Source organism: Lygodium microphyllum, chromosome 3 (assembly GCF_053477565.2).
Source record: "Lygodium microphyllum isolate KBCC chromosome 3, Lygodium_microphyllum_v1.1.10, whole genome shotgun sequence".
Classification (NCBI taxonomy): Eukaryota; Viridiplantae; Streptophyta; class Polypodiopsida; order Schizaeales; family Lygodiaceae; genus Lygodium; species Lygodium microphyllum.
Window position 1 is genome coordinate 73355706 of NC_141137.1, and position 144179 is coordinate 73499884.

General features: G+C 39.7%; 1 protein-coding gene across 1 annotated transcript; it reads left to right on the top strand.

Moving 5' to 3' along the window:
• The first annotated feature begins 113864 nt into the window (after nt 1–113864).
• LOC148038505 (eukaryotic peptide chain release factor GTP-binding subunit-like) lies at nt 113865–114473 on the top strand. The gene has a single exon (XM_087675259.1). The coding sequence runs from the start codon at nt 113865–113867 to the stop codon at nt 114471–114473; it is 609 nt and encodes a 202-aa protein (XP_087531385.1).
• Nucleotides 114474–144179: the final 29706 nt, after the last annotated feature.

Here is a 144179-nt window from a genome sequence, read left to right on the forward strand (position 1 = left end):
ATAGCATGTATGTCATGGAAGATTGGCATAATGATGAGGATGACCTACCCACTAACCATGTCGAGCATGTTGAGGATGTGGATCACGAGCAGTTATATGACCCAGAGGATGGGTTTCCTTTTGACCCAGGTGGCTATCCAACATCACAGATGCTTGATTTGGCATCCCACCCACATACCACTTCCCTTTGCTCCATTTCCTTGGATTCTTGGACAGGTTCTAGGAGCCCCATCATCCTGCACATTCAAGGTAGTGTCCATGGGAAGCATGACTTCATCCTGGTGGATAGTGGTAGCACTCATAGTTTTGTTAATAAATCAATCATTGACTGGTTGAAATGCACCCCTATGGAATTACACCACCCCTTGAACCCCTTGAAGGTCCAAGTAGCAAATGGAAAAGAAGAAGTAAGCATACATGTATGCCCCATAGTCCCCTTATACTTGGTTGAAAATTATGTGGCATTGGTTGATCTAATTGCCCTAGATATGGGCCCCATTGATGTTGTCTTGGGTTGTGATTGGCTTAAACAATTGGAGAAAATTGCTATGGACTTCTCTTAGCTCTACATGGAGTTTCTGATACATGGCTAGCTCATATGCTTAGAGAGTTTTCAAGATCATGCTGATTTTCAGCTCATTACTGCAAAGCAACTCAAATGGGAGTTTTAAAAATTCTTGCAGATCTTTGTCTTGCAATTGAATAAGGACAAATTAGGTCATCCCTCTGAAATATCTAAGGATTTAGCCTTGCAGGTCCTATATCTAAAGAGTACCATGCTCTATTTCAGATGCCTCAGCCCTTCCCCCTAAGAGGCAAGTGCACCACCCACTTGATTTAGAGCCCCATTCCAAGCCAATAAACAAGCCACCTTACAGACTCTCCAAGTGTGAATGTGAAGAGATTGCAAAGTAAGTCAAGGACCTACTAGAGATGGGTTTCATTGAGCTGAGTTATTCCCCTTATGCATCCCCTGTCCTATTAGTCAAGAAGAGAGATGGCTCTTTCTGCATGTGCATCGACTATACAAAGACTTGAACAACATCACAGTGAAGAACCACTACCCCATCCTAGGAATTGATGACTTGCTAGATGAGTTGAAATGGGCAAGATTTTTCACTAAGATTGATTTACACTTGGGCTACCATCATCAGCTTTGTATGAGATCAAAACGGCCTTTAGGACCAATCGTGGGCTTTATCATTTTCTAGTGATGCCTTTTGGGTTGACTAATGCCGCCACCACATTTCAGAGCCTCATGAACAGAAATTTGCAACCCTTTCTACTCAAATTTGTGCTCATTTTTTTATGACATCCTCATTTACAGCAAATCACCAAAGGAACACTTGCCACATGTCAAAAGGGTATTTGACATAATGAGAGAGCATTGACTCTTTGCTAAGGAGAGAAAATGTATCTTCGTGTAGACATCTGTGGAGTACTTGGGACACATTGTGAGCAAAAATGGCATACAAGTTGGCCCGAAGAAAGTGCAATTTGTTAGAGACTAGCCCATTCCATCCACCACCACTTCATTGCGTGACTTCCTTGGTCTCTCTTCATTCTATAGACGTTTCATTAAGCACTATGCCACCATTGCAGCACCTTTAACTAATTGACTGAAAATGGAATCATTCTTTTGAGATGCCACTACTGATCATAGCTAAAAACTCCCAATATCAACTCAAGCATGGCCTTATTTGGTCCCATGGAAAGATCCTCATCCCACACACTTCCCCCTTCACACAGAAGATCGTGGAAGAGATGCATTCTTGTCCCACTACTGGCCATTAATTTTGGTTGTTTTTGAAACATATGATAGGATTGCCAAGAGCTTTTATTGGAAAGGATTATGGAGGGATGTCAAGGACTTGTGACCAAATGCGTCCGATGCCAACAAAACAAGAACAGGTTACTCAGGCTCGCTAGCCTCTTGGAGCCCCTCCTTATTCCTAAAGGGAAATGGACTCATATCACAATGGACTTCATTGCTAGCCTCCCCGTGACCAATAAAGGTTGGAGCATTATCTATAGTGGTAGTTGATCACCTCATCAAAGCTGTCCATTTTATCCCCACTAAGACCCAATATACTACCTCTCAAGTGGCCACTCAGTTTATGGAATATGTCTTCAAGTTGCATGACTTACCACAAGTCATAGTACATGATCGGGATGCTAATTTTATGAGAAAATTTTGGTAGACAAATTTTACATGTATGGGTACTAAGCTAGCCCCATCCACTGCATACCACCCTTAGGCTGATGGCCAAGACTGAAAGAGTAAACAAATGGCTTGAGACACATTTGCGACACTTTTGCCATGATGTACAACATAGTTGGGATACGTGGCTCCACTTGGCAAAGTTTTCCTATAAAAACTCCACTCACTCTAGCATTGGAGTTTCTCCTTTTGAGGCCTTATATGGGTATAAGGTCCCCCTCCCCCTATTCTTATGCAATGGTAAGATCAGCCGTCAAAGTTCGGCCGAGTTGGATCTCATGTAGGCCCTACTTCAACAATGCAAAGTAAATCTTAAAAAGGCATAAACTCACATGAAACTCTATGCTGATGAGAAAAGAAGGCATTTGGAATTCTAGGAAGGGGAACTAGTCCTCTTGAAAGTGCCTAATTCCGCTACCCCACTCTCAAAGAGGGCAGCAGTAACAAGCTAGCCCACCACTTCTATGGCCCCTACTAGATCCTAAAGAGAGTTGGTGACTTGGCTTACCAATTAAAGCTTCCCACCACTACCAAAATCCACAATGTGTTTCACGCCAACCAGCTGAAACCCTTCATGGGCACCTCAATGGACTATGTGGAAGAACTTCCCCCCCATAGATGAAGAAGGTCTCATTCAGTATATCCCTGAGGCAATCATGGGGCAATGAGATAAGCACTTAAGGTCTCGATCCATCAAGGAAGGAATACCTCATCAAATGGCAAGGCCTATCTCAAGAAGAAGCCTCTTGGCACCCAATCACCATTATCAATGAACTTCCTCACCTCCAAGCGGCCCAATGGACCAAAGACTAGCCAATTATATCCCCCATTTGACCACCCCCTGCTTGCAAAAACTACACATTGTTTTAGAACAGGTTTGTACTTGCTCAAATCTCAAAAATGTGCATCCTACATGGGCTGAAAGTACTCGTCATAAGCTCTATTTTGACATGTGGCATCCCCCAATTGGAGTAGCCTATCAAAAGTTATGACAATTTTACCTTCCTCCTTCTTTCTTCCCTCTTTTTTGTCTTTCTTGTTGGGGGTAAAAGCGCCTCTGCCTAGCTGCCCGTGTATTACTACAGTGACATTACTCACCACTATACACTGCAGGTGGTGGGCTCCTATCATCGTCACTTTATTCTCTATTTTCTTTTAGTGGCAGTTTGAATAAAGGAAGACCCGGTCACACATTGTGACTATTGGAGTTCCCATTTGGTCTCTCTCTCTTTCTTGCTCTTGCTCTCCCACTATAGCTCTTCAAAGCAAGCTTCAATCCTTCTCTCCTTTCAATTGGTATCAAAGCATGGTTGCTCGAGCATTCCAACTTGGTTTCTAAATTCTTCAGCTTCCTATTGATTACCTACACTCATTGGGTCTCCTTCTTGGCAGTAGCCATAGCCAACTCTCCCAAGCTCCTATCACTCCCTGGCTTCCCAAGCACCTACCCGGCCCATTTGGGCATCCTTAGGGCATTCCTTCAGAGGTATTGGAGCTATCTTTTGTTATTTTACTTCAGTCCACAGGTTTTGTGAAGCAGGATAGCCATGTCCTCTTGCTTCTTGTGATGCCTACTCTCTACCAGTGACTTTTCCCTTTAAGAGGGAGCTCCTCTAGGTCCTTGACTACTCCCCCAACCTTGCCTTGACCTTGCCCAGCCCTTCCACAAGCCCTAGATCAGTTTGGGCTAGCTTAAAGACCTACAAAATTTTTGTTTTTAACTTCAGACCTCCCTTGGCACTCATTGGCAGCTTGAAAACACTTCAATTGGCACTTGGGAACACCCCCTTGATGCTTGACATTGGTGGTTATCATTGGCATTGATTTGTGGAATCATTTATCTCAGTCTAGGACTATTTTCCAGAGTCCATAGGCAGTCACAAACAGTTATATTAGCACTTTATGTTTATTCTTGGTTGTCATGATATTGGTTGCTTGATTGGTCTCGAATGCTCCTCGAATGCTAGGAGAATGTATGCTATGATATCAAATGCTTTTGGGGCTGAATTTACTCAGTTATTGACTATCTTACACAGCCCATGGGCAGACCAAAACAGGGAAATCTCCTATCATTACACTTTATGCTCATGCTACATAGTTATTTGATGCCCGATTATGTCCTGGCTGGTGCCTATACATATGATACCCGATTATGCTCATGCTACATAGTCATTTGATGCCCAATTATGCCCTGATTGGTGCCTATACATATGGAGAAGTATGCATATGGTTTGTCTATGGTTTTGAGCTTGGATTGAGCCACTGTTTGCTTAGTTTTGGATGTTGATTTACTGTTGGAATATTCATTACTGAAGCTCTTTGACTTATGTTTGGATATGCCTATTGCATTCGAGCTATGTCTTGGATATATACATTGATATAGTGACTCTCGGGGATCGACATAGAGCTTGGATTTGCTCTCAAATCATTGGTTGAGCTTGAGTTCACTTTTCATAGCATTGGGATCTTCATCTCTAATGTACTTATGGCATGTAGTTTGCTTATGTCTGACCGGTCTTGCCATGCTTGGCCTATGCCACTACTACATGCTTGTTACATTGTTTGGAGAAGGATGCTACTGAGCCTTGCTTTGGCTTGACATTTGATTGCATGGAGCTTACCTTAGCTATTTCTCGACCTGCTAGAGTTACAGTTGGGATGTATTTGATGTCTATGGATGCTATGTACCGATGCTACACGACCTATATGCTCATGAGGTCTTATTGATGCTTGTTCTTGGATCTTCTAGCATTGGTGCTATCATATGTTCTTGTTGAGCTTATTTTCTTGATATTTACGGCTTTTGTGCCAGTGGGAGTATCTTGATATGCTTGACAGACATTAAGCAGGCGGTTTATGCCACTTGAGAATTCAGATACTTGAGACTAGGATCTTTACTTGGATGTTGCATGGCTAATATGTTTCAGTCCTCACAGATGTACTTGGGCTGATTTGGGATTTGCACTCCCTGAGTATGCACCTCTTTGTGTCAAGTCTTTCTAGTGTTGTGTACACTTTGTCCTATTACATAGGAGGTGTGGTGGCTTACTGACAGATTCATTTCACATGCTTGGGTGTTTGCTCAATGTCTGTATGACTATCACATGTTGATTTATGCCTGCTTAATGCTAGTTATGCTTTGACAGTCAATGGTTGACTTGGTTCATTCATTTTGCCTACAAATTGCTCTCATTGTACCTGGCTATAATTTATTATAGCAAGCAATTATCCATGGACTGTGATATATTTTTCATATTGAATCATCCTAATTTTATGTACTTTTGATGGTACTTGGTGGGCAACATCAGCACCATTTTGGACTATAGTATGGCATCTTCTTCCCACTGGCAGTGCTATCTTCAACATAACTAAGCTTGATGGTACAAATTATATCTATTGGAAGAGCCAAGTCTATCAGGTATTGGTGCAAAAATCTCAAATCAAGCCACTAAGGATGCATGGCGAGCAGCCTGAAACTATGATTGAAGATGAACAGGATGAGCTTGATGAGTTATGTAAGTCCACCCTCATCTTGTCTCTCACTAAATAGATGCATTACAATGTGGTTGAGCAAGCACAAAGTGCTTGGTAGATTTGGAATAAAATTAAGAACCTCTATGACAAGAAAAGTCCAATAAGTCAGATGTATTGGCTAAAGCAACTTATGGACTTGTGCATGAAGGAGAATATGACAATGTCTTCTCATTTGAGCTAGTTCCATGCTATTCTCAAGAACTTGACTTTGCAGGGCATCACCTTTAATGATGAGGTCACTTTATTGTTTTTGCTTGGGACTTTGAGTGAGTCATGGGATATATTCCACACTACCTTATATGCTCCTGCTACTATTTTGAACTTGCCTAATGTAGAGAGTGCTCTTCTGCAAGAAGAGATCAACCATAAGAACTTGGATGCCCCTCATGTGTCACATGCTTTGACTGTTAGAGGCAGAGATGGTAATGGAAAGAATGACCGTGGGAATGGCCATGGTAGAGACTCGCAGAAGTCTAGGTCTAAGTCGTGTGGTAAGTCATGCAACAAGTCTCGTGGAAGAAATGCTAATGTGACATGTCATGATTGTGGCAAGAAGGGTCACATGTACCCACAGTGTCATGAGTTGCGCAATGAGAAGCGCAATGAGAAGGAGAAAGAAAAAGTACAGGAACAGTCATTTGATCGTAGCATTATGCCTGAAAATCTAGTGTGAAAATCGAGAAGATAAATGTCATGTAGAGTGATGACTCCAATGGGGAGTACATACTTGTAGCTAGTTCTTGTGATGCTACAGCATTGACCGAGGTTCACTTTATGTATGCGCAGTGCTTGTTGCTTTTGGATTTTGGTGCTTCATTTCATGTTACACCATGTCGTGAGTGGTTCCATTTCTACCGCATTGTCTCTGGTTCAATTTGCTTGGGTGATGATAGGTCACTTGCTATTGTTGGCATTGGGGATGTACAGTTGTAGTTCTCTACTGGCAGTACTTTTCCATTACAAGATGTACATCATGTACTTGCGCTTACACATAGTCTTATGTCTTCAGGGTAGCTTGATGATGCTGGATTTCATGTTTCATTTGGAAACTCTTCCTAGAAGATCACCCGTGGGCAGACTTGTGCTTGCTAGAGGTGCAAAGGCTAGCAGCCTCTATCCTCTTGTAGTTGATGGGTCCTTGGTTGACTATGTTTTTTCAGTCAGTTCCATTTCACATATCGAGTGGTTTGGATTTCTAGGTTGCAGAGGAGGTGAGGACTTGGAAACCTCCGTCTTCTATGCATCTACATGCCTTTGGATGTGAGGCATCTTGCCATGTGTCCAAGGAAAAGCGGACTAAGTAGAATCCTAAGAGTGTCAAATGCATTTTCCTTGGCTATGGAGATGGGTTACTGCCACTAGGATCCGCAAGTGCAAAAAGTCATCCCTAGCCATGATGTAGCCTTCCATAAAGACAAGATGCATAGGCAGCTTGAGAAGGTGGTAGCGGTACGTAGGGTTATATTCCAAGAGGATCCACATACTCTTACAAAGCCAGTTGGATAGCCTACAGTAGTAGTTGGTATACATGGCTAGGGTGTTGGATATGATACTAGACATGTAGCAGAGCCTACACTGAGATGGCCTACTAGAGCTAGACGTCCACCTGATTGATTTGAGCCCTCGATGCATTATGTCTTGGTTCCAGATGCAGGAGAGCCTCTCACCTATGATGAGGCTATGCGTAGGGGTGCCAGTCACTCCTGGGAGAGGGCTATGCAGTCTAAGGTGGACTCCCTACATAAGAATATGACTTGGGATTTGGTTGACTTGTCTAACAACAAGAAGGATTTTCCATGCAAATGGATGTATAAGCCAAAAAGTACCCCTGGACACCCCAAGCCAACTCATAAGGCAACACTTATTGCTAAAGGTTTTAAATAGGAGCATGGAATTGACTTTGATGAAGTCTTTTCTCTTGTGTTCAAGATGACCACCCTCCTCTTGGTTTTGGCCTTAGAATGCGCAGCTTGACTTGGACATGTATTAGATGGATGTCAAGACTGCATTCTTGCATGGGGATTTGCATGATGAGATCTACATGGAGCAGCCTAAAGGCTTTACAGAACTTGGTAGGGAGCACCTAGTGTGCAAGTGAAGAAAAGTCTTTATGGATTGAAGCAAGCACCTAGGGAGTGGTGTCATAAGTTTGATGCCTTTATGCAGTCACAGGGCTACATCAAGAGTGCTATGGATCTGTGTCTTTACACGAAGAAAGCCCGTGATGGCTCATTGTTTATTTTGGTACTTTATGTGGATGATATGCTGATAGTAAGGAAAGCTCATGATGAGTTAGATGCTCTTAAATCTCACCTGAAGAAGAGCTTTGAGGTGAAGGATTTGGGACAAGCATCTCACATTCTTGATATGCGCATTAAGCGAGATAGGCATCAGGGAATACTCTACCTCTCACAGAGGGAGTACATTCATAAAGTCCTTGAGTGTTTCCACATGCAAGACGTGAAGGCTATTGGTTGTCCATTACCTTGTTATGTGAAGGTTTCATAGGTCCATTGTCTGCAAATAGATGAGCAAAGGGTCGAGATGGCCAAGATTCCTTATGCATCAACTATTGGTAGTTTGATGTATACCATGATAGCCACTCGACCAGATATTGCCTTTGTAGTTGGTATTGTAGCACACTATATAGCTACACATGGCAAGAAACATTGGGATGCTGTGAAGGGTATCATGAGATACCTGAAAGGCACAACAGATATGTCTATTTGCTATGGTAGCCAGGATATAGGAGTTGTGAGATACAAAGACTCGGATTATGCAAGACATGCAGATAGTAGGAAGTCCACTTCTGGCTATGTGTTCACTTATGCTGGAGGTGCTGTCTCTTGGATGTCCAGGGTTCAAAAGTATATGGCTCTCTCTACCACTAAGGCTGAGTATGTTGCAACCATTGAGGCTTGCAAGGAGGCCATATGATTGGGCTGTTTGGTTCATGACATTGGGATTGATTCTATACCTATCCTACATTCGGATTCTATGAGTGTTGTTTAGCTAGCCAAGAATCCGGTCTTCCATGTGAAGATGAAATACATTGAGGTGAGGTATCATTTCATACGTGGGGTCATGGAGGGCAAGTCTATTGACATTTTCAAGATCTCCAATGATGAAAATCCTCTCGATCTGCTCACAAAAAGCCTCACTATTGAGCGCTTTGCCTTCCTCAGGAGATTGATGGGCATTGGATGAGATGACGTTTTTCCTCAACCTGTTGTACATGTGTACATTGTATTGTCTTTTCTTTTTCTTTTTCACTCATTGGGCAGATTCGCCTTTAAGTGGGAGGTTGTTGGGGGTAAAGGTGTCTTTGCCTAGCCGCCCGTATATTACTACACTAATAGTACCCACCACTACACACTATAGGTGGCAGGCGCCCATCACCATCACTTTATTCTTTATTCTTTAAGTGAAGTTTGAATAAAGGAAGGCCTGGTCAGACATTGTGATTGTTGGAGTTCCCATTTCGTCTCTCTCTCTTTTTTACTTTTGCTCTCCTGCTATAGCTCTTCCAAGAAGCAAGCTTCGATCCTTCTCTCCTTTCATTTCTCTCTCCTCTTCTAGTCTTCTTCTTCTTGCTCTCTTTCTCTCTCTTCACTTCTTTATTCTCTTTCCTCTCATCTTCATTCATTACAATTGTTATCTTATGTTAAATTATTCTTAAAAGTAGACACCAAAATATTTATGAGAGATTGAAAACAAGTAGGCTACTATATTATTTGCATTTTAGATGCAATGAATAAACACACACACACACACACACACACACACTCTCTCTCTCTCTCTCTCTCTCTCTCTCTCTCTCTCTCTCTTTATGGATGGATATATTCTAGTGCTTGAATAATCACTATGCTATATTGATGCTTTTCTTGGGTCTATACAATCAATTTTAATATGCTTTCATAAGCATATACCTTAAAAGGAAGGTTATACTTATGAATCCACAAGTATGCTAGCCATAAAATAAAAATCTCCATCCACTTAATCTTCCTCATGAATTGATAGGTCCATAAGCTATTAAAGGCACCATTATGAAAACAAGAAGGCATCATCATATCAATGTGCTACCATATTTGATTAGGCTATCATACTTCTTGTGTCATATAAGCATTATGCTTGTATAGTGTGCTACTAATCCAACGTCTAGTTTACTTTTGTTTCTCCTGGAGTTAGTATTCTATGTGGTAAAGGCCAAATGGAAAAATTTCTTGGGATGAGGGTTAAACCTTATTTAATGACTATTGGCCACAATTTGTTCCCATACTTGTTCATTGCATTTTATGGATTATCCTCCTAAACACTAAAAAATATATAACAATTATGTTTGTATATTATGCTACTAATTCAAGGTCTATTATACATTTGTTTCCCCTAGAGTTAGCATTTTATATGGCAAAGCCCAAATGGAAAAATTACCCGGGATGAGGGTTAAACCAAAGATAATGACTAATGTTATATTTTCACATCAACTCAAAGCTCAAAGACCTACTCATGAAAAATGTTGCATGACAAGTCAATGTGAAAATAAAACTTGTCGTGGAAGGGTGAAATTCACGAACAAAGAAATTGAAAAGAATGGAACTAGAGCTCCTGAGTTCTCTACCATTAGTTAACTTGATGCGTTCTTACAAATGTGAATCTAGATGTAAGTTATGTTCTATTGACGTGAATCTACAAGATTTGTTCTTGTAATTCGGAAGTACCCTCTATATTTTCATTCAGTTTCCTTATGATGACTTGCATTTTAAGTCAAATAGTGTTTTTCCATGTTCAAGAGCTCAAAAAATGCTTTTCTGTGTTCAACATGTATTTGATTGACTTTGATATTTTTGTTGTCAATGTGGTTTCATCCCCCTTATACATGTTGAATGGCATGTTAGTTCATTATTATATGCATAGGGTAGTGATTGACAAATGATGAATGCAGTCATCATAACCTTAGTCCTATCTCAATGTTGGATGCTCTTTGAGAAACCTTACTTTTTGAACGTTCGGGATTTGCTTTTTCAATACACAAGGGAGCTAATATATAGATATAATACATCTTCCACATATTGGGGAGGACACTTTCCACTATAATCATGAAACATGAAAGAGATACAAGTAGCATGGCTCTATATTTGTATTCACTCTTCTACTCTTGGTGCATACTTGTTATATGAAAATTATAGCATGACTACTGCCTTCTATGCTCTAACTAACTTTGTTGCTCAATTGTTTTCAAATTACGTTATGACATAAAAGCCATTGACTTTCTATGCTCTTACTAACTTTGTTGCTCAATTGTTTTCAAATTACGTTATGACATAAAAGCTATTGACTTTTAGGCTGTGAGTAACTTTGTTGCTTGGTTGTTTTCTCTTTGCGATCAGGTACCATCTAGAACAAGGAGAACAATGGCCTCCACTAAGAAAATATACTCGAACACCTACTCACATCGTTTGGTGGTAAGTGCTTTGCAACCATTACTACACAAGTATAAGATGATAGTGTAAACATGAACGTTCACAACCCCATCAGAGAATTAAAAATTCGATAAATAACCGACCGGATGTGTCGTCCTAGCTAGTTTTGATTGGTCCACAAGGGGTACTTGAACTTTAAGGGACGTAAAGCGTCAACGGATCCTACTGTTCTACGTGCGACTTTTGCCGTTTCAGCATTGAGGCTCCTTCCTTAAACTTGCCGTTTCAGCATTATAATAACGTAGGGAGCACGTTTATTAACGGCGGCCTGATATTCTGATGACATGACAGGAGAACGTGGTTCTCCTGTGGTCGTACCATTGAATGTCAAAACGACGACCGGGCAATGCCGCAGTGTGAAAGCCAAACCCCACGTCTCCATCCACGGAAACACGACTCCATTGTTGGTAACTTCAGTACCGGGAGGACGGAGAGAGTTGATAAGAATAGCCATGAGAGAGAGAGTAGACAATGATGAATAACAAAGACTGCTATCGATCGTCGCTTAGAGAGAGAGAGAGACAGAGAGAAAGAACCGATTCAATAATACCGCAAAGCTCACGATCGTCCAGAGCACTAATGCAGTAACAATGTCGCAAGCTTCTAATATTACACTTATCCGTTTTAATCTTGATTACCATATTTAGCTCCCAGCACGGGTGATCATAGCGCTTCAGTAAAAGCGCCCTCCGCGCCTCGGCTCCTCCTCCCGGCCCTCGTCCTGGCAGTCATAACTGATTCTGTTTACAACAACTAATTACTATTCCTGATTATCAGTTGAACGGCGGGCCGCTGTTTCTGCGTGCTGTGGAGCTTCCCTTGTACGTAACAATAGCGGTTGCTAGCCAGCAGAAGCATTGTACAGCCCAAGTATAAGTTGCTACCGCAGGCTCTTCCCACGCATAGCACGGTTATAGCCCCTCATGAAATCATTCCCCTTGATACGAAACTAGAAATGATGGATTCCAAAGGCTGGATGATATTGTTTCTTATAACATGCGAACGTTCTCTTCCCACAGATTGCATGACATCAACGAATGCCGTTACCAAGTCGGTCATCCCCGCACTTCTTCCTGCACAGTTTTCTACCTGTTGGAAGAGGTTTCGACTTTGCATTTCACCAAGGTGCAGCCAGGTGGCTCCTTTAATTGCCTCACTTACAAAAGTACCACTTTGAATCTCACGACATAGTATCATCTGTGTTTCAATATTCAAATCGTCGCAGCTGGGAATCCATAATAACAACTTCAGCTACAAAATTTTGTAATCTATAAAACTAATTTTCAGCTACAGAATTTTATAATCTATATTCCATGGCAATCAATGACAACAAAATGGAAGCATAGACGGGATAAGTAGCTACACCTATGTGATCACGTTTATCAGCATGTTTAAAAGCACGTTCTTGGGAGTCCGTGGAAATAAGCAACCCAATCTCTATAGGTGTCTTCTCACACAAGGAATCATCGAACCATAGAAACCATAGCTCATAAATCACCCAAGAATAGAAAATCCTTACAAGAGACCCTAAGTCTCGCCTTACAAGAACCTTATCCTTATAGCATACTTCCTTCATAACTCCAAAGCTTTCACTTTCTTGATGACAGTCCACTAATCCGAGAAGGGCCATGAAAGCACCTTCCTACATGGGTACCTATACATGCTTATAACCGAAACCACCTTTATACATGGGCATCTGTACACATGATTACAACCGAAACCGTAGGAGCAAGAATCAAAATTAAGTAAAGGTTCGTTCGTTCAAAGATGGATCACAAGGGTATTTGTACACATGATTACAGCCGAAACCGTAGGGGCGAGAGTCAAAATGAAGTAAAGGGTCATTCTTTCAAAGATGGCTCACAAGGGTAGCATAAAGGAGCTTCAACTTCTTCAAGATAAGACATTACACAAATTATGCCACAGGGGAGACTTGTCGGGGTTACAATTTGGACCAAAGGTTCTTACTATAAGAACAAGACTCAAAGATACTTTCAAAGTACAACATGATGCCTTGTACATTTATTCTTTGAACTCAAGATTCTAAGTTCACATTTTGTAGGAATCTTGTAGTGATACAATAAGCCTTTGAACTTTCATATTTGGAAAGAACACTTGCTTCATGCCATCTCTTTCTTTACTCACAAAAAAAAAGTCAGTGGACTCGTTAGAAATAATGAACAAAAAGATAGACTTCTTTCAGATGAGCCCAAAAAGCAATCTTATGAAGCATGAGCGAAACTATGCTTGCAAAACCTTCACAGGATCGAGATCTCCTCCCCTTTGAGTATGTATTTCTTTGAAATAAGGTCTCCAAAGGTTTTGCTTTCACTATGGTTTGAAAGAAAGGTAAGAAATACAGAGGAAGGCTTGTCTGCTATTGTCATACTTCAAATGAAGAAGGAAGAGATGACAATTCATTATGGTGATCTATACTTATGCCCCAAACCAAGTCATTGAAGCATATTATATAGATTTTTGAGCTTCCTTGCAACATTCGACTACTTAGAATGAAATCGTCACCTATTATATTTGCAGAGCATTGACTTATCATTCCACTTCGATAGGCTTCTGCATACCTTCTAATTTGGCATCACCAATCCATTGAGATCATAATATTGCTAGTTTTCACCATAGGAATGAAATCAAATCAATCAAATAAATCATTGAATCATTACGTAGCCATGGCAATAGTCATGCTTTCCAAGCTGCAAAATTATCTTCAATATAGCCTTAACCTAAGGCTTATTATACAAACTAACCTTTAATGAATTAGTCCCCCTATCACATGGTAAATCAATCATATGCTTTATGAGCTCCAAAATTATGTATCTTCATAACTAATATCCCACCTTGTAGTGAAAGTAACCCTTTTCTAAAATTTATACCCCATAAATCATGGAATGAGATATATGTACATTGCCAACCCAAGGGCTAAGTTCACTTTAGAGAAATTTTAGAACTCTTCTCTTTCCAATCATAAGGAACTTTTAATCATTCCCTACGTAGGAAACTTTGTGGAATGTAGGAAATTTTATGATATTTTCTATGTATGTATGTATGTATGTATTCCCCATACATACATAGGGTATTGCATTCCCCATAGTTGATGTTAGGTGTAATATATCAAATATATATATATATATATATATATAATTTCGCCTCCTCATGTGGCGGCGCGTCGTGCTGGAAGGGGGATAGGGGTAGGGAGCCAGCAAGTTTCTCGCTGGAGCTTGCTCAGCTCCATTGCCATGCAGGCAGACACGTCAAGGGGGGGAGGATTCCCTCCCCTCCCCTATAGAAAGAGGGAGGGCCACAGGTACTAGGGGGGATGAAGAAGGATGATAGGAGATAACGCTGCCGCCCTGCCTTCGAATGCTGCGGCCTGACGTCGTGTGGAGAGAAGGATAGACCCGAGCCGCCGCCGCCTCTGCAGACTACCCCCGTCGTCGCCATCTCCAAATTCCTACCCGCCGTCAATAGCTTTTCAAAAGCCTTGGTTCCAAGGATTGGGCCTCCTAAGCCCCCTTTCCTGTGGCTTAGGACTACCCCCCTCCCCCTCCCCCCCCCCCCCCCCCCCCCCCCCCCCCCCCCCACGAATTCCCTTCTAAGGGGGACCACCTCAAGCCCCCTTCCTATACTTAAAAATCCTTTCACCCCGGGTTTTTAAACCCTCAAGCCCCCCCTTCCTGTGCTTTTTCCCTTTCACCCACCATATCCCTTTTTACACTAAACCCCCCCTCCCCGGTTTTCTTAAAACCCTTTCACCCCCTCCCGATTTTACCCCATTTGGAATCCTTTCACCCCGCCCCGGTCTTAAGGCCTTAACCCCTTCCCGAGGGCTGTTAAACCCCCACAACCCTTGGCCTCATAACCCACAAATCCCTTCCCCATGCCTAAATTTGTAAAGTCCCTTCTTGTGTTTCCTTGAAACCGTGTTGCACCCCCCTCATATTCCTTTTAACACCCCCCCCCCCCCCCCTCAGCCCTTTCTAACCCTGTGTTCCCTTTTCCTTACACACCCTTTTCTCTCTCCCCCCTACTATAAGCCTTCACCCTTCACCTTTCCCTCTCACTCCGGGTTAAAATCCCAAAAACCTTTACTACTCTAAAAATTCCCTTTCTATACCTTTTACCCCAAGCCCAAAGTTCTCCAAAGGTTCATGTGGTTGCAAAGCCACACTCACCCATAACCTTTTTGTCGTGTATATAACCTATAGGGCCTTCTTAGGCTTTATAAACCTTTCCCTCTCCGAAGAAGCTAAGAACCTAAAGGTCTTATTATTCCTTCTCGTGGTCAATCATTTAAACAGCTCCTTGCCTCGAAAGAGAGACGGTGGAAATCCGAAAAGGAGAGTAAAAGCTGCCTTCACATCTGAAGGATTACAACTGCGATGCCGCCTAATTAGAAAGTCCAAGGAGTAGGTGCATGAGGGTCATCTCTCGGTATCCATGTGGATATCTCACCCTAAAACCAGGTTTTTCCTTCTTATTTTTATATCGATTTTAATTTAATCATGCAAGATGAATTGTTAGGGATAAGATATATTTAGTCCTAGTTATTTACGATGAAGGAGTTTAGTTTAATTGAACATGTAAAAAATGATAATATTTAAAACATAGTTTCCTTCAAATAGCATCATGCATTGAAACGAATTACGAGCAAGATTATCCACCTACTATAGTAGTATATTTCGGTTAAATCTTGAAGGAATAGAAACTGCATCTTGCACCATTAACCCCTATTCCTTTTACAATGAATCATCATAAAAGGTGAAATTTATGAAAGGTTTCTTACTTTGCTTAAACTCTAGGAAGTCATCATTGCTAACTGCATATCTTAGCAAGGGAAAGATTGTTTATTTGGCATGAGTTTTATTCGCAAGGAGAAAAGGAAGATTACTTGAATTTATCTAACCTCGATGCAATAAAGTTTAGGATTGAAAAATCAATCGTCACATAGATAACAAATCGTGCCTAGGTGATCTCGATATTACCTTCTAAAAGTTAACCAAATTAATGTAAACTTAGAAATACCTATGCTGCGAAATATGCATTGGGAATAATTTAGAATCCAAAGAAACGTTTATACTTTAAAATAATTTCCCACCTTCTCTGATTGTAGGATCAATAAATCATAAAAGAACTAGGGTTTGTCCTTGAGGTTCTTAAAGAAAAGGAGACCCTAGATCTGACAACATTAGCTTAAAGAAACTGAAACGGATTGCTTCATCGCATAGTACGATGTAGGACTTGCGCGGCAAGTACGAAGTCATATAGTCTTGTGATTGATTCACAAGAAGAAAGGTTAAATACCCTCAACAAGGATGGCGGATCCTTACGCAAGTTATCTTGCAAAAGGATGTATTCTTTGATATCCTTCTAAATAAGGAAAGTTAAAAACCGGAAACTAAAGTATCCAATGAACTTTAGGGTTGACCAAGTTGGGTTAATAAGGTACGCCCTAACCCAGAATATAAGGGATCTTGCCAAGTTGCAAGACACCTTGGAACGAGTGCTGATGCATTCGAAAGGAAAGAATCATTCCTTAGTAGTTTGCCAAACAACAAGGTCGATTAATGGAAATGTTTGTGCTTGCTAGAGATTTTAGAGCACTGTTTGATTTATGAATTACAAATTAAATGAATATCTATACTTCATGTTGAAGGCCTGAAGGGAGAGGCAGTTTCAGTCACCCCCGACTGCCTGTCTCACCCTAACCAAGGGGGTTGTTGACCGCGCCGGGAACGTGGACTGAACCCGCCGCGAGAGGTCTCTCCGTTGAGCTCTACTTGGAGTAGGAGGACGCTTGGGTGCCAGGGGGCTTTGGCCGTAAATCCCTCGCCTTCCGGGTCCTACACAAGAGGCTAACGTGACTCGGGATTGGATCTCGAGGCTCGCATACTAGTTTACAGACGGAAGCTTGTAATAGTGATCCCTGTGGATTACTGGATAGCCTTCGGGCGGATTATGGACAAGCCTACGAGCGGAACTCCTTGTATTTCAAAGATAAAAATGATGATATGTTAATAAAGAACTTGTTTGATATTGTTTTTCTATGTCACGTGATAAGATTACGTGAAGGAACCAGTGCTTAACAAATTAATTAAATAAGCTGATTGTTACATGTCAAATTAATGTGTTAGATAATTACATAACTAAAACAAATCGAGGAAAGTGCGGAGGATGTGCCATGGGTCTGTCCTACGGTTGGGTGGTCTCGGTTAGCCGGAAACTTTTCTCAAATCTCGAAGAATAGCGGGATGATCTTCAAAGGACAGAACAACGAAAGCGATGACCTAGAGTTATGTCTTACTCGATTTACGCTATTTTAGGGGAACGGAATGGGACTATGCCTTATGGCAGAGAGGCTGAGCTTTGCATCCCTCTCGTTTCCCATTCTCCTTGAACCAAGTGCAGCGTGAATCCGCTTCGGATCTGGCGTTTCTGCGTAAAGTAGTTCGCTTGGGTCCGACGCTAGTTGCTGTTAGGTAATGACCAATTAGGAAAACCCTAATTCCGGTTGATCCTAAGTGGGAATGGCCAGGATACTTTTGCTACGTGGCAGACGCGGGAAGACCTAGATCGCAAATCCCATAACATTTCATGGGAGTGCCGGGCGGAGCTTTCTAGACATCCTTTCCGATGAACTACTAAGACGTGTCCTGGATGATACTAAGTGGACAGGTTACATTAGGCAATTATAGGGAAACATAGAAAATTTCCTATGTTCTTTTAAAATTCTTCATGTAGGAGAATACGAGAGTGTGATTCTCTTCTTTTAATAGTAGGAAATTATAGGTCACTATAGAGATTTCCTAGATTTCAAAATTCACTACATAAAAGATTGTAAGATCATTGATTTTCTACCCATCTTCAATTCTCCATGGCTTGGACTTTAGTAGTAGATAGGTCCTAGTACTCATCACCTACCCTTTTTCCTTGCAACATGCACTCCTTTTGTATTTCATAGGCAAATACTCTACATATGGAGAGTTTAGTATACCTCAACATATTAGCTCATTGTTGTCTACACTATGATATGCTTGTTGGGAAGGGCTTCTACCACGTCCTACTTAATACTCAAATAGAATGGGACTATGTGCTTTCATGAACAATTGGTTGCAATGGAAATCTAGTTCACATCTTCCATTGTCAGTAACTATTTTCCCAAACAAAATCCTATTGTTTAAATGTCTTGTTTAGGCTAGCTTTCCAAACCTACATGCTATATAAGAGACAGAGATCAAGAGTCTTTGTTTGATTTTTGGGGAAGCTAGTTGTTCCTCCCTTACCAACAATCTTAAAAAGCAAGCACTGTTCATACAATACTACGATATCATCAAGGTGAACCCCTTGAAGTGGTTGAGATACAAGACACTTATGGTTCTTAAGTGGTATGTAAGGTCAAGTTTTCACAATTTTAGGATGTGTTATAATTGTCGCAAATTACGTCAATTTGTGAGATCTTATCAAAGAAATGTTGGGGGTAAAGGCACCTCCACCTAGCCGCATCACTTGGCATCAGATATGCAATATTGGGGAAGTACTATGCCTTAGATTATGTCTGAATACAACTTATTACCCCCCTAAGGTTTGAAGAAAAAGGTTTAACAAATCTTTTTCTTCAAACAAAAATTTTCTAAAGAAATTGCAAAGTGCATAGAAAGTAATGGCTTTAGTAAAACTTAATCCCTTTGACAAGTGGAGAGTGAGCGTAAAAGCTATAATATAGCTTTGCAAAATCCATAGGGATCTTAAAGATATGATGGGTAGAAAGTCACATTGTATATTTAACAATTTAGAGATACTGCTCTCAAGTCCTAAATATTCTTATCCTTCTTGCAAAGTTATATAAAGAATCAACAAAGTGCTAAATTTCAACTACAGAGATATAATTGAAAACTCGTGAGATGGGAGCATCCATGCACCAATCCATCTCAAAAATGAAGAAGGCATTTCAAGAATATTTCTTCATCAGTTGTCTTCCATTGTTGGAATATAGCTTGAACAAGTGGAGGGTTATGAAGCTAGACTTGTCACCTTTTTGGGCCTAAAAGTAATGGTAAAGAGTAATATTTCCCCCTCTATTGAAAGAACTTTGGGTGTGGAAGAAATATATTTTTTCTTGAGAAGGATGAAAAGAGGGAAAGTGTCTAGACTAGATGGTATTATCTTTGAGGCAATCTTAAATCTTTGAGATTATTATTGAACCAACTTGTATAGGTTACTTTCTTCAAGGCGAAATGCATTACACTAAATAATAAAAATCAAGGGTTAATTAAGCTTATAGAAAATGGAGAGAAAAAATTTCCAAGCTAGTATAGGCCCCTCACAATGATGAATGTGGCCTACAAGGCACACTCTAAAGCCATTGTTTTGAATCAAGTATGTGTTACCTAAGATACTCCATCCACTACAAGAGAAAGGCCCTATAGACATGCACTGTACATGCGAAAAAGCGGGCGTGTTTATAAGCGCATGTATCAAATCGTCTATTTACGCTAGTATACAGAACACGTCTATATATCCATGTTTATAAACGCTCCTATAGATGCGAAAATAAATGCACATATTTTTCATTTCTCATAAGGTCCCTAAATATGATCATACCTCTTAACAGCTAGTATTTGTTTGAATACATTACCAACTTTACTTCTTTTCGAGTATTACAAATATACATCCAATCATTCAAAGCTAATTATATATATGTGATTTCATGCCCTATATATATCCAATCAAACCCTATATACATCCAATCATGCCCTATACAAATGTGATTGGATAGGGCATGATTGGATGTATATATGACATAATTACACATGGATCATAAGGACATGATATACATGCATAGGATCATAAGGACATGATATACATGTATATACAACATGATATACATGCATGTATAGGGCATACATGTATAGGTCATGATATACATTACAAACTTTACTTCTTTTTGAATATTACAAATATACATCCAATCATTCAAAGCTAATTATATATATGTGATTTCATGCCCTATATACATCCAATCATGCCCTATACAAATGTGATTGGATAGGGCATGATTGGATGTATATACGACATAATTATCAGAGAAGTGATTGATACATGCACATGTTGCATCTATTGTGCACTTAACCTAGCCATGCCTAACTTATAGATCAAAGGTTGACTTATGCATGTGAAAGAGAGAGAGAGAGAGAGAGAGAGAGAGAGAGAGAGAGAGAGAGAGAGGGAGGGAGGGAAGGAGGGAGGGAGGGAGGGAGGGAGGGAGTTTCATTTCTAAATGAATTATTCGTATGGTGAATGAGCATTACACAACCTTTCGTAACTACTTACGTAATTGATTGAGATCTATGCGAAATTCCTAGAGTTTAATCTACTTCATGCAGCCCTAGAGTCATTTCCATGCCTAGCAATTTCCTACAGTTGTTAGCAACCTCCTTTAATGAATTATTGAGAAGAAGAGATGTCTAATAATGCAACATGCGATTTAATCTTTCCATGCATATTTGAAGTGTACTAGAATAATTTTGACTTTGAAATGATGGTCATTAGTTGATCTAAAATCGTTACTTTGCAATGCATAAAAACAATTTGTTAAGAATGCATAGACGTCTTATGTTCTTCTCTCGTTTGTTTCTTTGAGAAATACAAATGACCGATTCATCAATTGTGAGTTATTTTCCCTAAGATAGCCAATGTTTTTCAATCGTAAAAGTGTATCTTACTTTCGTGAATTAACCATGCATGATCACAATATTACGACGTAAATAAAAAATAGGTAGAAAAACCTGGACTTGTGGTGAAATGTCCACATGGATGTTAGGAGGTGATCCTCCTGTGATTGTGCCTTGTGCCTTTTTAGGGGCCATCACGAATTTGACCTTCTTGCCTTGGCCGTAGAATTATGATCTTGGCCTGTCTTCCTCGCACGCGAAACTCCCTCTGAGATTCGGCTTCCTTTGACTGATTGCACCGTCTTTCGGAATCGGGCTTTAGAAGGCCTTATAGGCTTCCTCCTCGAAGCTTGGAGGAACGAGAAGTTATCTCTAGGAGGGTTCAATGGGAAAGCCCTTAAACCTAGCAAGGAGATTTGGCCTTGTGACGAATGCAATGAGGAAGACCTTCAAATTCCGAGTTGCAAAGGACTTTTAATAGGGACACCACGGGTAGGACTTTACAACCAAAAAAAAGGCTTTTGGGGGATTCAAGGGAAAGGGAACTTGAAAATTTCGGATATAAAAATAGCCTTCATGGAAAGGGATAAAATGGATTTAAGAGACTTGTGTGGAAAGTAAAAAAAAAAAAGAAAACTGGGGGGGGGGGGGGGGGGGGTAAATGGCCCAAAAGGGACTTGTATGGGAAATTCCACGGGAAGGGTTGCTTAAATCCTGAGGGGGGGTTATAAAAACCGCTTGGAAAGGGCTTATGAAAGTCCACAAGAAGGGGGGGTTTAAATGGCTTTAAGAAATTTGTGGAGGGGGGGAATTTCCATGGGAAGGGGGGTTTGAATGGACCACAGGAAGGGGGCTTAAATGGAGCACGGGAAGGGGAGCTTTAAAAGGGCTTCTTAGAAGCTTCCAAAAAGCTTCTGGACGTGATGCAAAACAACGTGGGCAAAGGGAAAGACCAGCCGATTGGCAGAGCTGGTGGCGTCTGCTTCAGGTGGCGGCCTCACAAGCCAGGTGGCGGCGATTTTTATCGGCTGGCGGCTCCACGGATTGTGGCAGCATCAACCACTCCCAAGCTGGCGACGTCCTTCCTGCCTCTTCTCATGTTTTTGTCAGCCTATTCTCTGTCCTTTCTCGAGACTACCCCAGCTCCCCTCCTCACGACTACCACACGACGCACTCAGAGCGACGCTCCTCTCTTCTCTCTTTCTCTTGTCCTGGCGGCGTCCCGACCCTCCACTCCTTCTCTCCCCCCTCACACAGGGGGTTTATATACTTCTAAGGGAGGGGACCTCTCTCTCCCACGTGGCTAATTACATGGGCATTCTTCCCCCATGTCTTCCAGCTCTGTGCTTACTCAACCGCGCTTCACTCTCTCCCCTCCAGCACGGCCTTTGGGTAGGGAAAAGAATATATATATATATATTTCCATAATTACATCCTTATCCTCTTGACCTCCTCCCAAGAGGAGTTTCCTACAAGGATATGTGGGTTTCTTAGTCCTTAGTGTCGATTTTTTTTTCTAGTGGAGGGTCATGTTGTCGTGTACCGTTATAGTTCTCACCGTCCCTAACTTTGATGCCGGAATTCTCATTGCATGATACTCGCACGGCTCATAATATTTTTTAGCCGAAATATTACATTCTCTTCCCCTTGGAGGAATCGAGATGTCCTCATCTCGAGATAAATTGGGGATATTGATGCTTGAGAGTGCTTTCATCCATCCAAGTGGCATCCTCCTCATGATAATCTTTCCATTAGATGAGGCATTCTCTCAAGGTTTTGGATCTCAGTTGTCTCTCCCTAACATCTAAGATCCTGTTAGGCCATAGCTCAAGGACTCCTTGGCTAGGCATTACAACTTGTTGGTCATCAAGTACATGTTTAGGATTAGGTACATACTTCTTCAATAGGCTCATATGGAATACAATATGAACCTTCAGGTTCTCAGGGAGTTGCAGTCTATAAGCATTAGGTCCTAGGCACTTGAGGATCTTGTATGGTCCACAATACCTTGGACCTAGCTTTTTACAATCTCCTAAGGATAGGGAACTCTTCTTTTGGCATACGCAAATGAAGATCATGTCTCCTTCCTCGAAGATTCTATCTTGATGCTTCAAATTCCCGTATGCCTTTTGTCTATCCTTGGCGGCTTGGATGTCCTATCTTATTGACTTTACTTGGTCATCCATCTCTTTCAACATCTGCCTTCAAGATTCAACCCTCAAGGTTGGATCCGAGTTTAGGGGACTTCAATAGTCATGACCATACAATGCTTGAAAAGGGGTCATCTGAATGCTTTGTTGGTAAGAAGCATTGTAGGCAAATTCCACCAAAGGCAAATATTGAATCCACCTTTTTGGTTCACGACAGCAGTGTGCCCTAAGCATATCCTCGATGACTTGATTGACTCGATCCATTTGGCCATCAGTTTTGGGATGGTAAGCTGTGCTAAAACATAGTTGAGTCCCAATGGCTTCGAAGATAGCTCTCCAGAAGTGTGATGTGAAGAGGGAATCATGATCACTAATGATTCTTTTGGGTAGCCCATGTAGCTTGAATATCTCCTTGATAAACAACCTTGCAATGTCTCAGGCTTTATAGTTTGTCTTTACTGGAATAAGGTGTGCAACCTTAGTAAGCATATCAACCACAACCATGATGGAGTTGTATCCTACCTGAACTTGGGGTAGGCCAACGATAAAATCCATACTGATGAATTCCCATTTCATTTGGGGAATGTTGAGTGGTTGTAACTTTCCTGGCATTTTGACATGTTCGGCTTTGATACGTTGACAAGACAAACACTCAGTGACATATTTGAGAATGTCACCTTTAAGCCTCTCCCAATAGTAGCTCTTCCTAACTGCATTGAGAGTCTTGGCATATCCATGATGTCCTGAGAAAGGGGAATCATGAGCTTCCCACAATATCTTCTGCTTAAGTGACTGGCTTGCCGGTATACATACTCTCGTTCTATAGTAGACAAGTCCACTATTGATAGAGAATTCATGATATTTAGCCTATAGCCTTTGGTCCTGGTCCTTGATAGGGATCTCCCTTAGCACCTTTTGATAGGATGGATCATGGCATGCTTTCTCTCTAGCTAACTCAAGTATTGGGTTGTTTGGCATGGAAACCTTTGTGGCTAGAGATCTAGCTGTTGATGGATTTTGCAAGATTAAAGAATTAAGGAATGCCTTGCGACTGAGTGCATCGACACTACATTCTCCCTTCCAAGTTGATATTTGATTTCAAAATCATACTCCTCTAGCACTTCAATCCACCAACGTTGCCTCATGTTGAGCTCGTTCTGGGTAAAGATCCACTTGAAACTTTTATGATCAGTCACTAGTGTAAACTTGTTACCCAACAGGTAGTGTCTCCAAAGCTTTAGGGCAAGGATGACAACTAATAGTTCTAGATCATGGGTAGCAAAATTCTTCTCATGGCTCTTTAGTTTCCTTGAAGAGTATGCTACAAGATGACCTTCCTGCATGAGCACACATCCTAAGGCAAGTGTGCTAGCATCAGTTACTACCTTGAACTCCTTACTGAGGTCTGAAATTTTTAGGATAGGTGCTGATACGAAAATTTGCTTCAATCTATCAAAGCTGGTTTGTTCGGTAGTTGACCGTGCAATAGATGTTTGCTTCTTCAGTAAGTCCATCAAAGGTGTTGCAATCAAAGCATAGTTTTTGATGAAGACACTATACCATCCTATCAATCTAAGAAAACTGTGCATTTCTTTGACAGTTGTTGGTATTGGCCATTCTAGAACATCTCTGACTTTGGTCACGATCCATTGAGATTCCTTCAGCTAATACGATGAATCCCAGATATTCAATTTGACGCTTGAAGAATGCACACTTCTTCATCTTAGCATAGAGCTTATGTGCTCTCATTGTCTCAAGGACAATCCAAAGTTGGGGTTCATGATCTTATTCCTGTTTGGAATAGACTAGAGTGTCATAGAAGAAGATGAGTACGAAGTCATCAAGATATGGCCTAAAGATATCCTGCATTAATGTGTTGAAGGTGGCAGGTGCATTCATAAGCCTGAATGACAAAACTAGGAACTCAAAGCGTCCATATCTTGTGTTGAATGTCGTCTTTGGGATATCTTTATCCTTGATCCTTATCTGATAGTAATCAGACCTAAGATCAATCTTGGAGAAGATCTTCGCACCTTGAAGACGATCAAGAAGCTCATCTATTCTAGGAATAGGGTACTTGTTCTTGACAATTGATTGATTCAACCCTTTGTAATCAATACATAGTCGAAGCGTTCCATCTTTCTTTTTCTGGAACAGTACTAGAGCTCCCCATGGTGAAATGCTAGGATGGATGTAGCCCTGATCTAGCAGTTGCTTGAGTTGTTCCTTCAGCTCAATTGCTTCCGGGATGGACATTCTATAAGGTCTCTTTACAATTGGTGCAGCTCCTGGCACTAGCTTGATCTCATGATCCACTTCTCTTTGAGACAGGAGTTCTGTTAACTCTTCAGGAAATATGTCCGCGTATTCCTTTAGCCATGAAGGTCCTTCACTAGACTCTTGCTTTTGATCTAACTTATTGAGCTTAATCAAGTAGATAGGTAGTCCCTTTCTGACTCCCTTTATAATCCGAGATGCTTTGGCCAATTGAATTTTTGGCTTTCTAGCCTCACCTTGAGTTGTGACCAATTCCTCTTCAAAGTTGGCCCTTTCCACAATGAATGTGGGCGTCATTAGGTTTAAGCCAATCCATTCCGAGTAGACACTTATGGATGCCTAGGTTCATGACTTTGAATTTGACCGGAGTGGCCTTTCCTCCTAGAAAGAATTCCACCTTAGTAGTTTGCCTGGTACAAGTGACCTCACGACCATTTGCTAATTCCATAAGCAAGGTAGGTGCTTCTACTGTCTCTATTCCTAATCTTCTTGCACAAGCTGGTGAGATAAAGGAGTGTGTATTTCCACAATCAATCAAGGTCTTGAAACCTTTACCTTGATAGTCCAGTGTCTGAATCACCGAGAACTGCCAATTCGGCCCTTTCTTGTGAAGAGTAGCATGGACTGTCACCCTTTCAAACTCTGCTTCCATGGTCGGATCTTCTTCTTCGCACATTTCCCTGTTGGCAATGCAGACGGTTCTTCCTCTGCCTTGGATAGTGGCTCCTTGGCCAGGACCAGTTCCTTGGAAAGGCACTTGGCAATGTCCTCCTCCAAGATTGAGACATTGCCTCTTGAAATGACCGAGCTCATTGTAGTGGAAACAATGGAGGTTTCGGCCATTGTTTTGGGTAGGGACAAAGTTATTGACATTATTAGTCCTTGCTTTCTTTCTTTGTTCCCGATTCTGACCTTGAACTCTCTTCGTTTGAGGTCTATTTGCTCCTCTGTTCGGGTCATTATAAGACCAAGTTTTGTTGCTTCTTGGCCTAGCCAATCAAGCGTCATAATTGATAGCCTTCCCTTGAATCATTCAAAAACAATGAAGAATATCTTCACTTACCTCAAGGACATTTAGGATTTAAGCCTATTCTTTAAGGCTGGATTCATGGATTGTGATTGGGTTAGTTATTCAGAAGACATTTTGACAAATATTTTTATGAAGGCTATTCCTTCATCAAAATTTTGAGCTATTTAGCTCTTTGTACTCTTGTTACCTTTTAAAACATGATCTAACATTTATTGTATTGTCATAAGTTGTTATATCCATTAGGATAAACATGTGCAAATATGACTACATACATAAATTTTTTCTAAGATTTTGTTATTGTTCCTAGATCAATCCACCCATTTCATGGAGGGGGATTGGTAGGCCATCTCATGGCTATGTGTTGCTACCCTTTGATACATGATCCACGATCCCTGGACATTTAAATTATCATTAAATGTAGTTATTACCCCTAGTGTCCTAGGTACTAAGTGACACTAGGTTTAGGGTTTTACTTAGGGTTTTCTATAATAATTAAGCCATTATGGTTTCATTTTTATTTTAAAATGAAACTTTGTGCCTCATTAGCACATAAATGTGGTATTATTCATTTTGATTGCCTTTGGCATTGTATTCACTCTCACTCATTTAATACATCACCTCTCATTTTTTGATTGATTTCTCTTGCATCAATTAATCTTTATATTTCATTATTTATCAATTAATGGTGCATTACTTTATGCTTGGGCAACCATATTTTACATCTTTCTTAGAATACATATATTAAATAACAAAATCATCCATTGATATTATAGATATTTACATTGATAAGTTTGCTCATAAGAGTCATAAGTTCAAAAAGTCTCCCCTTTTTTAGGGCAATCACCCTACCCTTAACTTTGGACTCTCAGTGCACCACGACATTGACATGATAGGGCTAGCTATGAAATTATTACTACTAGACTAGAGCCCCCTAGTTTTCAAGTTGTCGGAAAGAAGAACCTTCTACATGAGCCCCCTTGCCTAAATGTAGGTTAAGTTTCCACATGGAGTTCATGTCCTTACTTCTTTTCTTTTTGTCTTATGTATGGTTTTTTCCTCTTATGTTATTCAATTTGATTATAACAATTGAGATTAGAAAAGAGTAATGTATACACATCTAATTTGAAATGTTACTAATTGGAATAGACTTTTCTTGAGGAATACATTATTAGAAAAGATTTGTATAGTTGATACTATGATTCTCAAGCGATTCACAGATTTGTATAAAAAACAATTGATTGATGAATTTTTTTTCTTCATTTTCTTCTAGAAATTTGGGATTGTAAATGAGACTGTGAATGAGATTGAGAGTGAGAGTGAGATTGGGATCTCTTATCATGGATATGATATAAGCTTAGGGGTAGTCGGAAGGTTCGAGTTTCATATTGGAGTATATATTGTGATGTTCTATTGTTTCTACTCTATAGACTTAAGATATTATATCAATTCATCTTCTTCTCTATTTTCTTCATATGTATCTTTATTCAGTTTCGATTAGCTTTGTGATTCATCATGATTGTGAAGGAGTCATGTTGCAAGTGGTATTAGAGAAATTTTGATGATCTATGAAGATGGAAAGCTGAAAGAAAAAAATCAAGGAGCAAGAAGAATTGATTCAACATCTTCTTGCTCATTTGAAAACATAATAAGTCAGCAAGGAAGCTACAAAGACACCATAGATCATCATGGATCTAGGAGGTGAAGCAAATATGACTCATATGGGCATGCCAACTAGAAAGCACCTCAATAACCTAGATCACAACAACAAGCAATAAACAAGGAGAAAATAAAGATATTTTAAAGATGGTGATAGAGCATCTACTATCAGAGCAATATGATTTCATGATCGACTTAAAGAAAGAAGACTTAGAAAGAAAAATAAGAGAAGATTTGACTATGAATCTGATGTTTGAGAGAGCGAAGGCAGACAATCGACAAGGAAGTGATTCAGATAAATACAAAAAGTGTATCTATATGAAATATAATAGTAGCATAAGGATTATTTGAGATTATGTGATCTTTGAATTTTATATTTTTCTTAAGATTCTTGACAATAATTTAAAGAGATAAGTATATTTATCTCTTTTATTTGTCTTATTTTCTAAGTATGATCATATATATATTTATATTGGTTAGATATTATGATTTGTAGTTCATGTTTATGGAAAGAGATTTCTATTAAGATTTTCTTTTTTTCCTAACTCATAAGAAAGAGTTTTCTTTATTATCCCCGTTAGGCATATAATGATATATTTAATCTATAATGACTGAGATGTGATTATGTTTTTCAATTGTTTGTTTGTATGATCAAAGAAAATACTTTTTATTTTGTTAAAATATAATTTCTAAATATCTTTAGCTTTGTTTAAAATATTTACTTCTTATTTTAGTAAAACAATCTATTTTTTTTAAATTATGATTTTATTAATGATTTTAGAATAACATAGGATATTAAAAGAAGATTAATATCATTATATATATATATATATATATATATATATATATATATATATATATATATATATATATATATATATATATATATATATATATATATATATATATATATATAAGAAGTTAAATTTTTATCTTTATTATGAGATTCAAGCTTAAGTTTATCATTTTTTTGAATCATTTGAGAGTGATGTGGCCATTATTTTTAAAGTTTATTTAAAGTGAACGAAGTTTTGCTATTAAATTTTTTTCTTATTTCATAGGTGTGCCAACTTGTTGCAAGAACCATCCTTTAGTGTAGCATAACGAGACTTGGGGACCTTGAGGAGTACCAATTCACCCTCTTGAAAGTCAAGGGGTATTCTTTTTGCATCAACATGGAGCTTCATGTGCTCTTGAGCCCTTTTGAGGTTTGCCTTGCATTGTTGAAGTAAAGCTTGCATGCGATCCAACTCTTCTTTTCCAAGGGGGTTGAGCTTTTCATTGAAGACCGCGATGGGAAGGGGCACCTGATAACCATACAATGCTTCAAAGGGGGAGACTCCAATGCATGAATGAGTGGAGTTTTTGTAAGAAAATTCAGCCCAGTGCAGCCATACATCCCAAGAATTCTGCACATCATGACAAAAATGTCACAAATAAGTCTCAAGCCACTTGTTGAGTCGCTCAGTTTGCCCATTTGTTTGGGGATGATAGGCTATAGACGGAGCCAATTTGGTCCCCATGGAGCTGAAAATTGTTTGCCAAAACTGACTCATAAATTTGGTGTCCCGATCATGTACTATGACGTGGGGTAAGCCATGCAACTTAAATACATGCTCCATAAACTGAGTGGCAACTTGAGATATTGTAAACTGAGATTTTGTAGGGATGAAATGGGTTGCTTTAGTGAGTCGGTCAACTACCACATAGATGCTATCCCAACTCTTCTTGGTTGTAGGTAAACCAATGATGAAATCCATGGTAATGTGGGCCCATTTTCCTTCGGGGATAGGTAAGGGCTACAATAATCCACCGGGTTTAAGAGTGCTATCTTTATTTTGTTGACAAGGCACACATCTAGACAGGAAGTCTTTAACATCTCGCCATAGGCCTTTCCAATGGAAACTTTTTGAAATGCGGTCATATGTTATGAAGACCCCTAAGTGGCCAACAATTGGTGAAGAATGCATCTCTTCAAGGATCCTTCGGGTAAAAGGAGAGGCATGGGGAATCACAATATGACCATGGATTCAAATGGGACCGTTGTGGAGCTATTGAGAGTTGTCATCCATAACACCTTGTTGTAATTTCTGAAAAAGAGGGCTAAATTCAGCATCAAGCAAGTAGGCCTCTTGGAGCTCTTCAATCCAATCATGGTGGAGTTCAGTGATAGATGAAACCTTGCATGCCTACATGCGAGAGAGTGCATCAACCACTACATTGTCCTTGCCACAGGTGTGGGTAATCTCAAAGTCATAGTTTTGTAGGGTAGCTACCCATCTACATTGTTTGGGAGTGAGGTTGGGCTGAGTCAAGAAGTATTTGAGCACACGGTTGGTCACTTTTCACCTTAAATTTACTGCCATACAAGTAGTGGTGCCACTTTTTAATAGCATGAATGACTGCCAACATCTCCTCTTTATCATCAAATTTCTGGCTCTCAAATGCTATTACCCCGTGTTCTTGCAGCAAGACTACACCAATACCGTGTCCACTAGCATCACACTGGATGGTAAAATCCTTTGAAAAGTCAGGGCATACGAGGATAGGGGCTGAAGTGAGCAAGTCTTTCAGCTGCTGAAAATTGCGATAAGCCAAATCATCCCATAAGAAAGCCTCTTTTTTCAGCCTGTCGGTTAATGGTGCTGCAATTGTGGCATAATGGCGAATAAATCTCCGATAAAAAGAGGAGAGGCCAAGAAAACCATGCAAGGAGGTAGTGGTAGTGGGGGTGGGCCAATCTCGGACACACTGCACTTTCTTAGGGTCAGCTTGGATGCCTTTTTCACTAACAATGTGCCCCAAGTACTCAACCTCTATTTGCATGAAGACACACCTGCTTTCCTTGGTAAATAACCGGTGCTCTCTTAGTATATCAAAAATTTGTCTAACATGCTTCAAATGCTCATGCAGTGACTTGCTGTAAATGAGTATATCATCAAAGAATAGCAACACGAACTGGAAAAGCCATGGCTGCAATATTTTGTTCATTAGGCTCTGAAACGTGGCGGATGCATTAGTGAGCCTAAATATGGCATGACAAGGAAATGGTACAAGGCACGGTCAGTCCGAAAGGCTGTTTTGATTTCATCACCCACTCTCATTCTGATTTGGTGGTCGCCGGATCACAAATCAATCTTGGTGAAGTAGCATGCTCCCTTGAGCTCATCAAGCAAGTCATAAATTCGAGGAATGGGGTATCTATTTTTTACGGTGATCTTATTGAGGTCACGGTAGTCAATGCACAACCGAAAGGATTCGTCCTTTTTCTTAACCAATAGAACCAAGGAGGCATAAGGGAAAGAACTTGGCTCTATGAATCCCATTTCAGTGAGCTCCTTGACTTGCTTAGCTACTTCCTCTCTCTCACATTTAGAGAGCCAATATGGGGGTTTATTGATGGGCTTGGCATGGGGCTCTAAGTCAATCGGGTGATCCATCGATCTTTGAGGTGAGAGAGTGGTGGGGGGTTGAAATAGGTCCTCATTTTCAATCAAAAGTGCTTTTAGTGCTGCATTTTACTTCCCCAAGGTGTGTTGGTCATCATTATCCTTATGCAAATGCAAGACAAAGATCTGGGAGCATTTCTTGAATTCCTTTTTGAGTTGTCTTGCTGTTATAAGCTGAAAACCTGCAATTTCTTTGATGCCCTCCAAATGTACAAGCTGCCCATGCATTATAAACTCCATATACAACTGAGAGAAGTCCATAGAGATTTTTCCCAGCTTTGCTGCAGCCAATCACAACCTAAAACAACATCCACGGGGCCCATATCAAGGGTAATTAAGTCCACCTTTGCTGTATAATTTTCAGCAAGCATAAGAGACACTTGTGTGCATATATAGGAGCTTATTTCCTCACTTCCATTGGCCACTTGAACCCTAAGAGGTTTTTGTAATTCAATAGAAACACATGTCAATTGGCCAAGAGTCGATTTATTCACAAAACTGTGTACTGCCACTATCTATGGGAATGTATACATTCTTGCCATCAATGTTACCATCCATGTACCCGTAGGGTGTTTGGGCTCCTAGAGCCGGTCCATGCATCCATGGAGATCGAGCAAGCTGATATAGTGGTAAATGTGGGGTGCAAAGGGTCATTCCCAAGCACGTCATCCATGGGGAAGCCACCGGGGTCAAAAGGGAACCCGTCCGGTGAGTCATAAAACTGATTGGTGTCAAGATCCTCTATACATCTAGCATTTTCAGCAAGTGTCATCATGGGAGAGTTGTCATGCAAGTCCTCTTCCAACTTGTCATTATCTTCTAGCACATACATGCTTTTAAACTTGACAATGGCGTTCTTAAAGGGGCATTTGGATGCATGATTAGTCGTGTACTTATCCCAACATTTAAAGCACAAGCCTTTAGCCTTGCGATCCTTGACAACTTCAGGAGGAATGAATTTTTGACCGTTAGGACTGAAGCCATTTTGTGTCTTATTTTCAGCATACTTTGGGTCACTTTTGGAGGGGGGTGATGTCCCAAAACTGCCATACTTCCTTTCAGCATTAAAAGCGGGGTAAGTGGAGATTTTGGGGCTGCCATTCGTTGCATTGTTGTTGCGATAATTACCGGCATATGGGAGTTTCCTAATAGGGTGTCTTTGCTGTCCTGCAATGGGCTGCATGCCCTCATTGTGACGGTATTTCCGACCATATCGTTCAGCCAATTCTATGGCTGCAAACAAGGTGGCTGGCTTTTGAGCCATTACATCAGTTGAAAGATGCACATCTAGCCCATAAATGTATTTATGCAATTTGGCCTCATCACTGACTGCCTCAACATACATGGATAGGTTCATAAACTGGTTGGTATACTCCTCACGGTGAGATTTCATTGATCAAACTGATACCATTGCCTAGCCAAACATTCTTTCTCTACTAGGGAGACAAAAACTTAGATCATATACTAGAGAGACAAAAACTACTGATTTTCTCTTTGAATAAATCTCCACCATGTGTGGACAAAGCCTTCTAGATGAAGGGAGGCAAAAATAATCTTTGCCGCATCGGTACGGGGGTAAATGAGAAAATAGGTTGCCAATTTAGAGGTCCATTCCTCTAGTTCAGTCGGGGATGAGGATTGCCCATTAAACTTAGTAAACACAATCTTGTCACGTAGCTCATTTGGGCCTTGCTGTCCATGTATGCCATGTGCTACATGCTACCCAAGTATGTTGTGTTGCCCCATACATGCCTTGCTGTCCAAACCCTAGATGTCCAAAATTTCCATGGGGGCCATGCTACCCATGCATTACACGAGGACCAAACTGCACATTAGGACCTTGCTGTCCAAAATTACCATGCTGCCCAAAATTGCCATGTGCATGGCGCCCATTGCTATGTGCATGCTGCCCATTGCCATGTGCATGCTGCCCATGTATCCCTTGCATTCCATGTTGCCAAAAATTTGCATTAGGCCCTTTCTAGCCATTCCCATAAGTGTGCATATAGCTTCCATTATAGGGGAGTTGTGGTCCCAAGGATGGGCTTGAAGGATTCATAATGGGGGAGGGAAGGAGGGGTTCATCATGTTGAGTGGAGGGCTCACCCGTCTCATAAGTACTATGGAGAATACCATGGGTGCCACCAAAACCTTGTGGGCTACACCCGGTCTCCAAGGGGGGAGGGCGATTGGCCTCACGGGGAGGGACATGCTCCTTGGGTTGATCCGAGGGGGGTGCAATGGCGGGGATGAGGGCGCCCATGCGCTTGATGAGTAAGTCCATCTTGGCCATCATCTCAGAATGACGGTGATCTTGGCGGGTTTCCATCTCCCTATGGCGTTGTTCCATCTCTCGATGTCGTTCAGCATGACGGGTCTCATGTTGGCATAGAGTATGGTTGAGCATAGAGAAGCAGTCGATCTTGGGGCACCCTCTTCAAACATGTCTTCACAATCCTCTTGGGCTAAGCTAGAATCATTCATTGAGGCATGGGAGTCCCTTATTTCACGCTGGAAAGTCCTCTTGGGCATTTACTTTACCCTTGTGGCCTGCCATCCCAAGTGTAGTCCACCAGACCCCTTGTTATAGAAATGACAATATCTTGAGCTAGGAAGCTCCGATTGCCAACTTTTTTGATTCAAATTAAAGCTCTCAAACCCTTCTACAAGGCTATATAAAAATATCTCTGACAATAAATGATCAGGGATTTGCTATAATCACTTTTTGTGGGTTGACTGTGTAGGACTACTGCCTGTCCCACAGTACCTCTGAGCACAAAATTGAGCTTATCTCCCAAACCATAGGGCAGAATGGGGAGATTTTTGGTTCAAATCGAAGGGGGGGATGCCCTCTTTGAATTGAGCTATGGGGCTTGCACTCAATCACACAAAAAGGCTTTGCTTTAATCAACTTTTGCAGGCTGGCTGTGTGGGACTGGCTATCTCCAATACCTTGCAAGGACTCCTTCAAAGAGCATACCTTATCTGAATGGTAAGGTTCTTATTCTAAGACATCCAGAGCCTCAACGGTGGTTCTCAATGCCACATAGAGCCATACATCATTTGCATCCATAGTTCTATTGCTGAGACCATTTTCATGACTGCATACCCTGCCCTTCCTACATGCATCTACCATACATTTCCAAGTGATACATGACATTACCAATGCATGTAGAGGGCTATAGACTTAAATGATCAGAGATCGGGCTATTTCTTCAAGTTTACTTGCACCTGCAAGAATATTTGGGCTTCCGATCACCAGGAGGTGGGCAAAGTTCTCCCCGGGCCGGGTTGTGCACCCCTTCAGGGTCTTTGATGGCAAAGTTCCCCGTGGGCTGGGTTGTGCACCCCTTTAGGGTCTTTGATGGCAAGGGGAGTCACCCCTCTTTTGTCTTGCCACCTCACTTGGCATTGGGCTTTTTCTCACCCGGAATATACATGGCAGACATTTATTATTAAGCAACCAGCATGATATGCATTTACAAATTGAGGATTGGGCCTTTCATGATATGCATGATCAATAAGGAAATGGGATGGAGAAAGGGGTTACCTCTGCAATTCAGTGACTCACTGATTGCATGACTTACCCTTCTTACAAATTCTTCCTTATCAATTGGAATAAAAACAAGAGTATGGTTAATGATTAGAGTAAAATCTTGATCAATGGGAAAGAAATTTAAAGATCATCCAGCCATGCATGCATTCCAAGGGTGTGGACTGAGGATGGGAATCCAATTGGCACTCTCAACCCAAAAATTTCCTCCATCTCTCTCATCAAGTGGCTAAGCTCAACAATTGGATGTAAAAGAGAGAGGCAGAACTGATTGACATACCTTGTTCAAGCCTAGGGAAGTGGCTGCCTTCTTCAAGAGCTTTGTGGTTGCCCTTCTTATTGCAGCCCGTGGTTGTATGGGGGCCTTCAATGTCGTATATCCTCACTTGTTGAAGTTTGTGGCTGCTCCCAAGGCTCCAGGGATAAGAAAATTGAAGGGGGTTCAGTGTGCCCCTGAGCTAGGTTGAAGGTTTCATTGCTGCCATGGCTACTGCCCATAGTAGGGTTTGAGGTATTGTCAAGGACTGATGGGGGGAGTGTGCCAAGGCTGAGGTATGAAGCAAGGAAGGCTGGGGCTGAGCTAGAATAGGAGGAGTGAGCTTGAATACTCAGTGCAAAATGTGCCGCGTTTTTCGGGTTGCTCCCTGGAGGTGCCATACAAGTTAGGTAGGGCTCAAGGCTGCTCTAGATGCTGAGCAAGGTGAGAGGGAAGCTCTGGGACAAGTCATTCTAGCTGAGGAAGAGGAGGAAGCAAGATTTTTGCAATTCTTGGGACTGAAGGTTCCATGGCAGCTTGAAGAAAGAAGGAGAGAGAAGGTCCTCTTGAAAAAGTAATTGTGCTTTTGGGCTTCTCTAACTTTGCTACACTCCTTTTGCCCAAAACCCTCAAGAAACTTACATGGAAATTAGTGACAACCTGCCAAATTTGTCTTCCCATCTCCAAATGTGTCCATGGTTCTTGGGAAAGCTCCAAGAAAGGCTGCCATAGTTTTCAAGAGGGTTGACAGCCTACCTGAGTACTCCCTGTGTACTTGTGAGAGAGATATAACTGAGGTTTTCTAACTGTGAGAAACTGCGAGAACCCTAAATCTATGGGAAAAGAAAAGGATCAAGGACAAAGCTCTGATACCACTTGTAATGAAAGAGACCTAACTGACCTAACTAAGGGAGAGAAGAGAGAGAAGGTTTGTAGGAGAAGAAGAAGAGGAGAGAGAAAGACACGGAGAAGAGAGAGAAAGAGAGGAAAGGGAGGAAGAGGAGGAGGAAGAAGAAGAGGAGAGAGAAAGACACGGAGAAGAGAGAGAAAGAGAGGAAAGGGAGGAAGAGGAGGAGGAGGAAGAAGAAGAAGCCATGAAAGCTTGTGAAGGTGAAAAGAGAGATTCTTGATAATTCTCTGATGCCTCAAAATACCCTCTTACACCTTATATACCATCAATGTGACCAGTATGTTCCCATGATCCCCGCTCATTACAATGACTAAAAAATCCTAGGAGCTTAATCAACATGTAACACAAGTGAGAATAAATCCTACTCTTGTACCTATGGTTAATTGGAATAATATGAGTGCACTACTTGAAACATTAAGAGTAGGGTAGCGGATGCATGGTGGGTCCTAACCCATAGGCCCTAAGCCCCATTAATGCTTGTCTTTCCTAGTTTCTCTCGAGATGAGGACATCTCCATTTCTCTAAGGGGAGGAGGATGTAATATTTTCATGCAATAAAAGCTAGTTGGTTAGTTCGAAAGTTAGTTAGTCAATTAATAAGTTAGTAAGTTTACCAACTAAAGACTAACTAAGGTAAAAACTAACTAATGTTAATAATTAATGATTTGTATATATATATATATATATATATATATATATATATATATATATATATATATGTATATATTTTAAAAAATTGAGATTCGTAAATCTGATATTTTTCTAAGATTGACAAGGACCGTAGCCACCCTTCACGGAAGTTACAACGTGAACGAGACTTATGAGCCATATTAATAACTAGTATTAATATGTATAGTATGGATAGTCCAAAAATATTAGATTTTGGGAAAAACTAGCATATTCTAGATATTTTAGATATTATCGTAAAAAGATAGAAATGGATGTCATTTAAACGAAAAGACAAGTGATGTTTTAGTTAGTTTTGGAGATTTTATTAAAAGAAAAAATAAAGAAAATTGAATGGCGAAATCGTGCACGTTGTGATTACAGTAGACAACACTTCGAATAGGGAGAGAAAGAAGGAGTGATATGAAAGCTTTCTAACCAAGTGTCAAGTATCTTGGAGTTTTACCCCCCTTTTGGAGCCAATGGAACCATTAGATTTATGAGTTAAGCATCAAATCACTGAGTTTTCCAAGAGTCCCTCCACCAAGAACTCTTACTCTCAGCCTCATCCCCTCTTCTCTAATTCATTATAAATATGAGGCATGGGAGGCACAAGGGAGTATAAGGAGACCTCGACACGCTGTGAGAGAGAGGTAGAGGGAAAGATACCCCTCCAAGAGAGAGAGAGAGAGAGAGAGAGAGAGAGAGAGAGAGAGAGAGAGAGAGAGAGAGAGAGAGAATAGTTACCTTGAGAGCCGCAAGGGAGAGAGTTAGCTCAATTCCCTCTATCTCGATCCTCGACTTAGCCATCTTCTCTTACACTCTCCCATCTCAAATCTATTCCGCCTTCTTAATCCCTTGAGTCTACTTGCAGACGATGGCCTCCAAGCGAAGAATGTCACGTGTGGATGACAATCCTACAACCAACAATGAAGCTGCAGGCGAAGGCATCACTGTCAATCCAACTGCGGTTATGGTCGTAAGTAATGTACTTCTAAATTGATTGATGCTTGCTTTGATTCCCACATGAGATACATTAGGCTCCATACTACGATGTACGAGAATAGGTCATGGGAAGGGATAGGCCTCTTCTCACATATTTGAAAGATGGAGTTTGCAAAGTGCATATATTAAGAAAAGTTAATTGCACTTAGTTGCGTATGGCTTATTCGCTGATAGAGCGATCATTTAGGGGTTATGAATAGCATAATCATAAAAAGAATAACATTTGGAATTGTGCATAAAAGTATTAAGTAAATTTTTGCATACAATTTCTCTTTGATCCTAATGGGGAGAGCGAATATGTGATGGAATTATTATTGCGTCTATTCTTGTATTGTTTAGGAAAAATAAAATTAGTTTTGTTGGTTGATTGAACAACACCCTAAATGCTTTTTACAATCAACTGACTATTGCATTGTGATTTAGATAAATATTCCAAGTGCTTGTGTTTGATGGTAAAAGCATGGAAAAGTTTAGTAATGATAAGTAGCCATGGAAAATAAATGAGTGTTTCATTGGAAGATGATACTAGGCTGATTGCCTTGATTATGCTTGATTCTTAATTGAATTAATTAAGGAAAGATATTTTGCACGGATAAATCATCTCCCAGATCGCATCGCAGATTACCCCAAGAGGGCACTGCTCGATTCATAGGCCAAAGGTCGAGTGGTGAAAAGGCCAACCACGGAAAGTGTGCCTCACTTCTAGGTCGCTCTCAAGGTCAATGGAGCTCTGGACACTCCTTGCCTAGACCGGAATGGAATTGTAGACTGCCATGAGCCCAACGTCTAGGATGTTGAAGGATCTTATTCTAGATAAAGGATGAAGTTTTGGTGCCATGGGATTTGGACCAAGTACTTCTTTTGGACAAAAGGGATACACAATTCTCCTGTATGTGCAGGAGACAAAGATTAACTTGAAGATAAGTTAAGAAACTTGTTTGTCAAAAGGACTACTTGTTTTGTTTTCATATCTGTGCTATAAATTATGCGAATGACCCTGTGCCCTAAAAGGCTTAATTAATAAAGCTAATTTAAAATGTCACACATAAATGTGGTAGGACGTAATTAGAAAACTAAAGATATCAAGGGAAGCGGGTGGGCGGAATCCCCGACAGGTCCATCCTATGGCGAGCCATCCTATGGCGAACTGGTAGGCTTCTCACAAGGTTTTACCGTCGTTTCAACACTTAGTTAAGGTTAAGTTAGAACCTGATTCATGCCGTTTTAGGGGGCTGGAATGGGACTATGCTCTACAGGTAGAGAGGTTGAGCGGTGCATCCCTCCCATTTCCCATTCTTCTTGAATCAAGTGCAGTATGGATCTGCTTTGGATTGGGTATCTCTGCATAAAGTAGGATGTCTAAAACCCGATGCTAGAAAGCTCTTAGGAGATCTTGGTCCTAAGAACCCAGATTTTAGGTTAATCCTAGTGGGTTTGGCCGTGAATGTTCCATTGCGAGGCGAACTCGGGAAACCCTAGGCGACAAACCCTGGAACATTCCCTGGGAGTGCTCGATAACGACACTTAGATTTGTTTCTCGATGGACCACTAAAATGTACTTGGACAGCCGATAGGCAAGCATGTTACAAATAATAAACTTTGAGAGGCACGTAATGAGTTTGCTAATTGACCATTCCCCACATTAGGAAATGAGGTGGAGTACATGTACAAAACCTTTGATCAATTAGGTACTTGTGCCTAGAAGGAGCTCTTGAGAGCATGCTTCTACTAGCATTTAATCAACAATATAAAGACCAAGAATGATATAGTTACTATGATAGGTCATTATTATAGCCATTGATGTTCTCTCATTAGGATTGGATTGGAGGCATTGAAAACCATAAGAATGATATAGATATTTGAGCTGACCTTGCGATAGATTATTCACTTTGATGAGATAATGTTTTTTTAATTAGGATTAGAAGAGAGTACTATTATCTCCCATATGTCACTTTTAAATAGAGGCTTTATTTCTAGACTTAGCAAGGATATTATCCATTGCACTTTTTAAAGACTTTTAAGGTCACTTGAATGGAAGGAAGATGATCAATTTTGTAATCAACAATATCCTCTTAGTATTAATGTTGAGAATGGTGGCAAGAGCCAAATAATCAACTTTGATTTTTTTTTTCTATATCAAGCTGGAGAGGAGAGGGATTTTGTAGTGGATTCAAGTCAAGAGAGATGTGTGAGAGGAGAGAGAGTTAATGAAAGAGAAGAGGAAGGTTTGGTGTTGGAACAAGTATGTGGGCTTGAGAGTGTAGAGTAGATTTTAGAAGTTGGAGGAGAGGGTGATGGAGAAGAGAATTCTAGAGTGTATTTGAGTCTCATGATGGGAGGGCATTAATGACGGAGAACATGAAAAGGAAAAGGAAGGATATTAGGAGCAAGGCTCTTTGAATAAGAAAGTAGGGAGTGGTGTGGTGAAAATGAATATGAATATGGAAATTTTAAACAAGTTAAAAAGAATAATTTATTAAAACAAGGAGTTATTGTTCATTGAAGAGAGGCCACCTTTATCCCTAGAGTCAATCCTACTTGACATCGAGGAGAAAATTTTATTGATGGAGTAGATGAAGCTATAGATTAACGTATGGTAGAGCCATGACACCATAGATTAGTGCATGAAATCAAAGATGGAAGAGTTTAGTATGCACACACCATGGAGGATGGATAGTTAGAACATGGTATGGGAAGGATCATCGACAAATGACACGTAGAATGGGTCAACAACCCTAGAGGGTTGATATCAACAAATGGGGATGAAAAGTTAATGTTGATGTCAAAAAATAACATTTGAATCATATGATGATATTTTTGTTGGTGCAAATGATCATTTTTGGAAGGTTGAAATATTCTAAATTTGTATATATAGTATTACTATTAAATAATTATTTTGTAATGTAACTATCAATGTTTTTTAAACAATCAATATTATTAAACAATGTTTTAGTTTTATCCTTATAATTATTAGTAACTAATAATTACATAAATAAATTTCATTAATACAATGAAAATCAATAATAATAATAAATAAATATATATTTTCAATGTAATCAATACACCTAAATGGAATGTGAGTTGATATGGGGGATTGACAATGTGACCTAATGAGTTAGTAAGCTATTATCTAGCTTGTGTTAGCAATCTGTGGTGACATGGCAACTTGACAGTATTGCCAAGCTATAATATGATGTGGCTGATGAATTCATGCAAGTGAGCTATAGCAATGTGGCCACTTACTAGTAATAATGAGTGATGTTATGATAGGATGCATCCACAAAGAAAAACCTTGGAGGATGGCCGTGTAATAGAAGTTTTGAGTACTAAAAGTCAATGTCACTATTAGTATATTTTGGTTTGCCTAATGAAGTAGCTTATACAAATATTTGATGCTTTTTCTATTTCCATAAGTTAGGGGAATAAAGACTCAATTTGTGCAACTCATGATGTTATAGCAAGGAGATTGGATGGATCATAGCATCAATGTTTTTTATGGTGAAGCAAGAGGCATTGCATGACTAATGAGTACAATCAATAAAAGCGTCATTGGAGGACATAGAGGAATGGCTATTGATGGTGTGGTATTGCTTTATTAGAGGTCAACTATAAAAAGATACACACCTTGCAAGGTGCTTATATGGGCATAAGTGTGAAGTTGAGAAGGAACTGATTACACTCATAGTAACTCTACATTATCCTCTTAAATCTTGAGTTTAAGCTCACATGTCAATTGTCTCTCACAACCGAAGTACATTTGAAGGACTTGACCAAAGTAATGGAGTGCAATTTTCCACAATTATAAGTCATAAAGGTGAAAGCATCCATTTTGTAGTCATTATTGAGAGGAAATGATTATGGCATCTTTTTCCCATAGAGTCTACACCAACATCGATGTGAATGCAAGGGAGATTCCTTATAGAACATGCCTTTGATGCTTGCATGGGGAAAGAGATCTTGGTGTGCCCTTTCTCCAAGGTGAAAGAAAAATGTGGCTACTCTTTGGAGTGATCTTTTGGAAGTGCTCAAGTTCTTTTTGGGAAACAAAGGAGAGAAGATCGATAAACTCATTGACTTTTTTTGTACAATGGTGGAGAAAAGAAGGGGATATGTAGTCTTTTTGTGGAATGATTGCCACATGAACTTAAATTCTCAATGGTTTTCAACAGAAGGAGAGATTAGAGGAGACATAATGTGTTTCTCCTTCTCCCAAAACTTGCATGGAGACACTAATTTACTAGGAATCATAGAGATCACCTTAGAGTTTGGGGAGTGGCACCTATCTATGAGGCTTCACCTTGCCATGCATGTTGTCGCTGTCTCTGAACACAATAAGAAGGCATGTGCATGATAAGAAGTTAGAATCTTCTTGTCAAAGAATGCTTCTAGAAGGGATGGGAATCATCTTCTACATAGGTGTATATGTGAAATAGACAACATGAGCTAAGTGAGCTATCTATCATAAACATTAACACTTGGGGGTCCACCACCTTGCAATGTAATGTTGTGTGGCTTTCCTATAGTGACTATCCCTTCTATAATCAAGATTACTAATCTTCACTCTCTTGCTATGAATCCACAACTAGATCATTGTAATAATAACTATGGCTACTTTCATAGGTCGTCCCAATTATGCTTTTTGTAGTAAATACCACAATTCAAACAAGCCTTGTGATGTCCTAACTAGAGGTTCTAATTATCTTGGCTATTGTTTAGCCTACATTAGATATCCATTGCTTGGAAATAATCTAAACTTTTAAACAATTGACAACAAGAAAATATTACACCTACCCTAAGATGAAAAGGAAGCTACACTTAATTAGGATATATTGGAGAAGTGGTACGATTATATTAAAGATGTTATCTCTAATTCAATTGAACTTGATTTATGGATGTGCATGTGTGAAATGGGAGAGTATCATGTCTCTTTGTCTAGTTCTATGAATAACTACAACTAGGTTGTCCCAATCCAATACGATAATAAGAGCATACTTATGTTTCAACCTTGTGATAGAATCTTATTTGGGCTTACCAATGTCTACTTTAAGGGATGTAGAGAGAATGCCTTGATAGAGCTTCAATTGTCATACTTTGGGGTTAGAGACTAGTAACCAAATCTCAGCTTTAAAGTCTTATTTTTGGAGCAGTATTCATAGGGCCTATTACTTGTCTTCAATAAAATTTAGCTTCCATCTTTATTTGTTTCTTTGTCCTTAGCAGATTCACTGCAAGATATAGACCTTATATCGACGTTTAAAGCGATGAAAATACAAACAACAAAATTTGCCCCCGTCGTCGCAAAAAGCATCATTATTGACGACGCCATAGATTCGTCGCTATATGCGTCGCATTTGCGACGCATATAGCGACGCAACCAGTAAATTTGCGACGCTCATAGCGAGGCCAATAGCGATGCGAGCAGTAAATTTGCGACGCAAATAGTGACGGTAACAGGGAATTTTTTTTTGTGGCAGGGCAGCTTGCAGGGCAGCAAGTTGCTCTGCCACATATAGCACTGTGTGCTGTATGAGAGCCATATAAAGTAGTTTCTGCACTACTGCATACAAAGCGCTTGCAAACAAAAGGAATGTATAGTGAAATCATAAAACTGATACATTAAATAAATACATGATCGCATAAAATGCGATTGGTAAAATCATGAAAGGATATTACTAATACATAGAAAATGTCTACATAGATCAGGCGACTAAATACTAAAGGTGTGTGAGCTCCAAGGATCCAAGGGCGAGATACAGATCCTCGTCCCCCGAAAGCTCATCCCACCGCAAAGGAGCATCGAACGGATTCTGCAGAAAAAGAAACAACATATCAATCCACCATACAATAATGCATTCAAATATCTCATGGTAACTACGGACAAGAAAGATGAGTGACTTACAGGGCCACCATGTCTATACAATCGGTCGATCAATGCATTGAGACCGTGCCTCTCTGCATATCGAGTCTCAAGGCCTTGCAGATCGCGATTTGTAATGGAGTGCTGCAAAGAAAATAAAATGCTAATTGTTAGAAACATGATTGTCAGTACAAAGAATATTTCAAAAAAACAAATAAGAAAAACAAAAGAGAAACTTACAAACACCTCCAAATATGTCCTGTGGCCGCCACTCCCAAGATGATGCACCACTCCAGCCTCAAGTTGTGCCCTCGCCGCCTCCCGCTCTGCTGACTCCAACATCCTGGTGAATCTGTAGCCTCCTCTCTCAGTCGGTGCCAGTCGTCTGCATCTAACCACTCGGGCTTTGTAGCCCCACTCTTGATTGCCTTGCGTGCGTCGGATCGTCTATGTGACATGTATGCACACATGCAATCCATCATCTAGCCCGTAGAGAATCTATCTGCTACGGTTGGCACAACTCCTCGTGCAAGGATGCTACTATGTAGTCCTTGCTCCCCTCCGGTATGTTCTTCCAATGATCCAGGACGTTGTGCTGAAAAACTTGTTGGCACAACTCCCTCATGCGAGCCATCACCCTCCTCCCCTCATCATTCGTGATGATGGGAGTACCACTTTGAACCATTGCACATCGAATAGTATCATGAAGAAGCTATGGTAATCCACCGTAATAATACTTTGCAAGTTCCCAAAATACTCCATCTAATCCACAACCGTGTTCGGATCCGTTGCTCGTCACCGGCTCTCTTGCTCAAACCTTGCCATGACACCACAGTCCATTGTGGAGCGCATTTTGTCAATACGCTCCACGCGAAAATGCCGTCCGCGCGACCACGCTGCACTATATATTTTGTACTGCACATTTGAAACACTCAAATTAGATGTAGCAAGCAAATTTAGATACGACACATTCTAAACCCCTCATCACCTTTGGACTACATCCCCTCGAGAACTCCCACTCCTCCATTGAGACCTCTGTCCCTTCGCTGGATGCTGCGGTCAAGGCTCCATGCAACCATCGTGTTGACATAAACTGCGGCATCTCCTCCATGCCTTCGGGATATCGAATCGGTCGGTGACGCGTACTGCATCGGAATTCAGCTCACACTTCCTCTCGATCTTGCCTTGCAATCTGGTACTTGGCGAGCCACGTCTCCATGGAGGCATGGTGCAACACACAAAAGCGATTCACCTTCTCTTCCATTGAGGCATCCATTCTTTTTTCTACCCCATTTCCAACCACCACATCTCTAGTCAGTCTATCATCGTCCTTCAGTGTCCATAGCATTTCATTGTTTGGTTCCACCATTGGTAGCCATTGTGAGATATGCACTAACGCCTCTGACACCAACCAACCTTCTGCCATGCTACCTTCTGGACGAGCTCGTTGTCGCACAAAGCCTTTCAAGGTTTTCATGAAGCGCTCCAGGAAGAACATCCATCGCGTATGGACAGGTCCAGTAATCTCCACTTCGTCCACAAGATGCACAAGAAGGTAAACTTGTATCATGAGCATGCTAGTGGGTAGGTATTTCTCAAAGAAACAGACCGTCTCAACTGCTCCCCACCTTGCGGATTCAATAGAGGACGCCTTAATCTCTTTCTGTGAGATCCATTGCACCAAAGTCAACAATTTGTAAATGGCCTTGCGAATTTCTGGAGTAAGAAATCCTGCGATTATGATCGGTAGGACAAACTGCCACAAATGAGAAAGCATTATGAATAATGGCCACTTTTCAAATTGCAAAATACCCACGCTAATTACAATCCATTCTGTTCACAAACCTGACATATCTTATGCAAATCATGGGATTTTAGCCCAGACAATTGGTCATCTTTAGAAAATGCGGACCTAAGAGAACGCATCATACCTGTCGGAGTGCGGATAAACTTGATTACTTGCTTCACAATGCGCTCTTCTTTGGTAGACAAAACCCAGGGAGCACGAGGAAGCTGCATTCAGCACTCGACTGCGGCCAAAGTGCCTCCATCTTACCTACCTCCTTCAAATCCATTCGTGACCCTATAGTGTCTCTCTTTCCTGTGATGTGGTCCCATAGCAAGCTGCCCACATTCTTGAAAATATGCATGGGATCCAACAAATGGTTGACCTGTAAGTGGGTCCAATATGGCAACTCGTAGAAAACTGAGAACCGTCGCATTCCATTTGGATGTGATTCCGGGTTTACCATTTTGAGCTCATACCAGCTTGCAGCGTTCATACGTGCTGGAGGTCGTCCAAGAAAACCTTCCCTGAGTTCATGATCCTCCGGCAAGAAAGCGGTGTGTCCTTGATATACCATCTTCTTCATGGTTTGTGACATTCGGGAGTCTAACTGTGGCCCACACAATGGACATGCATGATAACCTGAGGTAACCAGACCTGTAAGGCGAACCACGACCTAGTGAATACTTAATTGAATGAAATAAAATATAGATATTACCAGTGAGAACGGAGGTCTGCTCACCTGAGCACTCTCCCAATCCCGAAAAGTCATGCATCGTCCACATGAGAATGGCTCAAATGTTGGTTGACCGCCGCCGACCATCGCGCTTGCTCATATCTTGCACAGTGACCCCCTCCTCCCACAAAATCTTAAGCTCATCGACTAATGGATGAAGATACACGTCTATATTTTACTTTATAGCGACCTGGGACAAGCAAGCTAAGGATGAGATGTCCTTTCTTTGTAGAAAGCCATGGAGGGATGTTGTAGTTGACAAGCACTATAGGCCACACACTATAAGAAGTCGAGCGCAGACCGAATGGGTTCACACCATCCATGGCGAGAGCGAGCCGAAGATTCCTTGGCTCTCGCGCAAAGCGTGGGAAGGTAGAGTCAATGTGGCTCCATGCGCGCGAATCCGCTGATATTCGTTGAACTCCATCTGTGGACCTATTCTGCACATGCCACGTTGTCAAGCTTGCCATGCTAGACGTGCGAAACATGTGGTTTATGCGGGGGATGAGCGAAAAGTGTCTGAGAACTTTTTGAGGGTTGGTTTGCCCTTGGAAGTCCTGTCGATACCTGTGAGCATCACACTTTGGACATGTCTCCATAGTCTTGTATTCATCTCGAAACAATATGCAGTCGTTGATACATGCATGGATGTTATTGTAGTCCATGCCAAGCTTTCGTAAAACATGTCATGCATCATCACGAGACTCAGGCATGGTATTTGCAGGTGGTAATATATGATATTTCAATAACCTGAAAAAAATCATAAAACACCTTGAAAAAGCACAAATGTTTGCAATAATACTATAAAGAAAAAATCAATGAAGCCCATGTGCAAGGTACCTGAATAACTCAGTCACACTCGTATTGCTCCAACCATATTTTGCTTGCACACTTAAGAGTGCAAGCAATGTCTTCAACCGAGATACTCGGCACCCATCATATAATGGTATGGATGCTTCCTCTCTAAGCGGGTCAGATGTCTCAACATCCATGGGAATCAATGCATCGATCATTGCCTCCATCTCAGGCTCCAAGATTGTAGGTAGGTCGGGAAGGTTGTCTGTCTCCTCTGGCATTGACGGTATAGATGGGCCTTGCGAGTGGTGGATTGGCTCCTGCAATCCATCCATTGCATGTCCACGAACTCTTCTAATTGGCCGCAAAGGGTGCATTCCCCCTTGGGTCGAGACATCACCCCCCTGGATAGAAAATTTGCCAACAAGACCCAATCTTATTGTGTATGGTTTTCAATTAGCTTGCGAGTACAATGCATGATTAATATTAACTTCAAATTACCGTTTGCTGAAAATCCGCAATCACCTGATCAATGATCTCAGATTGAAACTCGCCAAATCGTCGTACGTGTTCTATAGACAATCGGCGTTTTCGTCTAATTGCCAACTTGCATTGAGAGCAAGGACATGGGACACGCTGATTAAGATACGTCTCGCGGTCTTGAACAATAAGACCTTCTTCGTTTTCCATCTTATCTACATTACAGCAAACAAGGCTTAAATGGATAGCTTTATGGAGATGTACGTCAAGTTGCAAGTTGACCATAAATCTTGCATTGTACGTCAAGTTACATAGTAGTTGAGAGATTTATGGAGATGTATGTCAAGTTGACCATAGCTTTATGGAGATGTACGTCAAGTTACATAGTAGTTGAGAGATTTTCTGATGTTATATCTCGGCCTTGTATCATGCTCAAGGATTTGTTTGTCCCGGTAGATAATTATTCGTTATTGTAAAAAACTGCACTAGAGGGCTTTGAGTATAAGTAATCCATTTTGAGCATCATTGAGGATCTCTTAGTCTAATAATAAATCAGTCTCAACAAAAAGCATCTTAGAAATGTGGTTTAGGATCGCGTATTAAAATTAATGCCATCTATGAAATTTATCAACTATAGTAATAAAATTTATTTCAATCAATTCTACTCATAGTCATAAGACCTGAGAGAAAATATCCTATACTCAATTTAAGGGATTCTTCTTCTATAACAATACTTTTGGGTTCATTTTGATGAAGTACCGTAATGACCATTAGCTAGGGTATCATTTTCTTTTAGTCCTTCCGTTGACTAGTTGGCATGATTTCTAATTTGTTATGCCTATAAAGTTAATACAAAAACAATGAATTATGCATATCACAATTAGATCCCCTTTGGACATTATGAAGGACATGACCAATTTTAAGCCATCTTAAAGAGTCACGAATGTACGTGGCCCATGGCAAAGCACATTGCATACCATTATCGATAAGTCTATTATCTTAAATTTCCTTCCCCTCCCTCTCCCTCTCTCTCCCTCTCCCTCTCTTTCTCTCTTTCTCTCTTTCTCTCTCATTTCCTCTCCTAAACAAGCAAAAAAGAAAGTGATTCAAACATTAAACAAGCAAGAGGGAGAGTGAGAGAGAGAATGCACTCTCCCTCCCTCTCCCTCTCCCTCTCCCTCACCCTCACCCTCACCCTCTCTTTCTCTTTCTCTCCCTCTCTCATTTCCTTCCCCTTCCCCTCCCTCTCCCTCTCCCTCTCTTTCTCTCCTCTATCTCTCCCTCTCTATCTCTCTTTCTTTCTCATTTCCTAAACAAGCAAAAAATAAAGTGATTTAAACATTAAACAAGCAAAAGGGAGAGGGAGAGAGAGACAATGCACTCTCCCTCTCTCATTTCCTTCCCCTCGCTCTCCCTCTCCCTCTCTTTCTCTCTCATTTCCTCTCCTAAACAAGCAAAAAATAAAGTGATTTAAACATTAAACAAGAAAAAGGGAGAGGGAGAGAGAGAATGCACTCTCCCTCCCTCTCCCTCTCTTTCTCTTTCTCTCCCTCTCTCATTTCCTCCCCCTCCCCCTCCCTCTCCCTCTCCCTCTCTTTCTCCCTCTCCCTCTCCCTCTCCCTCTCCCTCTCCCTCTCTTTCTCTCTTACTCTCTCGTTTCCTCTCCTAAACAAGCAAAAAAGAAAGTGATTTAAACATTAAACAAGCAAAAGGGAGAGGGAGAGAGAGAATGCACTCTCCCTCTCCCTCCCTCTCCCTCTCTTTCTCTTTCTCTCCCTCTCTCTCCCTCTCCCTCTCTTTCTCTTTCATTTCCTCTCCTAAACAAGCAAAAGAGAATGATTTAAACCTTGAACAAGCAAAATAAAGAGAGAGGGAGACTCACCAATGAGATATGGAGAGCGTGGGGCGGCTCCTCTTTGCGACAAAGGCTCCTCCTCTCCTTCGCAAACAACGGCGGCAGCAGCGGCGGTGGTGGCAAGTCTTCTTCCTCTCCTTCTCTCACGACGGTCGCTCTCTCCCTCGCTCTTGCTCTCAAAACTCACAATGGAGCAATGGAGCAAACGTGAACCGCGCTCGGTTTCGGCTGCATTTTTTCCTGCGGCCCGTCGCTATTTGCGTCGCAAATGTGACGCAAATAGTGACGCTATTAGCGACACAAATAGCGATGCCAATAGCGACACCACTATCCGCCGTCGCTAATCGGCGTTGCTACTAGCTCAAATCCTTGTAGTGATTGTGGCTAAGCATGAAGCTCCTTGACATTTTTAGTGAACTCGATGTTAAAGCCATATCATTCTTTAGTGAGAAGGGAGACAAGGTTTATGAAGAGGAACTTGTCAAGAATAGGGAAGATGATAGAGGAAACATCTTCAACATGAACTTCAATGTTGTAGATATTCATATGAATCACAAGATCGATGACTTTATGTAGACTTCTAAACACATAAAGCATGAGGAAGTTGACTCTAAGGCTCTATAGGCAATTATTACATAGACAAAGTGATCTAATGGTAGAAACATCTCAAGGTTTTTATAGGTTATCATGAGAAGCTTGAGTTTATAAGTATGCCACTCTATTTCAGCAAAGTTGTAACTTATGAACTAAGATTTGTATTGAGACTTGTATGAATCTTATGGTTTGACATGGGTTGACTTCAAAAAGTTTCTAAAATACGATTTTTTCATATAAGATGTGATTGTGTAACAAAATGATCATTATTGAGGTGGATCATGAAGTGTGGCAAAGGATTTTCAATTGTAGAGTGACCAACTTAATGCCATTGAGTAGTTGGTTTTATTTCTTGAAAAGGTTTTGCTTTTTCTATAAGCTGTAGATCCTCCATTGTAATTAGATTTTGAAGTTCTTAGAAGATAATTCCACTATGAATGGGTTGAAAGAAGATTGGGCTTATATGCAAGAAGCAATCTCAAAGTTGATAAAGAGGAAACAAAGATATGAGAAGTTGTGATGGCTCTACAACCTATGATTCCTCCTTTATGAAATGTGCATCTATCTAGACATTAAACCTCCATACCCACTTTTTTCTTAGGTAAGGATGATATTATTGATGAGATTATAAAATATATGAAAGATTTGAAGATTAAAGTGTCTTTGAAATATGTATCTAGGCAAGCTAGTCCTTCTCAGACACCAACACCTAGAAGAGACTATGTATACACATGCATGTGGTGCGATAGCACTGACCATGAGTGCAATGATTGAAAGGCCTTCAAAGAGATTCATAGATAGAATTTGGTATTTTAGAAAGATAGGAAGATTTATTTTACAGAGACAGGTAGCCTTTTGCACTAAACCTTGGTAAAGGAGGAATGAAAAAGCTTTTCGAATATGCGTCTATGCAGACATCTTATATAGCCTCAAATGATGCTTCATCAACTTATGGTGTTCCAATTGAGAAGAAACTAGAAATAAAATTGGAGTTTGGGTCTTTTGTATTACAAAGTGCAAATAAGGGTAAAGTGTAGCAAGATGACTTGTCTAATGTAGGGAAGAGCATCAAATGAGAGATTTGATGGGACTCTCCAATTAACACATAGTTGGTCTATGCTTAATGAGCAAAACCTTAATTTGGAGAGGTGACTCTTGATGCGAAATGAAAGAGGGGTGATGGTGCTCCTAGCACTTCTAAAAAGACTAGAGAGGATGAGCCTATAGCACCACCTTCTAGACTAGGGCCTCATCATAGTAAAGAGGATCTGTCAAAGGAGGAGACTGCTAAGCTGAATAAACAACCAAGTGACTAGCTTGCTTCAAACATTCAGTCATTCCCACTAATCTTAAGAATGTGCTCAAAGAAAGGACCTTGAGTAGCAAAGTTGAGTTCACTCTATGAGAGATTTTTGGGGATTACAAAAAGAGAGTTTTATGAGGAGATGATAGACATCATCAAGACAAAAAAATTGATAATTCAAACTTTAAAGGAACCAAATATGCAAGGCATTATGATTGAGGAGTTGAAGAATGTGAGTGATGATGATGTTCTTGTTGAGAATGCTATAGAATGCACGAATATTGTGAAGAATGTATAGCCTATGTATTATGTAGAGAATGATACACACTGATGTTTCCCCACACTCACTTCACTATAGAATGCATGAATATTGTGAAGGATGTATAGCCTATGTACTATGTAGAGAATTAACACATGTGATGTTTTCCCACACTCATTTCACTATAGAATGCATGAATATTGTGAAGGATGTACAACCTATGTACTATATGTAGAGAATGATGCATATGTAATGATTCCCTGCAGTCGTTTATCTAAAAGTCATTGGTCACAAGCAACCATGGAGATAGTGGTTAAGATTGATGAGATAGAAAAGCCATATATTGCTTTGCTTGATCATGGATTGGAGATAAATGACATAATTCAGAGTCTGTATGAGAGGGAAAAATGGCCTATTGACATTGAGTATGGGTGACAGATAATAGCCACCAACAATATTGCAAGAGAGCTTTATGTAGGATGTTTGAACATGGGGGTGACTATAGAAGATATTTGGGATGATTACCCTTTTTTGTGCACGATTCATGCTCTTAGGATGCTATTTTGGGGTAAAATTTTATCATAGAGGCACAAATGGAAAGAAATGTTATTGATAATGATTCTATGTGTGGATGGGTTTGAAGTAAAGATGAGGCAAGAGCTATGCAATTTATGATAGTCTTTGTGACTCACCCAACAAAGAAGGATACCTTGTGGGATTCCCCTCTGCCTACAAGGGACCTAGATATTCAATAGGTATTACTATCTTGCATGATGATGGTAATACAAGGAGGGAAAAGCTCTTGCCTCTTTGTAGTGGTTATTTTTCTTTAGATTCTATTGGGCTTACAATATAGAGAGTTCTATTTGGCTTCATAGTTTTGCAGAGTTTCCTAGAGTTGCCAGGTAGTGTGCATACACAAAGGAAAGGGAATTAAAGAGAGTAATTTTATTATTGGTTGATGAGTGCATTTATGGATTGTATGATGGATTGTCTTATGTAGAGAGTGTTATAGAGATATAGGATGTGCTAAAGAGTGAGGTGCAAAGTGTTCTAATTTCATACATGTACGTTCTTTGAACATGTATCATGTAATTGCTAGGTCTATGTAGTAGAAAAGGGTGTATGTTGAGTTTATTTTAACAAAGAGGGTCATTGGATGATGAAGTTAAGAAAATTAAACATATCATTGATTTATTTCAACCAATAGGATTGTAGGGGGTTGAATTGATTCAACCAAAAGAGTTTAATGCTTTCTTATATGGGCATACAAAGTTTAGGGATGATTGTATGTAGTTCCAAGAGAAGAGGGTGATTTATGTTAGCCAATAGAGTTGGGTGAAATACATTTGTAGCAAGATTTGGGTTTACAGGAGGAAAAGAATAAGGCCAAGGTGCAAACTAAGTACAAAACTGCAAATCAAAATGTGAAACCACTTGCATGACCATTGCCTTCAAATAGTAATGAGTAGATGAAGAGAGTTGCAAAGTAGTTAAACTTGAGGGACCCTACAAATGTTGTTCGTAAGTTTTTAGCAAAGACATTAGGAGAATTAAAGATTGGAAATTGTGAGTTCTTACTTCATAGATAGCGTTTTTCTCATGGTAGAGCATTTGTATTCTATCCATATGAGATTGTGTGTATGGATCTAGAGATCGTGACATGGATGGTGATATTCACGATTTCTCATATATCTTGAAATCTTTGTCCTATTGGAGTGCCTAAAGCTCATCTATTGAAATTGACTGAGTTGTTAAGTAAGACAATTTGGATGGGGATACTTGAGCCATCTTCTACAACTTACTAAAATTACTAGTTCATAGTGCCTAAGAAGAATGGATCTTTGATCTTTTTTCAGGATTTGTAGCCAATCAACAAGGTAACTATCAGGAATGTAGGTGAAGGGCCAATTGTGGATGAGTTTGATGAGGCTTTTGTAGGGAAAGCTATCTATCCTCTTAGTGAACTTTATTCACGATATGATTAGTGTCAACTTTCCTTTCAGAGTAGAGATTTGACTATTATGAGAATTCCATTGGGTCCTATTAGGATGTAAAATTTGCCACATGGGGATACAAATTTTATAGGACGTATGATGAATACCATCAACAAGGTCCTATGTGATTATATACCTCAGCTTATGATGCAATCTTATCTAATATTGTTATTATTCTTGTACCATGCATCTCTAACACATGACAACTCAAAGTGATATTAGCCTTTAGTTGCCTCATGCCCTTTGTAAGTGTTGATATTTAAAATCACACCCACTATGGTCTCTTTGTATGAGGTAGTTCTGGGCTTAGGATATGCAGGCTATAGGAATCCAATCTGCACAGAGGGAAACTGCTACCCATCCAGCAACTATAAAGCATTGTACATGACTACCACTTTCCCGTATATGATGAATACAATATCATGATGATTTTCCATCTTAGTTTAGTGTCTTGTTCATTGTCAGTATTATACACAAGATTGTGTTTATGAGTCAATGTCTCGATCTTGGAACCTAATTCACTTATGTAACAAGTCAAGTCTTGTCTATGTCATGATGAGCTTAATCTTTATCTTCAATCCACCATAGCCACTGCCATGCTCTAGATCCCATGTCCTTTCACATGGTATTAGAGCTCAGCTAAGCATGGCACTACCTCTCTGGTCTCTTCTCACCTCTGATCATCTCTGCCCAACTCACATCCAACTCAGTCCTTCATTTTCAACTTCATCTTCATCTTGACCTTGAGTCTACCATAGCCAAAACAACACCTACCTAACTTTGGGCTTCTGGATCTCTCAAATGAGAGCATATCTCAACTTGCTTCCTTCTAGGGATTTGTTCCCTAACTTGGGGTGCTACTGTGTATCACATAAGAGCTTGGTATCCAAGCCTTCTTAAGCTCAAATATCTCACCAGATTATTTCCTCTGCGATCTGCTATAAATAAAAAATCAGTCGCATGTCTGTCAAAAGACCTAGTCCTCCATAGCCACAAGCAACAAAAGCTCATAATTGTTATCATTTCTTTATTCCTCCCAAACCAAGAAACTCAGTGTCACTGTGATCTATTATCACACTAAAAACCCAACAAGATTCACCACTCAAATCAACAAGAAAGGGAAGTTGTGAAGATTTTTTGAAGATCATCAAGTCAAACTCAAGCAATAAACATCAAATTTCAAACTAGTGTCTTTTGATACTACACTACCATTGCTTATGTCTTTTGACACATACAAAGATAAACTCATTGTTGTTTATTCTCAGTTTGTGGGTACTGATTTTTTGTCATGTCAATGATAGGCAAGAAGATTTCTATGTGGATACACTTCATGAAGGGTAGCATATGTCATGTTGCTTATCAACACTATATGGAAGACTTCTTTGTTCTACCTATAGGGATGGATGGATTTCCTTGTTCTAAAGAGCTATCAATGAATCTGTTAGAATATTTTGAAGACATAGCCACCACCATGCTCTAGATCCCGCGTCTGTTCACAATAAGTTATACCTATCATGTCCCTCTTGCACAGATCATTGAATGCCAGAATTGCACATAGATAGCGAGCAAAAGAAGCTCTCCCTTACTCTTTTTTCTTATAAAAATTGAAAGCACGACTCATTAACTTGGGGAAGTTACTATATGTATATCCTCTACATCACGTGCGTTCAAGACCTATTTATAATATCCTTATCTATGGGTTTTTTCTAAATAAAACATAACCCTTTTCTATTCAACTTGTAAATAATATATTTATATTGCATCCTTTTGTATGTAAAAAAATGTAAAAAAATGGTATTTTAAAAATACATTATTTTGAACCCACATGATGCACACATAGAATCATGAGTAACTTACCTGAGCTCATTAAACCCAAAATAGACTTAAAGAAGAGTAAAGAAAAGTTCAGGGACACACTATTGGGTGCAAAATTTTCCCACAGAGTGGGTATCTCCTCCATGCTATATTTATAATATTAAAATGAATAGTGCTTTGCACAAAGATAGGCCCTTTACAATCACTCTTTTTGTAAAAGAGTTTAAGTTAATTAAATCGATGGTGACAATCAATTGCACAACTCACATATTGCTGAGATCCATAAAATATTTTCTAAAGTATCTTCTAAAAATTTCAAGTAGCAATAGATATTTACAAAGAGGATGTACAAATGCCTTAGAATAAATGGTGGTGCGTCTATTTAAATAATTTAATGATGAAGTAATTGAAATAAATTCTACTTACCATGTATATCTAATTCATCTTGCTCTACACATAAGCTTATCAAAATTTTAAAAAATCATGTTAAAAAATAATTAGCTAAATAAATATAGTTAGCCATAATAAATCAACTAATCATTTAAATTCCATTAAACAATCAAATCACATAGATGTTAATACTTGAGATATGAATATTGTGATATCACCCACCTATGGCTTCACTCGCTTTTATAGCTACAAGTCTCATGCCCGAAAAGGATAGGCATTTACCCATCAATCTTTCACCCAAGATGAAAAGTAATGTACTCTTAGGAATGTGCCATGTGCTAATGGAGAACCATTCAAGGAACTCACCTTGTTAGCGTGCACACAAGGGAGAACCATTAAAGGTGCTCATCCCCTCATGTAGGTGCCCCTTGGCAACAAACCCCCAAGGTGGAATAGCAATTGTCCCCAATTTCTATTGGCTAGATATGGATAATTACACAAAAAGCACATGCAGTCATTCATTAAGCTTCCTCAACAAGATGGTTTAGAAATTTTACAAGATAGCAAGGATAACTATTACCTATGTAGGCAGTCATGTAATAAGTATTAATAATAGATTCAAGAAATTGAAATCTCATGATCATATTCAAGCAATGATGGAGAATCATACATGGGATGGACAGGTAATGAACCTTAAAATGGACAGATAAGACTAAAATTTAAAGTATTATAAATTTCCCAATGTGTACGCAATTCTAATTTAAAAGCATTAGGATTGATATAATGAAGAATTTTGAATGGTCCATAAAATCTAGGTGCAAGTTTAATAGTAGGATTCTTCTCAAAACTATGAATCTACATTTTTCAATTTGTAATCAAACACAATCACCTTCTTAAAAATGCGAGTATGAATCCAATCATCATAGAAGGCACATTTGGCTTAAACGAAATGTTGGTGTTGGTATTTTGTGACCATAGATGATTTCAAAATGTGCTTTGTTGGTGGCAGAGTAAGGTGTGTTATTATAAGAAAATGATAAAAGATGCAATTGTTGATCCTATGTGGTGGGTGAAGAAATAGTATATGCATGAATCAAATCAATAATAGTGCTATTAGTAGCTTTAGTTTCACCATTAGTTTAAGAATGAAAGGTTGAACTAAAATTTAATTTAGTACCAAGGTTAGAGAATAAAGTTATCCAAAAATTATTGCAAAAATGGAGATTATAGTTATATACAATAATGTTAGGAAAACCATGATATACAAAGATTACTTAAGAAAAAGATTAGTAGCTTGTGAAGCTGGTAGAGTTTTTCTTGCATGGAATAAAATATACTTGCTTACTAAATCCATCAGTAATAGTCCAAAGCATATTATTTTACAAAGAAGTCAGTGGCAAACCAGTAAGAAAATCCATTGAGATTTGTTCCTAAGGTGAGTTAGGAATAGGCAAATGCATTAACAAACCTTACTACTTACCATGATGTCTTTTGACTCGTTGGCAAACAAGACATTAAAAAACAAAAGAAGAAACATCTTGATTCATATGATGACCCATACAGGATGGATCGTGAACTTCTTGGAGAACAAAATGACAAAAAAGTTGAGTAACACATAAATGTTTTGTATAAAAGAGAAATCCATCAGAAACAGAAAAATTATTCATAGGAATCCATAGGTTTTGAGACCAATTCAACCAAGCATCATGAAAATCAGAGTCATGCAAATAAGTATTTTTCATAGCATCTAATGAAGATGTAGAAAGCACAGAAATATTGTTTGAAAATGGTCTACGACTTAATGCATCAACTACAACGTTTTCTTTATTGAGCAGCTAATACTAGATTAAAGGATAGAAAGAGTGAATGAAAGATGAGCATTGTATATGCTTATAAAAAATTTGTGGTTGAGGAAGAAGGTGTTTGATGCTTTTTTTAATCTATCTTAATAATAAATTTTGAGCCCCTTAAATATTACTTCCATATTCATAATGCATGTACTATAGCTAAAAGTTCCTTGTCATAGGTACTAAAGCTCAAAAGGTTTCAATTTACAACTAAAGTATGCAATTGGATGGTCATCTTACATCAATATTGCACAAATGCTAGAACTACTAATGTCAGCAAAACAAGTAGAAAGAATGGTCTATTGAAATCACGGAGTTGTAAAATATGTGCATGAGTTAATGCATGCTTTAATAAATCAAAGGATCTTTGTTGGTTGTCACTCCAATTAAATACAAGACCTTTGTTTAATAATATAATTAATGGCAAAGTAAGTAATGAAAATTTTCTAATAAATTAATGATAAAAACTAGCTAAAACTAAAAATAAAAAAACTTCATGCATATTTTTGGGTGTAGGCCATGTATTAATAGCCTCAATTTTACATGGATTAACTTGTATTCCTTTAGAAGATACAATACGATCTAAATATTTGATTTTTTTTGAAAGAAAGTACTCTTTTCTAGGTTAGTAAAAACATGATTTTGTTTTAACAAACTAAAGACTAAAGATATGATTTTCATGTTCTCTTTCAGTTTTACTAGACACAAGGATATCATTGAAAAAGACAATAACACAATGCTGAAAATTTAGAAATATTCAATTCATCATTCTATTGAAAGTAGGTAGTGCATTAGTAAGACCAAAGGGCATTACTAAAAATTTAGAATGACCAAATTGGATCCTAAAGGCAATTTTATAAATTTCAAGGGTAGCCATGTGTACTTGTGACGATATCTAGACTTAAGGCCAATCTTGCTAAATATAGTAGCACCTTGCAATTTGTCTAACAAATCATCCACATGAGGAATTAGATATTAATTTTTAATATTACTTTTATTTAGAGATCTATAATCTATGCACATATGATAGGTTTGATTATTTTTCTTTACTAAAAGAACAGGAGCTGCAAAAGGTGAAGTACTAGGTTGGATTATATTTCTATATAATAGTTTTTCAACTTATTTTTGGATTTTTCTTTATTTCACCTGATTATAGTGATAATGAGCTTTATAAGGAGGTTAACTACTAGGTATAAGGTCAATTTGATGATCCTCAGATCGTGATTAAAAAAACACAATCAAAATTTTTATTAATAAAATTTTATTGTCTTATGATCAACTTAGAATTAGCAACTTTGACTTTATTAAGTAATACGAGAAAAGCTTTAGATTGGTTTTGAATGGCATGCTTCACTTGAGAATGGCTATTTAAGAGGTATAAATCAATGTTTGTTAGTCCTTCAAGAAAAAGAAGTTTACATTCATGTTAAATATGCATTGAATGTGTGTCATACTCAATACTAGGATTAAATTGATATTGCCAAGGCATATTTAAAATTAAATCGACAGATTATAGTGGTACTACTAGAAAATTTCATTTTTCTCTATAAGGTCCAATGCAATTTTCTAATCCATTTACTTCTTTAGTTCCATTATATAGTTGCTTTAGAAATGCAACCTTAATTTTATAGGTGGACCGAATAGTTTTAAGTTGCAATTTTTTTACTACCTTCTCTTAAACAAAGTCATACGTGCTACCGTCATCATGCAAAATAGTCATTTCATAAACATGAATTTTACATATCATTTTCAATAAATCATCACATATATCATCTTGCTCTATACATTAGCTATAAAAAATTCAAGAAATCATGTTAGAAAAAAAATCAACTGAATAAATACAACTAGCCATTATACATCAACTAATCATTAGAATTCCATTAAATAATCAAAGCACATAGGTGTTAATACATGAGATATGAATATTGTGGCACTGACTCGTGTTCACACTTGCAAGTCTCACACCCAAAAAGGATAAGCATTCCCACCAACTTTCTGCCCAAGACAAAAAGTAATTCACTCTTAGGAGTGTGCCCCGCACTAACGGAGAACCATTTAAGACATTGATGTACACAAGGGAGAACCATTGAAGGCGCTCATCCCCTTGTCATGTAGGTGCCACCACCTAGCAATATACCCTTTCCCTAAAGGCATATTAGTTGCATGACAATGCTTCATAGGACTCCTGGGCTTTGCCTCTTCCTTCGTTTCCTCTTTTTCTCCCCTCTTTGTTTTTCTCTTCCAATGTTCACCACTATACTTGTCTCATGGTCCTCTGACAAGAAGCAAGCTCCTCTGTTACACATAAACCACTTCTTGACTTGTAGATCTTGGGAACAAGATCACAGTTGGAAGTTGGCACCTTTTGATCCTTCTTGAGTCTCTCCTTCTCTCCTATACAATATGTGTAGGGCTCTCCTCTTAGAGCTTGATTTTAGCAAAGCTTCCGCAGCACTTGCACCTTCTCTCCTACACAATATGTGTAGGGATCTTCTCTTGGAGCTTGATTTCAGCAGAGCTTCCGCAACACTTGCACCTTCTCTTCTCCTCTTCGAACTTGATTTTAGCAGAGCTTTCGAAGTACTTGCTCCTTCTCTTCTCCTCTTGGATGCATGTAAAGTGATGCTTCCTTCACCTCCCCTACACCCAAGGAGAGCCTCCTCTTTTATAGGCTTCAAGAGCCTCTCTTCTTAGAGAGACTCGAGTGCCAAGATTGGAAAGGTTGATCTTCATGCAAGATGTGGCTGTTCCAGGACCTACACTCTACAGCACCAATTTTGAAATATCTCTATGTCCAACATGAAAGTTGTAGATCTCTCGTCGTTTTTGATAATTGAGCATTGCTCGCTTCTAAACAGATGACCTCACCTGTAGAGGGGATATATAGTCCTTAAGAAGATTTGGAAAGTCTTGTAGTTCTCTCTCCGTCATAAACTCAGCGTTCAATAGGGGATAATTCTTAAAATTAACTAGATACTTCCATAATACCTTACCTGACCTTAGAGTATTGTCCTGATGGTGTAGAATTCTTTCAGGCACAAGGAATTCTTTTGTTTCTTCTATATCAGGTAAATCTTCCTTGATTGGTTCCATTGGAGGTTCTCCAATATAGGGACATAGCAAACTTATATGGAAAGCATTATGAATGCTCCAATATAGGGACGTAGCAAACTTATATGGAAAGCATTATGAAACACACTTTTTTAGGAAGGCGGGGGGCGGGGGTGTATGTGGGGTGGAAAGGGGATGGGTGGGGGGAAGATGGGGGGAGGGGAATCAATACTTAAAGGCGTATATGTTCTCATGAGACATATATTTACAATTAGCATGGGGGAGGGGGGGGGTGGATTCTATCATAGATTTTCATCAATATGAATTTACCTTGTGTTCACATTAAAATCCAGACAACTTCCAAGATTGAGGATTATAGGCAACACAGGTGCGTGTTTCCATGTAGACAATGCATGAATTTGTCACAAAAGTATGTAGCAATGGAAGCAAAGAGACACCGAGGTATTAGATTGCAAGAACACAAAAGATAGAAAAAAACGCTGCAAGAGCACAAGAATTCAAAGAGAATCATCTTAGGAAATGGAATCCATATACCACGGCACAATAATAATACAAAGGCTTGGGCATGACTCATTAACAATGTGTATAGTCTTTCTCTCTCTACTTAGAAGTAGTGTGATGATTAGATGTGTATCTAATTATAACTAATAGTGGGAGAGGGGAAGCCTATAAATAGGCTAAAATAATGCCTTAAAAATGATCAATTGGCTAGCTGAAAACTAGCGCCCAAAATACAAGTTGGCTAGCATAAAAATACTCCGGTATAAAAATATAAATGCAGCCCAAACTCTTGCACCCATGAGATGTACTCTATTAACACCCTCTCTTAAATAATGGGTGATCAATAAAATAAAATATACAATGATAATGACACATCATAGTAAATACAACAACGACCATTAGATAAGACCATGGATACCCAAGTAGTGGGTGATCAAGCCACCACAAGCATGCCTAAACACTGATGTCAATGTTGAGTGTACCAATCCCTGACCACAAAAAGTAGTCATACTTAAATCCCAATGGTTATCATGAACTAGATCCATGGAAAGCACATCATGACCATCTTTGGCCTTTGGCTAGGCTTTTGTATGAGGCAAGTAAGAATATACATGTGTTTGGGTTATATAGATGCAAATTGGGTTGGTAATATATCTAATAGAAGATCTACCAATGCAAATTGGCTTTTCACTCCAAGGACATTGACGTTACGAACATCATCTTCTAGATCTAGATGGGTGCCATCATAAGAGATATGTGTGTCTAGCTATTGATTCACATTATCATTAATATTTACATCCATATGAGATTCCTACATATATGACTCACATAGATGATTTCAGTGGCTATATGTCGCCAAACGGCTATATTTTTATGTTTTCAGATTTTTTTTTTGAAACTTGAGTAGGTTAAGTTACAACTCCAAATTTTTTTATTCGCCAACATTTCTAAGGTATATTGAGATTTTGAAGGCTCTTTCGTCATTCATGCGAAAAAAATATTGCAAGAAATATATTAAATCCGTCATAATATTTATAAGTTGTGGGACATACATAGAAACATTCACCACATGTACATATATACTCATACACATAGTACATACATAGACACATGTCACATACTACTTATCCTTGCTCCTTCTTTACACACTCATACACATGACTCACACACACCCCTCCGCACACACACATTACTCAGCATTACATCTACACTTGTATTTATACATACATATACACAATTCTTAGAACCAAAAGGTTTGAGGTACTCATGGTCCAATAAATTGAGCTAGTCAGATCTTTGAAGCATGAATCTTGAAAGTTGCAAAGCAAGATAGAGATCTACCAAAAACCCATAAATGTGGGACTTCCCCTCTTCATAAACTTGAGCATAAATAATACCTCCCCTTCAATGAATGGTTTATCCAAGAGCAAGCTAATTTCAGCAAGGTGCTAAGGACTCTCTCCACTTCCACATCCAAGATTTTAGCAATACTCTAGGACCAATCAACAACACTCTTGGGCTTTCAACTTCTGCTAGCACTGAGAGATGCTTGTGGAAAACTTCGGCTAGCACCTTTACTGATGACTAGGATATGCTAGTGTTTTCCACAAGCATATCTCACAGTACTAGCCGAAGTTGAAAGTCCAAGAGTGTTGTTGATTGGTCCTAAACATAGATGCAGCTTTACTGATGACTAGGATATGCTAATGTTTTCCACAAGCACCTCTCAGTGCTAGCCGAATTTGAAAGCCCAAGAGTGTTATTGATAGGATATGCTAATGTTTTCCACAAGCACCTCTCAGTGCTAGCCGAATTTGAAAGCCCAAGAGTGTTATTGACCAAATCAATAACACTCTTGGGCTTTCAAATTCGGCTAGCACTGAGAGGTGCTTGTGGAAAACATTAGCATATTGGTCAATAACACTCTTGGGCTTTCAAATTCGGCTAGCACTGAGAGGTGCTTGTGGAAAACATTAGCATATCCTAGTCACTAGTTCTCTCTCTCTCTCTCTCTCTCTCTCATTGAATCTCTGGAGTTGTTCCCATAAGGGGTTTTTATGGGGGGTTTCAATGAAAAATCGAAACTCCCCAAGGCCACGTGAAGGGTTTTTGGGTTTTCACCCACCCAAAACCAAAGGGTTTCAAATTGAAACACCCCTAAAGGGGTGACCTTATTGAAAACCCACTAATAAAATAGTGGTGCCAAATCATCAAAGGCCAAAAAATGGGGAGAATCGTTCCTGCATCTCTAGCTTGTTGACCCCACCTCACATGCGCAATCTTCGAGTGGCTATTTCAGGAGTTTGGAGGTGGAATGTTGGTAGGATGATCGCTCATGTTTGGAAGTGTGATTTGCTGAATGGTTGTTGCCTGCCTCCTCTCCCCCGTGCCAACAAAATCTCACTGGTGAGTGCTTTTGCATGCAGGTTCGATACCAATTTTTTGACGTCCATGAATTTATTCACGAATTTCTGCATGCTTTTTCCACAGAGAGAGAGAGACAGAGGGGGGAGGCAATTGTTTATAGAATGTATTCCATCATGAATTTTTGTAGTTTTTTACTGCATGCAATCTGTGTGTGTGTCTCTCTCTCTCTCTCTCTCTCTCTCTCTCTCTCTCTCCCTGCTGTAGGCTTGAAACAATATGGAAGGTGATGCGGCCCCCCTGCAGGCCTGGAACAAATTAGTAATGTCCATGCATACATATTTGCACTTTGATACATGAATGTCGACTCCTCTAGAAAGTGGGGAAATATGCGTTGCTGGGAAATATTCTACATCAACATCTTTGTCAAAGCTTTTGCATGTAGCAAAAATGGATTTATAGCTACTGGACACATGCAGATGCTTCTAACTATGCCGGATTGTCCGTGCAGTTTTGTAGCAAGTTCCTTCCCCCAGAAAGAGCTCAACAGTCAACAACATAAGAGGTGGGTGGGGGGGAGGGATAGAGAGAGGGAGAGAGATCCTAGCGTGTTGTAGACAACTTCTGGGAATTGATGATCATCTTACATTGCTCTAATTCAATAATGTACTTTGTTGTGTGTTGTTAGATTCTATGATATTACTATGACATGGTAGCATGTTGTAGAGAATATAATTGGGATGTCTAGGCCAATAGTGGTAGACGATGAGACAATTAGGCTGACATCATCGAGACAAATATTCTTGAGGATTAGCACGTATAGCTATCTGTCTGTTCTTCAATCTTGAATAGAGAATCTTGCATACTGTTTTTGTCTTTTGATATATGAATTCATCAATGATTCATGCATGATGATAATTTGTCAAAAAGTGCAATAATGAGAAGGATAGATCAATCACCAATGTTTGTCCATAGTATTATTGTTGAAATATCACTTGTGCATTTGAATGGATGATGTATGACAATTTTAAAATTGTGTATTTGTTGGATGCTTCCAAAGACAATGCATTTTGGTCATGGCACTTCGTAATTATTTTTAAAAATGCTGAAATTTAATTGTTTTGTGAGATCGTGGGACATGTGCTACATTATACATTGCATGAATTCAAAAGGGAGAAACTATACTTTACTGACACTTGAAGCATGCATATAAGTAATACATTATATTTCTTTATTGCATGCGGAAACATGAATTGTGTAATTAGCCAAGGCCTATGGTGGCAGATTGAAAAATTTCCTTCATCTATCTCCCTATTCAAACGCACAATTTACTAGGTTGTAATTATATTTGCATAATTCATCGTTGTGTGCTATAGAAGTTTGCATCCACTTGTCTTGCAAATGGTATATTTATTGGAATTGCCTTTAGACTGTCATGATACTAAAGGCCATGCTTGCACCTAAGATACTAACTCGACATTTAGCTCCAGTGATATTTTGCAACATTCATCTTCTAGCAATTTTGCGTTTTAAATAAATATATTATCCCTAGTACCAATACTATCGTATGACATTTAGAGCCTATCATGGGACTCACACCTGTTATACATCGATTTTGCAAAGTTGGGCATTCTTTTTGCAAGGCTATGCAAGAAATGATATTTTTAAATATCATTGATTAGATTTGCATTTGCATGTAACTACTTTTCCTTTCTTTGACAACAATGAACTTTTTGCATTTAAAATTTCTTCACAAGACTGTCGCAAGGTGAGGACTTTTGAAAGACTAGATGACTCATTTGTGCCATCATCTCAATTGGAGGAGGAGACAAACAACTCTCCTTACAAATCTAGGATGGCCTTGTATACTTCAGCACACCCTTCATGATTGTCGTAAGGAAACATAGCCTTTTTTGCTATTCGACCATCTAGTCTTGGATTCTCCATAGTACCATTTTGTGGTGATCCTCCTCCTATGACTTCACTGAGGCCATGGCGAAGCATTTCTAGCCCCACTTTGCATAGCATTGCCATCGCAATGGTGTAGGTATTTCAGCCTTCTACAAGGCCGATGGGCCAGTCACATACTGGTCGCAAATGCACATTGCCTTCTCCTCACCATGATATTCTAGAGCAGTTGTTTCCCTTCACAAGCTTTGGATCAAGTGTACGTCCATCCACTTCCTATTGCAACAAATCACATGGCTAGGCCTCCTCCAATCAGTTTATCCCCTATACTTCTCTAAACCATGCATCATCACCTCGAGTTGCACATACGTAGAAATTCCACCAATCTAGAGATCGAGGGTTCACGTAGTAATCAGAAAGTGAGAACTTGGCATGCCCTTGCATGAACATTTTCTACACTACCTTGAAAATCAACATGACACAAGCATGGAGAGTGGTGCATTGCATGCGTTTGAAAGTATGGAAAAGTTGTGCTAGGTGGGCATCTATTTTCATTTCATCAACATGGACATCCTCTTCATCATCACGTATGAAAATCAAGTTCTTCTAGTACATGTAAATTACCATCAAGAAAACTATGGTATATTTTTGATAACTGCATCCATTCCCAAGGGGATAACCATAGCAATTCACAAAGGCAATGGTAGGAAAGTGACTTCAGGGAAGCATGTTTTGACATTCCAGTTTGGTGTTCTTTGGGTAGGCCAGGCAGATAAACATAAGCATCATTTCAACTGTCATGTTTTGATATTGAAATAGTCATTTCAAATGTACTAAACTTTGGTCCTCTTTCTCATAGGTGTTTGTTCAGCAATCATATGTGAACTTTGGTTTGTTTGTTGACCATTCAGCACATTGCGAATACCCTGCAAAGCACACCTCGAAGGCTTAGAATTTTTTCGAGTCCTTCAGCATTAGTTGGAATGTTTCTAATTGGTCAAAGCATTTATGACTACTATAAATTGCATGATGCTGAATGTAACCAAGAGAGGTGCAAGGCAGCTCTTGATTAACAACAACAGTTTTGCATGAACCATGAGTTATGCATTCAAATATGGGAATTGATGATCATATCTCACAAACAATCACATCTGTCAATTCTTTCCAATTCTATTAGTGTTTCTGTGTGCACATTTGCATATCAACATTTCATGAAGACACATGACTGCTTATTGTTGTTGTTGTTTGCATTGGCTTTATGAACAACCATCTTTGCTGCAAAAGCATTGTACTGCATGTAAATGTCTTTCTCATCAATGCATCAGAAAAATAATCATTGCATAGTTTCTAGCAGGTAAAATCGCGTAAGTATACCTGCATGTTCAAATCTATCTTCTAAACAGTAGGCCATGTTTTATATCCATGTATGCATATGCGTCTCATACAAGTCCTTTCAAGAGGAGTAAGTAGGTTAATGTTCTCTGCACTGAAGAAATACTATGCTTGAGGTGTATCTGCTCACGATTTGCACGGAGGTATTGATATGGTGTAGGTATGAAGTGTCATGAATCTCACTATTTTAGAATTGTCCATGCCTCACGCATGCCCTCTTTTCCTACATCTGGTTGTGTTCACATGCTGAGCTAAGGTTTTGCAGGATTTGCAGACGAAAGATGGACAGATACTTATCGGCCAAGAACAATATCCATTGCCCAGTTTCTAAGCAGGTTGTGGGGACAAGTGACCGACCAAGTTGACTTTTCCTATGCCCACCAATTGGGCGCAAATTGGGCACACAATGGCGGTGTGTAACCAGCCTGATTTTGGGAGAGCATAAGACGGAAGGTCATTTACTTTGAAGAACGAGAACGAAGTGATGAATGGAACGTTACGTTAAGATTTTAAAATGCTCAAAATCCCGCAAGCCAGGGTGAGAGAGAGAGATAGAGAGGTGCGAGTGTGCATGCGCCGATCAAGATTAAAGTAATGAGGGAGTCGCTGCAGACATTTGCGAGCCAGCAATACAAAACGTAAAGGCTAGCTCTACAGTAGCTAGTCAGTTCAATAGAAGGGTTGGTAGCAAAGTATCGAAGACATTAGATGATGATTGCGTATTGACAGTGTCATGAGAAAGTCCCTTCAGCGTCACTTGTCCACAAGCAACCTTATCTATCAACCGACTCAGAAAAATGAGGCCCAGTTTCAGGTATGATCTAGCGGTTGCATGATAATTAAACAAATGGCTTTCAGTTTTAGGTCCAAATCAATCTCTTGTCTCATGTGCTTTATGCCAATCTGCGTGATTGTTATCCTGGTGGCTTTAAGTTTCAAGTCCAAATGAATCTCATGTGCTTTACGCCAATCTACATGATAGTTATCCAAATGGCTTTAACTTTCAAGTCCTAACTGAATGATAATTACACAGACGACTTTAAGTTTCAAGTTCAAATTAATCTCATGTGCTTTACAAAAGTCTTCATTACTACGCACATCAAAGCAAACTATTACGATTTGCAATGTATGAAGATAAATCAGAGACGATAATCTAGAACAAATGAAAAAGAACAAGACATGGAGGGATGTTGCTGATTTCACAAGCTAGAGTAGGAAACTAGTGACTAACTTTTCCTTTCATCTAGGTTTCTGATTTAATGGAACTATCACTATAATATTTGGTCACATGCAGGTGCTCTTACAATAGAAATCTCTGATTTAATGGAACTATCACTGTAATATTTGGTCACATGCAGTGGAACTCTACATTTTGCAGCCAAAGTTGAAAGTGAAAATGAGCTGGTTATGGTGCTACTAAAGGACTTAGAAACATGCCTAACTTGGAATGTTAATAGGCTTTTAGGAGTGCAATGAAGATGGATACTTATGATAATAATTGGACAAAGCCTAGAATAGAAAACGGTGGAGCAACTGGAGAAGCAAAGCCTATGAATATGGAATTGGAAACCTCAAAGGTGAATATCATGGTTCTGTACGTGCCTTTTGTTTATGTGACTGAGTTAAGATGAAGAGCTTATGGCTTTGTACATAAGACTTGAATTAGAAACTATTGCTCACCTTTTTTGTGGTGCTTTAAGCAGAGTCACGGTGTAAGACAAGCCAACCGATGTGTTAGTCAGAATTTTGATTTCTTTTCGGTTTTAATTCATTAGCTTCATTTCTTGGTGGCCTATATTCATATATGACCATTATATTATCTTTAAGTACCTAATGTAGGTGACTTTGAACTATTAGTGAAGTCTTTTGATTTTCCCTTTTAGGTTGTAGTGTTGAGTGGGAGGCTTACTTGTCCCTAACATGTAGAGATGGTTGTGACTAGATAAGTATGTGTTGGATAAGTATCTATTGTACTTGTTCATGGTTGTGACAATTTGGTGTGTTTGCAATACATGCAAAAAGATGTAGTGAAGAAGAACAGTAAGAGAAAAGAGATTGTTGTAAATGAGGCTATTGTTGGAGGTATTTCTCAAGCTGATTTACAGAAAGTTATAGCGAAGGAATACAAAATGGCATTGTAGGATTGGATTACAAGACCAAAGATAAGAAGAATGTTGTTGAAGCATATGTATATGACATGCAAAATAAGGTATTATTGTTTTCCATCAAATTGCATGTGTGATTTGGCAGTTTGTTCTTGCAATAAATTTATTAAGCTGGTGATGCGCTTGTATGCTATGAACATGTTAGACTGTAAAGGATACTCACCTCATGCTAGTACTCGCAAATCCTTATAAGATCATGAATCTGGTGGTGATACTTATACATGGTTGATCTCTGAATGTTGAGTAACACTATTGTTCATTTTGAATGCTATTTTTAGATGTAGAAATTGGAATAAATTCTCAAGTGTTCCTAGTGTCACATCATAGGCATTGGGACGAAGAGGTTTGGTACTCTCCACCATGGGCATGGTAGGAGGTGATGTTGGGGCTCTTGCCTTTCTCACACAGATTAGGACCTGCTATTAGGAGTTAAATATCTTGAGGAGGGCTCTTAATGAAGGATCCTATGGTGGTGATGAAAACAAGAAAGAGAATCTTAGGTTTTGCATGTGGATCAGATACCTTTTAAGCATTCCTGGATACATTGATTGCTATAGTGCAAATAGCAAGGGTTTTTGTGTTTGGGGGGGGAGGGGGGATGTAAAAAGTGGCAAAGGGAGAAAGAGTTTAAACAAGAGTGACAACAAAGCTGCAAGCACACACAACAAACATATCTTCTTTAGGCCTTGCTGCCTCCCATCCACATTGTGATTTTTGTGTGTGTGTGTGTGTGTCTCTCTCTCTCTCTCTCCCCTTGTGTGTGTCTTGTTTTCTTCAACTAGAATTGAGACTTCACCAACAACAAATGAAGGACAAAATGCATGCTAAATGTCATACTGTTTCGTCTTCCTCCCTTGCACATCGAATCATCCTCATCACCATCACCATCAAATTCTACGCTTTGCTCTCACAGAAGAGCAGCTTCTTCTCATGGACCTAAGATCATCAACATGGCCGCCTGCTACTTTGAAACTTTGAGCAATGATGCCTCGACACCCTCATTTACTCCGAGCCCCTCTACTATTTTCCTTCATCACTCAATGTCTTCTGCAACATCCCCTTGCTCAAAGGACTACAATTTCTCCCTCTACAAAGCATTCCTTCACAGGTCTTGTTGTCAGATTAGTTAAGATAGTGCAGTCATCTTCAAGCTTTGATCAACATTGTCAACTTGATTTTGCTCACCTTAATACTGATCCTAGAGACATGGAACCTTGAGACTCTCAATCCGTTGTATTAGCATTCAACATACTTGATTGAGCATGATTCATTACTTCATTCTTCTTTGTGTTTCTTTGGCTTTGCGGTGTTTACCTAGTTCACTTTCAATAGCCCATTCCATGCTAGCAGTATATGAGGCTTTTCCATATAGAAGGCCTTCCTTGGCACATTGGTGTAAAGATAAACTAGGGTTTATAAAAGAAATCATAAAATGTATGACCATGACTAAAACAAAGCCTAGCATGGCACATTGGTTGCATTTATTGTAGGGACTCCATTTTTGGGCACTCCTACTTCTACATGTCGAAACATCATGGCATAAGAAGATGGTTGTCTTGCACAAACACAGGTTTGTCCAGCCTGGTTTGAGGTCGCTCTGGACAGCGTTGTTGGAGTGTGTAAGGTTAAAGGTCTATTGCAAGGGTAAAAGTATAGAAGGATGCAGATATTTTGAGTCCTAGAACCAGATGAAAGAAAGAGAATATAAAGATTGGATGAATCCAAAGACAATAATCAAGGCACAATCCAAAGATCTTGTACCACATGTAGCTCAAAAAAGCAATAGCAGTACATCCATATAATATGCCCAAATCTAGGCATGAAGACACTTGGGATGCTAGCCCATAACACACTTTGAGACTATGACTCAAATATACTTTGACATACATCAATATCTCTGCTCCAAAATCAATGGCATATGCCTCGTATATCCATGCATATAACGAAATCCATGTAGTAAATGTTGGGTATCATCACCCGAAAGTGCTATCATCCATCGGAAAGCATCAATACCTTTGTTAAACCATTATGGGCCTTCAAAATCCATTTCAGCCCTTTCATATAGATTTATTATAGCAGCATTAAAACATACATATGCTGCCTAAATATCACTCCAAAGCATGTACATTGGTTTTGGCAATCATCTATCAACCATAGAGCATTAATAGCATTCAATGGGAGTCTTTGAACACCATAAATCAATCTAGAAAACCCTATGGATAGTGGATACCCCGCTGTATACACAATTTAGACAATAGTAAATTGTCATAAGCTCTCACTTTGAAGCCTTTGAAATCTCTAGGAGTACTACCATGCATATAACAAAATCCCTGTAGTAAACGATGGGTATCATTACCCAGAAGTGCTGTCATCCATTAAAAAGCATCAATATCTCTGTCAACCCATTATGGGACTTCAAAATCCATTTCATTCCTTTTAGACAGATTTATTACAACAACATTAAAACATACATATTCTACCCAAAAATCACTCCAAAGCATGTACTTTGGTTTTGGCAATCATCTATCAACCATAGAGCATCAATGGCATTCAACAAGTCTTTGAAGACCATAATTCAATCTAGAAAACCCTATGGACAGTAGATATACCCTACTGTATACCCAATTTACACAGCAGTAAACTATCACAAGCTGTCACTTTGAAGCCTCTATGCAATCTCTGTGAGTATTTGTGATCTGCAGGTAATGTCTATGTCTGCCCTTTGCATGAAGATGAGCTATCCCAGCACAAAGCTTCCATCTTTCTTTTTGTTTTGTTTGGTTAATCACGAAGTATATATGTATGTTCAGCATATGGGTGAGCAAAACATGTTTCAGCATGTGCATGAGATGTCATGTGTGGACCGACCCTAAAATGAATAAACCCCACCAAATTTTTAAATAAAAAAAGTCATATTTTAAAAAATAAAACAGAAAAAACTCTTGCTTGGAGTTTTTTCTCATTAAACTTCTGTCGGTAAATTTGTGCATTGTAATTCTCTCGATGAAATCTAGTGTCAGGCAGACGAGCGCATACACAATGGCAATTGTGAAGGGCCCCTTCTCCACTTGGAAGACTCTGTATTTTTCATTCGTTTTCTGGATATGGAGGGCTTCAGACATGAAGCTTGACTGCAGCAGATGCTAGCGCTACTGTATCTTGCAAACGTAAATTCGTTTTTTGCATATTTCCATTGCACAATTCTTCGTTGTCATTTGGAGAGCACATGACACTCCCGATTGCACAACTTTTGCATCATTTAATTCTTGTTAGTCATGCTCAAGTTTTATTTGTGTAAATTTCCACGGTTTGATGCTTTGGCTTAAGCAAAGAGGGAGGCAGCTGGTATTGTATCCAGGAAGTTTTCAGTCACAACACCGTCAATGGATGGAGAGATTGGCCCATTCAAGGGAATCGAATCTAGTGAAGTAGATGACCACTTGTCCACTGCAGAGAAGATGAATGGATGCACTAGCAACTACATATTACACGGGGTAGAGAGAATGCCTTATGTCTCAGGTTAGTTGTCTTTTCTTCCATTGGTATAAGATTGGAAGCCTATGATACAACATGAGTCGCAGGAAATTAAATGTGGGATGAATACACAGGGGCCACATGTGAGGGTTCAGAGTTTCTTGCTACTAGAGAGAACTCTAAAGATATGGTATTATTCTATGACAAGTGAACTATCTCTTTGATGCCCTTTGAAAGTTTTGGCATTTTGTATAGCAATACTCTGCAGGAAATAATGTAAGATTTTGATGTTGATGGCTGGGTAGACAAGTTTAAGCAGTGCAAGAAGGAGAGGCCTACCTCCTAGGCTAGAAAATCATTACAGAGAGGTCCACAGGCAAAGCAGAGAGGATTCAAGAAAGAGTCGTAGGATTGAGCATACACATACGACATCAGGTGGTTGTTGTTATCATTGCATGCAAAGTTCTGATGCCTAGCATTGTTAAGGCAATTTTGAAATGATGGCTATTAGAAAATAACTTTCTTGAAATAACACAAGTCATATGTTATTTTTTCCAAGCAACTGGGACAATGGGATGTGGGAGTGGGATGATTCACCATACCATGAAACTTCTCCTAATGCATGGGCATAATGAGACACCAGATTCCAGAAGAACTCCTTCACGTGATACCGATAGTATACACTCCCCTCAAATAACTCCCATGCATTACAAGGCCGACAGGTCTTCACATGGAATGTCTCCCATACATGACAATGAGGACAGATATTCACGAGGAAGGGCCACTAGAGACATGACTAGGATGCACCTTACTCTTGAGGAAGAACTCCTAGAGATGCTAGGATCGATGAAGGAACTACACATGGAAGGGGTGAGACACCTTACGGGGGGTTTGATGATAGATTTGATAGACTTAGGTCACCATCTCAAGTTTATATCCCACCATCGCCAGCTAAGTCTCACATCATGGTCTCTCCTTGGGAAGGAGGAGACACCCCGTATAGCAGAGGTATTTTAGTTTTTATTTTCCCCGTGCAGCATTTGATTGGCTTTTAGTGTCCATTGGAACACTTTTGTTTACTTCGGTAACTTTTGTGTTTGCAGCATCACCGTCTCCATGGGACAAATATTCTCCATCTCCATAACCCATCAGGGCTGGTGGGCAGCCCCCTAGAACATCTTTTACTCAAGGAAATAGGAGATCTCATCATTTACAGTTTCAGTCATGAAAAACAGATTATGAAGAGGTAAGGAATATTTCTAAACTAGGATGAGTCTCCTTTGCACTTTGATAAGTTGGCTATCTAATAACAGGAGCGATAATTTACTGCAGTATTTGTTGTTTCATAAGAGAACATTTGTCAACCCTTACATTCACTTTGGCCACAGAATCTGTAAGCAACATAAATGCAGAGGTTCATTATGGATATGTGCCAAGTGGAAAAGAGTTTATTCAGCAAGGATTAGCCAATGGGTTCCATGACGTTGACGTTGTTTTTTATAATACTCGAAAATCATAATCTGAGTTGTTTGATATCAAGTTTGATACACATGCCCTTCCTATTGCACTTCCATAGGGTACGATGGCTCCCATTAATAATCTCAATACATTGTTCCATTCTGAGGCTTTCTGGATGCTCATGCTTCTTGTATCAGTAAACCCTCGAGTTTTAGACATAATGAGGGGATATTGGGCGCAAAGACTCTTATGGGAGATTGGGGGTTATGTGACACTATATCCACCATTGATTGATTGGCAAGATACCTTGAAGCCACATTTCTTTGAAGATGAGAAGAAATTACATGGCAATATTGACACAATGTGGCTGACTTTTTGGTCTCTTGGAGATCAAAGAAGGCAATCTTATTTAAACGAGTTGTTGATCTAAGCTACTCTATGGCTTAAGCAAGTTTTTGGACAGCTCAAGTTGTGGATTATACTGTGTCTTAGCTTCAAGATCTTGTTTCAGTGGGGTATACCCAACCAAGAATGTTCACTCTTGAAATTGATAGGGGGAAAGCCCTGACAGACCAGTCAGTACGTTGGGAGTTCGTGCCTCTCTGGCACTCCCCTCCACACACCATGGCATGGTTGAAGCTTCAACAATAGGCTTTGAAGTTGGAAATTTGCTTAGATGGAGAAAATTTTACAGGATGTTGTCTTGATCATGTTCTGTGATTGGCGAGTTAATAAAACAACACTTGGATGGAGAATGCTTTATGGAAGAATTTTCAAAACTGTGGTTATACTTTCTGAACAAAGTGATCCAGCTTTTGGAGTTGAAGCAGTTGAAGAATGGAAAGCATAAAAGTGAGTGAAAGAAATACTTTTTACCTCAATGCGGATATACATGCTGAAAATTATCAGGACATTCAAATAGCTTGTGTTGCAGTTCATATCATTTGTTCATGAAGATCTAATCCATAAACAAAATCTTGCCTTGATGTCTTGGGAGGATTTTTAGTTCACAGATTTATGAATGACATAATTATTGAGAAATGAAGCTATTGTCCCGAGGGGGGGGCTTCTCATTGGGTTTCTTGAGAGACATACTAGGATGCCTTCAAAGACATGCTATGTGTCAGCAACTGAAAGCAACTGAATAGGAATGGATGTCTAAAGTAGGCCGGTTTTTGGACACTAGCTTCATTATACAAATTGCCAAAGAGTGGAGTGATAGAAACTTGCTTTGGTGATGTTGAATATAGGACAATTAGAGGAGAACGACTTTATTACCAGAGAGTTGTTGACCCATGAGCCATGAAAGCATGCTTGGAAGATGTTGACCCATGAGCCATGAAAGCATGCTTGGATGATGTTATAGATGAGGAAAAAAACCCATTAGCCATACTCTTGCCATTATTATAGCATGCCAATAAATCTTCTAGTCTTGTGGAAACTATGAGACCTGGAGACACATCAAGTCCTCCAAAGTGAGAAAATTCTTGTGAACAGCAGCTACCAACACTTTGTGTCTTAACCATTTGAATTTAAAAAAAGGCTTAATGAGATCATTCCATCTATATACTGTGCGATAGCCTGGAACCCACACCAAACTCTTGATCCTCACATAAAATCTACATTAAATGAAATTAAAAAATAGGAACATGATATTTTTAAAGTCAAATTTACAAAGGAGTTAATTTTCAAGGCAAAAAGTTGACAAACTAACCTTTTGCAAATTCCAAAATTTAGTTTTATTGGCTTGCACTAAGTTCCAATAATTCAAAATAATGTGATCTTTAATAAACAAGAAGTCCTCTGCTTTTGGATAATGCTCAAAGATCTGAGAAAGTCGTCTGCAAAAGAAAAAGTGATAGTTAACAAACAAAACCTACTTGATATTGGTTTTGTGACAACAACATCTAGAGGGAATGTTTGGGATATATGGATCATGTATTTCAATTGATATTAATCCCTTGGTGACCAAAGAGTTGAATGCTAATAATTGGTTCTACAAAATTTGGCAATCACAATAGAGGTAAAAGTTTAAAGAAGTGCCTATTCGGTAGTGCTTGAAGCTCCTTCGTAAGAAGAATGGGTGGTAAATGAGGCTTACCATAGATGATCTCAAAGGGTGCCTTACTAGTACTAGAGTGCATCGTATTATTGTATGCAAACTCTACTAAAGGTAAACACTTTTCCCATTCTCTTTGATTATCAAAGGCATAGGATTTCACAAAGGTCCAGAACAGTAGAAGTAGCACTTTCACTTTGCCATCCGCTTGAGGATGATAAGAGGATGAAAAATTTAATTGAGTCTCGAGTTTCTTGAAGAGATCTTGCCAAAAGAGGCTGGTCATGCGGGGATCTCGATCACTTATAATGGACTTAGGAATGCCATGATGCTTGAAAATATGAGCAATGAATAGCTTAATCGGCTTTGATTGTCTTTTGCACAGGTATAAAGTGAGCTTGCTTACTGAACCTATCAATGATAGTCCTGATTACATCATTGCCTGGTTGTGTGCAAGGAATCTCCATGATAAATTCCATGGCTATACTTTCCGAAGGCTCATTGGGAATAGGTAATGGCTTTAGTAGATCAGGTGATTTATGCATGTCATACTTTACTTTTTGGTATATCTTGCACTTGCGGACATATATTTCAATGTCAGCTCTAAGAGTGGGCCAAAAGAAATATCTTTCTAATGCTTAAGTAGTGTGTAGAATACCCCTATGTGAAGCATATCAAGATGCATGTGCTTCATCCATTACCTTGTGTTGCAATGGTAATGCTACACAGATTTCTTGATGATGATACAAATAACCATCTCGAATCGAGTAAGGTGTAATTGATTGACCTGAGTTAAGTTGATTCCATATGGTTGAGAATTAAAAATCAGTTGTATACATTTTGGGTAAATCCATGAGCTCTTTATGGTAAATAGTTGTGATTTCATTCACTCGAGGTCACCGTGATAGAGCATCTACTACCACATTCTTAGTTCTAGATGTATGAAGGATTTGGAAGTGAAACATAGATAAGAAATTTACCCAACACATTTGTTTCTCTGAGAGCTGCTTCCAAGTAAGGAAGTATCTTAGACTTTGGTGATCTATTTTAATAACAAAATGAACATAAGCCCAAGAAACTTCTAATTTCATGTACAAAAGTAGGTGTAGGCCATTCAACAATGGCTCGAATCTTCTCAGGATCCATTCTCACCAAATTTTGAGAAACGATATGGCCTAAGTAATGAATTTTTGAAAGGAAAAATTCACTCTTCTTAGCACTGACCTGTAGTCTATGCTTGCAAAGCTCTTGAAAAACAATAGATAGATGTTTTCTATACTCTTCATCAGATTGTGAAAATATTAGAATGTCATCAAAGAAGACACATGTGAACTTTGAGTGAGGTCTGAAAATTCTCTCCATCATTCGATTGAAGGTGGCGAGTGCATTAGTCAAACCAAATAGCATGGCTAAAGACTCGTATAGTCCAAACATTGTACGAAAAGCTGTCTTATGAATATGTTTAGGTGCTATCTGTATTTGGTGATAGCCGCTCTTGAGATCAATGCGAATAAAGATACTAGCCCCTTGCAACTTATCAAAGATATCATCTATCCTTGGGATAGGAAAACGATTCTTGATTGTGATCTTGTTCAAAGATATGTAGTCTATGCACATACAAAAAGGACTGTCTTTCTTTTGAACAAGAAAGACTGGAGAGTAGTATGGAGAAGATCTAGGTTGAACTAACCCTTTTTCTGATAGCTTGTTTACTTGTTTTAGGATCTCCTCTTGCTAACTTCCACTTGAGATCCTCTTGCTAACTTGCACTTACTCGGTAAGGCAGTTGGTTAAGTGATGAACTGCTTGGGATAAGATCAATTCAAGATCAATTGTGTGATCTTCCGGGTGCTTAGGAGGTAACTCTCATGGGAGTGAATCACCAAAACAATCTTCATATTGTTTAACAAAATCATTTCTGGCACTTGATCAATTAAAGAGAGGGGTTCTTTTAAAGTCAGAGACTTAGAAGCATTAGTTGGTATTGTGTGTTCATTAGAGGCATCAAGTACCCTTGAATCATTAGCTTCTTTTAACTCTCTTACAAAAATCATGTACGCAAAAATAACTTTCTTCATTTCTTTAGAAATGCTAACATGACTAACCATTGGCATAAGCCAATCTCCAGCATCAGCAATGCATATTATGTTTTGACCCTTGAATTGAAATGCAAGGGTCTTCTTAACAAAATCGGAAAGAGTTCTAATCTTGTAAGGCCAAGGCATGCCTAAGATAACATCACAGTTACCAATGGGTGCAAGTAGAAAAGATTCTTGGTTGCAGTCATCCCCAATTCTAAGATTCAACTTCCCTTGGATATAAGTAGAATTTGTTGTAAGTCCTTCGAACCTCATCCAATTGGTGTTCCCAAACAATCTGGTGGAATTTGTAGCCTTTGAATAGTATCTATTGACACAAAATTATCTGTGGACCTTGGATCAAAGAGTATCAAAACTCGTTGATTGTTGAGTGTCCCCCAACCCTTTAAGAGTTGTCTCTTCTTCTCATTTGAATGAGTGTTAGCTTGCACATCTGGAATAGAATTTGAGGATGGCGGAAGAGAATCTTTAACCACATTTTCTTCCTTCCTTTTGTGAGGACAATTAGGCTTCATATGCCCTAACTTACCACAAAGAAAGCACCTTCCCTCCTCTTTATACTTTTGTATCTCAGAGGGTGAGAGATACTTGCGCTTCTTCTTGTTACCCCCTAGCTTTGATATTGGTCATGGGTAAAGGTAGGTCTTCTTTGATTAGTCCTGTCTCTTGGTTGATCATAGAGGTGCTCTTTTCTAGCTCTATAAGAACTCATCTCCAACTTTGAGATGTACCAAGTGTATGCAAACTTTCAGCTATGATGGTAGACTCCATTATGCGAGATAAGGTTTCATGTGGATATGCCTTCATTGTTTTGTGTAAATGAGGGAGTAGGCCAGCTTCAAACTTCATTTTCTTCTCTTCATCGTTGATCTCCATGAAAGGAGTAACCTTGAGAAGAGTGGACCAAAACTTGTCCACATAACTAGTGACCTTCTCATGCTTTTTCTGGCCTAGCCAATCCCACTCCTTAACATCATTCTCAAAATCAAGAGGCAAGAAATGAGCATAAAACCTCTTCTTGAACTTTTCCCAGGTTGTAGGTTTCCTTCCCTCCAAAATGAGAGTCAACCACCAATTGCTAGCAGTGTCTTTCAAGTGCATGCCTACATGCCTGAGCTTGGACTTTTTCTAAGAAATTACCATAAGAAAAAGTAACTTCAAATTTCTTGACAAAGGCTAATGCCTTAGCAGGATCTCTCTTACCAGAGTAAGTGTCAAATGTATGTCCTTATCCCCAGACTTGAAAGTCTTAGTCTTCTTAAGCTTACTCTTCTTATGGTCCCTCTTTGTCCATTTGCGAATTGCACGAGACTTAGAACCAAGAGAGTAGGAACTAGAAGATGATGAGGAGTAGGGGAGGAACTTGAGTAATCAAGGGAGTCGCTAATTGCTTAGGAAGATGACTCCCTCCTTATTCGCCTTACTCGAGGTGAGGTCTTTTTACTCTTCTTGACCCGAGAGTCCTTCCTTCTAAAAAGTTTCTTAGCAATTGGATTCTTTGCATCTTCACCATCAATTGGTGAAATGGTGTTTCCTCTAGTATCACCATCTTTTGGAGGATTTGGTCCTTCATAAGTAGCTTCTTTCCTTGCCCTTAAGCTATCAATCAATTGACGTATTTTGGGAATCTCCAAAAAGCTATGATACTTTGTCAATTGAGCCTATAATTTCTCACTTGTAGGAATTCATCAATTGCCATATTTACCTTCTTCTTGCAAGAATCGCCTTTACTTTGAGAAAAGTAAAGAGACTTGCTCTGATACCGCTGTTATAAGATCCAAGATACACGCTCAAATTTCTTATATACTTAAAAGATATGTGATGAATATTATGGTGGCACAGAGAGAGTTAGAACAAATGAGAGAAAAGAAAGATGTAGAGAGAGAGAGATAGAGAGATTGATGACACAGGAGGGGTTGGAAGATGGGCTAGTCCCCCCCTTGTGGAGTTATATTATTGACAAGGAGCAAGCTCCTCCCTTACACATAAACCAATTATTAACTTGTAGATCTTGGGAATAAGATCACGGTTCCTTGCATGGTATACAACCAGCTAACACTTGCACAACTTGGAAACTGGCACCTTTTGATCCTTCTTGAGTCTCTCCTTCTCTCCTACACAATATGTGTAGGGATATCCTCTTGGAGCTTGATTTCAGCAGAGCTTCCGCAACACTTGCACCTTCTCTTCTCTTCTTGGAACTCGATTTCAATAGAGCTTCCACAACACTTGCTCCTTCTCTTCTCCTCTTGGATGCATGCAAAGTGATGCTTCCTTCACCTCCCCCGCACCCAAGGAGAGCCTCCTCTTTTATGGGCTCCAAGAGCTTATATTCTTGGAGAGAGACTTGAGTGCCAAGATTGGAAAGGTTGATCTTCATGCAAGATGTGGCTGTTCCAGGACCTACTTTGTAGCACCAATTTCAAAATATCTCTTAGTGCATTGCTCGGATGGAAAAATTTCCAACACAAAAGTTGTAGATCTCACCGTTTTTTATAACCTTGGAGAGCTGTTTTTAGAGATTGACTTTCTATTGTGAGATATTTTAAAAATGAATTCACCATGTCTATTTTAAGAAAAGCAGCTTTTTAAACTCTACTCTTAACTTATGTTCCATGCAACCGCCTTGAGCCATAGATAAGGAGAGTTCATTAGATTTCCTTGGCCCTCAATCTTAAGATTGACTTCCCACAAAATCTTATGTCATCTTAGATATTAAGAAGAGAAAATCACTTCTCTTCTCACTTCTAGAGGATCACATCTCTTGTCTTTCTTAGTGAAAGAATTACCTCTCTCATTTTTCTTAGTGAAAGAATTACTCTTGAGAGACCTTTCCAATTTATGGATGAATTATGGTTTCGAGTAGATGTTGTTCCTATTAGTAAAAGCATGGTTTCTATGAATAAGTAGTTGTAGAGTGGACAAAGGCAAGTAAAGACATCTCATATGAAGAATATGTACCATGCACAAGGTCCACATGTGTTGAGTAAAAGCCCTAAGGATGTGAGGCCATTTGGCTTTAGCAATAAGTCTGTTTTGAGTCCATTAGACCAATGCGGCAAAATGAGGCAGTATAAGAATATAAAAAGGAATATGAGATGGGTTTGGAGACCCAAAATTTCTAAATGTGTGGTTGGTGTACCAAGTGAAAGGCCAAGAATTCCATATGGATATGCCTTGAAGACTTCCCAAGTGGATAAGATCAATGGCCATAATGACACATCTGACAATATATACAGCCCTAAGTTGCATCTAGGTGATGGGCCTAGGGTTGAAGTTCTACCTAGTTTGGGTTGCAACATTGACCTATGCCAAAATCCAAACAGGGAAGGTTAGAATGAGCACAAAGATGTAATTTATGAGCCCAATGAGGTCATTCATTTAGCTCATAGTACCCAAGAAGAGATGGCCCTTATTTACTGAGATATCTGTAGAAAGGCTTGAGCTAGTGGATCTACAAAAGCCCAAGATCAAGCTTTGAGCTGACTCACATAAGTAGTATGTGGCTAGCCCTCACATCTCATAATATATTTGGTCTCTGCTAGCCAGATAAGATGTAGTATATATGCCAAAAAGACCATCATTTAGATGTAGCTAAATAACTATTTTTGTTAGAACAAGAGGGCCAATTAATTTGCAGTAAAATGTTCTATTTCATTAGGCCAAGAGGGCCATTTTTCTGTTTAGTGCGGATGCGTTTTACGGGTTTTGTTTTAGTGTTATGCTAGACAGATTACCGCGAACCTAGAGGGAGCCTTTGTTGCATTGGAGCTTCTTGTGGCCCAATCCACAGGTGATATATTTCCTTTACAAGTACCTTATTTTTATGTTGCATATGTCTGTGTACTTGCGAGGGATTTCTTTTGTTGAGGACTGACAATCAAGGCACGAAGTCCCAGGTATAGGTCAAGTATGTCTAAGGGAGGTCTAAGTAGACGTTGCCTCATGTAAAGGCATTGCCAAGCACCACTAAAAGACCTATTCTAGAAGGAAATCCTAGTGACCCTGTTCTACTAACATGCTAGGCAGCCATTCTAGGAGTTTTTGTTAGTTGTGAGGCAGTTAGAAAAGCCTGCCTGAAAAATATATGCAAAGAAGAAAAATCCTACATATTTGAAAGAATAAAAATATATAGATGTGTGTAAAAAGGAGTCCTAACCCCTATAAAAATAGAAAAAGAAAGAAAGAAAAGTGGTTTGAGTTCTTGATCATCGCCGTGCAAAGGCATGGTAGGTTCCTAGGGGCGAGTCAAACCCGGAGCCCGATACCTTGTCTTCCTAGGGGTGGCATCCAATCGAAAAAGAATAGAAATAAAGAAGGTTGTAGCGAAAATAAAAGTGAGCGGAAGATGAAAAGGACAAATGATTAAGTGTCACCTCACGAGGGCTTGGTAGGTTCTTGGGTACCGAGACAAGACTTGAGGCCAATGCCTTGTTCTCCTTAGGTCACTCTATGCTCAGCTCCCTCCTTTTTACACACCCAAGTATGAAAAAACATTAAAATCCTAAAAGAAAAATGTATTAAATAAAACTATATCTTGATCAGGCTATAGGAGTTCTCGCCTAGGAGGAGCTCTTGGTCAAGTTGTCCTCAGTTAGGTAGGTAGTTTAGACCATCACTTTGGACTGCCTCTTTAATAGTTCTTTTTAGCTTGGGCATATTGGAGCTGTCGATTAGTGACTAGCTTTAGGCTTTCTGTCAGATTAGGCTAGGCCTATTTCTCGTGGATGTCATGCCTTGGTTTGTCAAGGGGTAAGGTGAGAGATCTGATGGATTTTATTATGTATCTATTTCGTATTAGGTTGATACTCTTTATGGTTGTGTTTATGTGCAAGTCAATTCATGGGATTTGACGGGCTGAGTCACTCTATACCGTGGTTTCCAATGAGAGCTCGATTTTTAGGACTTGATTTGAACATGTTCTTGGAGTGTTGGAGCCCGTTTTGGAGTCAAAAAGTGCCCAAGAGGTATTAAAGAACCAAATTTCATGAAAAATCAAATGATGGAAAATGGTTGAGTTGGAGTTTTCCTAGATGCATTTTGACGTCAAGAACACCAATACAAGTCTCGGTTCATCGATCGGAGGTCGTTTGACCCCCCATTTTATCCCCACAAGGTTTGGCATTATAAAGCAGCTACTACTGAATTCGGGAGCCAAAAAGTGCGCGATGGGGCCCAAATTTATAGATTTTGATATCAAGAAACCAGCTGTCCAGTCAAATCGTGAGTTAGAGTCTATTTTCCCTCTCAAAACTGAAATATCCACTTGTAGGGGGGGACAATGTGAACACAAAAGGCTGAACCAAATATTTTAATGTTTTAGACCTTAGGCTTAATAAGAAGCCTCAAATTAATGCAAAAAGTGGTGGATAGAGAGGGACGAGTCAACACCCTCTTAAAATACGATATTCAGTGCCTCTCTGATACACACTCGTTTGGAGAGAGAGAGAGAGAGATTCTCAATTAGGACAAAGAGAGGAACAATATGAGTGGAGGATTTAAAATTTTGATTTTTTAGTCTTTCTCTCTCCTCTCTCCTCTCTCCTCTCTCCTCTCTCCTCTTGTGGAATGTTCATATGCATCAATGAAAGAGAGAAGGGGATGGGGGTGATGACGATTTTGAAGTAAATGATGCTGATGGGGTGATAGAGGACTTAGATCAGGGTTGGAGAGCATGTCAGTAGGAAGAGGGAAGTGTTAGCGGTCCCTGAATCTTAGGACACACCTTTGAACTCGAGGGTTTCTATGAGTAAGTGTTATTTTTCTTTGTTTGATGAAAGATAATTGAAGAAAATGATTAATGATGATTGATCTTGGTTGTATATGCTGAATTATCTCAAAAATGAAAGAAAAAAATAAAAAATGTTGGTGACATAGTGATTTTTTCCTCAAAACACATAAAACCCGCAAAGTGCGATTTTTGAAAAAATCATGAAAATAGGGGGTTTTAGTGAGTATTTTGAGTTTCCATGGAATAAAAAATGAATATAAAAATGGGATTGAGTGTTTTTTATCAGTGAGAGTTCAAAATTATGATTTTTCATAATCTTTTAGAGAGATAAATAGAAATAAATAGAGAAAAATGAAAAAAATTAGACTTTTCATGATAAATAATAGGAAAAAATGTGATTACTATTTGTGAATGTTTAACAAGACTAAGACATGAGGATTAAGCCTCAAGTCACCATTTTTTAAATGTTAGAGTGCAGTTTTATTGCTTTATACATGAAAAATGACATAAAAATGAACCCTACACCTATGCAACGTTGCAAAACCTAAACAATTAGGGAAAAAAGAGATTGTAAGACTGAGAGATTGTTGAAAATACATGAAATTATGATTCATTTGGTTTATGCATAGCATATAGGCCAATAAAAATTTACTAATGGCCCATTCGGTTGTTCATTTGGTTTATGTATGCAATACTCCTAGGTGCAATACAAAATTTTCTGTAATAGGATCTTTATGACTGGCCTGCTTGACTGTGACCAAATACACTCTCTCTCCTTTACTGCAAAAGCACTATATGAATGAGTCATATGTTGAGAGGCCTAACAACATGAATAATATCCTGAGCCCCATCATTGCATATATATGAATCAGCCGGCCCATCATGGACAGTATGGTACTAATGGCCAGCATGGCAATCATGGGAAGCATGGCTATAATGGACAGAATGGGATAATTGCACCACATGGTATGTATGGGAAGCAAGGTATATATGGACATTATGGATGTATGGTAGCAAGGGTTTCATGGGTAGCAAGGCCCTCATGATCTACGTGACAAGATTATTCTCATTAAGTACAATGGGCAATCTCCCTCACCATTAGACTTGGAGGAATGGACTTCCAAGTTGGATTCCTACTTCAATATCTACCCCCACACTGATGATCAGAAAATTATATCTTCCTCTCTCCATTTGAAAGGATTTTCCAACACATGGTGGCACTATATCAATCAAGAGAATCATCAGTTCATTGATTGTTGGGAAGACTTTAAAATGCCTATGGTCCAAGTATTTGTGTCCCCTGTGGAAAAAGAGTAGCTGGCAAGATGATGGTACACTCTTGACCAACATATTCTCACTGTACCTGAGTACACCAATAATCAGTTTATGAACTTGACCATGTATGTGGAGAGCATTAGCAACGATGCTAAATTTCATAAGTATATCTACGGGTTGAAATCAAGCCTCTCAGCAGATGCCATGGTCTAAAAGCCTACCACACTATTTGAAGCAATTGAATTGGGTGAGAGATATGCAAGGAAGTATCGTAAGAATGAACATTTTCAGCAAGGTTCTAGAAAATCTTGTATCCCTTCAAGATCAGCCCCATATGGAGGTGGTTTTCGAGGCACTTCTATGCCTACTAACAGTCCCAAAATACCCAGTTACTCTACCTTCCATGGTGAAAGAAAACAAGAAACTTTTGGGATAGCATTTGGCTCTAATGTAGAGAGTAAGTATGCTGAAAATAAATAGTCCACTGCATCACCTTCCCATGGCTCCAGTGGCCAATGTTTCATTTTACCAAATGTTGTGAAGGAACGGAAGGAAAAAGGCCTATGCTTTAAATGTGGGGATAAGTACACTATTGACCATGCCTCCAAGTGCCCTTACAAGACAGCTAAGGTCAAGGTTTATAGCATGTATGTCATGGAAGATTGGCATAATGATGAGGATGACCTACCCACTAACCATGTCGAGCATGTTGAGGATGTGGATCACGAGCAGTTATATGACCCAGAGGATGGGTTTCCTTTTGACCCAGGTGGCTATCCAACATCACAGATGCTTGATTTGGCATCCCACCCACATACCACTTCCCTTTGCTCCATTTCCTTGGATTCTTGGACAGGTTCTAGGAGCCCCATCATCCTGCACATTCAAGGTAGTGTCCATGGGAAGCATGACTTCATCCTGGTGGATAGTGGTAGCACTCATAGTTTTGTTAATAAATCAATCATTGACTGGTTGAAATGCACCCCTATGGAATTACACCACCCCTTGAACCCCTTGAAGGTCCAAGTAGCAAATGGAAAAGAAGAAGTAAGCATACATGTATGCCCCATAGTCCCCTTATACTTGGTTGAAAATTATGTGGCATTGGTTGATCTAATTGCCCTAGATATGGGCCCCATTGATGTTGTCTTGGGTTGTGATTGGCTTAAACAATTGGAGAAAATTGCTATGGACTTCTCTTAGCTCTACATGGAGTTTCTGATACATGGCTAGCTCATATGCTTAGAGAGTTTTCAAGATCATGCTGATTTTCAGCTCATTACTGCAAAGCAACTCAAATGGGAGTTTTAAAAATTCTTGCAGATCTTTGTCTTGCAATTGAATAAGGACAAATTAGGTCATCCCTCTGAAATATCTAAGGATTTAGCCTTGCAGGTCCTATATCTAAAGAGTACCATGCTCTATTTCAGATGCCTCAGCCCTTCCCCCTAAGAGGCAAGTGCACCACCCACTTGATTTAGAGCCCCATTCCAAGCCAATAAACAAGCCACCTTACAGACTCTCCAAGTGTGAATGTGAAGAGATTGCAAAGTAAGTCAAGGACCTACTAGAGATGGGTTTCATTGAGCTGAGTTATTCCCCTTATGCATCCCCTGTCCTATTAGTCAAGAAGAGAGATGGCTCTTTCTGCATGTGCATCGACTATACAAAGACTTGAACAACATCACAGTGAAGAACCACTACCCCATCCTAGGAATTGATGACTTGCTAGATGAGTTGAAATGGGCAAGATTTTTCACTAAGATTGATTTACACTTGGGCTACCATCATCAGCTTTGTATGAGATCAAAACGGCCTTTAGGACCAATCGTGGGCTTTATCATTTTCTAGTGATGCCTTTTGGGTTGACTAATGCCCCCACCACATTTCAGAGCCTCATGAACAGAAATTTGCAACCCTTTCTACTCAAATTTGTGCTCATTTTTTTATGACATCCTCATTTACAGCAAATCACCAAAGGAACACTTGCCACATGTCAAAAGGGTATTTGACATAATGAGAGAGCATTGACTCTTTGCTAAGGAGAGAAAATGTATCTTCGTGTAGACATCTGTGGAGTGCTTGGGACACATTGTGAGCAAAAATGGCATACAAGTTGGCCCGAAGAAAGTGCAATTTGTTAGAGACTAGCCCATTCCATCCACCACCACTTCATTGCGTGACTTCCTTGGTCTCTCTTCATTCTATAGACGTTTCATTAAGCACTATGCCACCATTGCAGCACCTTTAACTAATTGACTGAAAATGGAATCATTCTTTTGAGATGCCACTACTGATCATAGCTAAAAACTCCCAATATCAACTCAAGCATGGCCTTATTTGGTCCCATGGAAAGATCCTCATCCCACACACTTCCCCCTTCACACAGAAGATCGTGGAAGAGATGCATTCTTGTCCCACTACTGGCCATTAATTTTGGTTGTTTTTGAAACATATGATAGGATTGCCAAGAGCTTTTATTGGAAAGGATTATGGAGGGATGTCAAGGACTTGTGACCAAATGCGTCCGATGCCAACAAAACAAGAATAGGTTACTCAGGCTCGCTAGCCTCTTGGAGCCCCTCCTTATTCCTAAAGGGAAATGGACTCATATCACAATGGACTTCATTGCTAGCCTCCCCGTGACCAATAAAGGTTGGAGCATTATCTATAGTGGTAGTTGATCACCTCATCAAAGCTGTCCATTTTATCCCCACTAAGACCCAATATACTACCTCTCAAGTGGCCACTCAGTTTATGGAATATGTCTTCAAGTTGCATGACTTACCACAAGTCATAGTACATGATCGGGATGCTAATTTTATGAGAAAATTTTGGTAGACAAATTTTACATGTATGGGTACTAAGCTAGCCCCATCCACTGCATACCACCCTTAGGCTGATGGCCAAGACTGAAAGAGTAAACAAATGACTTGAGACACATTTGCGACACTTTTGCCATGATGTACAACATAGTTGGGATACGTGGCTCCACTTGGCAAAGTTTTCCTATAAAAACTCCACTCACTCTAGCATTGGAGTTTCTCCTTTTGAGGCCTTATATGGGTATAAGGTCCCCCCCCCCCTATTCTTATGCAATGGTAAGATCAGCCGTCAAAGTTCGGCCGAGTTGGATCTCATGTAGGCCCTACTTCAACAATGCAAAGTAAATCTTAAAAAGGCATAAACTCACATGAAACTCTATGCTGATGAGAAAAGAAGGCATTTGGAATTCTAGGAAGGGGAACTAGTCCTCTTGAAAGTGCCTAATTCCGCTACCCCACTCTCAAAGAGGGCAGCAGTAACAAGCTAGCCCACCACTTCTATGGCCCCTACTAGATCCTAAAGAGAGTTGGTGACTTGGCTTACCAATTAAAGCTTCCCACCACTACCAAAATCCACAATGTGTTTCATGCCAACCAGCTGAAACCCTTCATGGGCACCTCAATGGACTATGTGGAAGAACTTCCCCCCCATAGATGAAGAAGGTCTCATTCAGTATATCCCTGAGGCAATCATGGGGCAATGAGATAAGCACTTAAGGTCTCGATCCATCAAGGAAGGAATACCTCATCAAATGGCAAGGCCTATCTCAAGAAGAAGCCTCTTGGCACCCAATCACCATTATCAATGAACTTCCTCACCTCCAAGCGGCCCAATGGACCAAAGACTAGCCAATTATATCCCCCATTTGACCACCCCCTGCTTGCAAAAACTACACATTGTTTTAGAACAGGTTTGTACTTGCTCAAATCTCAAAAATGTGCATCCTACATGGGCTGAAAGTACTCGTCATAAGCTCTATTTTGACATGTGGCATCCCCCAATTGGAGTAGCCTATCAAAAGTTATGACAATTTTACCTTCCTCCTTCTTTCTTCCCTCTTTTTTGTCTTTCTTGTTGGGGGTAAAAGCGCCTCTGCCTAGCTGCCCGTGTATTACTACAGTGACATTACTCACCACTGTACACTGCAGGTGGTGGGCTCCTATCATCGTCACTTTATTCTCTATTTTCTTTTAGTGGCAGTTTGAATAAAGGAAGACCCGGTCACACATTGTGACTATTGGAGTTCCCATTTGGTCTCTCTCTCTTTCTTGCTCTTGCTCTCCCACTATAGCTCTTCAAAGCAAGCTTCAATCCTTCTCTCCTTTCAATTGGTATCAAAGCATGGTTGCTCGAGCATTCCAACTTGGTTTCTAAATTCTTCAGCTTCCTATTGATTACCTACACTCATTGGGTCTCCTTCTTGGCAGTAGCCATAGCCAACTCTCCCAAGCTCCTATCACTCCTTGGCTTCCCAAGCACCTACCCGGCCCATTTGGGCATCCTTAGGGCATTCCTTCAGAGGTATTGGAGCTATCTTTTGTTATTTTACTTCAGTCCACAGGTTTTGTGAAGCAGGATAGCCATGTCCTCTTGCTTCTTGTGATGCCTACTCTCTACCAGTGACTTTTCCCTTTAAGAGGGAGCTCCTCTAGGTCCTTGACTACTCCCCCAACCTTGCCTTGACCTTGCCAAGCCCTTCCACAAGCCCTAGATCAGTTTGGGCTAGCTTAAAGACCTACAAAATTTTTGTTTTTAACTTCAGACCTCCCTTGGCACTCATTGGCAGCTTGAAAACACTTCAATTGGCACTTGGGAACACCCCCTTGATGCTTGACATTGGTGGTTATCATTGGCATTGATTTGTGGAATCATTTATCTCAGTCTAGGACTATTTTCCAGAGTCCATAGGCAGTCACAAACAGTTACATTAGCACTTTATGTTTATTCTTGGTTGTCATGATATTGGTTGCTTGATTGGTCTCGAATGCTCCTCGAATGCTAGGAGAATGTATGCTATGATATCAAATGCTTTTGGGGCTGAATTTACTCAGTTATTGACTATCTTACACAGCCCATGGGCAGACCAAAACAGGGCAATCTCCTATCATTACACTTTATGCTCATGCTACATAGTTATTTGATGCCCGATTATGTCCTGGCTGGTGCCTATACATATGATACCCGATTATGCTCATGCTACATAGTCATTTGATGCCCAATTATGCCCTGATTGGTGCCTATACATATGGAGAAGTATGCATATGGTTTGTCTATGGTTTTGAGCTTGGATTGAGCCACTGTTTGCTTAGTTTTGGATGTTGATTTACTGTTGGAATATTCATTACTGAAGCTCTTTGACTTATGTTTGGATATGCCTATTGCATTCGAGCTATGTCTTGGATATATACATTGATATAGTGACTCTCGGGGATCGACATAGAGCTTGGATTTACTCTCAAATCATTGGTTGAGCTTGAGTTCACTTTGCATAGCATTGGGATCTTCATCTCTAATGTACTTATGGCATGTAGTTTGCTTATGTCTGACCGGTCTTGCCATGCTTGGCCTATGCCACTACTACATGCTTGTTACATTGTTTGGAGAAGGATGCTACTGAGCCTTGCTTTGGCTTGACATTTGATTGCATGGAGCTTACCTTAGCTATTTCTCGACCTGCTAGAGTTACAGTTGGGATGTATTTGATGTCTATGGATGCTATGTACCGATGCTACACGACCTATATGCTCATGAGGTCTTATTGATGCTTGTTCTTGGATCTTCTAGCATTGGTGCTATCATATGTTCTTGTTGAGCTTATTTTCTTGATATTTACGGCTTTTGTGCCAGTGGGAGTATCTTGATATGCTTGACAGACATTAAGCAGGCGGTTTATGCCACTTGAGAATTCAGATACTTGAGACTAGGATCTTTACTTGGATGTTGCATGGCTAATATGTTTCAGTCCTCACAGATGTACTTGGGCTGATTTGGGATTTGCACTCCCTGAGTATGCACCTCTTTGTGTCAAGTCTTTCTAGTGTTGTGTACACTTTGTCCTATTACATAGGAGGTGTGGTGGCTTACTGACAGATTCATTTCACATGCTTGGGTGTTTGCTCAATGTCTGTATGACTATCACATGTTGATTTATGCCTGCTTAATGCTAGTTATGCTTTGACAGTCAATGGTTGACTTGGTTCATTCATTTTGCCTACAAATTGCTCTCATTGTACCTGGCTATAATTTATTATAGCAAGCAATTATCCATGGACTGTGATATATTTTTCATATTGAATCATCCTAATTTTATGTACTTTTGATGGTACTTGGTGGGCAACATCAGCACCATTTTGGACTATAGTATGGCATCTTCTTCCCACTGGCAGTGCTATCTTCAACATAACTAAGCTTGATGGTACAAATTATATCTATTGGAAGAGCCAAGTCTATCAGGTATTGGTGCAAAAATCTCAAATCAAGCCACTAAGGATGCATGGCGAGCAGCCTGAAACTATGATTGAAGATGAACAGGATGAGCTTGATGAGTTATGTAAGTCCACCCTCATCTTGTCTCTCACTAAATAGATGCATTACAATGTGGTTGAGCAAGCACAAAGTGCTTGGTAGATTTGGAATAAAATTAAGAACCTCTATGACAAGAAAAGTCCAATAAGTCAGATGTATTGGCTAAAGCAACTTATGGACTTGTGCATGAAGGAGAATATGACAATGTCTTCTCATTTGAGCTAGTTCCATGCTATTCTCAAGAACTTGACTTTGCAGGGCATCACCTTTAATGATGAGGTCACTTTATTGTTTTTGCTTGGGACTTTGAGTGAGTCATGGGATATATTCCACACTACCTTATATGCTCCTGCTACTATTTTGAACTTGCCTAATGTAGAGAGTGCTCTTCTGCAAGAAGAGATCAACCATAAGAACTTGGATGCCCCTCATGTGTCACATGCTTTGACTGTTAGAGGCAGAGATGGTAATGGAAAGAATGACCGTGGGAATGGCCATGGTAGAGACTCGCAGAAGTCTAGGTCTAAGTCGTGTGGTAAGTCATGCAACAAGTCTCGTGGAAGAAATGCTAATGTGACATGTCATGATTGTGGCAAGAAGGGTCACATATACCCACAGTGTCATGAGTTGCGCAATGAGAAGCGCAATGAGAAGGAGAAAGAAAAAGTACAGGAACAGTCATTTGATCGTAGCATTATGCCTGAAAATCTAGTGTGAAAATCGAGAAGATAAATGTCATGTAGAGTGATGACTCCAATGGGGAGTACATACTTGTAGCTAGTTCTTGTGATGCTACAGCATTGACCGAGGTTCACTCTATGTATGCGCAGTGCTTGTTGCTTTTGGATTTTGGTGCTTCATTTCATGTTACACCATGTCGTGAGTGGTTCCATTTCTACCGCATTGTCTCTGGTTCAATTTGCTTGGGTGATGATAGGTCACTTGCTATTGTTGGCATTGGGGATGTACAGTTGCAGTTCTCTACTGGCAGTACTTTTCCATTACAAGATGTACATCATGTACTTGCGCTTACACATAGTCTTATGTCTTCAGGGTAGCTTGATGATGCTGGATTTCATGTTTCATTTGGAAACTCTTCCTAGAAGATCACCCGTGGGCAGACTTGTGCTTGCTAGAGGTGCAAAGGCTAGCAGCCTCTATCCTCTTGTAGTTGATGGGTCCTTGGTTGACTATGTTTTTTCAGTCAGTTCCATTTCACATATCGAGTGGTTTGGATTTCTAGGTTGCAGAGGAGGTGAGGACTTGGAAACCTCCGTCTTCTATGCATCTACATGCCTTTGGATGTGAGGCATCTTGCCATGTGTCCAAGGAAAAGCGGACTAAGTAGAATCCTAAGAGTGTCAAATGCATTTTCCTTGGCTATGGAGATGGGTTACTGCCACTAGGATCCGCAAGTGCAAAAAGTCATCCCTAGCCATGATGTAGCCTTCCATAAAGACAAGATGCATAGGCAGCTTGAGAAGGTGGTAGCGGTACGTAGGGTTATATTCCAAGAGGATCCACATACTCTTACAAAGCCAGTTGGATAGCCTACAGTAGTAGTTGGTATACATGGCTAGGGTGTTGGATATGATACTAGACATGTAGCAGAGCCTACACTGAGATGGCCTACTAGAGCTAGACGTCCACCTGATTGATTTGAGCCCTCGATGCATTATGTCTTGGTTCCAGATGCAGGAGAGCCTCTCACCTATGATGAGGCTATGCGTAGGGGTGCCAGTCACTCCTGGGAGAGGGCTATGCAGTCTAAGGTGGACTCCCTACATAAGAATATGACTTGGGATTTGGTTGACTTGTCTAACAACAAGAAGGATTTTCCATGCAAATGGATGTATAAGCCAAAAAGTACCCCTGGACACCCCAAGCCAACTCATAAGGCAACACTTATTGCTAAAGGTTTTAAATAGGAGCATGGAATTGACTTTGATGAAGTCTTTTCTCTTGTGTTCAAGATGACCACCCTCCTCTTGGTTTTGGCCTTAGAATGCGCAGCTTGACTTGGACATGTATTAGATGGATGTCAAGACTGCATTCTTGCATGGGGATTTGCATGATGAGATCTACATGGAGCAGCCTAAAGGCTTTACAGAACTTGGTAGGGAGCACCTAGTGTGCAAGTGAAGAAAAGTCTTTATGGATTGAAGCAAGCACCTAGGGAGTGGTGTCATAAGTTTGATGCCTTTATGCAGTCACAGGGCTACATCAAGAGTGCTATGGATCTGTGTCTTTACACGAAGAAAGCCCGTGATGGCTCATTGTTTATTTTGGTACTTTATGTGGATGATATGCTGATAGTAAGGAAAGCTCATGATGAGTTAGATGCTCTTAAATCTCACCTGAAGAAGAGCTTTGAGGTGAAGGATTTGGGACAAGCATCTCACATTCTTGATATGCGCATTAAGCGAGATAGGCATCAGGGAATACTCTACCTCTCACAGAGGGAGTACATTCATAAAGTCCTTGAGTGTTTCCACATGCAAGACGTGAAGGCTATTGGTTGTCCATTACCTTGTTATGTGAAGGTTTCATAGGTCCATTGTCTGCAAATAGATGAGCAAAGGGTCGAGATGGCCAAGATTCCTTATGCATCAACTATTGGTAGTTTGATGTATACCATGATAGCCACTCGACCAGATATTGCCTTTGTAGTTGGTATTGTAGCACACTATATAGCTACACATGGCAAGAAACATTGGGATGCTGTGAAGGGTATCATGAGATACCTGAAAGGCACAACAGATATGTCTATTTGCTATGGTAGCCAGGATATAGGAGTTGTGAGATACAAAGACTCGGATTATGCAAGACATGCAGATAGTAGGAAGTCCACTTCTGGCTATGTGTTCACTTATGCTGGAGGTGCTGTCTCTTGGATGTCCAGGGTTCAAAAGTATATGGCTCTCTCTACCACTAAGGCTGAGTATGTTGCAACCATTGAGGCTTGCAAGGAGGCCATATGATTGGGCTGTTTGGTTCATGACATTGGGATTGATTCTATACCTATCCTACATTCGGATTCTATGAGTGTTGTTTAGCTAGCCAAGAATCCGGTCTTCCATGTGAAGATGAAACACATTGAGGTGAGGTATCATTTCATACGTGGGGTCATGGAGGGCAAGTCTATTGACATTTTCAAGATCTCCAATGATGAAAATCCTCTCGATCTGCTCACAAAAAGCCTCACTATTGAGCGCTTTGCCTTCCTCAGGAGATTGATGGGCATTGGATGAGATGACGTTTTTCCTCAACCTGTTGTACATGTGTACATTGTATTGTCTTTTCTTTTTCTTTTTCACTCATTGGGCAGATTCGCCTTTAAGTGGGAGGTTGTTGGGGGTAAAGGTGTCTTTGCCTAGCCGCCCGTATATTACTACACTAATAGTACCCACCACTACACACTATAGGTGGCAGGCGCCCATCACCATCACTTTATTCTTTATTCTTTAAGTGAAGTTTGAATAAAGGAAGGCCTGGTCAGACATTGTGATTGTTGGAGTTCCCATTTCGTCTCTCTCTCTTTTTTACTTTTGCTCTCCTGCTATAGCTCTTCCAAGAAGCAAGCTTCGATCCTTCTCTCCTTTCATTTCTCTCTCCTCTTCTAGTCTTCTTCTTCTTGCTCTCTTTCTCTCTCTTCACTTCTTTATTCTCTTTCCTCTCATCTTCATTCATTACAATTGTTATCTTATGTTAAATTATTCTTAAAAGTAGACACCAAAATATTTATGAGAGATTGAAAACAAGTAGGCTACTATATTATTTGCATTTTAGATGCAATGAATAAACACACACACACACACACACACACACACACACACACTCTCTCTCTCTCTCTCTCTCTCTCTCTCTCTCTCTCTCTCTCTCTCTCTCTCTCTCTCTTTATGGATGGATATATTCTAGTGCTTGAATAATCACTATGCTATATTGATGCTTTTCTTGGGTCTATACAATCAATTTTAATATGCTTTCATAAGCATATACCTTAAAAGGAAGGTTATACTTATGAATCCACAAGTATGCTAGCCATAAAATAAAAATCTCCATCCACTTAATCTTCCTCATGAATTGATAGGTCCATAAGCTATTAAAGGCACCATTATGAAAACAAGAAGGCATCATCATATCAATGTGCTACCATATTTGATTAGGCTATCATACTTCTTGTGTCATATAAGCATTATGCTTGTATAGTGTGCTACTAATCCAACGTCTAGTTTACTTTTGTTTCTCCTGGAGTTAGTATTCTATGTGGTAAAGGCCAAATGGAAAAATTTCTTGGGATGAGGGTTAAACCTTATTTAATGACTATTGGCCACAATTTGTTCCCATACTTGTTCATTGCATTTTATGGATTATCCTCCTAAACACTAAAAAATATATAACAATTATGTTTGTATATTATGCTACTAATTCAAGGTCTATTATACATTTGTTTCCCCTAGAGTTAGCATTTTATATGGCAAAGCCCAAATGGAAAAATTACCCGGGATGAGGGTTAAACCAAAGATAATGACTAATGTTATATTTTCACATCAACTCAAAGCTCAAAGACCTACTCATGAAAAATGTTGCATGACAAGTCAATGTGAAAATAAAACTTGTCGTGGAAGGGTGAAATTCACGAACAAAGAAATTGAAAAGAATGGAACTAGAGCTCCTGAGTTCTCTACCATTAGTTAACTTGATGCGTTCTTACAAATGTGAATCTAGATGTAAGTTATGTTCTATTGACGTGAATCTACAAGATTTGTTCTTGTAATTCGGAAGTACCCTCTATATTTTCATTCAGTTTCCTTATGATGACTTGCATTTTAAGTCAAATAGTGTTTTTCCATGTTCAAGAGCTCAAAAAATGCTTTTCTGTGTTCAACATGTATTTGATTGACTTTGATATTTTTGTTGTCAATGTGGTTTCATCCCCCTTATACATGTTGAATGGCATGTTAGTTCATTATTATATGCATAGGGTAGTGATTGACAAATGATGAATGCAGTCATCATAACCTTAGTCCTATCTCAATGTTGGATGCTCTTTGAGAAACCTTACTTTTTGAACGTTCGGGATTTGCTTTTTCAATACACAAGGGAGCTAATATATAGATATAATACATCTTCCACATATTGGGGAGGACACTTTCCACTATAATCATGAAACATGAAAGAGATACAAGTAGCATGGCTCTATATTTGTATTCACTCTTCTACTCTTGGTGCATACTTGTTATATGAAAATTATAGCATGACTACTGCCTTCTATGCTCTAACTAACTTTGTTGCTCAATTGTTTTCAAATTACGTTATGACATAAAAGCCATTGACTTTCTATGCTCTTACTAACTTTGTTGCTCAATTGTTTTCAAATTACGTTATGACATAAAAGCTATTGACTTTTAGGCTGTGAGTAACTTTGTTGCTTGGTTGTTTTCTCTTTGCGATCAGGTACCATCTAGAACAAGGAGAACAATGGCCTCCACTAAGAAAATATACTCGAACACCTACTCACATCGTTTGGTGGTAAGTGCTTTGCAACCATTACTACACAAGTATAAGATGATAGTGTAAACATGAACGTTCACAACCCCATCAGAGAATCAAAAATTCGATAAATAACCGACCGGATGTGTCGTCCTAGCTAGTTTTGATTGGTCCACAAGGGGTACTTGAACTTTAAGGGACGTAAAGCGTCAACGGATCCTACTGTTCTACGTGCGACTTTTGCCGTTTCAGCATTGAGGCTCCTTCCTTAAACTTGCCGTTTCAGCATTATAATAACGTAGGGAGCACGTTTATTAACGGCGGCCTGATATTCTGATGACATGACAGGAGAACGTGGTTCTCCTGTGGTCGTACCATTGAATGTCAAAACGACGACCGGGCAATGCCGCAGTGTGAAAGCCAAACCCCACGTCTCCATCCACGGAAACACGACTCCATTGTTGGTAACTTCAGTACCGGGAGGACGGAGAGAGTTGATAAGAATAGCCATGAGAGAGAGAGTAGACAATGATGAATAACAAAGACTGCTATCGATCGTCGCTTAGAGAGAGAGAGAGACAGAGAGAAAGAACCGATTCAATAATACCGCAAAGCTCACGATCGTCCAGAGCACTAATGCAGTAACAATGTCGCAAGCTTCTAATATTACACTTATCCGTTTTAATCTTGATTACCATATTTAGCTCCCAGCACGGGTGATCATAGCGCTTCAGTAAAAGCGCCCTCCGCGCCTCGGCTCCTCCTCCCGGCCCTCGTCCTGGCAGTCATAACTGATTCTGTTTACAACAACTAATTACTATTCCTGATTATCAGTTGAACGGCGGGCCGCTGTTTCTGCGTGCTGTGGAGCTTCCCTTGTACGTAACAATAGCGGTTGCTAGCCAGCAGAAGCATTGTACAGCCCAAGTATAAGTTGCTACCGCAGGCTCTTCCCACGCATAGCACGGTTATAGCCCCTCATGAAATCATTCCCCTTGATACGAAACTAGAAATGATGGATTCCAAAGGCTGGATGATATTGTTTCTTATAACATGCGAACGTTCTCTTCCCACAGATTGCATGACATCAACGAATGCCGTTACCAAGTCGGTCATCCCCGCACTTCTTCCTGCACAGTTTTCTACCTGTTGGAAGAGGTTTCGACTTTGCATTTCACCAAGGTGCAGCCAGGTGGCTCCTTTAATTGCCTCACTTACAAAAGTACCACTTTGAATCTCACGACATAGTATCATCTGTGTTTCAATATTCAAATCGTCGCAGCTGGGAATCCATAATAACAACTTCAGCTACAAAATTTTGTAATCTATAAAACTAATTTTCAGCTACAGAATTTTATAATCTATATTCCATGGCAATCAATGACAACAAAATGGAAGCATAGACGGGATAAGTAGCTACACCTATGTGATCACGTTTATCAGCATGTTTAAAAGCACGTTCTTGGGAGTCCGTGGAAATAAGCAACCCAATCTCTATAGGTGTCTTCTCACACAAGGAATCATCGAACCATAGAAACCATAGCTCATAAATCACCCAAGAATAGAAAATCCTTACAAGAGACCCTAAGTCTCGCCTTACAAGAACCTTATCCTTATAGCATACTTCCTTCATAACTCCAAAGCTTTCACTTTCTTGATGACAGTCCACTAATCCGAGAAGGGCCATGAAAGCACCTTCCTACATGGGTACCTATACATGCTTATAACCGAAACCACCTTTATACATGGGCATCTGTACACATGATTACAACCGAAACCGTAGGAGCAAGAATCAAAATTAAGTAAAGGTTCGTTCGTTCAAAGATGGATCACAAGGGTATTTGTACACATGATTACAGCCGAAACCGTAGGGGCGAGAGTCAAAATGAAGTAAAGGGTCATTCTTTCAAAGATGGCTCACAAGGGTAGCATAAAGGAGCTTCAACTTCTTCAAGATAAGACATTACACAAATTATGCCACAGGGGAGACTTGTCGGGGTTACAATTTGGACCAAAGGTTCTTACTATAAGAACAAGACTCAAAGATACTTTCAAAGTACAACATGATGCCTTGTACATTTATTCTTTGAACTCAAGATTCTAAGTTCACATTTTGTAGGAATCTTGTAGTGATACAATAAGCCTTTGAACTTTCATATTTGGAAAGAACACTTGCTTCATGCCATCTCTTTCTTTACTCACAAAAAAAAAGTCAGTGGACTCGTTAGAAATAATGAACAAAAAGATAGACTTCTTTCAGATGAGCCCAAAAAGCAATCTTATGAAGCATGAGCGAAACTATGCTTGCAAAACCTTCACAGGATCGAGATCTCCTCCCCTTTGAGTATGTATTTCTTTGAAATAAGGTCTCCAAAGGTTTTGCTTTCACTATGGTTTGAAAGAAAGGTAAGAAATACAGAGGAAGGCTTGTCTGCTATTGTCATACTTCAAATGAAGAAGGAAGAGATGACAATTCATTATGGTGATCTATACTTATGCCCCAAACCAAGTCATTGAAGCATATTATATAGATTTTTGAGCTTCCTTGCAACATTCGACTACTTAGAATGAAATCGTCACCTATTATATTTGCAGAGCATTGACTTATCATTCCACTTCGATAGGCTTCTGCATACCTTCTAATTTGGCATCACCAATCCATTGAGATCATAATATTGCTAGTTTTCACCATAGGAATGAAATCAAATCAATCAAATAAATCATTGAATCATTACGTAGCCATGGCAATAGTCATGCTTTCCAAGCTGCAAAATTATCTTCAATATAGCCTTAACCTAAGGCTTATTATACAAACTAACCTTTAATGAATTAGTCCCCCTATCACATGGTAAATCAATCATATGCTTTATGAGCTCCAAAATTATGTATCTTCATAACTAATATCCCACCTTGTAGTGAAAGTAACCCTTTTCTAAAATTTATACCCCATAAATCATGGAATGAGATATATGTACATTGCCAACCCAAGGGCTAAGTTCACTTTAGAGAAATTTTAGAACTCTTCTCTTTCCAATCATAAGGAACTTTTAATCATTCCCTACGTAGGAAACTTTGTGGAATGTAGGAAATTTTATGATATTTTCTATGTATGTATGTATGTATGTATTCCCCATACATACATAGGGTATTGCATTCCCCATAGTTGATGTTAGGTGTAATATATCAAATATATATATATATATATAAAATTTCGCCTCCTCATGTGGCGGCGCGTCGTGCTGGAAGGGGGATAGGGGTAGGGAGCCAGCAAGTTTCTCGCTGGAGCTTGCTCAGCTCCATCGCCATGCAGGCAGACACGTCAAGGGGGGGAGGATTCGCTCCCCTCCCCTATAGAAAGAGGGAGGGCCACAGGTACTAGGGGGGATGAAGAAGGATGATAGGAGATAACTCTGCCGCCTTGCCTTCGAATGCTGCGGCCTGACGTCATGTGGAGAGAAGGATAGACCCGAGCCGCCGCCGCCTCTGCAGACTACCCCCGTCGTCGCCATCTCCAAATTCCTACCCGCCGTCAATAGCTTTTCAAAAGCCTTGGTTCCAAGGATTGGGCCTCCTAAGCCCCCTTTCCTGTGGCTTAGGACTACCCCCCTCCCCCCCCCCCCCCCCCCCCCCAACGAATTCCCTTCTAAGGGGGACCACCTCAAGCCCCCTTCCTATACTTAAAAATCCTTTCACCCCGGGTTTTTAAACCCTCATATCCCTTTTTACACTAAACCCCCCCTCCCCGGTTTTCTTAAAACCCTTTCACCCCCTCCCGATTTTACCCCATTTGGAATCCTTTCACCCCGCCCCGGTCTTAAGGCCTTAACCCCTTCCCGAGGGCTGTTAAACCCCCACAACCCTTGGCCTCATAACCCACAAATCCCTTCCCCATGCCTAAATTTGTAAAGTCCCTTCTTGTGTTTCCTTGAAACCGTGTTGCACCCCCCTCATATTCCTTTTAACACCCCCCCCCCCCCCCCCAAGCCCTTTCTAACCCCGTGTTCCCTTTTTCTTACACACCCTTTTCTCTCTCCCCCCTACTATAAGCCTTCACCCTTCACCTTTCCCTCTCACTCCGGGTTAAAATCCCAAAAACCTTTACTACTCTAAAAATTCCCTTTCTATACCTTTTACCCCAAGCCCAAAGTTCTCCAAAGGTTCATGTGGTTGCAAAGCCACACTCACCCATAACCTTTTTGCCGTGTACATAACCTATAGGGCCTTCTTAGGCTTTATAAACCTTTCCCTCTCCGAAGAAGCTAAGAACCTAAAGGTCTTATTATTCCTTCTCGTGGTCAATCATTTAAACAGCTCCTTGCCTCGAAAGAGAGACGATGGAAATCCGAAAAGGAGAGTAAAAGCTGCCTTCACATCTGAAGGATTACAACTGCGATGCCGCCTAAGAAAGTCCAAGGAGTAGCTGCGTGAGGGTCATCTCTCGGTATCCATGTGGATATCTCACCCTAAAACCAGGTTTTTCCTTCTTATTTTTATATCGATTTTAATTTAATCATGCAAGATGAATTGTTAGGGATAAGATATATTTAGTCCTAGTTATTTACGATGAAGGAGTTTAGTTTAATTGAACATGCAAAAAATGATAATATTTAAAACATAGTTTCCTTCAAATAGCATCATGCATTGAAACGAATTACGAGCAAGATTATCCACCTACTATAGTAGTATATTTCGGTTAAATCTTGAAGGAATAGAAACTGCATCTTGCACCATTAACCCCTATTCCTTTTACAATGAATCATCATAAAAGGTGAAATTTATGTAAGGTTTCTTACTTTGCTTAAACTCTAGGAAGTCATCATTGCTAACTGCATATCTTAGCAAGGGAAAGATTGTTTATTTGGCATGAGTTTTATTCGCAAGGAGAAAAGGAAGATTACTTGAATTTATCTAACCTCGATGCAATAAAGTTTAGGATTGAAAAATCAATCGTCACATAGATAACAAATCGTGCCTAGGTGATCTCGATATTACCTTCTAAAAGTTAACCAAATTAATGTAAACTTAGAAATACCTATGCTGCGAAATATGCATTGGGAATAATTTAGAATCCAAAGAAACGTTTATACTTTAAAATAATTTTCCACCTTCTCTGATTGTAGGATCAATAAATCATAAAAGAACTAGGGTTTGTCCTTGAGGTTCTTAAAGAAAAGGAGACCCTAGATCTGACAACATTAGCTTAAAGAAACTGAAACGGATTGCTTCATCGCATAGTACGATGTAGGACTTGCGCGGCAAGTACGAAGTCATATAGTCTTGTGATTGATTCACAAGAAGAAAGGTTAAATACCCTCAACAAGGATGGCGGATCCTTACGCAAGTTATCTTGCAAAAGGATGTATTCTTTGATATCCTTCTAAATAAGGAAAGTTAAAAACCGGAAACTAAAGTATCCAATGAACTTTAGGGTTGACCAAGTTGGGTTAATAAGGTACGCCCTAACCCAGAATATAAGGGATCTTGCCAAGTTGCAAGACACCTTGGAACGAGTGCTGATGCATTCGAAAGGAAAGAATCATTCCTTAGCAGTTTGCCAAACAACAAGGTCGATTAATGGAAATGTTTGTGCTTGCTAGAGATTTTAGAGCACTGTTTGATTTATGAATTACAAATTAAATGAATATCTATACTTCATGTTGAAGGCCTGAAGGGAGAGGCAGTTTCAGTCACCCCCGACTGCCTGTCTCACCCTAACCAAGGGGGTTGTTGACCGCGCCGGGAACGTGGACCGAACCCGCCGCGAGAGGTCTCTCCGTTGAGCTCTACTTGGAGTAGGAGGACGCTTGGGTGCCAGGGGGCTCTGGCCGTAAATCCCTCGCCTTCCGGGTCCTACACAAGAGGCTAACGTGACTCGGGATTGGATCTCGAGGCTCGCATACTAGTTTACAGACGGAAGCTTGGAATAGTGATCCCTGTGGATTACTGGATAGCCTTCGGGCGGATTATGGACAAGCCTACGAGCGGAACTCCTTGTATTTCAAAGATAAAAATGATGATATGTTAATAAAGAACTTGTTTGATATTGTTTTTCTATGTCACGTGATAAGATTACGTGAAGGAACCAGTGCTTAACAAATTAATTAAATAAGCTGATTGTTACATGTCAAATTAATGTGTTAGATAATTACATAACTAAAACAAATCGAGGAAAGTGCGGAGGATGTGCCATGGGTCTGTCCTACGGTTGGGTGGTCTCGGTTAGCCGGAAACTTTTCTCAAATCTCGAAGAATAGCGGGATGATCTTCAAAGGACAGAACAACGAAAGCGATGACCTAGAGTTATGTCTTACTCGATTTATGCTATTTTAGGGGAACGGAATGGGACTATGCCTTATGGCAGAGAGGCTGAGCTTTGCATCCCTCTCGTTTCCCATTCTCCTTGAACCAAGTGCAGCGTGAATCCGCTTCGGATTTGGCGTTTCTGCGTAAAGTAGTTCGCTTGGGTCCGACGCTAGTTGCTGTTAGGTAATGACCAATTAGGAAAACCCTAATTCCGGTTGATCCTAAGTGGGAATGGCCAGGATACTTCTGCTACGTGGCAGACGCGGGAAGACCTAGATCGCAAATCCCATAACATTTCATGGGAGTGCCGGGCGGAGCTTTCTAGACATCCTTTCCGATGGACTACTAAGACGTGTCCTGGATGATACTAAGTGGACACGTTACATTAGGCAATTATAGGGAAACATAGAAAATTTCCTATGTTCTTTTAAAATTCTACATGTAGGAGAATACGAGAGTGTGATTCTCTTCTTTTAATAGTAGGAAATTATAGGTCACTATAGAGATTTCCTAGATTTCAAAATTCACTACATAAAAGATTGTAAGATCATTGATTTTCTACCCATCTTCAATTCTCCATGGCTTGGACTTTAGTAGTAGATAGGTCCTAGTACTCATCACCTACCCTTTTTCCTTGCAACATGCACTCCTTTTGTATTTCATAGGCAAATACTCTACATATGGAGAGTTTAGTATACCTCAACATATTAGCTCATTGTTGTCTACACTATGATATGCTTGTTGGGAAGGGCTTCTACCACGTCCTACTTAATACTCAAATAGAATGGGACTATGTGCTTTCATGAACAATTGGTTGCAATGGAAATCTAGTTCACATCTTCCATTGTCAGTAACTATTTTCCCAAACAAAATCCTATTGTTTAAATGTCTTGTTTAGGCTAGCTTTCCAAACCTACATGCTATATAAGAGACAGAGATCAAGAGTCTTTGTTTGATTTTTGGGGAAGCTAGTTGTTCCTCCCTTACCAACAATCTTAAAAAGCAAGCACTGTTCATACAATACTACGATATCATTAAGGTGAACCCCTTGAAGTGGTTGAGATACAAGACACTTATGGTTCTTAAGTGGTATGTAAGGTCAAGTTTTCACAATTTTAGGATGTGTTATAATTGTCGCAAATTACGTCAATTTGTGAGATCTTATCAAAGAAATGTTGGGGGTAAAGGCACCTCCACCTAGCCGCATCACTTGGCATCAGATATGCAATATTGGGGAAGTACTATGCCTTAGATTATGTCTGAATACAACTTATTACCCCCCTAAGGTTTGAAGAAAAAGGTTTAACAAATCTTTTTCTTCAAACAAAAATTTTCTAAAGAAATTGCAAAGTGCATAGAAAGTAATGGCTTTAGTAAAACTTAATCCCTTTGACAAGTGGAGAGTGAGCGTAAAAGCTATAATATAGCTTTGCAAAATCCATAGGGATCTTAAAGATATGATGGGTAGAAAGTCACATTGTATATTTAACAATTTAGAGATATTGCTCTCAAGTCCTAAATATTCTTATCCTTCTTGCAAAGTTATATAAAGAATCAACAAAGTGCTAAATTTCAACTACAGAGATATAATTGAAAACTCGTGAGATGATGATGGGAGCATCCATGCACCAATCCATCTCAAAAATGAAGAAGGCATTTCAAGAATATTTCTTCATCAGTTGTCTTCCATTGTTGGAATATAGCTTGAATAAGTGGAGGGTTATGAAGCTAGACTTGTCACCTTTTTGGGCCTAAAAGTAATGGTAAAGAGTAATATTTCCCCCTCTATTGAAAGAACTTTGGGTGTGGAAGAAATATATTTTTTCTTGAGAAGGATGAAAAGAGGGAAAGTGTCTAGACTAGATGGTATTATCTTTGAGGCAATCTTAAATCTTTGAGATTATTATCGAACCAACTTGTATAGGTTACTTTCTTCAAGGTGAAATGCATTACACTAAATAATAAAAATCAAGGGTTAATTAAGCTTATAGAAAATGGAGAGAAAAAATTTCCAAGCTAGTATAGGCCCCTCACAATGATGAATGTGGCCTACAAGGCACACTCTAAAGCCATTGTTTTGAATCAAGTATGTGTTACCTAAGATACTCCATCCACTACAAGAGAAAGGCCCTATAGACATGCACTGTACATGCGAAAAAGCAGGCGTGTTTATAAGCGCATGTATCAAATCGTCTATTTACGCTAGTATACAGAACACGTCTATATATCCATGTTTATAAACGCTCCTATAGATGCGAAAATAAATGCACATATTTTTCATTTCTCATAAAGTCCCTAAATATGATCATACCTCTTAACAGCTAGTATTTGTTTGAATACATTACCAACTTTACTTCTTTTCGAGTATTACAAATATACATCCAATCATTCAAAGCTAATTATATATACGTGATTTCATGCCCTATATATATCCAATCAAACCCTATATACATCCAATCATGCCCTATACAAATGTGATTGGATAGGGCATGATTGGATGTATATATGACATAATTACACATGGATCATAAGGACATGATATACATGCATAGGATCATAAGGACATGATATACATGTATATACAACATGATATACATGCATGTATAGGGCATACATGTATAGGACATGATATACATTACAAACTTTACTTCTTTTTGAATATTACAAATATACATCCAATCATTCAAAGCTAATTATATATATGTGATTTCATACCCTATATACATCCAATCATGCCCTATACAAATGTGATTGGATAGGGAATGATTGGATGTATATACGACATAATTATCAGAGAAGTGATTGATACATGCACATGTTGCATCTATTGTGCACTTAACCTAGCCATGCCTAACTTATAGATCAAAGGTTGACTTATGCATGTGAGAGAGAGAGAGAGAGAGAGAGAGAGAGAGAGAGAGAGAGAGAGAGAGAGAGAGAGAGAGAGAGGGAAGGAGGGAGGGAGGGAGGGAGGGAGGGAGGGAGGGAGGGAGTTTCATTTCTGAATGAATTATTCGTATGGTGAATGAGCATTACACAACCTTTCGTAACTACTTACGTAATTGATTGAGATCTATGCGAAATTCCTAGAGTTTAATCTACTTCATGCAGCCCTAGAGTCATTTCCATGCCTAGCAATTTCCTACAGTTGTTAGCAACCTCCTTTAATGAATTATTGAGAAGAAGAGATGTCTAATAATGCAACATGCGATTTAATCTTTCCATGCATATTTGAAGTGTACTAGAATAATTTTGACCTTGAAATGATGGTCATTAGTTGATCTAAAATCGTTACTTTGCAATGCATAAAAACAATTTGTTAAGAATGCATAGACGTCTTATGTTCTTCTCTCGTTTGTTTCTTTGAGAAATACAAATGACCGATTCATCAATTGTGAGTTATTTTCCCTAAGATAGCCAATGTTTTTCAATCGTAAAAGTGTATCTTACTTTCGTGAATTAACCATGCATGATCACAATATTACGACGTAAATAAAAAATAGGTAGAAAAACCTGGACTTGTGGTGAAATGTCCACATGGATGTTAGGAGGTGATCCTCTTGTGATTGTGCCTTGTGCCTTTTTAGGGGCCATCACGAATTTGACCTTCTTGCCTTGGCCGTAGAATTATGATCTTGGCCTGTCTTCCTCACTCGCGAAACTCCCTCTGAGATTCGGCTTCCTTTGACTGATTGCACCGTCTTTCGGAATCGGGCTTTAGAAGGCCTTATAGGCTTCCTCCTCGAAGCTTGGAGGAACGAGAAGTTATCTCTAGGAGGGTTCAATGGGAAAGCCCTTAAACCTAGCAAGGAGATTTGGCCTTGTGACGAATGCAATGAGGAAGACCTTCAAATTCTGAGTTGCAAAGGACTTTTAATAGGGACACCACGGGTAGGACTTTACAACCAAAAAAATGGCTTTTGGGGGATTCAAGGGAAAGGGAACTTGAAAATTTCGTTGGCCTATGCCAATGCCTACTGTTTCTACTCCTCCTGTTCCTCCTGTTCCAAGACTGATACAGGCTCCTTCTGCTCCAAAACCATCCACTCTATCGGTGCCTTCCTCTCTTGATGACATAATCAAAGGCATAACGGATTTGACACTGGAGTCAATTAAAGCAGAATTGGTGGAAAAATTGAAAGAGCAGTTTGCTTCGACTGTGCCTACTATTTCTTCTAGTGCTCCTACTGCACCTAGGAGTGCTCCTAGTGCACCTAGGAGAGATCGAAGATGTATTTGGCGTGATAGTACGGACCATCAGCATTGCAGGGATTGTGAATCTTTTCAAGATGCAAGGAGGAAGAATTTGGTATTTTGGAGACAAGATGGCAAGACCTGGTTGACTAAAACAAGAGCTCCGCTCACTACCAATTTTGGGAAAGGCGGAATGAAGAAATTAGTGGATGACATGGCTGTGCGTACTTCTTATGTGGCAGCTAGAGGAGATGCTTCTACATATGGAGTTCATATTGAGAAAGGATCAGAGAATCAACCAGCATTATGGACCTATGCTATGGAGACGACAAACAAGGGAAAAATTTAGCAGAGTGTTTTGACTAATGCAAGTTCTAGCATCAGATTTGAGACACGTTGGGATTCGCCTGTTGACAGGTACACTATTTATGCCTACTTGGCTAAGTCTCAGGGAGTAGATGTATTTGTTGAGGAGAAGCGTAAGAGGGATGAAGAGAACCCAAATGCAGCTAAAAAGACTAGAGGGGGTGAGTTTGTTACTACACCTACTGCAAGACCGTCTTTGAGACCAGGGACAGAACGACAGATGAAAGATGCTCAAAAGAAAGAAAAGAGGCAAGAGCCTAGAGAGAGAAAGCAGCCATGGTTTAGATTAATGTCTAATATTGAGACATCTACGAACATGAAGAAAATCTTTAATGACAAGATACTTGGCAGTGAGGTGACTTTTACTATTTTTGAGGTTTTGGGCATCTTCAGAAAGAGAGTTTCAAGATTAGTTCCAAGAAGTCCTGAAGAGGAAAATACATGTATTGCCTACTACTGATACACAGGGAGTTTTGATTGGGGAGTTGGATGAGGATGAGGATGAGGTTATGGTTGAGAATGCTTCTGTTTTCCACAGATAGAGAAGAGGGTTCAACCTATGCATTATGCTGAAACTAATGAGCCTATCTTGATACCGCGTAGTCACTTTTCACGGAGTCATTGGGCTAGGGCAACTGCAGAAACAATGGTAAAAATAGGAGAGAAATAGGTGCCTTATGTTGCTTTGGTGGATCATGGTTCAGAGATTAATCTCATAGTTCGTGGAGTTTATGAAAGTAATGGATGGCCTATGGATGTAGAGCATGGGTGGCATATGAGAGTCGCCAACAACACTGCAGGTGATTTGTATGCTGCCTGCCCCAGTGTCAGGGTTTCTATTGGAGATGTAGAGGAGGATTTCCATTTCTTTGTGCAGGATTCATGCTCTTATCTCATAATTCTTGGATAGCCATTCATCATAGAGATGCGCATGGAAACGAAAGTAATGGATGATGGATCTGCTTATGCATGGATTTGTAGTAAAGATGATATGAGAGCAGTCCAGTTTATGACTGTGTGTGTGAACCATGCTAGAAATAGGGATACTCTTCGAGATGCACCTTTGCCCACTATGAAAGATTCAGGTTTTCATTAAGTACTGCTGTCCCGCGAGACGACGGTAGTACAGAGCAAGGAGATTGGAGTTCTCACCTCCTGGCAGTAGTGTTTTCTCCTTCAGTTTTGTTGCAATTTCAGCAAATAGTTTGATGAGTTATCAGAAGATTTCTAAGTTGCCTAGAGCTGCCAGGCAGTATATATGCAGGAAGGAGAAAAATTTGAAAAATGCAAGTATTTTAGAGGATGATGAGCATATAGATGGGATGTATGATAGTATGGTTTGTGCAGATACAATATGACAGAGATGGAAAATATGCTGAAAATTGATATGCAGAGTTGTCACAGTAATGTATTAGTATAATCCCTGGACATGTTTCATGAAATTGCAGATTTTGTGTCACAGATAGAGTCAGAGACTGAGGTGACTCAGCAAAAAGTATTGAGTGTTAAAGAAATTCAGCAAACAGAGTTTCTGGATGATTATGCTCAGCCTACAGAGACACAGAGGGCTGAAAACTTTCAGCCAACAGAGTTTACTGCTGAAATATTTCAGCATCCAGAGTTTAGGGCTGTTCCTATATAGTCCATAGAGCAGAGGGCTGAGGATATTCAGCCACCCACCAGAGTGTAGAATTACTGATTTACAGGAAGATTTGAGTAATGCAGAGGATTATAATGAAGCCAGGGTTGACACAAAATACAAGACTGTGGATAAGAAGGTGAAACTGGTAGCTGTACCGCTTCCACCTGACAGTAATCAGCAAATAGAGAGGGCTACCAAACAGTCAATTTTGAGGAATCCAGAGCATATAGGCCATAAATTTTTAGCAGAGACTCATGCTGAATTAAAAATTGGAAATGGTGATTTCTTGCTACCCTCAGAAAAGAAATACTTTTAGGATATGCTTGAGCGACATGGAAGGGGGTTTGCTTTTTTCTCACATGAGATTGGATGTGTGAATCCAGATATTGTTGCTCCTATGGTGATCTTTACTATTCCTCATATTCCATGGAACCTCCGGCCTATTCCAGTGCCTAAGGCACACCTGCCAAAGTTAATTGACTTGTTGAATGAGAAAATCAGGATGGGAATCCTAGAGCCATCATTTGCACCATACTCAAATAGGTGGTTTATGGTTCCAAAGAAGAATGGTACTCTCCGATTTATACAGGACATGCATCTAGTAAACAGAGTTACTATCAGGAATGTTGGTATAGGTCCAGTTGTGGATGAGTTTACAGAAGCATTTACTCGACATGCCATCTATTCTTTAGGTGATTTGTATTCGGGATATGATCAATTTCAATTGGCTTTGGAAAGCAGGGACATAACCATTATGAGAACTCCTATTCGGCTTGTTAGGATGTGTACCTTGCCTCAAGGTGTCACTAATTCTGTTGCGCATATGATGAATGCCATACATAAGGTCCTTCGTGATTACATATCTCAGCTTACCATGCCTTTCTTGGATGATGTGCCTATTAAGGGGTGTGCAGAAGAAGAGAAGAATGAGAGTCTAAATAAGCAAGGATGCATATACTTTGTGGCTAATCATATTTTAGCTTGTGAGAAGATTTTGGCTAGATTAAAAGAAGTAAACTTGACACTATCAGGGCAAAAATTTGTTTTTGGAATAAATGAGGTTGTCATTGTTGGGCATATGTGTGGGTGTTATGGCTGGAAACCTTCACCTGAGAAGGTGGATGCTATAGGCAAGATTACGGAGTATTGTTCTACCACTTCAGAGGTACGAAGATTCATTGGAGCTTGTGTGTTTTACATGATTTGGATACCCCATTTTGCACACATAGCAGATTGTTTATATCAGTTGCTTCGAAAGGGGCATAAATTTTATTGGGATGAGAGTCACACTAGAGTCATGCAGAAATTGAAGAAGTTATTACAAATTGCTCCTACTCTCAAAAAAGCAGATTATAATTGCGGAAGGCCTATTTTATTGACAGTTGACACTAGTCCAATTGGCATAGGTTTGGCTGTGGGTCAAGATGATGCAGATGGAAACAGATATGCTATTCGGTTTGGGACGAAAGTCCTAAATGAGAGACAGAGGAGGTATCCGAAAATCAAGAGGAAATTACTGGGAATTGTTACGGCACTCAAATGTGACAAGGAGTATTTTATTGGAGCCTCGGTTGTGGTAGAGACAGATTGCTTGCCATTGATAGGTATGATTATTAGTTGCTCTACTCCGGATGTAGCTATGCTGAGATGGATTGCATACATCAAGTCATTAAATCCAGAATTTAAACATATAGCAGGAAAGGATAATCGAGTGGCAGATATGCTGTCTAGAGCCAGATATGATGATGAGGAGACACTACTTGTAGAAGAGGATGATGCAGAAATTTCAACCACTATAGTTGATCATGTTTGTCATGTCTATGATATTGTGGCTTTCATAGAAGAACTCTATGTTGGAGATTGGTTGCAGATTGGCAAGTATCTTAGTACACTAAGAAAAAGAGATGAATGGACAGATGAAGAGTTCAAGAAGATCAGAAGAAAAGCCTATGGTTATTTTCTCAAGGACAGATTTCTTTGGAAGCATCCGAAGAAAAGAGGTGGATTACCCTTGTGGGTTGTCTGCAATAAAGAGACCTAGTTACAGGTGATGAGAGAGTTTCATGAGAGTCCTTGGGCTAGTCATAGAGGAGTGTGGGCTACTTATGAGAAAATTAAGGAGAAATATTGGTGGAAAGGCATGTATAGAGATGTTTCTCACTTTGTAGAGACTTGCAGAGACTATCAGATGTATTTCGTAGTGCGTCATCGAGATGAGCTTCATCCGACCTATCCGCTATGCATTCATTATAAGTGGGTAGTTGACTTGGTTACTATGCCTATGGGTCTATGGTAGATGAGGTATATTGTTTTGGCTAGAGAGGATCTTACCAATCATGTTGAGGGTAGACCTTGGAGAACGAAGACCACTAGTGTAGTGTGTAAGTTCTTATTGGAAGAAATTTTCTGCAGGTATGGCTATGTGGGTAAGATCACTGCAGATCACGGTGAATTGGATGCAAATGAAGCTAGGGAGTTTTTCTCTCAACTAGGAATCAAGTTGGCTCTAACCACAACATACAATCCAGAGGGAAATGAAAAGAGTGAAAGAGGGCATCCGCCGATAGTGAAAGCATTAGCCAAAGCATGCAGAGGATGGATTGGAGAATGGCTGAGACTTCTACCATTTGCTTTGTGGGCTGATCGTACGACTCACAATGTTAGCACATGATATATGCTCGCAGAGTTGATGTATGGTTAGAAATCGGTTATGCCGACTGAGACTTGTGCTTTGACTTGGTCAGTTTTACCTTGGCTGGAGGATTTGATGAGAGAGGAGCTCTTAGCTCTTTGGATCCGGCAGTTGGAGAGAAGACCAGAGGATATTCAGCTATCTATTGACAGGTTGAAGGTTGCTAGACTAAGAAATAAGGACAGGTTTGATAGCAGGCATCAATTGCGGCCTAGAGCAATAGAAGAGGGAGACTGGGGATTAGTCTTTGATAGCAGCCTTGAAAATCAGCATACTGCACTTTGGAAGATGGTGAAAAGATGGTTTGGCCCGTACATAGTCAGACACGTCTTTGACAATGCAACATATGAGCTGACAGAATTGGATGGGACAGTGCTTAGAGTGCCCATTGCAGGAAAAAGAATCAAGATTTTCAAGAAAAGAGATGATGAGGATTATGCATTGGAAGAATTTGCAAGAGGAGAGCAACGAGAAGAAACTCCAGTAGAAGAGACTGATGATATGACAGATAACCTTGCTGATATACCAGAAATAGTTAATGAAGAGATTGATCTATTCATGGATCTTGACGATAATGATCATGGGTAGTTGGACCATCCGGAGGATGCGCAGGATCAGAGGGGGTGGATGTCGTACTGCTGTGCATACAAGGTGTGGAATCCACCAAAAAGTTATGTGTGCGGGATTTGTTACTTTGTACATACTTAGTCGTTATGTTTGCACTTTTGTTCTGCATGGGCAGTATAGTGAAGGGGGTTTGGAGCAAGAGGAACTTATCTGTAATGCTCTAGTTGGCATGTATGCCAAGTTTGGTTATATTGAGGATGCATACTCGGCATTTTCCATCTTACCTTGTCTTTTAGTCTGGAAAGTTGTTCTTGGGCTTATACGCATATGCCAAAGGTTACCCCCTTACAAAGAAGAGCTTCTTTGTTTAGATGCTAGATTTGCTTATGTGTTTTGTGAGAGGATCACATTGGAAGTAATGCAGCTTGTTAAAGCAAATGCCAGGCATATTAAGTCATCTACAGGCTGGAAGATTGTTTGTCATTGTTGTCAATTACTGCTTGTCACTTAGAGGCATCAGAGGCTGGCTTTGAAACATTGGTTTTCATTATGGTAGATGCTGTGCACTTAACATCTACGAATTATGTGCTTTGTTTGGATGTTGCACATGCTTTTGTAAAGGTATCAATTGGTGCCCCTAAAAGGTATTTCCATGCACTAGACCTTATGATAGAATCTACAAAATGTCTTGCCAAGTGGTTAGTCAAGCTAGATGAGGAGGTTTTGACCAATAGCTCATAGGAGCTTTGGGAGATGTGGCTGAGACCAGACTCTCAGAAAAATAAGTGGAGACTCTGCATGGATTGGTTATGTATATGGTGCTTTGATATTTGTAGGTGTGGTTGGTGGAGTTCTTTGTGAAGCTCAATATTTTCAGAATGTCATGCGTGTTAGCTTCCGCATTAGATATTCTATGATTGCTGCTGTATTCCGTAAAACACTGCGGTTGACTCATGAGGGAAAGAAGAAATTTGCCTTTGGCCATATCATTAACCTGATTACTACAGATGTTGAAGCTCTTCAAGGATTCTTTTAGTTGGATGACACCACTAATGAAGCTAGGCTACAAGAAACCCTTGGTGGATTTAGACATTTGGCATTTGGATACAATTGAGATCCCACTTAGGGATCCAAAAGCTCCATTTAGGATGCCACTTATAGACAAATTCAAGGACATGGGAACAGTTGTGATAGGGAAAATAGAATCAGGGATAGTAAGGCAAGGTGACAATCTATTTATCATGCCAAATAAGGTCCATGTGAAAGTTGTCACAATAAGGAGAGAGGCTAATGAGGTCAGAGTTGCCAAACCAGGGGAGAACCTTCGGATCAGATTGTCTAGCATAGAAGAGACTGATGTATCACCTGGTTTTGTTCTGTCAAGTATAGCTTGGCCTATTCCCTATTTAGTGGAGTTTGATGCCCAGGTGAAAATTTTAGAGCTATTGGATCACAAGGCAATTTTTACTGCTGGCTACAAAGCTGTTCTTCATATACATGCGGTTGTGGAAGAGTGTAAAATTATTGAGCTTCTACACCAGATCGATCCCAAGACAAAGAAAGCTATTGAAAAGAAAGTGCTGTTTGTTAAAAGGGGAGCCATGGTAGTGGCTCGTATTCAAGTAAACGAGCTAATCTGGGTGGAATGCTTCAATGAATTTCCACAATTGGGAGGCTTTACTCTTCGTGATGAAGGGAAAATTGTGGCAATTGGTACGGTGGTAAACCCCAGAGGAGTCTTCTGTCGAGGCTTGCTTTTTCTGAGCGCAATATATCGAACCTGAAGAAAAAGAAAGAAAAAAAGGAAGTGATAGTGGCCGCTTTTTGAAAAAAAAAACTGGGGCAATTGAGGAAGAGAAGCAACGGGGAGGAAACTTAGAGGGGATCGAGAAGCTTTTGGGAGGGGGAAAGCAATCAGTTTAGGAGGGACAATTACCTGTAAACATCCAGAGATTCAGGATGGATCGGGGATTGCTAAGAAGAAGAGGACGCCAAGTTTGTGCATTGGAAAATTATTTCCCGATCTAATCTTGCAAAACAATAGGGGAATTATCAATGGCGAACCAGCAAAATTGTGGATTCTTTCCTTCCTCTCCTCTGCTGTTGCTGATTAGTAGAGGATTTGTGAACGTATTGTCCACGCCAGAGAAACCATTACTTGTCACGTTTTCAGCTGTGATTCATGAGCGAGGAGTCCTCGATCTGAAAGGCAATGGACGATAATCCAGGAGGAGAATAAGAAAGATAAACATCGCTTCGTAAATGCAATTGCAGAGAAAAAGGATTCCTAATGCTTTTATTGGACGGCTACATATAACTGAAACACTAGGCTTTGAGGAAACGACACGATCTAGATACAAAATGCTTCCTAATACAATCCGCAAAGCTTTCCCCATACACCGAAAAATCACAGACATATAAGGAGGAATGCTCTATATCTTTTCCCATCACATCTTCTCCCTTCAAAGCTTTGAACTCAGCACTGATGAAAGGTGCTTAAGACAAAGTAATCACTGAGTTAGGCCATCTGAACAATATGGGAGGAGATCGAAGACCCAAAAAACCTACACAGGGAAATGTGCCAAGTACAGTAAAAGCTCTATAGAGTTTGACAATCTGGCTTGCAGTAAACAGAGAGATAGAGCTTTCATTTCGTGCCCAAGCAATACAAAGCGTCTTCTATCTTCTACAAACAGAGATTATCCAGATGACAGTGCCAAAGCTCCTTTAGACAGGGATTTCTTGGATGTTTACATCAAAGTTTCATCTGTTTCTCCAATGGGTAGTTCAGTGAATACTTGTCTGTGAAGTTGCAAATTTTCCTGTGGAACTAGGCTAGGGCATTCTTGTTGTGGGAAAAGAAGGATCTTCTATGACTGTGGATTTGAACTTAGACAATAATTACATGTCTGAATCAAAAGATCATGTTGTCACAACAGAGCTCAACTCTTCTAATGTAAAAGAGGGAGTTGCTAAGCTATAAAGCTGTTTGTTTCATCAGTCATTTGAAGAGTTGTTGGAATGTAAACATGAACGTTGTGGAGGTTACCACTGTAAACTGACATCATTTTTTTCATCTTGCTTAATCGCTTGATTGATCTTCTGTCCTGGAATTTCTCAAGAATCTCTGTGGTTGCGACTTTGCTTTCGAAATTCCTTCAACAACGAGGTTTGTCACTTAGGGCCTACTGAGTCTACATTGCAACATAAGAGTTCTAACTGAACCCACTAGGATCGACCTGAGTTTCGTGGTTCCTAAAATCAGACGGGTCTCCTAACAACTAGCTAGCATCAGTAATTTCAAGTTTCCACTTCCTAACAGAATTACTCAAACTGAAGCGGACTTGCCATTGCACTTGGTTCAAATAGAATGGAAGACAGAGGGGAGTTCAGTACATCAACCCTCTTGCCCATAAGGCAAAATCCCATTTCAACCCCCTAAAAAAATATAAGTCAGTTCTATCTAACAACTAGTTGGTCAATTTATTGTCTTCATATTTCTATCATCGATTTAGAAAAGCTCCCAGTTAACTGGGACCACCCTACCATTAGACAAACCCATCGAGGTCCACGCCTACCTGCTTTCCTTTGATGATGGTATCGTATTTAGTTTTTAAATTACCTACAGTACATTTATTGAAACATGTACAACCAACTTCCTTAATTAGTCCATTAAATCATAGGTTCCTTCATGTAATTTATTTCACGGACCAAAAAACCCTTAAATAAAAAGTAAATTCCTTTATTATATCAGAATTTTATTACAAATTCCATCTCCTATCTTTGGAGAAGATATACAAAATTCCATGAGGGTATTCTGTCCACCAAGATTCCACCCTTGTAACTAGTATTTAGGGTTCCAGGATTCCATACTGGGTCACGAAGGGCCTTGTGAGATTCTAAGAGAAATATGGAGTTTATGGCCAGAGCCCCCCTAGCACCCACATTTTCTACTACCCCTATGGATAGACCTTTTGCTATGGAGCCGGTATAAGCTGCTCAAAGCGATAACCATGACCCCCTTGGAGTAGGGTCTCGTAGCTAGCTTGGAAGTAGCCTAGCGCAATCTTTTCTTTTATCATGTTTGTCAATGTTTTTAAATAGCGCTCTAGACTCTAGCAAATACACATAATCCTTTCAAACATATAACGAATGATGCAATGGCAATCATACCATCATGTAGCTCATAGCTTCCATAGCCAAGGTAGACCTTAGCCTAAGGTCATCTTACAATCTAATGAGGATTCTCCTCCCCAACAAGAAGTGTTAAGTACATTTCTTTCAACTTATTAAGCAAGGCATGAATTTTTCGCTTAGGGTTATCTTACCCAACATAAATGAAATTCCTTAAAGAAATATATTGTGACAATAACTTCACGAGATGACTTACAAGACTTTTAAATAGAGTTTCACTTTTTATGCTTTAATCAACATTTAACCTTGTCATGTTTGACAATAATCATATTGATTTACTTTACTAATCTCGAGTGCACATAAAGTCATATGTGCAATAACCTTCTGCAACTATTTCCATCATGATTCTATGATTTATAATCTCAATTAATTAACTACAAATCATAGATGTTAATTGTTTATGTGTATCTTAGTATGCCTTCTACATGAAACTATCAATTCATGTAAGTGTAAAATATGGAAGCTAATATTTTATGTACTTAATTCTTATATGGATATTGTCTGTGCAATGTAACAAGTAGCTCTTATACCATTTGATGCAAAGTCTAACATTTTTTGTAAAAAATTAGCATAAACATTATTATTTTATTTGAAAAAATAATAGCCTAGTAGTGAATAACCTGGTTTGGTACAACATCATTGGAAATCACGTATTTGCTTGCACTTGCATTCGCCACACCAGATATTCCATTTTGGTAGTGGCAACTCTGGCAACCTTGGGAACTCCCATATCTTTGGTGATGCCCGCCAATTGCACTGGATCTCATGGTCTTTCCACCTCGTCGCTTTGGAGCCATCATTCGTGAGTATGTTTGAGAGATAGGGAAGGCATAATAAATTTGAGATGGAAGAGCATAAGACAAGACAACTTAGTCGAAGTCCATGAGACATGGGGGTTGAGCTAACTCTCTTCCTTGTAGCCTCTCAAGTAACTCCCTCCCTCTCTCTCTCTCTCTCTATCTCTCCTTCTTCCTTCCATAGCCTCTTAGGGCCTCTTGTGCCTCTTTGGACTGAGTAAAGGGCATGCCTTTTTATAGGCTGAAGGGAGTGCATGCTACCTCTCCCTTCCCCTCTCTTTTCTGCCCTCTTTGGGCAAAGACAACTCCTCTACTCATAGTGGGGAGCTTCTTTCTCTCCTTTTTTTATTTTTTTATTTTTAAAAAATTTTGAATAACAAAAAAGGGGAGGGTATTCATGAGGCTTGAGGTTGAGGATACCTATAAATATTGGAGATTAAAGGAGATATTTAAGGTAAAGAGGATTTTGATGATGATGAGAGAGATGATGACGATGACAAAGATGATGATGGTGATGACAAAAACGTCGATGACAATGTTGATGATGGTGAGGTGGCCTTTCAATAACCAAAGCATCTATAGTTGAATATGATCAATGCCCTTGATTCACAACTCCTCCAACTAGGGAAAGAATTCTCAATGCTACAAGAGTTTGAAGATTGAGATTAATGTAGGCAAGGATAATGGATTCATGCTCTAGTCAATTGGCACCATTGACAAATTCCCTTTTATTGCAACTCTACAAGTTCACTAACTACTCAAGCAACCTAATTTAAAGCACAATTTTGACCATATGAAATGTTGTAGGAATTCCTTTAGATGATAGTAATCTGGTCAACAATTACTCCATCTATTGAGCTATATCAAATTTCTTGCTCTATTCTATCTTCAATTTCAGTATTACTAGTGAATGGCTTGAATGGATTGTCTAACTTGTCATAAATCAATTCTGAACTCTTAAAGCATCCTTTACAAGAGGATCCCACTACTGCTTTTAAAATTCAATACCAACAACCTAAAAGGGAGAGTGTAGGACTGTAGATGAGTATTCAAGTCATATGTCTCACCCTTCCCCCATGCATATGAATGAGCAATGTTCCAATGAGCAAGTAGATTCACCTTGCTAAAAAGTCTCATCATGGAAAAAAGATTCTTCTCTTCAGGTAGGGTATCCAAAATTAGTAACTTCTATGGGCCTTTCACCAATGTTGAGTACTGGATTGGATTATTGGGAGAATTCTACATATTCACAATTAAACTTCTCAGAATCTTGTTGGGATGATTTATTTTAGAGAGCTAGAGTGTGTACTGAAACGACTATGGTTGTTATACCATCCTTTGTCTCCCACTGCAACAGTTTGTTAATGAGGCCTTTGCTTCAAGAAAGTTTTTATGGGCTTTGCTCAGTGGTGGATCATTTCCAAGTAAAGTCTTACTAAGCAAAATAATAGAAACTATAGTTGAAAACTTTCAGGTAGCAGATGCAACTCTGTCAACATTGAGTGCACCGAACACTGACAACCAGTATGCGGCGGACTTACATTGCTACACATTCCAATCAATCTGACCCTCCCCAAGGGGTAGGTGAACATGGCTGAATGGGAAATTTAGTATCAAAAGAAGGGAATCTTGGATCACATTGTAGAACCTTTCTTGAAAGACAGATTAAGCAAGGAATCCCTCAAGAAGTTTGTGAAAATAGCTAAGAAATGTCTAGCAAAATTAGGGTTTGATAGGCCAACCATGGGTGATCTAGTATGGAATTTGGAATATGCTCTCCAATTGCATGAGAGTTCAACAGAGAAAGAGTTGGATACTAGCAATCTAAAGGCCAAAGAAATCCATTTGAAAGCTGTTCCACAGGTAGAGCTTCCCCTGGCAGGGGGAAAGATGGATCCAGGAAAGATCAATAATAGCTTAGAAAATTTACATAGTATTGCATTTAGTAAGGGTTCAGATCATGAATCCACAACAAGTGTTGTGTTTTCTTAGCTGGTGAATCCTGAGGAAAGGTAGCAAATAGCGTCAAGAATTTTTATGTAACAGTCCAAGCGGAAATAGGGTACCAAAAGCCTGTCCTCAAACCAAAGCAAGTCTTTGTGCAATGTTCAATAGTCCTCTAAATGCTTGCTTTAGTGAAGATTATTGTAGTGTTCAATGGCCTTTTGAATGCTTACTTCTAGCCTTCCGAATGCTTGCTTCAGTAAAGATGACCTTCCTTCTGAGCTCATGAAGCTACATGACCTATGCCCTATCTGATCCTTTAGCAACCTGCACTTCATGAAGGTTGTTCTTGCCCATATCTTGCTGAAATTTGTGAGGAAGGGCTGCTGAAAACACCATAAATGCTAGAAAGAATCCTTGAAGAAGAATAAGAAAAGTTTACTCCCTTAAGCCTCTTCAAAGGCATCAATAATGGTGCTCCACTTGTTGAGAAGGAAGAGTAGAGGAAGATTCAAGTAAAAAATGTTGGTGAAACTTCATGATCTAGAGGCTAAAAGAAGATCTCTGCTGAAAACTCCATGAAAGCTTGACAAAATCCTGAAGAAAGAGTAAAGAGAAGACTCTCTTGAAAAGTAACATACTTTATTTCCCTTCTAAGCCCAATTAACTCCCATTTGACCTGGTCACCTCAAAATTGCATGAAAATTTGATGGCGACTTGCTATTTTAGCCTTCCATTGCCGTATCTATCCTTGAATATCTCCAAATGTAGTCTTCATCTAGTTGTAGATGTCCTACAAACCTCTGCTAACACTCTTGATGTCAAATACTTGTAGTACTTGTCTGAATTGGTTTTTTATGGAAAAAATTTGATATGGAATAGAGAAAAATGGATCAAAGACCAACGCTCTGATACCACTTGCCAAGAAGTGAACTCGAGAGAGAGAAAGAGAAGAGAGAAGACTATAGGAGAGACATGTGAAGAAGTGCAAAAGTGAGAGAAAGAGAGTGACGAGGAGAGAGAAATACTCGAAAGAAGAAGAGAGATGGTTGGAAGCCATGAAAGGATAGGAGCTAGAGAGAGAAGAAGGACAAAGTTGTATTATTGTGTTAAAAAAACTAACTTTTGTACATGTGACCTTTGCCCTTTTATATGCCCCTAATTTATCTATTTACAAATGTGGTCATGTTTGGAAGTTAAACCCTTTTGGAAGGAGCTAGGGAAATATGTTGAGAAATCTAGTTTTCAGGGAGCCATCTCACCCTAGTTGATCTTGTGTGGTGCTCATGCAAACTCAACAAAGCATCACTTGCTCTCTAGGATATCATATGTGGTATAGGAATCTAGTTTATATGGAGCTATAGGAACAGTAAGCTTTTTGGGGGTTATATGTAGATCTCGAGGGGTGCACCTATAAGAAATCATTTATATAACACATATGTTCGAAGGGTATTAAAAAATACCCTTTCTTTAGGTACCATAAGGCCATAAAATGACGGCCCTTTTTACTTTACTAAAATTATGGGTTTTTTAAAAGTATAATTAAAAATCCATTTTGTAATTATAATTCTATAAAGTTTACTAAATAAAATACCCTTTCCTTTGAACTCACTTGGTATCTTACATGTTCTATAAGGTGGAATCCCGGGAGGTAGATACCATTCGCTAAATGTAGTTAAATGTAAATAAGAGCTTTGTCTAGTTTTGATTGATTAGGCAGTGAGTGGTTTGATCATGGGGCAAACCACTTTTAAAGTTCTTGTCAAGGATGCCACTCAAAGCTCATTTGTTGTTTGAGGTATCTAGGGATAGTCTCTTCATCAACTAATAAGGGTTTCAACAACATTCTTTGCATTGGATGTGGAAGGTAATGGATTGTGATTTAATGACAAAATCAATAAGTAATGATTTTTTTGTCAAGGCATTGTAGTTCCTCATAGTTCATAATGTCAAAAAAATTATACTTTGTTCTCAAATTTTATAATTATGAATATATGAGCCTAGATTTTCATGAAAACTTTCGCTCAATATTTTCTTTCACACACACACACACACACACACACACACACACACACACACACACACACACACACACACACACACACACACACACGCATGCACAGGCATGTAGGCATGCATGCACGCATGCACGCATGCATGCACATGCACACGCACACGCACACGCACACGCACACGCACACACACACACACACACACACAAACTAGTGTAGATTGCACAACAACCTAATATTGTAATTGTTCCATTTTAGTATTTGTTACCCTATAGCCTACCTTGGTCCTTCCCCTACACTTCCATGATTCTTTCCAATTGTAAACAAGTTGTAAACCCCTCAAGGTGGAGAGCTTAAATCATGCCCTCAACATTGACACTTTAGCTAACCCATTTCTCTAAGAATAATATTGATGGATAGAAAGGGGCACCTCTTTTTTTATTATTGTTTTGCCTTGGGCAAAATATGAAAGGCTTGGACTCATTTATAGAAAGGTGTTGTTTCAAATGAAAGGTGAGAGAGTTTTAAATATGAGACTTTTATTTTCCTTTGTAATGAATTTTTAATTGCCTATAAGTGGATGAAGACAAGTCGACTTTTATGAGCTAGGAATTGAATACATGCATCCATGTTCATAGCCGTGAGCTTTACACTAAGCAAGCTATGATTTTTAACCTCAAACAAGAAACATTTGTCCACCCTATTAACTAGAGACAATGCCCACTACTCTTGCAATTGAGGTTTATGCATGGTTGGATCATATCATAAAAAGTGAGTAATTTTAGGTGCCATAAGAAAAAATGAGGAACTAAAAAGTGCAACCAAAAGAATTGACCTTGAATGGATGAGCTGCTTTCCAAGCATGCATTGATTTTGGTATGTTAATTCATCAACCCCCTCTCCTAGGACTCTCCTATAAAACTACCTAATCACTTAGAGAAACACAAGGCATGAACACTACCTGCTCGGAATGACATGTTATAGAGAGAGAGAGAATTACAAGACTGTCACAAACACGAACCATGCAGCCAAAAAGAAGCAGAGGAAGACCAAGAAAGCCCAAGTCAAAAAGTGAATGAAGAAGCTCATTCTGCCCAGGCAAGAAAAGTGGAGGAGAAGGCAAGCTCAAAAACAATGTACAAGAGCACCAAATATTCTAGCAAGGTGCTCTCAAGGATGAAGGAAAGCACTAAGCATTCTAGCAAGGGGTTGTAATGTGCTCCCCTATCAATTGTCCATGCACGTTTTTAGTGGTCCATTGAGAGACGAATCTAAGCGATGCTGCCGGCACTCCCATGGAATGTTAAGGGTTTGTCGCTTAGGGTTTCTTGAGACTTCCTCGCAACAGAACGTTCACAGCCGAACCCATTGGGATCGACCTGAAACTTGGGTCTTTGGTAGTCAAGATCTCCTGACAGTATTCTAGTGTCGGGTCTTGAATATTCTACTTTGCGCAGAGATACCCAAGTCGAAGAAGATCCATGTCACACTTGGTTCAAAGAGAATGGGAAAAGGGAGGGATGCGCCCCTCAACCACTCTACCCGTAGGGCATAGTCCCATTTCAGTCCCCTAAAATGGCATGAATCGGGGTTCTAACCTAACAATTTCTAAAGGTTGGATGTCGATAAAACCTTGTGAGAAGCCTCCCAATTCTGTGGGACCACCCTACCATAGGACACTCGTCAAAGGTTCTACCCACTTGCTTCCCTAAGTAGGCATTCTTTACTTATTTAATTAAGTCCTATCACATTTATGTGTGACATTTAAAATTAACTTTCTTAATTAAGCCTTTTTGGGGAACAGGGTTCATTCGTGTAACTTATAGCACTGATACAAAAAAAGTGCAAGTAGTCCTTTTTGACAAACAAGTTCAAACAAATTCCTTAACTTATATTTAAGTTAATATTTGTCTCCTACCCATACAGGAGAAATTATATATCCCTTCTGCCCTACAAAAGTAACTGGTCCAAATCACATGGCACCACAATTTCCATCCTTTATCTAGAATAGGATCTTCCAATGCCACAGACGTTGGGCCCACGGTAGTCTTCAACTCTATTCCAAACTAAGCATGGGGTGTCCAGAGCTCCACCTGACCCACAAGCAGCTTAGGAGTGAGACACCATTTCAATGGTTGTCCTTTTCACCACTTGACCTTCGGCTCATGAATCGAGCAATGCCTTCTCAGGTTGAAGCACAAGGCGACCTTGGAGATGATCCACGTGTGCAAAATATCATTTCCTTAATTAATCTAGTTAAGAATCAAGCACAATCAAGGCAATCGGCCCTTATATCATTTTCCAAAAAAACATTCATTTACCCTCATGGCAATTAGACCCTTGCCATAAATTTACCATCAATCACAAGTACTTGGAATAATCATCCAAATCACAATGCAACAATCAATTGAATATAAAAGCATTTAGGGTGTACAACAACACCAATTGTATTCTTCCCAAACAATGCAAGAATAGGCGCAACAATCTTTGCATCGCATATCTTCTCTCCCCCTTGGGATCAATAAGAAATTTTATATAAAATTTAGTTAACACTCCCTTCTTTCGGTTAAGGCATATGTTACGGTTTCAAGCATTGTGCAAGACATAAGTTCTGTTAGTCACTCACATTGATTGATAACCCAACCTCCTTCCCAATAAGTAGAAAAGCATTGGTCTTTCCATTGACTTAGGGTTTCCTAATCCTTCAGTTTCCTTGCTTTCCTTTGAGGCCTAGAGTTGTTATTTTCATCTAGCTCCGAATCGGATTGATAAACATTGTAATTATCCAACGGATCTCAAGGCATCTTTGTTTTAATCCTTATGATCGTTGTTTGATCCAAGCATGGCCATGCCATGGAACATCTTCTTCTATTACCATAGCACAACGTAGCCATGAGTTGTAAATCAAGTACAAGAAGATGAAAGACAAGAAGAAAAAAATTAGTGATAGTGCCTAAGAATGATGCTACATTAGTATTTCTTGCCTTTTTATAATAAACCCTAAAGCCCTCATTTCTCTTGGCTCAAGTATTTACAAGGTTTATACTTGGAATAGGCTTCAACTCTCATGTTCATAATTTGCTTCATTACATTTTTTGGTCCTATGATTCATGTAGGCATCTTCTATGTACTATATTGTTATCATCCTTTGTATCTTTCCATAATTCCATGAGTTTTTATTAGTGAACTTGTACTTATTCTATGTATTAGTCTTGTGGGTCCACGTACATTTTGCACTTATCTTAATGACCATTGCGCACCTAACATGTAATTCATTTGTAGAATATAAATACAATATATAGTGCTATATGTGGCAGGGCAGCTTACTACCCTGCCACATTTTTTTTCTTTGTAACTGTTGCTATTAGTGTCGCAAATTTATTGCACGCATCGTTATTGGTGTGGCATTATGCATCACAGACTATTGCTATATGTGTCAGTATTTAAGTCACTATTTACATTGTAAAATTGACAAAAATTGTGACGCAAATACCGATGCATATAGTGACGATTTTATGGAGACGCTAATACCGACGTGTTTAGCAATGACAAGGGTAATTTTTAAAATGAATATTTTCGTCACTTTGAACGTCAGTATGAGGCCTATCTCTTGTAGTGTTGGATATTATTTGAAGGAGACCTTGGTTCTTGTTTGCTAATGTCAAAAAAGTGAAGAGTAATTAACCAGGGGTTGCTTTTGTGAGTATAGTAGGTTGTCACAAAGGTGAATGGGATCAATTGATATGGTCAAATGTTCTCGTTTCTAAGGAAACCATGTTGAGGATTTAATAATTTGACACCATGTGAGCCGTAACTCTAGTATGCAAAGTCAAGTGTATGGAAGATTGTCACTTTAGACTTCTTGAAGGACACGGAGATCCCTCACTTAACCAACTCATTTGGATGTGTGGAGGTGCACATGATAATGGTTTGTTGCCTTACTCCTAGATATCCCTATCAAATATAATGTATGATAACTGGCTTTGGAGGTGGTGCAATCTATGAAATTCTAAAACCCTCAATTAGTGGATTTGGGATGACATTAAGAGATGGTGTAATCTTATAGATAGAAAAGGTTTTTCTCATTGACTCTATTTGGATAACACTAGTTAATAGACTTCCTTTTTTATAGCTTGGTTATCATTCTTTGCATATTTGTCTTTTAGTAAAGAAAATCACTATGTTGCACTTTATTGACCACAACAACTAACATAAAGAATTTTGTGGAAACTAAACTATAGGAATCCTTTCTAGCAAGTAACTAAATGGTTGGCAAACCTTAGAACCTTTAGACAAGCTTTGACACTATAGGGTTGCGCTTGAACTTTTGCATTGGTTGTATAGTTGACCAAAATTGATTGTGAGTACTAGTGAAATGATTCCAACCACTAATGAAGAACTAGGCATGACAGTTTCTCGTCTGTAGAAGACAAAAAACACATGGGCCCTTTTTACTATGACCACATGTGGCCAAATGCTTCAAGATTGATATGGCAAGGTGTTATTGGAGTGCTTGCGCAAGAAGGATTCACAAAATATTTGAGCACGTTGACCATGCAATATAAATTTAAGATCTAGGAATTTGGGAACCAAAAGTTTCCATGAACCCAATAAAGACCTAGAAAGAGAGTGAGCAATGTTTGGAGATCCACTCCCATAAAAGGAGGTGAGGTGGCTAAATATAACCCTCTAGAAGTGTGGTTGGAAACACTACCCTAGAAGGTATGTCTAAAGTATGGAACATTTCACCTATATGGTCACTATGCTAGAGGAAACAATAGATTATTTACCACCTTTTTTGGGAATGCTATGAGGTTAAGGGTATTTGGGGAATGTCAAGAAGATGGATGGCTAGAGTGTGATCTCATGACAAGATAACTGTGATAGTTATCTTGTTTGGTAACAAGAGTGAATTCAATGATCAATATATTAGACTCTAGGGAGCTCTTTTATAGGTAGGAGTAGTCAAGTCCATATGGTGATTCCAAAACAAAGTCTAAATATCTTGGGTAGGCTCAACTAGGCAGTTACACTTTACAGTGAACTCAATAAGTATAGAGGGATATTTTGTCAGTACTCAAAGATTTTAGAAAGACAATATGTCTTTACCAGGTAGCTTTTAAAGCATTGACCAAATATAGATTGATATAATTGATTTTGGGATCTCCCATAGATCATATTTATCTTTCAATACATGACATATTATAATAATTATTACACTTAGGCATCCACAACTAATATACCTGGCTATTGTTGCACACTGTTCACTCCTTTTTCAAGGGCCCTATTTTGTGTGTTTCATGTTTCGTAAAAAAAATTGTGTATGCTCATACATTTATGATTAATATCCTTTGGCATATTTGTGGCTTGCCTTAAGAAAGCCAAACTCTTGATGGCCTATGGACATATTGATGTGCCTTCTTAAAGCTTTAGAGAGGGCCCCAAATGTTTTTGGGATTTTTTTTGACATCATAAATTTTTGGTGACACTTTGAATAAATGCTAAAGTACTTTGGCAACAATTTACATACACCATTATTATCCAAAAAAGGTCTACCTATATCCTGTTGTAAGGATAAATGTCTAGTTGTCAAAAATTCTCATTTTATGTCTTATCTCATTGAAAATTTTAAGTAACTTCTAGTATTATTAACTTTACTCACAAAAGGTTAGGATTTAGAAGATTGTTACTATTGCATAAGCTTTTTTATTTTAGAAGACTTTGTTTGTTATAGTTTAATGTAAATTCTCACTTCACGAGGAGATCTATAAAGTTATATGTGACATATAATTAAATTTCTTTTCACACCGTTGAATAGACGCTACTTGTTACATAAGTCCAAAGTTCATAGTTTTCAAAAGCTAGGGGTTGAAATCATCTCCACTTTTGAAAACAACTAACGCAAATACGCATGCAATACATTCAACTTAGACTTTCGTGAAATAATTTTGAAATTTTACAAAAAATTCTTGTAGAACACAATATTACCAGAATGTAAGGTCGAAGAAATCTTGATGTTTATCCAATTTGTTGAAGACACCATAAATGTTTCATACGTTAAGTACAATGATAGCATCTCAACCTTTTGAGTTCACTATTTGTCGTTTCCCATTGAAGGCAACATGTTTTTCATGTTTAGAATTGGACATGGTTGAGGCCCGAGGGGTTGATCCCAGGCTGTAAAGCTGATTGGGGCTGTAAATAAATTGGGGATGGTTCATCGATTGAACTCCGACTGTAAATTAATCAATCGAGACTCTAAAACCCATTGATGGCGGCAATGATAGTTATGAATCATGGTGGTGGGATGATTACCATAAGCGAGGCAGCTCTACAAGAGTATAAATCAAAAGGCCAGAAAACCTGGTTACCCCAGCTTATAATCATCAGAGATTGGCCGTGGTAATCAGTTGTTGCTGCCAGGTCGACCGCCGGGAGGAGGAGTAGCCGTGCGGAGATTATTAAAAGACGGGGCTTTTGAATGCTCCGATGCTGGTGTTCTTTTTGATGATGATATTGATCTGCTCCTGCGGTTGATATCTGGCTGTGCAGCGTTGTTGATTTGGTGCACATTGTCGCTATCATTATTCTTATGTTGACTATATACAGAATGGCGGGATGCCGCGTTTATGGGATTTGTAGCCGCGGGGGGCGGGGTAGCGGTTCTGAGAATCCCGAGAGCGTCATCGAGCTTAACTCCACATGCGTGATCGGCCCGCCGCCCAGTTAACTCAGTCTCATGACTGGGCTCATGAGTAATGGAGATTTGATAGGGCTTCTCAGAAGGTAAAGCTATGTAGTTAAGCTGTACATTAGTGGCGGCCGGTGCGTCGGTACTCATGCTAAGTATATTATGATCCGTGCCGCACCCTATCAGTGCAGGTTGACCATGATCAGCAGCAATCGATGAGGAGGAGGAAGAGGACGGTGATGACGGTGTCAATGATGAAGATGGCAAGGGGATATTATTACTGTTGAGTCGACGATCAATTAACGTAATATCGCGCGCACCTTCTGCATGCAGGAAACACCCAGGAAGTGAGCCTAAGATATGAATGGCAATTACGAAGGCGACCAAGTATAAGGTCACGAGGCTGCTGTATGGACGCATCAATAAAGAAGATGATGAGGAGGAGGTTGAGCGGGGGGATATCATGTAGCATCAATAGTGGGCTCTCTCTCTCTCTCTCAGAGTGTATGTTATAAATCTAAGAGTGTTATAAATCTAAGAATCGATAACTTGTAATGTTATTATGGTCGATAGCTTGGGTCTCTTTTTATATTCTCGCCTTGAACCGCAGTTGGTTGACCATGTAAAATTCTGCAGCGTTGGCAGCCGCAGTCGTCGTTTTGAAGTTTGAAAGTTGAAGCTTCAAACGACGATAGATCAAAACGTGGCAGTCCCCTATACGCGGATGACCTTGATTAAAAGGTGCGTACTTTATAAACTTTATATGTATTAGATTCTCTTTTTTAAATATTAGCTACTTGTTCCTCTATGTGTTCTAAAATTTTCTATATGCAAGATGATATATTCTTCTTACTAGATATGTTAGAGAGCCAAGAGTATATAGTTCAGCTCCATGGCACCCATTTAATAATAAAATCAAGATATACTAGGTTCATCAACTAGTTGTAGGCCTTAAGGATTTATCATCTCATATATTTAACAATTTAGAACGATGTAGAATCAAGATGAGAAAACTAATAACGATATTTGCTCATCACATGTTAATTCAATCTATTAACCCACAACAAGTGAAATGTTCCACCTCATTGTCTTAATCTTTTCTTGAGAAAAAAAGATGGAAGAGGACCATAATTGAGACAATCTTTTATCTTACTTTCACGTTTAAGATTCAAAAGGCACAATGTATACATAAGGAAGATGTTATAATAAATATCTCTTTCATAAGCCACTCCACTAGTCTAATTAAATTAAGAATCTTTGTTCTTAGTATATGTAAAGAATGTATACACATAAGGAAGGTGTCCATTATATGGAAAAATTTTGTTTTGTTAATCAAATATATTTTTCCCTATTTATTATAATACAAGTTAAAAACATCTATGTAATAAGAATAATATCTTGATTTTATTATTAAATGCATTATGATACATGGTCATGTTATTTGTGGTGGATGAGAGGGCCCCACCATGCTTGAAGGTTTCATTGCATTGACTCATTGCATCGAGAAGGAAAGTGAAGCATTGACAATTTAAGAAAATGGATTTATGAATCGAACACCTGCCTTTCATCAATTTTTCTTTGCTTTGAAGGGTATCACACACACTCTCTCTACTCTCTAGTATTCATTCTAGTTCAAGTAGCCCTTTGACTTGGAATTCATTGCCCTTTTTTTGCCATCTCATCTTTATTTATAGGAGAAGGGGGGTGATGCCATGAGGTCATGGGGTGGGGCCTTATACTATAAATATTTGATTTTAATTGTTCAAAAATGTTTGGAGAGGTGGTGGCATCATTCTAACCTGCAATGGCTATCCCCGTCATCTTTTTCCTCTCCTAAATCACTATTATATTACCCTACCATGAAGGTTTAAATAGATTACTCATTTAGCTCCCTAGTCATGTTCATGTGTGATGTGGTTTTTGGTGTGGATTCTAGCTTGGGGATTTCAAATCAATTTTTATTTGGACACTTCTAAATTTCTATTGATATCCTAGTGTGTGCATAGTGAGAGAAAAAAGAAACATTAATTATGTGCTTTGTAAGAAGGAGCTAGTATATCATATTCTCTTTCCTTAGAAAAATCAAGATCCTCTCATCTAGAGAGAAACTTGAAATAGTCTCCCTTGAGAAAATACTCCTCTATACATGTAGCATGTTCTTTGGACAAGTCCTTCCATTGAATAATGTATTCACAAAGAGTACACTTTTGATAGGTTTCTGCCTAATTTCTAGAATCCTATCTACTTCAAGGATACTTTTAGTTGGTACTAAAATCTTCCCATCATCTAAGACATATTCAAGGTGGATAGATATGTAGGACTTTAGAAGAGTCACTTGAAATACATTGGGTGGATGCTCTAACCTATAGACATTCCTACTTGAGATATTTGACAAACTCATAAGGTCCATAGTACCTTGGACTGAGTTTTTTGAATTTGCTTAAGGATAAAGAACTCTTTTTTCGTCAAATTCTTAAGAAAACCATGTCTCCCTGTAACGTGTCCCCTAGTATCATCCAGGACACGTCTTAGCAGTCCATCGAAAATGATGTCTAGAAAACTCCGTCCGGCACTCCCAAGGAATGTTACGGGTTTTGTGATCTAGGTCTTCCCGCGTCTGCCACGTAGCGGAAGTATCCTGGCCGTTTCCCACTTAGGATCGACCGGAATTAGGGTTTTCTTGTTTGGTCATTAGCTAACAGCAACTAGCGTCAGACCCGAGCGAACTACTTTACGCTGAAACGCCAGGTCCGAAGCGGATTCACGCTGCACTTGCTTCAAGGAGAATGGGAAACAAGAGGGATGCAAGGCTCAACCTCTCTGCCATAAGGCGTAGTCCCATTCCGTTCCCCTAAAACAACGTAAATCGGGTAAGACGTAACTCTAGGTCATCGTTCTTGTTATTCGTTTTGATGATGATGATCATCCCGCTGTTCTTCGAGATTTTTTAGAAAAGTTCCCAGCTAACCGGGACCACCCAACCGTAGGACGGACCCATGGCCCATCCTCCGTACTTTCCTCGGTTTGTTTTAGTTATGTAATTATCTAACACATTAATTTGACATATAACAATCATCTTCCTTAATTAACCCTGTTAAGCACTGGTTCCTTCATGTAATCTTATCACGTGACAGAGAAAAACAATATCAAGCAAGTTCTTTTAATATTTTATCATTATCTTTGAAATACAAGGAGTTCCGCCCGTAGGCTTGTCCATAATCCACCCGGAGGCTATCCAGTAATCCCCAGGGATCACTATTCCAAGCTTCCGCCCGTCAACTAGTATGCGGGCCTCGAGATCGAATCCCGAGTCACGTTAGCCTCTTGTGCAGGACCCGGAAGGCGAGGGATTTACGGCCAAAGCCCCCTGGCACCCAAGTGTCCTCCCGCTCCAAGTAGAACTCAACGGAGAGACCTCTCGCGGCGGTTCGGTCCACGTTCCCGGCGCGGTCAACAACCCCCTTGATTAGGGTTAGGCAGGTAGTCGGGGGTAACTGAAACTGCCTCTTCCTTCAGGCCTTTAACCTGAAGTATAGGTACTCATTTAATTTTTAATTCATAATTCAAACAGAGCCCTAAAATCTCTAGCAAGCACAAACATTTCCATTAAACAACCCAGTTGTTTGGCAAACTGCTAAGGAAGTGTTCTTTCCTTTTGGAATGTATCAGCACTCGTTCCCAAGGTGTCTTGTAAATTGGCAAGATCTTTTACATTCCGGTGTAGGGCATACCCAACTTGGTTAACCCTAAAGTACCTTAGATATGCTAGTTTTCGGTTTACAACTTTCCTTATTTAGAAGGATATCCAAAAATACGTATTTTTGCAAGATAACTTGCGTAGGGATCTGCCATCCTTGATGAGGGTTTTTACCCTTTCTCCTTGTGAATCAATCACAATACTAAATGATTTTGTACTTGTTGCGCAAGTCTTGCAATGGAATAATCTATTTAGATCCTTTAAGCTGACGTATGTCAGGCCTAGGGTTTCTTTTTTTAAGAACCTTAGGGACAAACCCTAGTTCCTTTTCTTTACGAATTTATTGTCCCTACAGTAAGGAAAGTAGTCAAGTGTTTAGGGTATGAATGTTTCTATGTTTAGATTGGTTTTGTTATCTTTTGGAAGGTAATATTAATCGTCTTGTCACGGTTTTGCTATCCTTGTGACAAATTACTTTCCAGTCAATACAGTTTAATTTAACTTCAGTTTTCCTTAAATATGAACTCATGCCAAATAACAACAATTGCCTTGCGAGGATGTGCAATTAGCAAAGATAACTCCCTAGTAATTTGAGCATCGAAAGAAACCTTTCATGAATTTAACCATTTACAATGATTCGTTGTGAAAGGAATAAGACTAATGGTGTAAGATATAATTTCTACACCTTAGGATTTAACTAAAATATACTACAATAGTAAATGGATAATCTTGCTCGTAATTTATAATGCTTGATGCAATTTGAAGAAAAACTAAGTTCTATACATTGTCATTCATAAGCTAAACTCCTTCGTTACAAATAACTCGAATAAATATATCATATCCTTAACAATTTTTCTTTGCATGACCGGCTTAAAACCGAATTAAATCCAAGAAGAAAAACCTAGTTTTGGGGTGAGATATCCACATGGATACCGGGAGATGACCCTCCCGCAGGTACACCTTGGACTTTCTTCGGCGGCATCGTAGTTCGAATGGGAGATAGCCTTTTTCTCTTTCTTCTAGAATTCCACCGTCTCCTTGAATCAAAAAAAGTTTATGGGTGAGTGTGGTTTTGCAACCATAGGAACCCTTGGAGGATTTTGACTTGGGGTAGAAGGAATAGAAAGCACTTATTCTCCTTCCTTCCCTTTCTTTTATCTTTTTCCCACTCTACCTCCTTCACTCCTTCTTTTCACTCCCTCTACTTTCCCTCCCTATCTTTTATCTCATGGCTATTTCTCCCTTACGGGATACCATCCGAGGCCATGATGATGATTTGGATTTTTAGGTTCGGGGGGGGGGGGGGGGGGGGGGGGGGGAAATAATAATGGGGATATGACGGGGGATTAAGAAGAAATCTTAGGGAGTTGTGGGAAAAAAAGAGTTATGAGGGGGGTTGAAAAAGGGTTATAAGGGGGTGAAAAAGGGCTTAGGGGAATAAAACACGGGGGTAGGTTTCCAAAGCCAAGGGAGGGGCTTAAGGGGAAAAGGTAATTTAAAAAAAACCTAGGGGGGCGTGTGGTTCCAAAAACCATGGGGAGGGCTAAGGAAATTTTTGAAACCTGGGGGGGGGGGGGGGGGGAACAAGGGCCTTATGAAAAAGGGGCTTAAGAAGGCCCCTTGGAATCTTCCAAGGGCCTTTTGGAAGCTTACGAAGGCCATGTGGGGGAAAAAAGGGAATCCATGACTGGGCTGTTGGCCCAGCCTGGCGGCCAATTAGCCAGGCAGTAAGGGCTGCGAGACTGAAGATGGCAGCGACCTCTCGTGGCTCCACAGCCGCCAGGAGTTTGGCGTCTCCTCCCTCCCTCTTGGTTGTGACACGACACAGCGGCGGCACGGCCTCTTCCGACCCTTCTTCCTCTCTTCCTCACGGCTCCAGCCCCCTCATCTCCAACGGCCCCCCTCGTTTAAATAGTGGAGGGGAGGGGGATCTTCCCTCCCTGCGTGTCATCACGCATGTTCCTCCCCCTCAATCAAAGCTCCACCAAGGAGCTTAGTTGCTCCTTCTATTTCCCTCCCCCTCCAGCTTGTCAGTCGGCTGGAGGATAAGGGGGGAATAAAAAAAATTTCATTTATCCCATTTTTCATATTCATTTGATGCAGGTTCATGCGCGTGCTTTTATTAGCGAATCGGGATATTACATTCTCTCCCCCTTGGAGGAATCGAGATGTCCTCATCTCGAGATAAACTGGGGATATTGATGGTTGAGAGAGCTTTCATCTATCCAAGTGGCATTCTCTCAGGGTTCTAGATCTTAACTGTCTTTCCCTAACATCTAAGATCTTATTTGGCCTTAGTTCAAGGACTCCTTGACTAGGCATTACAATTTTTTGGTCATCAAGTACATGATTAGGGTTGGGTACATATTTTTTCAATAGGCTGATATGGAATACATTGTGAACCTTTAGGTTCTCAGGGAGTTGCAATCTATAACCATTGGGTCCTAGGCATTTGAGGATTTTATATGGCCCACAATACCTTGGACTTAGCTTCTTGCAATCTCCTAGGGATAGAGAACTCTTTCTAGGGTGTACACGAATGAAGACCATGTCTCCTTCTTTGAAGACTCTATCTTGACGTTTCAAATCTGCATATGCCTTTTGCCTATCCTTGGCTGCTTGTATGTTTTTCCTATTGACCTTATTTGATCATCCATGTCCTCCAACATTTGTCTTGAAGCTTCAACTCTTAGGGTTGGATCAGAAAAGTTTAGGGGACTTCGACAATCATGACTATACAATGCCTGGAAAGGGGTCATTTGAATGCTCTGTTGGTAAGAAGCATTGTAGGCAAATTCAACTAAAGGCAAGTATTGAATCCACCTCTTAGGCTCTCGACAGCAGTATGCCCTAAGCATATCCTGGATGACTTGATTTACTCACTCTGTTTGGCCATCTGTTTGGGGATGGTAGGCGGTGCTAAAGCAGAGTTGAGTCCCAATAGCTTCAAAGATAGCTCTCCAGAAGTGTGATGTGAAGAGAGAATCTTGATCACTAATGATTCTTCTAGGTAACCCATGTAGCTTGAATATCTCCTTGATAAACAATCTCGCAATGTCGGAGGCTTTATAGTTTGTCTTTACTGGAATCAAGTGTGCAACCTTGGTAAGCATGTCAACCACAACCATAATGGAATTGTATCCTCCTTGGACTTGGGGTAAGCCCACAACAAAATCCATACTGATGAATTCCCATTTCATTTGGGGAATGTCAAGCGGTTGCAGTTTCCCTGGCATCATGACATGTTCGGCTTTGATACGTTGGCAAGACAAACACTCAGTTATATATTTGAGAACGTCACCTTTAAGCCTCTCCCAATGGTAGCTCTTCCTAACTGCATTAAGAGTTTTAGCATAGCCAGGATGTCCTGTGAAAGGAGAATCATGAGCTTCCCATAATATCTTCTGCTTAAGTGACTGGCTTGCTGGTATACACAGCCTTGTTCTGTAGTAGACAAGTCCATTATCAATGGAAAATTCTTGATACTTAGCTTGCAACTTCTGATTCTGCTCCTTGGTAGATATTTCCTTTATCATTGTTTGGTAGGCCAAATCATGGCATGCTTCCTCTCTAGCTAGTTCAAGTATAGGGTTGTTTGGCATAGATACCTTTGTAGCCAGAGATCTCGTCGTTGATGGATTTTGCAAGATTAGGGAATTTAGGAATGCCTTGCGACTGAATGCATCGGCAACTACATTCTCTTTCCCTGGTCGATACTTGATTTCAAAATCATATTCCTCCAATACTTCAATCCACTGACGTTGCCTCATGTTGAGCTCGTTCTGGGTAAAAATCCATTTGAGACTCTTATGATCGGTTACTAGAGTAAACTTTTAACCCAACAGGTAGTGTCTCCAAAGCTTTAGAGCATGGATGACAGCTAGTAATTCCAGATCATGCGTGGCATAATTCTTTTCATGACTCTTCAATTTCCTTGAAGAGTATGCTACTGGATGACCTTCCTGCATAAGTACACACCCCAAGGCAAGAATGCTAGCATCAGCTACTACCTCGAACTCCTTATTGAGGTCAGGAAGTTTTAGAATAGGTGCTGATACCAAACTTTGGCTCAATTTGTCGAAGCTATTTTGTTCGGAAGTTGACCATGTAATGGAAGTCTGCTTCTTTAGTAAGTCTGTAAGAGGTGCTGCAATCAAAGCATAGTTTTTGATGAAGACCCTATACCATCCTGTCAATCCAAGAAAGCTACGTATCTCTTTGACGGATACTGGTATTGGCCATTCAAGCACATCTCTGACCTTGGCTGGGTCTACTGATATTCCTTCTGATGATACTATGAATCCCAGATATTCAATCTGACGCTTGAGGAATGCACACTTCTTCATTTTTGCATACAGTTTATGAGACCTCATTGTCTCAAGGACAATCTGAAGTTGAGGTTCATGATCTTCTTCTTATTTAGAATAGACTAAAGTGTCATCGAAGAAGACAAGCACGAAATGTTGAAGGTGGCAGATGCGTTTGTAAGCCTGAATGACATAACCAGGAACTCAAAGTGCCCATATCTTGTATTGAAGGCCGTCTTTGGAATATCTTCTTCCTTGATCCTTATCTGATAGTAACCTGACCTGAGATCAATCTTGGAGAAGATCTTTGCACCCTGAAGACAATCAAGAAGCTCATCTATTCTAGGAATAGGATACTTGTTCTTGACCGTTGATTGATTCAACCCTCGGTAATCAATACATAGTTGAAGTGTCCCATCTTTCTTTTTCTGGAATAGTATTGGAGCTCCCCACGGTGAGTTGCTAGGCCGGATGTAACCCTGGTCTAACAGTTGCTTGAGTTGTTCCTTCAACTCAATTGCTTTTGGTATGGACATTCTATAAGGTCTCTTTGCAATTGGTGCAGCTCCAGGCACTAGCCTGATCTCATGATCTACTTCTCTTTGAGGCGGAAGTTCAATCAATTCCTCAGGGAACACGTCAGCGTATTCCTTTAGCCAAGAAGGTCCTTCATGAGACTCTTGCTTTTGATCTAACTTGTTGAGTTTGATCAGGTAAACGGGTAATCCTTTTCTGACTCCTTTTATGATTCGAGATACTTTGGCTAATTGAATTCTTGGCACTCCTGCCTCACCTTGAGTTGTGACAAATTCCCTTTCAGAGTTTCGAAAGGAAACTTGACCCTTTTCACAATGAATGTGGGCGTCATTAGGCTTAAGCCAATCCATCCCGAGTAGACACTCATGGATACCTAAATTCATGACTCTGAATTTGACTGAAGTCTTCTTTTCTCCCAGAAATAATTCCACCTTAGCAGTTTGCCTGGTACAAGTTACCTCACGACCGTTTGCCAACTCCACAAGCAGGATAGGTGCTTCTACTGTGGTTATTCCTAAACTTTTTGCACATGCTGGTGAGATAAAGGAATGTGTACTGCCACAATCAATCAAGGTTTTGAAACTTTTACCTTGATAGTCCGACGGTGTCTGAATCACCGAGAACTGACAATTTGACCCTTTCTTATGTAAAGTGGCATGAACTGTCGCTTTTTCAAATTCAGCTTCCATAGTTGGATCTTCCTCTTCTTCTTCTTCGCATTTTTGCCTATTGGCAATGCAAGCGGTTCTTCCTCTTCCATGGGTAACGGCTCCTTGACCGCGGCCTGCACCTTGGAAAGGCGTTTGCCAATGTCCTCCGTTGAGCTTGGGACATTGCCTCTTGAAGTGACCAGGTTCGTTGTAGTGGAAACATCGGAGGTTTCGGCCATTACTTTGATTAGGAACAAAGTTGTTGACGTTATTTGTCCTTGCTTTCTTCCTTTGTCCCTGATTGTGACCTTGAACTCTCTTCATTTGAGGTCTGAATGCTCCTCTGTTCGGGTCACTATAGGACCAAGTTTTGTTACCCCTTGGTCTAGCTTGCACCTCCTCAATTATAGGCGCCGCTCGAATGAGTGCATCCTGAAGATCTGATGGACGCATAGATTCGAGACGGGTATTTACGGGTGGATTTAGGCCTACGCAAAATTTGGACACCTGCTGCGTCATGTCCATCTGTGGCGCATACTTTAAAAGTGAGATGAATTTAGAGTAGTATGCGTCAAGAGTGAGTCCTAGCTGTTTTAGCTCATAGAACTCATTCATTTTCTGTGTACGATATGCAGGTGGTAAATATCTTCCCTGCACAGCTTTCTTCAACTTCTCCCAGGTAACGGACCCCTTTGAAATCCCTTGATCCCTGCACCATTGCTTTCACCAAAGTCTGGCTTCACCGGTGAGTTTTAACTTGGCGAGCATGGCCTGATTGGTAGGTGCAGTACCAGCTGCTTCAAAGTAATCATCCATAGATTCAATCCAAATTTCAGCATCAAACTGGACGAATCTGCCTCTCCCGTCAAACTCTGGTGGCTTTATCTATTTGAGGAGGAATTTCTTCTCCTGGGTCACAACAGTACTTGATGTAGGGGGCGAATTTGGAACCTGTACCTGGGGTTGTGCCTGGATAAAAGTTTTCTTAACGTTATTATATGATAATCGACGTTAGCTTATCTTTCATTTCTAGTTCAACTATCTCATAAACAATGTAGCTACTTAACTTTTTAACATTTCTTATGCACAGCCAGATATTGATAAAATAAGTCTTTATTTGTATTTACATGGGCATAGCCTTATACAACGTTTCGTGTGATGATAATCCAATCATTATATTCAGTTTGGGGAGAATAACGTTGTATTGCATTTATCTACAGGAACTGTGTAACAGTAGGGTTTTGGGTCATGGATCTTTAGGAATCGATAGTTCATTGGAAGTTCAGGATACCCTTTCCGTTGGAATCCATACTTCTCATGGCGGCCCAACACTTTAATCCTGTCGGCTGGGATTACATGGGTTACTTCCTCATATACATATGAGTTCATTTCAACCCTCCGACCTTGAATATGTAAAGTCGAATTTACGTGAGCTTCCACAAAAATGAACAGCTTCACGACTTTCAAGTCTTCCAACTACTTGATCCTCTTTAGGTTGGTCTGTAGATAAGCAAACCGGTGGGCGGCTATATAGTAGATTCCTGAAGACCCCGTTCATCTTCATTCTATGTATAAAGGTGATGGATTATAAATCTGCTCCAGGATGTTCATCAAACCCAATTCTTTGTCTATAAAGCGGAGAATGCATTGCAGTCATAAACATGATCCGAAATACCAAAAACTTGTTCCACGCTTCATAATTCTGCAAGACAGCATTGAAGGTGAGAAAATGTTTGGACAGCAACAATTTCTTTACTTCATTTTATTGAGATCTCATAAAAACAATTCCGTTGTTGGTCAACTCTGATACCAACTTGTAACGTGTCCCCTAGTATCATCCAGGACACGTCTTAGCAGTCCATCAGAAAGGATGTCTAGAAACTCCGCTCGGCACTCCCAAGGAATGTTACGGGTTTTGCGATCTAGGTCTTCCCGCATCTGCCACGTAGCGGAAGTATCCTGGCCGTTTCCCACTTAGGATCGATCGGAATTAGGGTTTTCCTGTTTGGTCATTAGCTAACAGCAACTAGCGTCAGACTCGAGCGAACTACTTACGCAGAAATGCCAGGTCTGAAGCGGATTCACGCTGCACTTCGTTCAAGGAGAATGGGAAACGAGAGGGATGCAAGGCTCAACCTCTCTGCCATAAGGCATAGTCCCATTCCGTTCCCCTAAAACAACGTAAATCGGGTAAGATGTAACTCTAGGTCATCGTTCTCGTTATTCGTTTTGATGATGATGATCATCCCGCTGTTCTTCGAGATTTTTTAGAAAAGTTCCCAGCTAACCAGGACCACCCAACTGTAGGACGGACCCATGGCCCATCCTCCGCACTTTCCTCGGTTTGTTTTAGTTATGTAATTATCTAACACATTAATTTGACATATAACAATCAGCTTCCTTAATTAACCCTGTTAAGCACTGGTTCCTTCACGTAATCTTATCACGTGACATAGAAAAACAATATCAAGCAAGTTCTTTTAACATTTTATCATTATCTTTGAAATACAAGAAGTTCCACCCGTAGGCTTGTCCATAATCCGCCCGGAGGCTATCCAGTAATCCCCAGGGATCACTATTCCAAGCTTCCGCCCATCAACTAGTATGTGGGCCTTGAGATCCAATCCCGAGTCACGTTAGCCTCTTGTGCAGGACCCGGAAGGTGAGGGATTTACGGCCACAGCCCCCCTGGCACCCAAGTGTCCTCCTGTTCCAAGTAGAACTCAACGGAGAGACCTCTCGCGGCGGGTTCGGTCCACGTTCCCGGCGCAGTCAACAACCCCCTTGGTTAGGGTTAGGCAGGTAGTCGGGGGTAACTGAAACTACCTCTTCCTTCAGGCCTTTAACCTGAAGTATAGGTACTCATTTAATTTGTAATTCATAATTCAAACAGAGCCCTAAAATCTCTAGCAAGCACAAACATTTCCATTAAACAACCCATTTGTTTGGCAAACTGCTAAGGAAGTGTTCTTTCCTTTTTGAATGTATCAGCACTCGTTCCCAAGGTGTCTTGTAAATTAGCAAGATCTTTTACATTCCGGTGTAGGGCATACCCAACTTGGTTAACCCTAAAGTACCTTAGATATGCTAGTTTCCGGTTTACAACTTTCCTTATTTAGAAGGATATCCAAAAATACGTATTTTTGCAAGATAACTTGTGTAGGGATCTTCCATCCTTGATGAGGGTTTTTACCCTTTCTCCTTGTGAATCAATCACAAGACTAAATGATTTTGTACTTGTTGTGCAAGTCATGCGATGGAATAATCTATTTAGATACTTTAAGCTGACGTATGTCAGGCCTAGGGTTTCTTCTTTTAAGAACCTTAGGGATAAACCCTAGTTCCTTTTCTTTATGAATTTATTGTCCCTACAGTAAGGAAAGTAGTCAAGTGTTTAGGGTATGAATGTTTCTATGTTTAGATTGGTTTTGTTATCTTTTGGAATGTAATATTAATAGTCTTGTCACGGTTTTGCTATCCTTGTGACAAATTACTTTCCAGTCAATACAGTTTAATTCAACTTCAGTTTTCCTTAAAGATGAACTCATGCCAAATAACAACAATTGCCTTGCGAGGATGTGCAATTAGCAAAGATAACTCCCTAGTAATTTGAGCATCGAAAGAAACCTTTCATGAATTTAACCATTTACAATGATTCGTTGCGAAAAAAATAAGACTAATGGTGCAAGATATAATTTCTACACCTTAGGATTTAACTAAAATATACTACAATAGTAAATGGATAATCTTGCTCGTAATTTATAATGCTTGATGCAATTTGAAGAAAAACTAAGTTCTATACATTGTCAATCATAAGCTAAACTCCTTCGTTACAAATAACTCGAATAAATATATCCTATCCTTAACAAATTTTCTTTGCATGACCGGCTTAAAACCGAATTAAATCCAAGAAGAAAAACCTGGTTTGGGGTGAGATATCCACATGGATACCGGGAGATGACTCTCCCGCAGCTACACCTTGGACTTTCTTCGGCGGCATCGTAGTTCGAATGTGAGATAGCCTTTTTCTCTTTCTTCTAGAATTCCACCGTCTCCTTGGATCAAAACAAGTTTATGGGTGAGTGTGGTTTTGCAACCATAGGAACCCTTGGAGGATTTTGACTTGGGGTAGAAGGAATAGAAAGCACTTCTTCTCCTTCCTTCCCTTTCTTTTATCTTTTTCCCACTCTTCCTCCTTCACTCCTTCTTTTCACTCCCTCTACTTTCCCTCCCTATCTTTTATCTCACGGCTATTTCTCCCTTACGGGATACCATCCAAGGCCATGATGATGATTTGGATTTTTAGGTTCGGGGGGGGGGGGGGGGGATAATAATGGGGATACGAGGGGAGATTAAGAAGAAAGCTTAGGGAGTTTTGGGAAAATAAGAGTTATGAGGGGGGTTGAAAAAGGGTTAAAAGGGTTATAAGGGGGTGAAAAAGGGCTTAGGGGAATAAAACACGCGGGTAGGTTTCCAAAGCCAAGGGAGGGGCTTTAAGGGGAAAAGGGAATTTTAAAAAAACCTAGGGGGGCGTGTGGTTCCAAAAACCATGGGGAGGGCTAAGGAAATTTTTGAAACTTGGGGGGGGGGGGGAAACAAGGGTCTTATGGGAATTAAAACTGGGGGGGGGGGGGGGGGGGAACAAGGGCCTTATGAAAAAGGGGCTTAAGAAGGCCCCTTGGAATCTTCCAAGGGCCTTCTGGAAGCTTACGAAGGCCACGTGGGGGAAAAAAGGGAATCAATGACTGGGCTGTCGGCCCAGCCTGGCGGCTAATTAGCCAGGCGGCGAGGTCCGCGACTGAAGATGGCGGCGACCTCTCCTGGCTCCACAACAGCCGCCAGGAGTTTGGCGTCTCCTCCCTCCCTCTTGGTTGCGACACGACGCAGCGGCGGCACGGCCTCTTCCGACCCTTCTTCCTCTCTTCCTCACGGCTCCAGCCCCCTCATCTCCAGCGGCCCCCCTCGTTTAAATAGTGGAGGGGAGGGGGATCTTCCCTCCCTGCATGTCATCACGCATGTCCCCCCCCCCCCCCCAATCAAAGCTCCACCAAGGAGCTTAGTTGCTCATTCTATTTCCCTCCCCCTCCAGCTCATCAGTCGGCTGGAGGGATAAGGGGGGAATAAAAAAAAGTTCATTTATCCCATTTTTCATATTCATTTGAGGCAGGTTCACGCGCGTGCTTTTATTAGCGAATTGGGATATTACACTCCCTCCTTGAAAGTTTGGGGAGTTCTCTTGGGATTTACATACTAGGCGTTTTGTCAATCTTGGGCAACTTTAATGTCGTGGTGGATTGGTTTTGTCTTCCATTTCTTTAAACATTTTCTTGGATGCTTCAATCCTTAGGTCTGATCAAAGAAATTTAGAGGGGATATGTATTCTTGCCCATACAATGGTTGAAAATAAGTGAGAACAATACTTTGTTGGTACAGAGCATTATATATAAACTCAACTAATGATAGGTAACCAATTCATTTCTCTAGCTCTTTACTACAAAGGCTCCCAAAATATGCTCCATTAGTTTGAGAATGATAGGATGATTTGGTTAACTCTTTCAGTTTGTCCACATTAGTTTGAGGATGATAGGTTGTATTGAAATGGAGCTGAGTACCAATAGCTTGAGATTGGCTCAAAATTTTGAGGTCAATAGTGAATATTTGTCACTAACATTCCTCTTTATAAAACTGTGTATTTGGAAAATATCATTTAAAAAAAATATTGCAATGTTAGATGCTTTTAAGGTGGTCTTTATAGGAATAACATGTATAACCTTTGTAATTAGTGTATTATCTACAATCACTAGAATTGAGTCATATTATCCTTGCACACTAGAAAGACCAACCATAATATCCATATTAATGTATTTCCACTTGATTTGTGGTATGCCAATTGGATACAACTCTATTGGCAACATAATCCTTTCAGCTTTGATCCGATGGCTACTCAAACATTGAATTGCATATCTCAACACATCAACTTTCATTCTCCATCAATGATAGCTCTTCCTTATATCATTTATCATCTTTCCATAGTTAGGATGATCAACTTCTAGACTATCATACACTCTTCTTTTTCAAATCCCAGCTGCTGTTGGGCATACATAACTGATGTTGGTAGTACAAAAGCTCTCTTTCAATGTGATAGTCCTTGTACTTGTCCTTTTCTTTTAGATTTTCTCTACCTACTTGTACATCTCTCTTTATCTTGAGGCACATAGGATCATTCATGATTTTGGTGGCTACTACCTTCAAAATAGGATTACTAGGGATGGAAATTAGACTTATAAGAATTCCTCTACTAGGGTTGGCTCTTCCAATAGCAAGGAATTCAAGAAAGATTGCTTGCTTTAGGCATCACCTACTATATTGTCTTTTCCAAGGTGTAATCTATTTTCAAAAGAAAATTCTTGGAGAGTTTCAATCCATCTCATCTATCTCATATTAATGTATGGCTAGGTGAAAATCCATTTGAGAAATGTTTTATCAATTACAAAGATAAATCTCCTACTAAGAAAATAGTGATGCTTAAGTTTGAAGGCATGAATGACTACTAGAAGATCTAGAGTATGCACAATATAATTCTTCTCATAGGATTTGAGATTATAAGAAGAATTTTCTATGGGGCATCCTTCATTGATAGGAGCACACCGAAGTGCCATGA

Coding starts and splice junctions, on each gene's coding strand:
- LOC148038505 (XM_087675259.1), top strand. CDS start 113,865: ATGGGAACAGTTGTGATAGGGAAAATAGAATCAGGGATAGTAAGGCAA.